We start from the raw sequence: 144179 nt of genomic DNA on the forward strand, positions 1-144179 counted from the left end.
TAGGGGCCTGGCAGCAGCTATGTGAGGCCCGTAATCTGCCTGCACCCTATGTCAAAAAATTAAACACACCAGCAGTGTGAAGAGACCTGAAAGTGGCACATGGCAGAGTGTGGCGATGGAGACAGCAGCAATGGGAGGCCGTACAGGGACCCATGACAGACTCTAGACTTGGCAGCAGCATGAGGAGGCGGTATATAGGGGCCCATGGCAGATTAGGGGCCTGGCAGCAGCTATGTGAGGCCCGTAATCTGCCTGCACCCTATGTCAAAAAATTTAACACACCAGCAGTGTGAAGAGACCTGAAAGTGGCACATGGCAGCAGAGTGTGGCGATGGAGACAGCAGCAATGGGAGGCCGTACAGGGACCCATGAGAGACTCTGGACTTGGCAGCAGCATGAGGAGGCGGTATATAGGGGCCCATGGCAGATTAGGGGCCTGGCAGCAGCTATGTGAGGCCCGTAATCTGCCTGCACCCTATGTCAAAAAATTTAACACACCAGCAGTGTGAAGAGACCTGAAAGTGGCACATGGCAGCAGAGTGTGGCGATGGAGACAGCAGCAATGGGAGGCCGTACAGGGACCCATGACAGACTCTAGACTTGGCAGCAGCATGAGGAGGCGGTATATAGGGGCCCATGGCAGATTAGGGGCCTGGCAGCAGCTATGTGAGGCCCGTAATCTGCCTGCACCCTATGTCAAAAAATTTAACACACCAGCAGTGTGAAGAGACCTGAAAGTGGCACATGGCAGCAGAGTGTGGCGATGGAGACAGCAGCAATGGGAGGCCGTACAGGGACCCATGAGAGACTCTGGACTTGGCAGCAGCATGAGGAGGCGGTATATAGGGGCCCATGGCAGATTAGGGGCCTGGCAGCAGCTATGTGAGGCCCGTAATCTGCCTGCACCCTATGTCAAAAAATTAAACACACCAGCAGTGTGAAGAGACCTGAAAGTGGCACATGGCAGAGTGTGGCGATGGAGACAGCAGCAATGGGAGGCCGTACAGGGACCCATGACAGACTCTAGACTTGGCAGCAGCATGAGGAGGCGGTATATAGGGGCCCATGGCAGATTAGGGGCCTGGCAGCAGCTATGTGAGGCCCGTAATCTGCCTGCACCCTATATCAAAAAATTAAACACACCAGCAGTGTGAAGAGACCTGAAAGTGGCACATGGCAGAGTGTGGCGATGGAGACAGCAGCAATGGGAGGCCGTACAGGGACCCATGACAGACTCTAGACTTGGCAGCAGCATGAGGAGGCGGTATATAGGGGCCCATGGCAGATTAGGGGCCTGGCAGCAGCTATGTGAGGCCCGTAATCTGCCTGCACCCTATGTCAAAAAATTAAACACACCAGCAGTGTGAAGAGACCTGAAAGTGGCACATGGCAGAGTGTGGCGATGGAGACAGCAGCAATGGGAGGCCGTACAGGGACCCATGAGAGACTCTGGACTTGGCAGCAGCATGAGGAGGCGGTATATAGGGGCCCATGGCAGATTAGGGGCCTGGCAGCAGCTATGTGAGGCCCGTAATCTGCCTGCACCCTATGTCAAAAAATTTAACACACCAGCAGTGTGAAGAGACCTGAAAGTGGCACATGGCAGCAGAGTGTGGCGATGGAGACAGCAGCAATGGGAGGCCGTACAGGGACCCATGAGAGACTCTGGACTTGGCAGCAGCATGAGGAGGCGGTATATAGGGGCCCATGGCAGATTAGGGGCCTGGCAGCAGCTATGTGAGGCCCGTAATCTGCCTGCACCCTATGTCAAAAAATTTAACACACCAGCAGTGTGAAGAGACCTGAAAGTGGCACATGGCAGAGTGTGGCGATGGAGACAGCAGCAATGGGAGGCCGTACAGGGACCCATGACAGACTCTAGACTTGGCAGCAGCATGAGGAGGCGGTATATAGGGGCCCATGGCAGATTAGGGGCCTGGCAGCAGCTATGTGAGGCCCGTAATCTGCCTGCACCCTATGTCAAAAAATTAAACACACCAACAGTGTGAAGAGACCTGAAAGTGGCACATGGCAGAGTGTGGCGATGGAGACAGCAGCAATGGGAGGCCGTACAGGGACCCATGACAGACTCTAGACTTGGCAGCAGCATGAGGAGGCGGTATATAGGGGCCCATGGCAGATTAGGGGCCTGGCAGCAGCTATGTGAGGCCCGTAATCTGCCTGCACCCTATGTCAAAAAATTAAACACACCAGCAGTGTGAAGAGACCTGAAAGTGGCACATGGCAGCAGAGTGTGGCGATGGAGACAGCAGCAATGGGAGGCCGTACAGGGACCCATGAGAGACTCTGGACTTGGCAGCAGCATGAGGAGGCGGTATATAGGGGCCCATGGCAGATTAGGGGCCTGGCAGCAGCTATGTGAGGCCCGTAATCTGCCTGCACCCTATGTCAAAAAATTTAACACACCAGCAGTGTGAAGAGACCTGAAAGTGGCACATGGCAGCAGAGTGTGGCGATGGAGACAGCAGCAATGGGAGGCCGTACAGGGACCCATGAGAGACTCTAGACTTGGCAGCAGCATGAGGAGGCGGTATATAGGGGCCCATGGCAGATTAGGGGCCTGGCAGCAGCTATGTGAGGCCCGTAATCTGCCTGCACCCTATGTCAAAAAATTTAACACACCAGCAGTGTGAAGAGACCTGAAAGTGGCACATGGCAGCAGAGTGTGGCGATGGAGACAGCAGCAATGGGAGGCCGTACAGGGACCCATGAGAGACTCTGGACTTGGCAGCAGCATGAGGAGGCGGTATATAGGGGCCCATGGCAGATTAGGGGCCTGGCAGCAGCTATGTGAGGCCCGTAATCTGCCTGCACCCTATGTCAAAAAATTAAACACACCAGCAGTGTGAAGAGACCTGAAAGTGGCACATGGCAGAGTGTGGCGATGGAGACAGCAGCAATGGGAGGCCGTACAGGGACCCATGACAGACTCTAGACTTGGCAGCAGCATGAGGAGGCGGTATATAGGGGCCCATGGCAGATTAGGGGCCTGGCAGCAGCTATGTGAGGCCCGTAATCTGCCTGCACCCTATGTCAAAAAATTAAACACACCAGCAGTGTGAAGAGACCTGAAAGTGGCACATGGCAGAGTGTGGCGATGGAGACAGCAGCAATGGGAGGCCGTACAGGGACCCATGACAGACTCTAGACTTGGCAGCAGCATGAGGAGGCGGTATATAGGGGCCCATGGCAGATTAGGGGCCTGGCAGCAGCTATGTGAGGCCCGTAATCTGCCTGCACCCTATGTCAAAAAATTAAACACACCAGCAGTGTGAAGAGACCTGAAAGTGGCACATGGCAGAGTGTGGCGATGGAGACAGCAGCAATGGGAGGCCGTACAGGGACCCATGACAGACTCTAGACTTGGCAGCAGCATGAGGAGGCGGTATATAGGGGCCCATGGCAGATTAGGGGCCTGGCAGCAGCTATGTGAGGCCCGTAATCTGCCTGCACCCTATGTCAAAAAATTAAACACACCAGCAGTGTGAAGAGACCTGAAAGTGGCACATGGCAGAGTGTGGCGATGGAGACAGCAGCAATGGGAGGCCGTACAGGGACCCATGACAGACTCTAGACTTGGCAGCAGCATGAGGAGGCGGTATATAGGGGCCCATGGCAGATTAGGGGCCTGGCAGCAGCTATGTGAGGCCCGTAATCTGCCTGCACCCTATGTCAAAAAATTAAACACACCAGCAGTGTGAAGAGACCTGAAAGTGGCACATGGCAGAGTGTGGCGATGGAGACAGCAGCAATGGGAGGCCGTACAGGGACCCATGAGAGACTCTGGACTTGGCAGCAGCATGAGGAGGCGGTATATAGGGGCCCATGGCAGATTAGGGGCCTGGCAGCAGCTATGTGAGGCCCGTAATCTGCCTGCACCCTATGTCAAAAAATTTAACACACCAGCAGTGTGAAGAGACCTGAAAGTGGCACATGGCAGCAGAGTGTGGCGATGGAGACAGCAGCAATGGGAGGCCGTACAGGGACCCATGAGAGACTCTGGACTTGGCAGCAGCATGAGGAGGCGGTATATAGGGGCCCATGGCAGATTAGGGGCCTGGCAGCAGCTATGTGAGGCCCGTAATCTGCCTGCACCCTATGTCAAAAAATTTAACACACCAGCAGTGTGAGGAGACCTGAAAGTGGCACATGTTTGAGGCATGATTCATGGCGGATTTAGTCAGTTGTGTCAGGAACTGGTGGTTTGAAATCCAGACTAATCCACGCCTGATTCATTTTCACAAACGTGAGTCTCTCCACACTTTGGGTGGACAGTCGTGTCCTCCGCGGAGTTACAATACCTCCTGCCGCACTAAACACGCGCTCCGATGCCACGCTACTGGCCGGGCATGACAGCCTTTCAAGGGCAAATTCAGCTAGTTGGGGCCAAAGGTCAAGTTTCGTTGCCCAGTAGTCAAGGGGATTGTCTACCTCGGTTGGCAGGGTGCTGTCCAAGTAGGCCCAAGCCTGTTGTTTGAGCTCCTGCTCCAGGTCCACCTGATGCTGCTGCTGCTGCTGCGGCTGGTTAGTAGTTTCCTCACTGCGCTGGTGAAGAAAGCTACTCATCATCGACTGCAGACTGAGGCAGCCGCTGCTGGTGGAGCTGCCACTGCTCCTACCACCCCACCCCTCCCCTGCTGCCATGCCAGCGGAACGCGAGCGCACAGGGCCCACAGTGTCTGAGGATGGACGTTGGCGCACAAAGGCAGAGACCAACTGACTACATAGGTGGTTTTTATAGTACGTAATTTTGGCCTCCCTCTCAGCAGGTGTGAAAAAGGCCACCATTTTGGACCGGTAGCGAGGGTCCAACAAGGTGGACAGCCAAAAGTCATCCCTCTGTCTGATGGTTATTATTCGGCTGTCGCTACGCAAGCAACCGAGCATGCTATGGGCCATTTGTGCCAAGGAATGCGAGGGACTCCCTGCCTCCATCTCCACAGCATACTGCCACGGTGCGTCTGGGTCCTCTGTCTCCTCCTCCTCCTCCTCTACCAGATGCTCCTGCTCCTCCACTCCTGTCCGCTGAGTGGAAAAACCACCCATTTCACTCAATAATTCCTGAGCACAAATGTCCTCCTCTACCTCCTCCTCTTCTTCCTGTCCTGCCCCCACAGGGGTCATGTGGCGTTGAGATCTGTGCGCCACGTCTACCGCACCCTGACCAGCCATTGTTAACAGCATTTGTTCCAGGACGTGCAACAGAGGAATGACGTCGTTCATCCCATAGTCCTGCCGACTCACGAATAGCGTGGCCTCCTCAAAGGGCCTGAGCAAGCGGCAGGTGTCACGCATGAGCTGCCAATGGCTGACATCTAAGTTACACAGGGGAGTACCTTTATCCGCTTGTAACATCAGGAAATCGGTGATGGCCTTTCGCTGCTCGTAAAGGCGGTCTAACATGTGTAGGGTTGAATTCCACCTTGTTGCAACGTCGCAGATCAGGCGATGCTGTGGAATTCCGTTCTGCCGCTGCAGCTCAATGAGGGTGTTCTTTGCGGTGTAGGAATGGCTGAAATGCATGCACAGTTTACGTGACATTTTAAGGATGTCTTGCAGTGGGATGGTGGATTTTAGGAACCGCTTGACAACCAGATTGAACACGTGAGCCATGCATGGCGCATGGCACAACCTTCCTTGACGCAGAGCAGACACCATGTTCTTTCCGTTGTCAGTCAACATGGTTCCGATTTTTAGTTTGCGCGGAGACAGCCATCTGTCGATTTCTCTGTTCATTACACTCAGCAGTTCCTCCCCTGTGTGACTACGTTCGCCAAGGCATACCAGGTGCAGCACAGCGTGACACCGTTGCGCCCTGCACATGTGATATGCCGGTCGGGTAATGGGACTTGGCACGGGGGTGGCGGCTGAGGACACGGCGGAAAAAGAGGTGGTAGAGGCGGACATGCTTGCTGGACCAAGGACGTGCAAACGTGGAGGCAAAAGCGTCGTGACCTGTCCAAGTTGCTGGTGCGGCTGTGCCGGCACCACGTTCACCCAGTGGGCCGTAAATGACATGTACTGTCCCTGACCGTAGTTACAGCTCCACACGTCGGCGCTGCCGTGCACTTTGGCAGAGACCGACATGCTCAAAGACTGGCCCACCATCTCTTCTACATGTGAATGCAGGGCTGGCACTGCCTTTTGGGCAAAGAAATGACGGCTTGGCACTCTCCACCGCGGCGCGGCACAAGCCATCATTTCTCGGAAAGGTGCTGAGTCCACCAGTTGGAAAGGGAGGGACTGCAGCACCAGCAACTTGGACAGGAGGACGTTCAGCTTTTGCACCGTCGGGTGCGTGCTCGCAAACTGTTGTCTCTTGGATACGGATTCCAAGAAAGACTGTTGACGGAATCCGAGAAGAGGAGTAGCAGGAGAAGGAGCATCTGAACGAGCGGAAGATGCCAATGAGCGACAACTCCCCTCAGCAGAGGTGTTGGAGCCTTGACTGGCTGATAGAGGGCGATTGACGACGTCGGGTGACGGAGCAAGTAACGGAGCGGGTGATGGAGCGGGGGCTGGGGCAGGCAGAACCGCCGTATGTTTATCACGGTTTTCCCAGGCCACCGAATGGTGACGCTGCATATGCTGACGCAACGCTGTAGTCCCAACATGGGCCCCCTGGCCACGCTTGCATTTCTGGCCACATAGTCGACATACGGCTACGTTTACTTCCTCGGGCGGCTTGAGGAAAAATTGCCACACCACCGAGTAGGAAACTTTGCCCCCGCTACTCTTCACTGGCTGACTGCTACTTCCTCCGTGCGCACCGGCACCACTACTGGCCGTGGTGGTAGGCTGCAGTGGAGCTGGTGCTCTACTCCGTGGACGTTTGGCTCCACTGACACTGATGCGACCCTGCTGCTGTCTCCTGGGCAACCCACCGACTGTTTTGCTCGCTGCCAAGCTGCCACCCTCTTCTCCTGATGATGCGGAAGAAATTGCCTGATGACGACGAGGCTGCCAAGTGCGATCAACCTCCTCATCATCAAGTAGGGTCTCCGCCTCACTACTAGCCCCCTCGGCTGCGTCTGGGTCAGGAGACAGACCTGTCTCTAGACCGGCTACCGAGCCACTCTCCTCGCCAGTACTTGTTCGCTTGGCTGCTGAAAAGGCCGATGTCTCCCCCCGTTCCTGACCGCCCTCTGTTAGCTCTTCCTCACTGTACAGTGGGGCTGAGCCCACAGCATGCGATACTTCGCTTGGTGAGGGAACAGCAAAGGACAGGGGCAGGTAGAGGACACGTGATTTCAGTGGGCTTGGTCCCGGGCCATGCCAACTAACGGTTGTGTCTGACGTACCCACCGACCGTTGGCTGTAGGTGTCAGAGGTGACCTGGGAAGAGGAAGACGACCGAGCCAACCAATCAATGACGGCAGGGTTGTCGGTGGAGACACGACCGCTGGATGACACCGGGAGCACTGGCCTCTGGCTGCGAATACTGCTGCCTCGACCCCTTCCTCTGCTGCCACGTCTGCTCGCTCCTAAAACATTGCCTCCTCTGCCACTCCTCTGCATGTTGTCTGACATACTATTTAATTCAACGATTAGGTGTCCCTGAGTAACAATTCTCTGGCACTCAGTAACAATTCTGTCTGTCCCTGAGTATGAATTCTGTGGCCCTGAGTAACAATTCTGTGTCTGTGCGAGTAACAATTCTGTGTCTGTGCGAGTAACAATTCTGTGTCTGTGCAAGTAACAATTTTGTGTCTGTGCGAGTAACAATTCTCTGGCACTCAGTAACAATTCTGTCTGTCCCTGAGTAACAATTCTCTGGCACTCAGTAACAATTCTGTCTGTCCCTGAGTAACAATTCTCTGGCACTCAGTAACAATTCTGTCTGTCCCTGAGTATGAATTCTGTGGCCCTGAGTAACAATTCTGTGTCTGTGCGAGTAACAATTCTGTGTCTGTGCAAGTAACAATTTTGTGTCTGTGCGAGTAACAATTCTCTGGCACTCAGTAACAATTCTGTCTGTCCCTGAGTAACAATTCTCTGGCACTCAGTAACAATTCTGTCTGTCCCTGAGTAACAATTCTCTGGCACTCAGTAACAATTCTGTCTGTCCCTGAGTATGAATTCTGTGGCCCTGAGTAACAATTCTGTGTCTGTGCGAGTAACAATTCTGTGTCTGTGCAAGTAACAATTTTGTGTCTGTGCGAGTAACAATTCTCTGGCACTCAGTAACAATTCTGTCTGTCCCTGAGTAACAATTCTCTGGCACTCAGTAACAATTCTGTCTGTCCCTAAGTAACAATTCTCTGGCACTCAGTAACAATTCTGTCTGTCCCTGAGTATGAATTCTGTGGCCCTGAGTAACAATTCTGTGTCTGTGCGAGTAACAATTCTGTGTCTGTGCAAGTAACAATTTTGTGTCTGTGCGAGTAACAATTCTCTGGCACTCAGTAACAATTCTGTCTGTCCCTGAGTAACAATTCTCTGGCACTCAGTAACAATTCTGTCTGTCCCTGAGTAACAATTCTCTGGCACTCAGTAACAATTCTGTCTGTCCCTGAGTATGAATTCTGTGGCCCTGAGTAACAATTCTGTGTCTGTGCGAGTAACAATTCTGTGTCTGTGCAAGTAACAATTTTGTGTCTGTGCGAGTAACAATTCTCTGGCACTCAGTAACAATTCTGTCTGTCCCTGAGTAACAATTCTCTGGCACTCAGTAACAATTCTGTCTGTCCCTGAGTAACAATTCTCTGGCACTCAGTAACAATTCTGTCTGTCCCTGAGTATGAATTCTGTGGCCCTGAGTAACAATTCTGTGTCTGTGCGAGTAACAATTCTGTGTCTGTGCAAGTAACAATTTTGTGTCTGTGCGAGTAACAATTCTCTGGCACTCAGTAACAATTCTGTCTGTCCCTGAGTAACAATTCTCTGGCACTCAGTAACAATTCTGTCTGTCCCTGAGTATGAATTCTGTGGCCCTGAGTAACAATTCTGTGTCTGTGCGAGTAACAATTCTGTGTCTGTGCAAGTAACAATTTTGTGTCTGTGCGAGTAACAATTCTCTGGCACTCAGTAACAATTCTGTCTGTCCCTGAGTAACAATTCTCTGGCACTCAGTAACAATTCTGTCTGTCCCTGAGTAACAATTCTCTGGCACTCAGTAACAATTCTGTCTGTCCCTGAGTATGAATTCTGTGGCCCTGAGTAACAATTCTGTGTCTGTGCGAGTAACAATTCTGTGTCTGTGCAAGTAACAATTTTGTGTCTGTGCGAGTAACAATTCTCTGGCACTCAGTAACAATTCTGTCTGTCCCTGAGTAACAATTCTCTGGCACTCAGTAACAATTCTGTCTGTCCCTGAGTAACAATTCTCTGGCACTCAGTAACAATTCTGTCTGTCCCTGAGTAACAATTCTCTTGCACTCAGTAACAATTCTGTCTGTCCCTGAGTAACAATTCTCTGGCACTCAGTAACAATTCTGTCTGTCCCTGAGTATGAATTCTGTGGCCCTGAGTAACAATTCTGTGTCTGTGCGAGTAACAATTCTGTGTCTGTGCAAGTAACAATTTTGTGTCTGTGCGAGTAACAATTCTCTGGCACTCAGTAACAATTCTGTCTGTCCCTGAGTAACAATTCTCTGGCACTCAGTAACAATTCTGTCTGTCCCTGAGTAACAATTCTCTGGCACTCAGTAACAATTCTGTCTGTCCCTGAGTATGAATTCTGTGGCCCTGAGTAACAATTCTGTGTCTGTGCGAGTAACAATTCTGTGTCTGTGCAAGTAACAATTTTGTGTCTGTGCGAGTAACAATTCTCTGGCACTCAGTAACAATTCTGTCTGTCCCTGAGTAACAATTCTCTGGCACTCAGTAACAATTCTGTCTGTCCCTGAGTAACAATTCTCTGGCACTCAGTAACAATTCTGTCTGTCCCTGAGTAACAATTCTCTGGCACTCAGTAACAATTCTGTCTGTCCCTGAGTATGAATTCTGTGGCCCTGAGTAACAATTCTGTGTCTGTGCGAGTAACAATTCTGTGTCTGTGCAAGTAACAATTTTGTGTCTGTGCGAGTAACAATTCTCTGGCACTCAGTAACAATTCTGTCTGTCCCTGAGTAACAATTCTCTGGCACTCAGTAACAATTCTGTCTGTCCCTGAGTAACAATTCTCTGGCACTCAGTAACAATTCTGTCTGTCCCTGAGTATGAATTCTGTGGCCCTGAGTAACAATTCTGTGTCTGTGCGAGTAACAATTCTGTGTCTGTGCAAGTAACAATTTTGTGTCTGTGCGAGTAACAATTCTCTGGCACTCAGTAACAATTCTGTCTGTCCCTGAGTAACAATTCTCTGGCACTCAGTAACAATTCTGTCTGTCCCTGAGTAACAATTCTCTGGCACTCAGTAACAATTCTGTCTGTCCCTGAGTAACAATTCTCTGGCACTCAGTAACAATTCTGTCTGTCCCTGAGTAACAATTCTCTGGCACTCAGTAACAATTCTGTCTGTCCCTGAGTAACAATTCTCTGGCACTCAGTAACAATTCTGTCTGTCCCTGAGTAACAATTCTGTCTGTCCCTGAGTATGAATTCTGTGGCCCTGAGTAAGAATTCTCTGGCACTCAGTAACAATTCTGTCTGTCCCTGAGTAACAATTCTCTGGCACTCAGTAACAATTCTGTCTGTCCCTGAGTAAAAATTCTGTGGCCCTAATAACGTTTCTGTGGCCCTAAGTAACAATTCTCTGGCACTGAGTGAAAATTCTGTCTGTCCCTGAGTATGAATTCTGTGGCCCTAACTAGCGTTTCTTTGTCCCTAAATAACGATTCTGTGGCCCTCATTAACAAGTCTGTGTCCCTGAGTAATGGTTCTCTGTCCCTAAGTAACTTCTCTCTGTCCCCAATTCTCGTTTCTGTGGCCCTAACTCTGTCCCTGTCCCTAGTACAGAGCGGTCTGCCTCTGTTCAATGACTGCAGGCAAATGAAGATTTCCAAAATGGCCGCTATATATACCTCGACCATTACACAGTGCTGGCTGGCTGGCTGCTGATTGGCTGATGCGATCACATGTCGTTGAGGAATGCATTATGGGGCAGCGCGCCTTGTCTGCGCGCCTTCCCCGACATCCCCGCTCCGTCGCCGCACATGTCAGCCGCCATTTTCGGAAAAATTTCGATTCGCGCGTCCGAATTAGGCTGTTTTTCGGATTCGGCACGAATCGAAATTTTTCCGATATTCGACTCGAATTCCACTTCGGATACTTCGATTCGCTCATCTCTAGTTGTGATGGTAAAAACAGTGTACAAATAATAAAGTGTCAACCATGTGATCTGTAAGCTCTTGGTGATATTGCCTCTACCTCTGGATAAAGTGCAAACTCACAATTTGCTGTCTATGAATAGAACACAAACCCGTGCTTATTACATGGTAGCTCTCTCTCTCTCTCTCTCCAAAGATCCAAGATCTGTGTGGCCAGGGATCAACAGCTGTTTTCACCTCCAGCTCTCTTGGGGTCACTCACACTCACACCAGCAAAGATTCACCAACAGACAAAAAACTCATCATAGTGTAGTATTTAATATAAACAAGAATGTGTACAACATCTCCGTTAAAAATAAACAAATACAAAGCCGCTGTAACAAACCTACAGAGAAATCTGCGGGACCAAACAAGGAATGACGGCACGACCTCTGGCAATAACACCTCACCCAACGCCGTTTTGCACGACTGCGTGTCCTCAGGGGTATCTTGGAAGGAAGGTTTCAAGGAAGGTAACACATAAATGTATTAGTTACAGAAATGGGACAAACAACTTAACAGTAGCATACTTATTTAAGCAAAACCATTATCCCAAAAGGAAAAAACGGTTTGCTGTTACTACTTATAAAGTGCTAGCTGGAGTTTATCCTTGATTTGTTAGTCAATTTAAATCTGCTAGTACATCTAGCATTTCCCTCCCCCTCAGACTGACAATGCTGCTGTCCAAAGGTCCCCCAGTGCTCCTTCATCCAGGGTACTATAATACAGGAGGTGTGTTATTGGCCAGATCACCAGGTGAAAACAGAGGGGGAAAAAAAGAAAAAGAAAACTGATGCAGCCATCACATCTAATGATTGGTAAGCTGCAATATATTATGATTTTGGGTTTGGGTTTAATATTGCTTTAAAGAGTAAAGACTTAAAAATTAAAAATCCTCTTACAGCAGCTCACATTCTTTCACATATGTTGATGGACTGGCTTTTGTAATGCAAGCTTTCTCTTGTTCTATTGTTGAACTTGCCAGTAAGACCCTGCCTGTCCTGGAAAGCAGAAGTAGCAGTTTCACCTGAGGAAGCATGATCTAGTGTCAGAACAACAAATATAAATTTCCAGCTTCCTGGCTATCTGGACTTCATAGTTCCTATGCCTGTCTCAACATAGACTCACCACGTTATCACATATTATGTACCATGTAATATCTAACCCTTCTGACACCATGACAAGCTGCAGCACTGTCACTATATACTGTATATATATATATATATATATATATATATATATATATATATATATGTATTGCCTGTTATAGAGAAAGCAAACTGTTGGAACAGACATAAGTTTAGTGAGTGGCTCAACTTACACTATTACTTCTACTAACACTAAGGATGGTGCACTTTTCCTCCCACTGATACCATCAATGGGGTACTGTTCCTGCCACTGACATCAACAATGGGGCATAATTCCACCCACTAATATAACATATAGAGCTCTATTACTCCCACTAACACTAAAGATGGGCACTTCTGCTCCCACTGATATTATCGATGGTGATCTACTCCTGCCACTGACACCAATGCTAGAGCACCAGTCCTTCCTTGACACTAATTCTGGGGCACTGGTCATTCCACTGACACCAGTATTAGGACACATTTTTTTCATTGATACCCGTGTTGGGGAACCATTCTTTACACTGACATCAATGTTGGGGTACTATTCCTCTCACTGATGCCAATAATAGAGCACTATTCTTTCTACTGACGCCAATGATTGGGCACTACTTCTGCTGCATTTTCCACTCCCACTGGTTACAGTCCGGCCCCCCTAATGTCAGAAGACCACAAAACTGGCCCTTTGTTCAGAAAGTTTGGAGACCCCTGGTTTATACCATGGATTTGCTGTACAAAACCCTCCTGCATTTTTTTTTCCTTAAACTGCCTTGCTAATTAACCTTTTTGTTGCCAGAGCCGTTTTTGCATGTTTTGCACACATTTAAAATATCTAAAATAGGCCTGAAGTTTACACCAAACCCCCAAACATTATATACTTTCTTAAAGCACACACCCTAGAGAATAAAATAGTGATAGTTTCAAATTTTTATGTCACACAATATTACCCCAAAGGTAAACTTTCAGTAAAAAACACACTAAAATGAATTTTAGGGCAAACACAACAAATTACCCAAGTGTTGTTAAATATAAAAGAAGAAGTTGCACCAAGTAAATAGATACCCAACATGTCAAACCTTAAATTTGTTTGCACCCCATGAAATGGCGACAAATTTTAATACCCTATATTTTCTATAGGCGACCCTTCAAAATCCCCCTATAGGTCATCAGTTTGGTGTTACAGATAGTAGAATTATTGCGCTCACTCCAGCGTGTGCGGCGCTATGTAACATGTGCAGCGCAATTGACCTTTTCACCCGTAGGCACACCTGATGCGGGCGTTTACGTTCATACATGCGTATATGCTTTGGGAGGGGGGATTTAAGTGCTTGGGTGTAACTGTATTTTTTTGCAAAAAAATGTTTTCATCACATTGGGGACAGAAAGCCCTGTATGTGATGATTTTTTGGTGATAGGTTCTCTTCAATGAGACATGCAGGATCCAAAGGACCCTTTATGTCTCCTCTGGTCTCCACTGAATATATTGCAATGCAGATTGCATGCAATACATTCCTTTCCGGCTATGTTAGCCAGGGAAAGAGACAGGTGACCCATGAAGTGACGTCATACATGTCCTGTTCCCTCCCCTCCACCCCCCATGTCAGTCCAATGCCCACAGATGGGCAAGCGGAACCTGGTATACATGGCAGGGGGTGCACGGGGGGCACCAATACCGGGGGTGTGTGAAAGCAATCGGACAGCAGAGCAATCAGCATGTAATTTTTACACACAGCCACTGGATTGTCTGTACAGCATATGGACCTGGCAGTGAAAGGGTTAAAATATAAGGGAAAATCTACGTGAACTGTTCCTGGGTGTGCCTGTCTCACAGCAAGTTAAGTTGAAAAAAGGTCTATCTAGTTCAACCAATAGAAAAAGAAATAGAAAACCTCCATATACACAATTATACACAATCATATACCCACAGTTGATGCAGTTGATCTTGTACATGGTTTACCACTGTCACTAGTAAGTGAGCCTGCCCCCCCATGACGATCGCGGCGTCAGACCCCAACCCTTCTCACCAAACTCATGACCGAAGGACTAGCCAATCTAAAACCGCGCTGTCACGTGCGTAACAATGCCACGCCCAGCTGCACCCTGCACAGCGATGTTCCAGCTAATGGACCATAATCGATGTACCTGCAGCCTGAGCGTGATTGTTACTGGGTCAGGTTAATTATGCAATTAACCCTTCACACTGCCACCACCTCCTTTTTGTACAGAGAAAGAGGAAACTCGGCAATATCAGCAATAACACTATGATGGTTGGATAATTGTCTGTATACCACTGTCACCGCAGGCAGGTTATACAGAGGGTTAAACACACACATATTAGTGCTCTTCAGAGGCAGGAATTCGTAGTTTGCATTAAAGAGCATTAGAAACAGTTCAACACTTTCAGAAAGTAAGATGTATTACTAAAATGTCAAAAGGGTGCAATACAAATATTTACAGAAAAAGATGTAGCCAATATATATATAAATATACAGAAAACAATAGCACAACAAAAAGATAACAGAAAGGAGTTTAGAGGGTTAAAGTACTTGCCAAATGTCCTGGGTTAAGCAGGTCAGGTTTCATGAGCCAAAAGGATGCCTTATCTCCCAAAGTTGGTTCCGATGTTAAAGGTAGAATCTTCAATTTCTCACACACCTCAACTCAGCCTAGCTTAACTTTTTCTAGCAACTCCACAGGGTATCTCCCTGGAGCAGTAAACCAATCGCCTCATTTGGGGAGGGAATTGTAGGTGAAGACCTCAGGATATGACCACAGCCTGCACAAATTATATTATGGTTCATAACTTACCCTGAATATATACAACATCCTATCCATGAGTAGATTATTACGCAGAATCGTTGGCTGAACGGTTAGATATGAAATATGAAATATCCGCTTGAATGGTTAAGGAGATGTAATTTTCGGCTCTCCTGTATATGCCAGCTAGGGGGTGTAATATACCAGGAGAATGGTCTTAACTTGAGCCCTCCAAATATGGGCTCCATGTTTAGGTAATTATGTTGTATTTGAAGATATGAACTTATATGAAAAAGTGAGTTTTTAAATGTAAGTTTGTTTTTACGACCCCTTGGAATGCCTTTTGAACTCAATGAAGGACTTATTTATAAACGAAACAGCGCAAAAAAGACCTTCATACAAATTTAGTGAATCACAAAACATAAATGTCCAATAATCATTGGTGCATATCTCTGTCAAAAAATCTTCAGGAAAGACACCCCAAAACCACTTGTGATGAAAGCTGAGGATTTCAAATGCTTTTAGAAAACTTCCACCTATCACCCGTGCACACCAACATCAAATACACTCACCATATTTTGGTGAATGAAAAGCCTTTAAGGATTTTTGGGAAATCCTAACCCTCTTTGCATCAGATCAATAGTAGCCTGCCCCAACAGGTATATATCTTCTCCCAGGTCCTCACCGTGGTATCCTTGTTTACTCCACCGTATTGGAGAAAAAAAACTTATATAGTGTAATATTGCCAGATAGATATTATAACAGAAGACAGAATCCAGGCCACTCACATTTTTCCAACTTGTAAAAGGCGCATTTATTTAGGCCAACACCAGCCTGATATTAAGAACCAGCAAACAGCCACAAAATCCAGGATTCTCACATCAATAAAAGCCAGTAAGAGCAGAGGAACAGCAGAAGACCAGTATAAATCCCTCAAAAATGGCCGCTGGAACGCACCACCAGGCGGTGGTTCTTAATATCAGGCTGGTGTTGGCCTAAATAAATGCGCCTTTTACAAGTTGGAAAAATGTGAGTGGCCTGGATTCTGTCTTCTGTTATAATATCTATCTGGCAATATTACACTATATAAGTTTTTTTTCTCCAATACGGTGGAGTAAACAAGGATACCACGGTGAGGACCTGGGAGAAGATATATACCTGGTGGGGCAGGCTACTATTGATCTGATGCAAAGAGGGTTAGGATTTCCCAAAAATCCTTAAAGGCTTTTCATTCACCAAAATATGGTGAGTGTATTTGATGTTGGTGTGCATGGGTGATAGGTGGAAGTTTTCTAAAAGCATTTGGAATCCTCAGCTTTCATCACAAGTGGTTTTGGGTTGTCTTTCCTGAAGATTTTTTGACAGAGATATGCACCAATGATTATTGGACATTTATGTTTTGTGATTCACTAAATTTGTATGAAGGTCTATTTTGCGCTGTTTCATTTATAAATATTATTTGTGTTTTCACATTTTCTGCACAGCAGCAGTTTAGAAGAGGAATACACATATTTTGTATATGGCACTTTTTTGTTGGCGCAGGAATATTATATTTTTTGTTTCAATGAAGGACTTGGTTTATGGCTTTATGAGCCCAGATTGTAGAAGTTAACAGACATCTAGGCCCCAGCTCAGTTGTGGGATTTATAGCCATGACGCCTTCCAATGGAGTTTGCTGCCTGTGATCTGCATCAAACAGACCATGTCACTCAACAGAGAGGGAGGTGGGATGAGGAAAGCTGATTTGGGAGTAGGACATGATTGAAGATAGAAGACCCTTAACAAGATGGAGAACCGCATCCATTTTTGTATGCATTATTGCTACACCCCCCCCCCCCCTTACAAATGTCTGTCTTTTCTAAGGACAGTCACACAATTTAGGAAAATTTAGGTAATCATTCATGAATCTCTGCAAAATGAAGAAATTCACATGCATATATTGGGGAGAAAAAACTTTTCCTGGTTTGTCTGACTTTCAAACTGCTAACTACTAATTAAAAGTCTGATATACAAGCTAGGTATGCAAAGTATGGAGGAATAAATAATGGATATTTGTGGGTCTTGAAGAATTCTCACCCTTTTGTGACGTCGGCAACTTGATAAGTAAAAGAAAAAAACAATACAGAGGTTCTAAGGTAACACATGGATTAATCACTGTTTTTTTCCTTCCATTACGGGAGGAAGGAAAGAAAATCACTCAATTCCTCTATCAACGCAGTCAGTGTGGATGAGATAATCCCTCCTGCAGCGGCAGAACACAATGATTACTTGCTAGCGGCTATAGCTGTTGGCAGTAATCACATGTAAAAAATCTAACAGGCTGGTTGTACTTGAGTACTTGATGGATTCACTTGAGTATAATCAGTCTGTCCCTGGATGGATTGGATTCTGACCGGTCCCTGCTGAAATGGACAATATTTGATTTATCCATGGCCGGCTTAACTCTCAAGCTTATGCTATTTACACATTAGAGAGTTTTCTCCTCACATTCTGTCCAGGTAACACCTATCAATAGGACAGATAATGAGCCAAAATCCCCAATGGGAATACAGATAGTAATAAAATTCTTAAGAGTTTCTAGTTCTTCCACTCTATAGCTAACATTTAAAACAGGGGCTAATCTAGTGTCTAAATCAAGGATAGGTATCAGAACTGCTGTCAACAAACTCATTACACTACAAGAGACCAGTGTTTGTCAGGGAAGAGTGGGGCATCAGTGCTGGAATGAATGGAAAGACCAAGCATTTTTCTAGGATGTTTTGTTTACCAGTTTAAATTGGTATTCTTTGCTAGAAAATTACTTATTAACCCCAAAGACCCTAGAGAATAACATGGTGATCGATGCAAATTTTTTAGGTCACATGGTATTTTTGCAGCAGTTCTTCAACTGCAATTATTTTGGAAAAAACCACAAGAGTTACCCCATTTTTTTTTTAAACATGAAAGAGGGTGTTACAGAGAGTAAGTAGATACCTAGCATGTTACGCTTTAAGATTGTGCATGCCTGTGGAATGGTGACAAACTACGGAACTCTCCATAGCTTTAGACAATTTTACAGGTTACCTGTCTAGAGTTGCAGAAGAGGTCTAGCACTAGAATTATTACACTCACTCTAGCATTTACGGTGATACCTCACATATGTGCTGAGAACACCATGTACATATGAGTTCACAATTTAAATTTGCATTTGCTTGTGCACGCGAGCACGGTGGGAGAGGCACTTTTTAAAATATTTATTTTTTCATTTTATTTTTTTTCACTGTCCCTTCAGTTTTTTTTTTTTTAATCACTTTTACTTCCGTGCAATATAAATATGCATGACAGGTCCTCTTTAAAAACCCAAATCTCTTCTTTAAAAGCAAAAGATGCTTTAAAAAAGAAAACATTTGTTTACTTCTGCCGACAACCAGATGTGACTTCATGATGTCACTCCGGTCCTCCATCATGATAGAGACGATCAAAGACCATAGAGTATTTCATCACCGCCAGCTTGAGGAGGCCACACCATCGGATGGTTTCTTGGACGGGTGTTAATGGTAAGCCCAGGAAACACCCGCCAAGCAGCAGGGGGCCACCACTATGGAAAGCAATCCAGGACTCAAGAGCCACTAGGACCACTTTCATGTGAAAGCCGGCAGTCCACTGAACAAAAAGGTACCAGGGTTATGGCTGCTTTATTCAGCCATATCCCCGGTAAACCATTTGAAAAACTTGAAAACATTTATATACAAATTGCAGTCATCAAGTGGCTAGTCCAGCTACACACAGCTGTCCGTGTTTTGCTGAGGAAATCCTCTGAGATTTACAACCTAAAGAAGACTCTTGTTAGGTGTTCAGAGTTAATTTCAGTGCTGGCCAGGATGACCAGAAGCTCTGAGGGCAATATATCTACACTATTATGACAGCTAATCAATTTTCTTTACTGCAAAGTCTGAAAAGGGGACCAGTGACTAGTGAAATTAATTCTGAAGTCTCTTCATGTATATATGAGGTATGTCTGTCTGCTCTTCTTGATTGCAAATATTGTAGGGGGCCCAGGATCAGTGTCGACAGCAACCCCTGTAGATCTTAAACATACAGTGATGGATAAGTGTTGTCTTCACATGCACACACGTTTTCTATGTTTAAATAGCCTTAATAGCCCCCCTAATGGAGCACCCTTCCATGCTCAGGTCCCTTCCATAGCAGCTGCCAAGGGCTCCTATGGCTATTGTTACACCACTGTTCTCTATAGAACATATTTAAATCTATATTTGATAACTTGCATAAAAATAGATGGCCCCATAGATTTATGTTGCACTAGCGTAAACCAAAGTTAGCACTGCAACTCTATAAAGGTTTAAGCAAAATGTCATGTCTTATATTTTACAATTAAATAGTACCTAGGAGAAGTTGACAATGCATAATATTCCTCCCATTTATATAAATTGTAATACAGCAATGCTTGTGCAGGTTTTATGAAAGCACATTCATTTTCAATGTTGTATCTACCATTAATTAATCATATTCCAGCCACAATGTTTCACAGACTGGAATTCATCATTTCCAGTTCAGCTGTCCCACATACTGTAGAATTTACAGAATAAAATTTACAGCATGACTCCATATCTAAGGCTTCAATTTTCCCTTTCGGGGGAAGTATATTACTGTGCAACTATAAGATTTACTTGCTCCACACAGTGCAGCAAGTTTGAATTCAGATATCTACTTGGCTATATATACACAATTAAATGTTTGCATACATAACATTTCATTACTGAACATATTTCATTCTCTATATAGAGGAGCTGTAGGGTTTTTTTTTCAATTTGCTTGCTGTAGTCTGTAATGATAGTTGTCAAGATGGTTTCAACCATTTTATCTGACAACAAAAGACCACAAAACCTCAACTAAAGAAGCCACGTTATACCAAAATAAAAAAATGGTATTCCCAGATTATATGGGTGGTTTTCCAAATGTATACATTTTAATTTTATGCACATGTTTACTTCAAACTCCTAAGTTGTTGGTCCACCCAACAGTGGTACTTTATAGGTGGAACCTAATAGCTTCTATTCCATCTTGTATACAGTACTTAAACTTTCTGCCATAATTTCCAGCTCCTCTCTATTTAGTTTGGGGTGTTCCAGCCTACCTTTGCATGTCCCAACTCCTTCTGTTATCCATAGAGCAAGATAGATAAAAAAGACAGCAGGGAGGGTGTTCAGATCCAGGTAGTCAAGTGTAAAAATCTAACCAATAACGTTCCCAAGAGATATAAGAAATTATTTGGTCGTTTAACTCTTCAGCATTTACCAAAAATGGAAATATCAGTTCAATCACCAGTGAGGGACTTACCGTACTTTCTTTGCACAAGTGAATGTTTTCCAGGGAACATAGATTTGATGGACTGCAAAAACTTTCTTCTTTGGTTAGCCAACCCCATCTGTAGATACTTACACCTGTACATGCAACATGTAAGATGTGAAACAATCCCAATAATATGCCAATGTTTGATGGATCTCCCACAGCATTTTATACTTATTTAACTGATGTTTTAATACTTTTTGTATAGGATTCAGGAGGAATGCTGTTATAGTTTGTATAGCAAATAATCCACTGAAAATCTGTTCATGATAGCCCTAGAAAAATGAATGTGCCGCATTTATATGATTATATTCACATATCTATATCACATGAATCAGTTCTGATGAGTGACAGAGACCTCTTCAAAGCTCTTTCTTCCTATCATCAATATAGCAGAAATGAAGCATTTATTTGCAAAACTAAATGTGTAACCTTTTCCCATTCATAGGTTTATAATCATACTTCGGTATGTAAATCACTATGCGTTTTCTTCCAAGAGTTCCAATAATTGGTGGGCTGCAAAATGATGTGGGTCTCAGTTAAGGTCAAATTTCTCATACCTGTCTACAAATCAGCAATATAGATCAGAAAGCAAAACAGATCTTATTAACATTCAAATGAATTAACCTTCTCTAGATGGAAAGCTTGAGACTTTGCTGCACTTAGGTAAAGGAAAGTTTGAGCTGTTGATAATATCTTGTAACCTTTTAAAAGTTTTTACATTCATCACATGCTCATTAGAACAGATAGCTAGCTAGCTAGCTAGCTAGCTAGCTAGCTAGATAGATAGATAGATAGATAGATAGATAGATAGATGGAACTATCTTCTCTACGTAGCACATGGAACATAAACAAAGGCAAAGTGAATTAAAACAGAATAATTGTAGTTTTTTATGTGCTACTAAATTAACATAGAAACATAGAAAAGTGATGGCAGAAAAAGACCGAGTGGTCCATCAAGTCTGCCTGTTTTTTGGGTTTTTTTGTGTGTGGTTGGGGGGAGTGTGTTTTTTTTTGTTTTTGTTTTTGTTTTGTTTTTTTGGGGGGAGGGAGGTGTTTTTTTGTTAAATAAACTTTATAAAATTGCTAAGTTTTTTTGTTTGGGAAAGGAAGAAGGGGGAGGGGGCATCCACTCTGATCTCTAATGCATCTGGGTGATTTCTTGCATTAGCTACCATCACTGTAATTCAGCAGATGGGATCAAAAATATAAAAATGATTTCTGTATATCCACATAGGCTCTATCTAGCACTATGTAATAGTAAGGAATAGTGTATAGGGATCTGCTGCCCTTCACTGTCTGTATTTATAAGTAACTGTTTTTTAATTACCACAGAGATAGTTGGTTATAGGAGGGTACTTCTTGCCCCTGCTAGCTGGGTTAGAAACCCCAGAAGATGGCAGAGTGAGAAAGAGAGAAATTCTGGGACCAAATGTCCTGTCTATGGATAAGCTGCTGCTAATTGCAGACCAGAGGAAATTATTAAGCAAGTGTTCTTATTTTGAATAGTTTACTATTGTTACAAATAGCTTCTGGATAAGGTGAGCTATGATATAAAGGAAGGGACTGTGATGTGAACCAGGGACTGTGATGCAAAGGGGTGTATGATGTGAAGGGGTGAAGGGACTCTGTAATATAAAGGGGACTGTGATGTAAAGGGTGGGTTGAAATATAAAGGTGGGTACTGTGATGTTAAAGGGGTCTGTATTGTGAAGGGGGGATGGTAACGTAAAAAGGAGCACTGTCATGTAAAGGAGGGACTGTGTTATAAAGACAGGCCACTATCAAGAAAAGGGGAGGGGGGGGGCTCTGTGATGTAAAAGGGGGTTGTAATGTAAATGGGGATGTTGATGTGAAGGGGAGAACTAATGAACTGATGTAAAGTGTGGGCTGTAATTTAAAGTGAAGGATGTGAAGGATCTGAGTCACAGAACAAATATGAGATTTGAACCTCTAGTGGAAGAAATTTTTACTGATTGTACCTTCATGAATTCTAATTAATTATCCATGTACTATAGGGTTGATTTACTAAAACTGGAGAATGCAAAATTGAGTGCAGCTGTGCATGGAAGCCAGCTTCTAACTTCAGCTTGTTCAGTTAAGCTTTGGCAATACAACCTGGAAGCTGAGCTGCACCAGATTTTGCACTCTCCAGTTTTAGTAAATGAACCCCAATATATATGTACTATATATATAAAGTATTAAGACACCTGCCTTTACATGCACATGAACATTCATGGCATCCCAGTCTTAGTCCGTAAGGTTCAATATCGAGTTGGTCCACCCTTTGCATCTATAACAGCTTCAACTCATCTGGGAAGGCTGTCCAAAAGGTTTAGGCGTGTGTCTATGGGAATACTGGACCATTCTTCTAGAAGTGCATTTGTGAGGTCAGGCACTGATGTCGGACGAGAAGATCTGGCTCGCAGTCTCCGCTCTAATTCATCCCAAAGCTGTTCTATCAGGTTGAGGTCAGGACTCAGGCCAGGCAAGTTCCTCCACCCCAAACTCACTAACCCATGTCTTTATGGACCTTGCTTTGTGCACTGGTGCACAGTCATTTTGGAACAGGAAGGGGCCATCCCCAAATTATTACCACAAAGTTGGGAGCATTACATTTTCCAAAATCTCTTGGTATGCTGACGCCTCAAGAGTTCCTTTCACTGGAACTAGGGGACCAAGCCCAACCCCTAAAAAACATCCCCACACCATAATTCCCCTCCTCCAAACTTTACACTTGGCACAAAGCAGTCAGGCAAGTACCAAACCCAGACACGTCCATCCGATTGCCAGACAGAGAAGCGTATTTTGTCACTCCAAAGAACATGTCTCCACTGCTCTGGAGTACAGTGGTGGCATCCTGAACACCATAGCACCTGTTTGTACATGTATGTGTGTTTGTATGATATACAGTATGTACTGTTATTAATCTTTTTTTTATATAAAACTTGCATTTTTTCATACTGGTGTGCATTTGTATATGTATGGTAAGTTTTATATGCTGGTTTCAGTAATTCATCTGTTCCCAATTACTTTTTTTAGATTACTGATTAATTTCACAGGAAATTAATTCCCTCTGTTCACATAGTCCAAATTCTGGGTGGAGTTGCTGTCAATTTTTTTTATCAAATCCACTTCTGCCTTAGTGAAGGTTCTGGTTCTTTTATTTATCTGGCTGACACAGGGGAGCTGGATCACTACAGCAGGCTGAAAAGTGTTAAGTATATGCATATTTTTCATACAGGTTAGTTAGCATAGGTGTTAGGAGAGGAGGGGACATTTAGGAGACTAGTTAGTTTTAGGCCGGAATTCTACTTTAAAGTGATTGTGAACTGCAGACATGAAAAGTGAACAAGGCACTGCAAGTGATTCCTCTACGATCTCTCTACTCTCTGCTATCTCACCCCCCCCCCCCAAACAGCACACAGCAGGTGACTCATAGTCTCAGCCCTGTGTGTTTTTCTATGCCAGTGTGTAGAGGGGGGTGTACCTCCCCTCCAACCAGATATCAGGGGATTCTATGCTCTAACTCTGTAGTGTGTAGGATGTCAGAGCCCTGTCCCCTGACTGCTAGAGCTAAGAAAAATCATTTGATCTTTGTGATTGTGAAGGTTGTACAGAAGAGAGCAGTCCATATTCCTATTGCACAGAATCCTGAATAGGCTCTTAAAAGTACCGGGTTCTGCAGCAACCACCAGCTGGATACTGGAGCATGCACAACACAATGTTTTCTCCAACACACCACAGATTTTGTATTATGTCCAAAAGGTTTATATTGAAGAAAGATCACATCACAAACAAAGTAGTGCAATGTTTAGGCGGTGCACAGGATCCTTTCATCAGGCATGTGTCATCACAGCAACTGTTCTATCTATGAAGGAAAAACAGAGCCAATCTTGGACAGCAGCAATGTCTGGTAAGGGTAGTACTGAACTAGTACATTTAGATGGACTTGTCTAACAAATTAAAGTCTAACCCAAGCTAACACTAATTATACTGTTACAGAAACAGTTTTTTCTTAAATGAATAAAAGATGACCATTGTATGCAGCCATCAGTGCTGAAGCGAAGTGGAAATTTACCAGACTTACTGACCAGATCAACAGGTGAAAATGAAGTATAAATAATTGTAAAAAAAATAAAACTACTGCAGCTACCACATTTAAGTTTTTATAAGCTGCAACATATTACATTTTTGCTTTTGAGTTTAGATAAGTTTTAACAATCACAAAAATATTAAAAACAACATAAAATTGTGGAATCCTTGGAGGAAATAAAGTGGAACTAAACTCTCTCAATCAACATTATCAAATTGTAATCCTTATGCTATGAGTCTTAGTAAATAGATAAGAAGGTAGATTAGATTTTATTTAAATATACATTGTACATTCACATCAATCCCTAACCCTCAAGCTATGACTAGCTTTACTTTTTTGGCAAGAAATAAAGATAGATAGATAGATAGATAGATAGATAGATAGATAGATTTAAATAAATAGATAAACTGATTTTGTACATTATGTTTGCTGAAACCACTGAGCTTTGTAAATTATGTATAAAATGATTTTTAATATTGATGGTAATTGCATATATAAAAAAAGCATAATAGCCAGTCTAAGAAAATCCAAGCATAGCTAGAAACCAGATTCAGTAAGTCATGTTAGGCTATTTAAGGGGTCATTAGCTTTTGTTAATGTCATGCTAATCGCAGTGTCCTCACTATAACAGGATATAATGTGATGATAATAGAGGTTAACATCACAATAAATAAATACTTGAATAAAAAAGTGCTGCATATTAGCAAAATAAGATAAAAGCCTTGCATAACTTTGTGTTCAATTGTGCAATGAATAAAACATATAGGATTACCTTTTAAACTGGCTATAAAATGATAGCAAATTCCTTTTGAGCAAGCCTGCAATGCACATGCAATCAAAATGTATCCTTTGATTGTTACAAGGAAGAACCCTGAGACATTTTTGAAGGGCTACTAAACCTTAGAGCAGAGGTTCTTAACCAGGGGTATTCACAGTCTTTGGGGTATGCAAACCAATTCAGACTGGATATTTTATTAATTTAAAAAATAGCAAAAACATATTCCCTACATTACTGAACCTGAAATCAAAGTGTAGAAATCAAATTGAAGGGTTGGATGACTTGAGGATAACAATGACAGTGTACAGCATCCCTCCCCCCTTCCATGCCATTTGTTTAACTATCCCTTGCCTATTAACCTAGAAAATAGCAAGAACTGGTTTTTAACATTCAGCTCCTATTGACTTTAATAGGGTTTGGATTTGAACTGAACTTCTGCAGTGCTTGCTGAACCTGCCTCAAATTGAACCCATATATGCTTGGCTTATCTCTGGTTATTAGGGAGGTGACACAGTCTGGCACTGGGATTTCTAATATGATAAAATTCTTACACAGAAGGTTTGATTGGCATTAACTGATGGCCAACATTGTACACTACTCATACAATCATTATGATTTTCTCATAGCTGTCTTGTTCCTAGGGGTTCATATGTAAAGTAAATTCAGACTATTGGTTAAAGTCACGCTAATATCTAGTAGAACTGGTGATAATGATAACTTCAACAGACTAGCAAGGAGGATATGGGGAGAAGATTTAGCAATCCATTGGGGCTTTGTAATTATTACACATAATTATTACACAATTAGGAACAACCAATTAGCATTAGAACATCTATCTTTTTTTCAACCTCAGGTCAACTCCAAAGGTGCAAATTATCATCCAGGTATAAAACAATACTCACAATGACCACTGAATAAATCAAAAGAAGGAAGCACAATTATTCCTTACATTGTCATATGGTCACTTGCATAATAAAGGCTTGCATCCTCAGGGAGCAAAAATACTGTAAAAGAGTCATGCTTCTGTTATATTTAATATGATGGATAATGTTGTAATAAAGCATTTTATATTTTATTGGTAGTATGTTATATGCCTCTGTTAAAGCACATTTAAGGCGTGAGTAAGGTGATGGCAATAAAATTGAACTTCTACCTGATATTCAAAAGGTTTTCCAACTTTTTAAAAACTATTATAGAACTGCTTTCTTGGCTAGGTTGGATCAATATAGTAAACATGGACATATTGACTAAGATGCTTTATGTCTTCCAAGCAGTTCCTTTACTCCCCCATCCTCTCTCCTTTCTCAACTGATGAAAGCATTACAGGATTTCAAATGGGCCCACAAACCCTCTCACATCAATAGATCTATACTCATTAAACCTGAACAAGCTGGAGTCCTTGCCCTCCCAGATTTCAATCTATATTTGCATGCTGCCTCCATTACCAGAATTGTTAATTGTTTCCACAACATTTAAAGCAGTGGGTGTCCCTGGAAAAGGATATCATGTCCTTGAACCTTAAATCTATACCATGGGTATCTACCCACCTTTGCCCAGCAACAGAGGACTTACCACTGTTGGTCTCCTTCACTATGAAGGTCTGGGATACTCTTCTTAACAAAAAGGTTCTCTCTACTTGGATATAACCCAATTTTCTAACCTAGAATTTCAGCCCAAGCCTTTGTTTCATAGAGTAAGGAGGACTTGAACACTTGGTTTGTCCAGACTCTGTTCAATGGTAAACTCCCTTCTTTGAGTTCTCTGACCCATGTGTCATCTCAAGGGAGTTCCAGATGGTTGCGATATCACAAACTCCAGACTCATATTCATTCACTCACTTGGATTTCTCTTCTACATAGATCTCTTTGAACATTTATTACTACAAGAGTATTATATACAAACAACTACTCTCTGCATATTTTCCTCACAAGCCACCCTTTTTGACCAGATGGGAATCTGAGTTTGCCCTACTGACCTTCATGCAACTTATCCCAACAATCCTGACATTTGTTGGAGGTACTTATCTGTTCAGGGAATGATGACCCATATAAGGTCACAATGCCCCCTTGTCTCTCACTTTTGTTCCAAATTTTTTCAAATCAGTGTCAAGATTGGCACTATAGCTCTCCAAAATGATATACGTATCATGCTTCTATTGATTATCCCGGGTTCTCACAAATCTACTAGGATATATTACATCATATGCTTAACGCAGCCTGATCCATTATAGATCGAAACTAGCATAAAGCTGTCTGTCCATCTTTGACAGCATGAGTATGTGAGATTAACAGAATTCAATCCATGGAAATGACTACACAATATTCCAATATTTGTGAGGAATGCATATGGCATATTTTTCTCTTGCTCTTTCTCCTGACCTGGTAGGCCTAGTGTGCAAAAGCGCCCCCCCTTCTCCTCCCTTCGCCCCCTCCCCATTAGCCCCCCTTTTTTCTTTCTCTCTTCCTTTCTCTTTATTTTTCTTCTTGTCTGAATCTTCCTGTGTTTTTTTCTATAAACAGGGTGTTTACAGTATGTATTTCATATTGCATAGTTTTCCTTTATTGATATTTGTTATTACTGATATTTTTCATAACACAGTATATTATGTCCTTGAACCTAGATTGTAGGACTTTCTACTGTACTGTTATGTGGATTAGACCTTGCAGATATACACACCCTTTTCTCCTATTATACAGTTGTAAATCCCATCTTCTGAAACTCCCTGACCCAGTAAGGCTGGTTAGCTCCTTCATTGTCTGCCTTTAGGCGATCCTTGAAAACTCATTTATTTAGGGACGCCTCCCCACCTCCACCTAAGAACTGTACTTGAGTCACCTCCATCAGATCATCCCCTGCAGCTATTACCTTTTGTACCACCTCCCCCTCCCTTTAGATTGTAAGATCCATGAGCAGGGCCCTCTAATTCCTTCATTATTATTACTATTATTATTATTAATAATAATATACAGGATTTATATAGCATCAACAGTGTGTGCAGAGCAATTTGGTACAAGAGGAAACAGAGGGCCCTGCTTGTTAGAGTTTATAATCTAAGAGATTGAGCTGTATTGCAATTGTACTGTCCCCTTTAGATTTGTACTGGGTCTCTCAGTGAAAAACTTTTCAGTCATGTAACCTGCTAGATCAGAAGCGAACCTTACACTTCTTACTGACCTCCCACTCCATATTGAATTAAGCAACATGCCTCATCATAACCTTGGGATTTTATATACTGTGTTCTCGAAACTGAAAACCTTTGTATTTTGTTCTATGTTCATCCTGTACTATGTAATTTTTTATATAATTGTAAATGCTTTCTGAATTTTTTCTGTAGCTTTCTAAAAATAAAAAATAATAAAATAAATATTATAAACAACGTACTGCAAACACATTTTAGAAACTCCATTTGTTTATTATTATAATTCAGTTCTGGTGGTGTTGTGCTTTCTGTTGTCCACTTATTTTTAAATTAAAACTGAAATCTGGGACTTTATAGGTTCCTAGAAAAATATTCTATTAGTCAAACTGCATACAGAGAGAAGAATAGTTCCATTTTAGGTTTCATATGTGCTTACTGTATGTGTAAGGGCTTAGTATTCATGCCAAAGACAAAAATAATACCTGTAATGTTTGTAATATGTGTAAAATGTCATTTAAATTTAGGCCAATTCACACTACATGTGTTTAAGTGTTTTTTAGGTTAAGTTTTTGTGTACCCAAAAAGCACAGAAAGTAGGTTATATGGTTGTCAATGTCATAGTTCATATGAGTGCTTGCAGTTCCAATGCGTTCTGCTTGCACAAAAAAAAGTAGAACAGGCTGCATTTTTTCTGCACAGAACTGTACTGGAGAGCAGGAAAATACATAAAAAATGCACTAGAACGCACCAAAAATGCACTGGAACGCACATGTCCCTATTTAAATGGAAGAAAAAGACAGGAAAAATTAACCAGAATGCATCAAAAATGCACTGGAATGCCTCAAAAACGCATAAAAAATGCACCAGAACACCAAAATTGTGTCAAAAACGTGCATGCAGAAACGCATCTGAAACTCATCTGGATTGCGTTTCTATGGTGAGAACTGACCCTTAAACCTTCTATGTGCATCAGCTCCCCTAATACTTACCTGAGCCCCAGCGCGATTCAGCAATGTGCACAAGAGCCTTTGCTCTTTGGGGACTCCCCCTCCTCATTGCTTGAGACAGCAGTGCGAGCCATTGGCTCCTGTTGCTCTCAGTTATAGCCAGTGAACCAATGAGCAGAGAGAGGGGACGGGACCAAGCCATGGCTCTGTGTGTGAATGGACAGAGCAATGTTTTGGGAGCAAGCCCACTTGGGTGCCCCCATATAGCAAGCTGCTTGCTCTAGGAATTAATGTAAGAGAATGTATGTCCTGCAAAAAGTAACAAATAGAAATTGACATTTCACATATATTACAAACATTGTAGGGATTAACTGTAAAATTCTCGCAAATGCTACAAACATTTGCACAGTGATTTTTTAATAAATAGACCCCAACATGAGACCCCAACCTGTTTTAACAGTGTTGTAATGGTGAATCAGCTACAGGAAAAAATTGTGAGTGTCAAATGAAAAGTGCCATTGCAACAAATAACAGGAATGGGTCCATCAGATGGTAATGGTTGCTGTAGATGGTAACAGTGACAGGCCAGTGGTAGAAAAGGGTGTTAATGATGACCAGGTGTGCTCAAGGAGGCGGGAGATGGTAATGGTAACAAGTAGTAGGATTTATGTCAGACCTGCAAAGAAAGGAGAGGTTTAGGTCCTATTCACGCAAGCGTTTATTCATGCTGCGAATCCCAGCAGCAAGGACCTATTTGCCTATGCTGTGTGTTATAAATGTCTTGTTCATTTACAACTTTGTGTAAAAAAAAACAATTTTCTTCCCTGTATTTTCTAAAAACGCATGGCAAAAATTACATTTTCAACAGGCTCACTATGCCTTTCAGAAAATACATTGGAATGTGTGCTTTCTGAAATGTGGTAATTTTGTGGGTGTTTCCACTGTCCCGGTGCTCCAGAGCCTCCAGAAAAGTGATAGGTACTCGTGTGTAATTTATGCCCCTAAAACACCTGAAGGTGCTCCTTGGATTTAACCACTTCCATACCGGGCACTTTTACCCCCTTCCTGCCCAGGCCAATTTTCAAGTTTCAGCGCTCTCACACTTTGAATGACAATTGCGCGGTCATACAACATTGTAACCAAAATAAAATTTTATCATTTTCTTCACACAACTAGAGCTTTCTTTTGGTGGTATTTAATCACTGCTGGGGTTTTTATTTTTTGCTAAGTTAAAAAAAAAATCCCAAATAAATTTGAAATAAAAACACGTTTTTCTTTGTTTCTGTTATAAAAGTTTGCAAACAAATAATTGTTCTTCATAAATTTAGGCCAAAATGTATTCCACTACATGTCTTTGGTGAAAATAACCCAAATTAGTATTTATTATTTAATCTGTAGGAAAGTTATAGAGTTTACAAACTATGGTATAGATCTGAATATTGATCAATCCTGAAGTACTGAGAGCCAATCTAATTTCTTGAGGTCCAAGAATGTCAGAACAGTACAGATACCCCCCAAATGACTCCTTTTTGCAAAATAGACAGTCCGACGTATTTCATAAGAGGCATGGCGAGTTTTTTGAAGTTGCAATTTTTTTGCAGCTGCAGGCATCATGCTGGTATCGTTTTTTTCAGCCGGTTTTATCTTTCATGTAAATGCAATCCTAATGGCTAATTAGCTGCAGGATTGCTTTTACAAGCAGTGGGAGAAGATGCCCACCTCCCCCGCTGCCTTCCACGGCCTTCTCGGGCAGTCCCGTGCCATCAGGGGAACCTGAGAATGCAGCCAGTGTTTCTGCCAGCTGACCATAGAGCTGATTGGAGACAGGAATGGTGCCAATCATCTCTATAGTCTAAGAAATCGGAAGCTACGAGCATTTCATCACTTCAGTTTTGTAGGATATAAACAGCGCCATTTGTAAATTTGGAAAGCATCTGATCACACCGATCTTGGTGAGATCAGATGATGTAAGGGCAGATATCTAGAGTCTGATAGATCAGATTTCTCAAAAAAGAATATATGATAATGCATATTGAAGTTATAGGGGATATTTGTATTCCCTGTGATAGCATTAAAAGTGATCCAAAAAAAATGAAAGTGACAGTGTAAAAATAATCAAAAAAATAAAAATAAATTTAAAAAAAAGCACTTTGGCCCCTCCGCGCACACCTGCGTACTCAAGCGTTGACCCTGTACCAGTATGTAAATAACAGTTGCACACTGCATGCGAGGTATCACCACAAACGTCAGATCAAGGTCAGTAATTCTAGCACTAGACCTCCTCTATAAATCTAAAATGGTAGCTTGTAAAGGCTTTTAAAGCGTTGCCTATATATATTAAAAATGTTTGCAGTTTGTCACCATTGCACCGGGCATTTTCAGTTTTAAAGCATCCCCACCCCCTAAAAACTACCCCTTTTCAGAAAGTGGACACCCCAAACTATTTTCTGAGAGGCATGTTGAGTCAATAGAAGAATTTATTTTTTTACCACAAGTTTTTGGAAAATGACAAAATTTTTTTTTTTTTACACAAACAGAACAGTATATATATATATATATATATATATATTTTTTTTTTTTGTTCTTTTGTTGTGTACCATTAAGGAATTTGTCCTCAAGGTCTGCTATAAATAAGTTAGCCTACTGTGGTGCCATTTACTTCACATAGCAGTAGATAAATGTCATTATGAAAAGTGAAATAGATGTGTGCACAGTGTTTAGTCACTAAGCACTGTATTTGTGGTTTGGTGAAAATAAGAAAATCCTGCATCATGCAACAGTCCCATCCTTTTGTGAGGAATGTTGCTATACAGAGAATTTACATACATAGTCACTAGAAGTGTATTTAGTGGTAATTGTTGTATGTTGTGGAGCTCATTCAGGAAATCAGTTGTATCTTGCAGTATTTGCACAGTAAGTGTATTCATACCTGTTGTGATGGGTCTGCCTGTTTTTCCTGGCTTGTTATAGGGTAGCATAGAGAGGTTTCTAATTTCTACATTACCTGGAATTGCCTTGTTGAGTTCCAACTGTAGGTTGGCTGGTAATGAGACCTTTTAGTTATTGATTAACTACTTCAAGTCCACACTCTTTCACCCCCTTCCAGTCCAGGCCAATTTTAAGCTTTCAGCACTGTCGCACTTTGAATGACAATTGTGTGGTCATACAACACATACCCATATGACATTTTTATAATTATTTTTACACAAATAGAGGTTTCTTTTGGTGGTAATTGATTGCCACTGAATTTTTAATATTTTGCTATATAAATGAAAAAAGAAAAAACAAAGAATTTTGAATAAAAAATGGGCTTTTCGTATGAAATTTTGCAAATAAATAATCTTTCTTCATACATTTAGGCCAATATGTATTCTGCTACCTTTTTGGTATAAAATAACCAATATCAGTATATAGAAAAAAAATATAATTTACAAAAAAAAGTTTTAAAATTATTTTATTTAATTTTAGGGTGACATACCATCATCCTATCAATACAATGTCACCATAGTGATTACTTGTGGGGGGTGATTTTTTTTTACATTGTGATTGCTTTTACAGCCATGCTGGCTGTAAAAGCAATCATTTCTCACTCTCTCTGCCTACATTTCTGCAGCCATTGAGAAATAATGTGAGAGCTGTGATTGGTCACACCTTATCACATAGTACAAGACTGCTGTGAATGGCCTTGTACCATGTGCTCTCTGTGATCGATCACAGAGCCAACAGTGGTAAACAGTGATGCCAGGAAATGACATCTTGTTTACTACTGTGCATGTGATGGCTAATTAGCCAATCAGTGATCACATGCTACTGGGGCCGCCCACAGTGGCCTGTCACAGCAATCCATGTTTTGGTGGACACAGCAGGCACAGATCCCGCTGCTGCACGTGCGAGGGGGGGGGAGTTTAGAAACATCCACTCACTTTGGTGCTGCTCTGGCCATTTATGTGGATGGGCTGGATGGGAAGAGGTTAAAATCATGGGTTGGATCATAATCCAGTTTGTTATAGTCAGTAGCACCTGCAAGAAACAAAACAATTGAGTACTGTCCAAGAGAATTTTTTTAAATTTGCACTAACAGGACAAGCTTTTCTAAAGAGAAAGCCAAGCACTGTAACACAGTAAAGTTCCACACAAGTATGTATCTGAGTCATTCAGCTGCATTTGGGGAAAATGCCAATTTATTAGGTCTATTCACAACACTGGTAAAAAGCTGAAGAGTAATGATAAAAAAAAACTTCATGTACAACATTTCATATCTATCTGACTGTAAAGAAACAAGTTTTCCAACTAAATTTGCAATTTTTGTAAAAATAATAAATGAAGGAAGACCATAGTGAACAATCCATGTAAACAGGACTTGTCTGACACACAACATCATAGAAATATACATATAAATTATTAACATTCGCTTATCACAAAATAGTTTTTTAAAGAACATGGAAATGTCAAAAGGACATCTCACCCAACAAAATTGTGTAAATATATAGAGCTTGTAGAGTCAATAATCAACTTCAAAACTTTAACAATTCATCTCACACAAGGATGTTGCATCAAATGCATTGCCTGAATAAGGCCATTCTTACATCAGTGTAAAGCTTGGGGAAAAAACTGTTTCTCTGTATATTGAGGTTCTGTACAATTGCCAAGAAGACAGATTGATTTGGTTTTACTAAATTATGCATTTTGTAAGTTTACATTGGTAACTATACTGTATGTTATTGTATTATGTATAATATGAGATATTGCTTTAAGACCCTGGTCACACTGGATGCAAATTGGCATGCGATTTGCATGTCATGCGACTTAAAAATCACAGGCCAAATCGCAGCCTATTGTCCGCAATTAAAGCTATCATATCGGTGTGGTTCCAACTTGATCGGAGCAGTACTGATTTCTAAAGTAGTACATGCACTACTTTTGGTGCAATTTGCATAGACATCTGTATCAGATGTCTTGCAAATCATACCTGAAATTGACATTTTATCCAACTTTGAAATCGTATGACTTCACTGTAAGTCGCACGATTTCAAATAGGGTTTGATGTGACCGGGGTGTAAAACTATCTTTAGTTTAACTTATTTGATGCAACATTGTATCTTACTTTTATGGATGCATCTTGTTTGCAGATACATAAAGACTTCACACCACTATTAGCTGGTGTTCTCAAAAATAGTACACCTGTTATTAATATATTTTGGGGTTCAACATTCATGTTTAGGATGAATTGTTAAAGTTTAGAGATCTAAGTATGGGCTATGAGGTTTATTTGTATAATATTATTGAATTGAAGTTATACCCTCTTTTCATTGTTATGTCTTAAAAAATCTTCTTTGAATAATAAATATATATATATATATATATATACACATACATATATACAGTATATACATTGCTCAAAAAATTGAACACTTTGAAAACACATCAGATCTCAATGGGGAAAAATATCACGCTGGATATCTATACTCATATTATTATTATTATTATTATACAGGACTTATATAGTGCTGACAGTTTGCTCAGCGCTTTATATAATGGAGGGAGACATTACAGTAACAATATAGTTCAATACAAGAGGGATTAGAGGGCCCTGTTCCTTGGAGCTTACAATCTATGGACTGGATAATGTGTTAGGAACATAAGGATGCCCCATCATTTGATGGAAATGAAAATTATAAACCTACAGAAGACTGAATTCAAAGACACCCCAAAAATCAAAGTGAAAAAATTATGCATGTTTGGCCCCCAAAGTGCTTGTATGCATGCCTGACAACGTCGGGGCATGCTCCTAATGAGATGACGGATGGTGTTCTGGGGTATTTCTTCTCCGATCTGGACCAGGGCATCACTGAGCTCCTGGTCAGTCTGAGGTGCAACCTGGCAGCGTAGGATGGACCGAAACATGATATCCCAGAGGTGTTCTATTGGATATAGGTCAGGCGAGTGTGGGAGTCATTCAGTGGTATCAATTCCTTCATCCTCCAGGAACTGCCTGCATATTCTTGCCACATGAGCCCGGGCATTGTTGTGCACCAGGAAAAACCTAGGACCCACTGCACCAGCATAGGGTCTGACAATGGGTCCAAGGATTTCATCCCGATACCTAATGGCAGTCTGGGTGCCATTGTCTAACATGTAGAGGTTTGTACGTCCTTCTATGGATATGCCTCCCCAGACCATCACTGGCCCACCACCAAAACTTTTATGCTGAATGATGTTACAGGCAGCATAACGTTCTCCACGGCTTCTCCAGGCCCTTTAACGTCTGGCACATGTGGTCAGGGTGAACCTGCTCTCATCTGTGAAAAGCACAGGGCACCAGTGGCAGACCTGCCAATTCTAGTGCTCAATGGCAAGTGCCAATTGAGCTCTATGGTGCCAGGAGGTGAGCACAGGGCCCACTAGAGGACATCAGGCCCTCAGATCACCCTTATGAAGTATGTTTCTGATTGTTTGGTCAGAGACATTCACACCAGTGGCCTGCTGGAGGTCATTTTTTAGGGCTCAGACAGTGCTCATCCTGTTCCTCCTTGCACAAAGGAGCAGACACTGGTCCTGCTGATGGGCTAAGGACCTTCTGCGGCCCTGTCCAGCTCCCCTAGAGCAAGTTCCGGTCTCCTGGAATCTCCTCAATGCTCTTGAGACTGTGCTGGGAGACACAGCAAACCTTCTGGCAATGGCACGTATTGATGTGCCATCGTGGAGGAGTTGGACTGCCTGTGCAACCTCTGTAGGGTCCAGGTATTGACTCATACTACCAGTAGTAACGCTGACCTTAGCCAAATGCAAAATTAGTGAAAAACAGTCAGAAAATATGAGTAGGGAAAAAAATTTCACTGGCCTCTACCTATAAAACCATTCCTGTTTTGGGGGTCCTCTCATTGTTGCCCATCTAGTGCACCTATTATTAGTTTCATTAACACCACAGCAGCTGAAACTGATTAACAACCCCTGCTTATCTGACCTTAACTGACCAGATCGATATCAAAAGAGTTCAATTGACTTGATGCTATACTCTGATTAAACAGTCTTCCTTTAATTTTCTTGAGCAGTGTGTGTATACTGTATATATATATATATATATATATATATATATATATATATACAGTGTATCCAAAAAGTATTCATAGCGCTCTTAACTTTTGCCACATTTTGTTATGTTAAGGTCTTATTCCAAAATGGATTACATTCATTTTTTTTCCTCAACATTCTACAAACAATACCCCATAATGACAATATGAAAGAAGTTCATTTTGAAATTGTTGCAATTTATTAAAAATAGAAAAATGGAAAAAAAAACCACATGTACATAGGTATTCACAGCCTTTGCTCAATACTTTGTTGAAGCACCTTTAGCACCAATTACAGCCTCAAGTCATTTTGATTATGATGCTACAAGCTTCGCACACCTATCTTTGAGCAATTTCTCCCATTCTTTGAAGTACCTCTCAAGCTCCATCAGGTTGGATGGGGAGCATCGGTGCACAGACATTTTCAGATCTCTCTCTTTCAGATGTTCAATCAGATTCAAGTCTAGACTCTGGCTGGGCCACTTCAGGACATTAACAGAATTGGCCCATAGACACTCCTTTGTTATGTGGGTTGTGTGCTTAGGGTCTTTGTCCTGTTGAAAGATGAGCCTTCGGTCCAGAGCGCTCTGGAACAGGTTTTCATCAGGGATTATTATTATTATTATTATACAGTATTTATATAGCGCCAAAAAGGTTTGCTCAGCGCTGTACATTATAGTGGGGACAGAACATGAGACAATACAGCAACAACAATACACGAGGGGTTCAAGGGCCCTGCTCTTTCGAGCTTACAATCTAGGAGGGAGGGGATAGTGGCACAGGAGGAAGTGGCTGTAGGGGATGGAGTGGTAAGAGGAGTGGAGGAGATTGGCAGTTAGGTGAGGGTGGGGTAGGCTTCCCTGAAGAGATGGGATTTCAGGGTGCGCCTAAAGGTGAGGAGGGTAGGTGACAGTCTGATGAATTGGGGTAGTGAGTTCCAGAGGATGGGGGAAGTCCTGGAGAAGTCATGCAGTCGGGCGTAGGAGGTGAAGACCAGGGAGCTAGAAAGTAGGAGGTCTTGTGAGGAGCGAAGATTACGGGTTGGGTGGTATTTGGGTATCAGGTCGGTGAGGTAGTTTGGGGCAGCATTATGAATGGCTTTGTATGTCTGTGTTAGTAGTTTGAATTTGATGCGTTGGGCAATCGGGAGCCAATGGAGGGAATGACAGGGGGGGGGTGGCAGAAGAGGAGCGGTTGGTAAGGTGGATGAGTCTGTCCGCTGAGTTCAGAATAGACTGAAGCGGGGATAGTCTGTGATGAGGTAGGCTGGTGAGGAGGGATTTGCAGTAGTCCAGACGTGAGATAATAAGGGAGTGAACGAGCTGTTTAGTAGTGTCTGGGGTTAGGAACGTACGTATTTTGGAGATGTTGCGGAGGTGGAGCCTGCATGAGCTTGCTAACGATTGGACATGGGGTTGGAAGGACAGGTTTGAATCTAGAGTGACACCTAGGACTTTGGCTTGAGGAGTGGGACTGATGGTGGCGTTGTTGGTCGTGATGGGGGGGGGGGGCATGGGCTGGGGGGAAAATTAGGAGCTCGGTTTTGGAAAGGTTCAGTTTGAGGAAGTGGAGCGGCATCCAGTCTGATATGTCGTTCAGCAGGTGGGTGATACGGGCAGAGACTGAAGGGGTGAGTTGAGGGGTAGAAAGATAAATTTGCGTGTCATCGGCGTAGAGGTGATAGGTGAAGCCGTGGAAGTGTATCAGTTTGCCAAGGGAGGAGGTGTAGATGGAGAAGAGAAGGGGCCCGAGGACAGAGCCTTGGGGGACCCCAACAGTGAGGGGGAGAGAGGGGGAGGTGGTAGCGTTATAGGTAGCGCTGAAGGAGCGTTGGGAGAGATATGAGGAAAGCCAGGAGAGAGCGGAGTCTCTGATGCCGAGGGAGTGAAGTTTATCAAGGAGGAGGGGGTGGTCAACTGTGTCGAAGGCCGCGGAGAGGTCAAGGAGTAAGAGGACTGAATAGTGGCCATTAGCTTTGGCGGTTAGCAGGTCATTAGTGATTTTGAGTAGGGCTGTTTCGGTGGAGTGTAGGGGACGGAAGCCAGATTGTAGTGGATCGAGGAGGTTGTTGTCAGTGAGTTGGGTGCTTAGGCGATTGTAGACTAAGCACTCAAAGAGCTTGGAAGTGAATGGCAGCAGGGAGATGGTTCTAAGGATGTTCAGGTCAGTGGGGTCCTAGGAGGGTTTTTTGAGTATGGGTAATGTGTGTGTGCTTTAAGGGGGAGGGGAATGCGCCAGTCGAGAGGGATAGATTGAAGATGTGGGTGAGGGAGCGTAGGATGGAGGGGGAGGGTGCCTGAAGGAGTTGTGTGGGGACAGGGTCAAGGGGGCAAGGGGGCAAGTGGTGAGGTGGGCTTCTGAGAAGACCTTGTTGACCTCCTCAGTGGTGGCAAGGCAGAAGGAGCAGAGTGTTGGGGAGGTTATAGTGTGCGGGATGTTAAGGGTGGTGGGGGGCAGGGAGGTTGCGAGGTCAGAGGAGGGGAGAGTTGGAGGGGTTATAGTGGGAGGGAGGCTAGATGGGGAGGTAGGTGGAGCATTGGCAATGTTCTTACGGATTGCGTCGATCTTATTTTGGAAGTGAATGGTAATCTCGTGGGCGGTGAGTAAAGTACTGGGTGGGGGTGGGGGGGGGGAGAGTAGGGAGTTGAAAGTGGAGAAGAGTCGGCGAGGACAGGAGGAGAGGGTGTTGATGAGGGTTACGAAGTAGGCTTATTTGGTGGCATGGAGGGAGGAGGTGTAGGTGAGGAAGGCGGATTTGTAGAGGGAGAGTGCTCGAGGGAATTTGGTTTTCCACCATAATCATTCCAGCGTGCGACTGAGTCTTTTAAGATGTTTAGTGTGGTCGTTCTGCCAGGGTTGAAGTGGTCGGGGTCTAATGCTACGTGTGGTTAGGGGTGCTAAGGAGTCTAGGGCAGCTGATACCGTGTTGTTATACACAGCAGTGGCATGACAGTGGGAGGATACTGTCGTACAGACAGTCAGCTGCAGAGTGGAGAGGGGCTGGGTTCAGGTTGTGGAGGTTACGGCTGGTGAAGGTTTGATGTTTGGGCGGGAGGTGTTAGAGGACGGGGAGATGGAGAAGGTAATGAGGTTGTGGTCAGAGAGAGGGAAAAGGGTGTTCCCGTCGGTGTGGGTGGAGGACTGTGTGCACTGTGTGAGTGCAAACGAAGAGGTTAAGTGGAGGAGTTTGGATGTAGCCGGGTTGTTGACATTGAGAGGGATATTGAAGTCACCAAGGATGATGGTGGGTAGCTCAGAGGAAAGGAAGAAGGGCAGCCAAGCGGAAAAGTCATCAAGGAAGCGTGATACGGATCCAGGGGGCCGATAGATTACTGCAATCCTCAGAGCGGTGGGGGAAAAGAGTCGGATGCAGTGGGCCTCGAAGGGGGAGAAGGATAGAGAGGGGGGGTTTGGGAGGACCTGGAAGTTGCTCAGCGGTGACAAGAGCATGCCGACCCCACCACCTCTACGACCGCTCGGTCTGGGTGAATGGGACCAGACGAGACCTCCATAGGAGAGTGCCGCAGGGGAGGTGGAGTCAGTGGCTTGGATCCAGGTTTCGGTGACCGCTAGGAGGTTGAGATAAAGAGGTCATGGATGGCAGTGAGCTTGTTGCACACCGATCGGGCGTTCAGGAGTGCAACCGAGAGTGGAGGGGTGGGTGTGGGGAGGAGGGGCACAGGTATAAGGTTGAGGGGGTTGCAGCAGTTTGTGTTAGTAGGAGGGTGCCTAGTGGGTGAGTGAGGTGGTGAGGGGCCAGGGTTCGGGGAGATGTCCCCAGCGTTGAGGAGGAGAAGGAGGGTGAGAAAGGTGGCATGGGAGCTGGATGTGCAAGAGCGTGTGGGTCTGTTAGTGGTGGCATGTGGGTCGGTGGGAGAGTGGAGTATGAGGAGGAGGTGGTGAGAAGCATAGTGGGGAGAGGGAAGTAGTGAGGGTCCAATGTAAAGTTGTTTTGGGGGGGTAGGGGGGTAGAGGGAGGAGATTTTGTGAATGGAGGAGAGGAGTACGAGGAGGAGGAGTACAGGTGGCATATTAAGAGGGTGGGCGGAGTGCTGGTCAAATGCGGGAGGTGAAAAGTTTCACTTGTCTCTGTACATTGCTCCATTCATCTTTCCTTCGATCTTGACTAGTCTCTCAGTTCCTGCCACTGAAAAACATCCCCACAGCATGATTGAAGAGAATAGAGTGGGAGATGGAAACCTAAATGGTCTCCTAGTCCTTGCTGGAAGGATTTACTGGTACCACACCCATTATTAATGAGACACTGCAAATAGGGGCCCTAACTAGAAAAAACAAATGGGGTTTTGAAGGTACCATACCGAACAATAGAAAATCAAAATTTGTATAACAATTACCACTTTATCAATGAAAATGAGCCATCAAAATGGTGGAACATTACATACACATGTTCGTTTAAAAAGCATAACATGCTTGGGACAAAATTGTCAAACAAGAAATGCAAGAAATGGCCTACTGGCACATACAACAAATTGACATAACCTTTCATAGATTGATGCTGGGTTAGTTGCTCTTAATTGCACATACAGCTAAATAACACAGCCTTTCCCAGATTAATACTTTGTAAATTGCTCCGACTCATTTCTTCAGGGAGACAAAGCATATACTTCTGAAATTATATAAAAAAAGTAGGCCACAGATATAAGACATAAGTACATAACAAGTTATAATAATAGAAATGACACAAACAGTATTAGCATTTACTAGTTGGTGATACTAGTGACTTCTTATAAGGCAAATGAAATGACACGCGCATCTTATACAGACATAGATAGAGGGGACCCCTCGACCAAAGATATCAATATCTGCCAGCCAGGTGAAATTATCGATCCGCCAGCCAGATGAAATCATCGATCCATAGTGATAGGCTGAAACATCATCAAAATCACAAAATTTTGAGTGTCCCAGGGCATTCCAAACTTCCAAACTATATATATATATTTGTGTGTTAAAACTTGTATATGAATACATGCTAGAATTCAAAGTCCTGTTTCATAGGTTGTCCACTATCTAAAACTGGGTATGTAAGCATTTAAGACTGAATGAAAAAGTATGGTCTTCACCTTCTAACAACATTAGAAGGATATACAAAGAACCTATAATTCACCTTTAACATGGAGTTCCAGATCGAAATCTGACCTGTTTTAATACATTACATTTTTATTTCTGGTAAACATCAGTCAGATTTATACATTCTAGTGCTGTGAAGCATTGCAAAGAAATATATGGCGGAGCAATATGAAATAAGTGTCTTCAGAAGTCTGTCCTGGTCACAGTTGTTGTTAATTGGAGGAACAGCTATGCCATAGAAAGACTATAAACAATGTAACAATGGGAAGGATATAGTAAAAAGATAACATGAAATAGAATGGGTAAAGTGACAATAAACCAAACTAAGATAATGAATTTAAGATTGTGGTGTGTTACCTTTTTATAAACTATGTACCTTTCTCAATGTACTTGATATTAGCAATATGTATCCATTATATGGATATATGACCTACCTTACAAAAGATTGGATAAGGCTTACAGTACACTATTCAATATGCTACAAACTTTAGCTCCACGATTTGTGAATAGTTATCATTAGAGATGAGCGAAGAAATGAAAAATTCGATTCGACTGATTCGGCGAATTCGTGGACAATATTCGATTCGAGTCGAATAAATTCGCTGTGAATTTAACTTAAAAAAGGGTGTTTCTAGGCTTCAGAGAGACTTAATATTAGTGCAGAACACTGTACCTTTAATTTAAATGCCCTTGGAGTCTGCTGGGGAAGAGAAATAATACTGTCTGTCAGTATGACATGCAGATGAGTGCCGTCGATCTTAGAATCACTGCACACTTCACTCCTTTGGCCAGTCACGGGGCCAAAACCAGTGTTTGGAGCCACAGTGTGGCGGTGGAGGCAGCAGCAATGGGAGGCCATACAGCAACCTATGACAAAATGGAAACCAGCAGGAGCGTGAGGAGACCTGAAAGTGGCACATGGCAGAGTGGGAGCAATGGGAGGCGGTACAGGGACCCAGGTCACACTGTGGGCCCAGCAGCAGCGTGACCAGGCGGTACGGGGGCCCATGGCCGATATGGGGCTTGGTGGCACCTATGGAAGGCCTGTAATCTGCCAGCAACCTATGACAAAATGGACAACCGCAGGAGTGTGAGGAGATTTCAAAGTGGCACATGGCAGAGTGGAAGCAATGGGAGGCCGTACAGGGACCCAGGTCACACTGTGGGACCAGCATCAGCGTGAACAGGCGGTACGGGGGCCCATGGCCGATTTGACCTCATTCATCCCATAGTCCTGCCGACTCACGAATAGCGTGGCCTCCTCAAAGGGCCTGAGCAAGCGCAGGTGTCACACATGAGCTGACAATGGCTGACATCTAAGTTACACAGGGAGTACCTTTATCCGCTTTTAACATCAGGAAATCTGTGATGGCCTTTAGCTGTTCGTAAAGGCGGTCTAACATATGTAGGGTTGAATTACACCTTGTTGCAACGTCACAGCATGAGGAGTCGGTACGGGGGCCCATGGCAGATTACATGTCTGGCAGCAGCAATGGGAGGCCCGTAATCTGCCAGCACCCTATGTCAAGAAATTTAACACACCAGCAGTGTGAAGAGACCTGAAAGTGGCACATGGCAGCAGAGTGTGGCGATGGAGACAGCAGCAATGGGAGGCCGTACAGGGACCCATGAGAGACTCTGGACTTGGCAGCAGCATGAGGAGGCGGTATATAGGGGCCCATGGCAGATTAGGGGCCTGGCAGCAGCTATGTGAGGCCCGTAATCTGCCTGCACCCTATGTCAAAAAATTAAACACACCAGCAGTGTGAAGAGACCTGAAAGTGGCACATGGCAGCAGAGTGTGGCGATGGAGACAGCAGCAATGGGAGGCCGTACAGGGACCCATGAGAGACTCTAGACTTGGCAGCAGCATGAGGAGGCGGTATATAGGGGCCCATGGCAGATTAGGGGCCTGGCAGCAGCTATGTGAGGCCCGTAATCTGCCTGCACCCTATGTCAAAAAATTTAACACACCAGCAGTGTGAAGAGACCTGAAAGTGGCACATGGCAGCAGAGTGTGGCGATGGAGACAGCAGCAATGGGAGGCCGTACAGGGACCCATGAGAGACTCTGGACTTGGCAGAAGCATGAGGAGGCGGTATATAGGGGCCCATGGCAGATTAGGGGCCTGGCAGCAGCTATGTGAGGCCCGTAATCTGCCTGCACCCTATGTCAAAAAATTAAACACACCAGCAGTGTGAAGAGACCTGAAAGTGGCACATGGCAGAGTGTGGCGATGGAGACAGCAGCAATGGGAGGCCGTACAGGGACCCATGACAGACTCTAGACTTGGCAGCAGCATGAGGAGGCGGTATATAGGGGCCCATGGCAGATTAGGGGCCTGGCAGCAGCTATGTGAGGCCCGTAATCTGCCTGCACCCTATGTCAAAAAATTAAACACACCAGCAGTGTGAAGAGACCTGAAAGTGGCACATGGCAGCAGAGTGTGGCGATGGAGACAGCAGCAATGGGAGGCCGTACAGGGACCCATGAGAGACTCTAGACTTGGCAGCAGCATGAGGAGGCGGTATATAGGGGCCCATGGCAGATTAGGGGCCTGGCAGCAGCTATGTGAGGCCCGTAATCTGCCTGCACCCTATGTCAAAAAATTTAACACACCAGCAGTGTGAAGAGACCTGAAAGTGGCACATGGCAGCAGAGTGTGGCGATGGAGACAGCAGCAATGGGAGGCCGTACAGGGACCCATGAGAGACTCTGGACTTGGCAGCAGCATGAGGAGGCGGTATATAGGGGCCCATGGCAGATTAGGGGCCTGGCAGCAGCTATGTGAGGCCCGTAATCTGCCTGCACCCTATGTCAAAAAATTAAACACACCAGCAGTGTGAAGAGACCTGAAAGTGGCACATGGCAGAGTGTGGCGATGGAGACAGCAGCAATGGGAGGCCGTACAGGGACCCATGACAGACTCTAGACTTGGCAGCAGCATGAGGAGGCGGTATATAGGGGCCCATGGCAGATTAGGGGCCTGGCAGCAGCTATGTGAGGCCCGTAATCTGCCTGCACCCTATGTCAAAAAATTAAACACACCAGCAGTGTGAAGAGACCTGAAAGTGGCACATGGCAGAGTGTGGCGATGGAGACAGCAGCAATGGGAGGCCGTACAGGGACCCATGAGAGACTCTAGACTTGGCAGCAGCATGAGGAGGCGGTATATAGGGGCCCATGGCAGATTAGGGGCCTGGCAGCAGCTATGTGAGGCCCGTAATCTGCCTGCACCCTATGTCAAAAAATTTAACACACCAGCAGTGTGAAGAGACCTGAAAGTGGCACATGGCAGCAGAGTGTGGCGATGGAGACAGCAGCAATGGGAGGCCGTACAGGGACCCATGACAGACTCTGGACTTGGCAGCAGCATGAGGAGGCGGTATATAGGGGCCCATGGCAGATTAGGGGCCTGGCAGCAGCTATGTGAGGCCCGTAATCTGCCTGCACCCTATGTCAACAAATTTAACACACCAGCAGTGTGAAGAGACCTGAAAGTGGCACATGGCAGCAGAGTGTGGCGATGGAGACAGCAGCAATGGGAGGCCGTACAGGGACCCATGACAGACTCTGGACTTGGCAGCAGCATGAGGAGGCGGTATATAGGGGCCCATGGCAGATTAGGGGCCTGGCAGCAGCTATGTGAGGCCCGTAATCTGCCTGCACCCTATGTCAAAAAATTTAACACACCAGCAGTGTGAAGAGACCTGAAAGTGGCACATGGCAGCAGAGTGTGGCGATGGAGACAGCAGCAATGGGAGGCCGTACAGGGACCCATGACAGACTCTGGACTTGGCAGCAGCATGAGGAGGCGGTATATAGGGGCCCATGGCAGATTAGGGGCCTGGCAGCAGCTATGTGAGGCCCGTAATCTGCCTGCACCCTATGTCAAAAAATTTAACACACCAGCAGTGTGAAGAGACCTGAAAGTGGCACATGGCAGCAGAGTGTGGCGATGGAGACAGCAGCAATGGGAGGCCGTACAGGGACCCATGACAGACTCTAGACTTGGCAGCAGCATGAGGAGGCGGTATATAGGGGCCCATGGCAGATTAGGGGCCTGGCAGCAGCTATGTGAGGCCCGTAATCTGCCTGCACCCTATGTCAAAAAATTTAACACACCAGCAGTGTGAAGAGACCTGAAAGTGGCACATGGCAGCAGAGTGTGGCGATGGAGACAGCAGCAATGGGAGGCCGTACAGGGACCCATGACAGACTCTAGACTTGGCAGCAGCATGAGGAGGCGGTATATAGGGGCCCATGGCAGATTAGGGGCCTGGCAGCAGCTATGTGAGGCCCGTAATCTGCCTGCACCCTATGTCAAAAAATTAAACACACCAGCAGTGTGAAGAGACCTGAAAGTGGCACATGGCAGAGTGTGGCGATGGAGACAGCAGCAATGGGAGGCCGTACAGGGACCCATGACAGACTCTAGACTTGGCAGCAGCATGAGGAGGCGGTATATAGGGGCCCATGGCAGATTAGGGGCCTGGCAGCAGCTATGTGAGGCCCGTAATCTGCCTGCACCCTATGTCAAAAAATTAAACACACCAGCAGTGTGAAGAGACCTGAAAGTGGCACATGGCAGCAGAGTGTGGCGATGGAGACAGCAGCAATGGGAGGCCGTACAGGGACCCATGAGAGACTCTAGACTTGGCAGCAGCATGAGGAGGCGGTATATAGGGGCCCATGGCAGATTAGGGGCCTGGCAGCAGCTATGTGAGGCCCGTAATCTGCCTGCACCCTATGTCAAAAAATTAAACACACCAGCAGTGTGAAGAGACCTGAAAGTGGCACATGGCAGCAGAGTGTGGCAATGGAGACAGCAGCAATGGGAGGCCGTACAGGGACCCATGAGAGACTCTAGACTTGGCAGCAGCATGAGGAGGCGGTATATAGGGGCCCATGGCAGATTAGGGGCCTGGCAGCAGCTATGTGAGGCCCGTAATCTGCCTGCACCCTATGTCAAAAAATTTAACACACCAGCAGTGTGAAGAGACCTGAAAGTGGCACATGGCAGCAGAGTGTGGCGATGGAGACAGCAGCAATGGGAGGCCGTACAGGGACCCATGAGAGACTCTAGACTTGGCAGCAGCATGAGGAGGCGGTATATAGGGGCCCATGGCAGATTAGGGGCCTGGCAGCAGCTATGTGAGGCCCGTAATCTGCCTGCACCCTATGTCAAAAAATTAAACACACCAGCAGTGTGAAGAGACCTGAAAGTGGCACATGGCAGCAGAGTGTGGCGATGGAGACAGCAGCAATCGGAGGCCGTACAGGGACCCATGAGAGACTCTGGACTTGGCAGCAGCATGAGGAGGCGGTATATAGGGGCCCATGGCAGATTAGGGGCCTGGCAGCAGCTATGTGAGGCCCGTAATCTGCCTGCACCCTATGTCAAAAAATTAAACACACCAGCAGTGTGAAGAGACCTGAAAGTGGCACATGGCAGCAGAGTGTGGCGATGGAGACAGCAGCAATGGGAGGCCGTACAGGGACCCATGACAGACTCTGGACTTGGCAGCAGCATGAGGAGGCGGTATATAGGGGCCCATGGCAGATTAGGGGCCTGGCAGCAGCTATGTGAGGCCCGTAATCTGCCTGCACCCTATGTCAAAAAATTTAACACACCAGCAGTGTGAAGAGACCTGAAAGTGGCACATGGCAGCAGAGTGTGGCGATGGAGACAGCAGCAATGGGAGGCCGTACAGGGACCCATGAGAGACTCTGGACTTGGCAGCAGCATGAGGAGGCGGTATATAGGGGCCCATGGCAGATTAGGGGCCTGGCAGCAGCTATGTGAGGCCCGTAATCTGCCTGCACCCTATGTCAAAAAATTTAACACACCAGCAGTGTGAAGAGACCTGAAAGTGGCACATGGCAGCAGAGTGTGGCGATGGAGACAGCAGCAATGGGAGGCCGTACAGGGACCCATGAGAGACTCTAGACTTGGCAGCAGCATGAGGAGGCGGTATATAGGGGCCCATGGCAGATTAGGGGCCTGGCAGCAGCTATGTGAGGCCCGTAATCTGCCTGCACCCTATGTCAAAAAATTTAACACACCAGCAGTGTGAAGAGACCTGAAAGTGGCACATGGCAGCAGAGTGTGGCGATGGAGACAGCAGCAATGGGAGGCCGTACAGGGACCCATGAGAGACTCTAGACTTGGCAGCAGCATGAGGAGGCGGTATATAGGGGCCCATGGCAGATTAGGGGCCTGGCAGCAGCTATGTGAGGCCCGTAATCTGCCTGCACCCTATGTCAAAAAATTAAACACACCAGCAGTGTGAAGAGACCTGAAAGTGGCACATGGCAGCAGAGTGTGGCGATGGAGACAGCAGCAATGGGAGGCCGTACAGGGACCCATGAGAGACTCTGGACTTGGCAGCAGCATGAGGAGGCGGTATATAGGGGCCCATGGCAGATTAGGGGCCTGGCAGCAGCTATAGGAGGCCCATAATCTGCCAGCACCCTATGTCAAAAAATTCAACACACCAGCAGTGTGTGAGGAGACCTCAAAGTGGCACATGTTTGAGGCATGATTCATGGCGGATTTAGTCAGTTGTGTCAGGAACTGGTGGTTTGAAATCCAGACTAATCCACGCCTGATTCATTTTCACAAACGTGAGTCTCTCCACACTTTGGGTGGACAGTCGTGTCCTCCGCGGAGTTACAATACCTCCTGCCGCACTAAACACGCGCTCCGATGCCACGCTACTGGCCGGGCATGACAGCCTTTCAAGGGCAAATTCAGCTAGTTGGGGCCAAAGGTCAAGTTTCGTTGCCCAGTAGTCAAGGGGATTGTCTACCTCGGTTGGCAGGGTGCTGTCCAAGTAGGCCCAAGCCTGTTGTTTGAGCTCCTGCTCCAGGTCCACCTGATGCTGCTGCTGCTGCTGCGGCTGGTTAGTAGTTTCCTCACTGCGCTGGTGAAGAAAGCTACTCATCATCGACTGCAGACTGAGGCAGCCACTGCTGGTGGAGCTGCCACTGCTCCTACCACCCCACCCCTCCCCTGCTGCCATGCCAGCGGAACGCGAGCGCACAGGGCCCACAGTGTCTGAGGATGGACGTTGGCGCACAAAGGCAGAGACCAACTGACTACATAGGTGGTTTTTATAGTACGTAATTTTGGCCTCCCTCTCAGCAGGTGTGAAAAAGGCCACCATTTTGGACCGGTAGCGAGGGTCCAACAAGGTGGACAGCCAAAAGTCATCCCTCTGTCTGATGGTTATTATTCGGCTGTCGCTACGCAAGCAACCGAGCATGCTATGGGCCATTTGTGCCAAGGAATGCGAGGGACTCCCTGCCTCCATCTCCACAGCATACTGCCACGGTGCGTCTGGGTCCTCTGTCTCCTCCTCCTCCTCCTCTACCAGATGCTCCTGCTCCTCCACTCCTGTCCGCTGAGTGGAAAAACCACCCATTTCACTCAATAATTCCTGAGCACAAATGTCCTCCTCTACCTCCTCCTCTTCTTCCTGTCCTGCCCCCACAGGGGTCATGTGGCGTTGACATCTGTGCGCCACGTCTACCGCACCCTGACCAGCCATTGTTAACAGCATTTGTTCCAGGACGTGCAACAGAGGAATGACGTCGTTCATCCCATAGTCCTGCCGACTCACGAATAGCGTGGCCTCCTCAAAGGGCCTGAGCAAGCGGCAGGTGTCACGCATGAGCTGCCAATGGCTGACATCTAAGTTACACAGGGGAGTACCTTTATCCGCTTGTAACATCAGGAAATCGGTGATGGCCTTTCGCTGCTCGTAAAGGCGGTCTAACATGTGTAGGGTTGAATTCCACCTTGTTGCAACGTCGCAGATCAGGCGATGCTGTGGAATTCCGTTCTGCCGCTGCAGCTCAATGAGGGTGTTCTTTGCGGTGTAGGAATGGCTGAAATGCATGCACAGTTTACGTGACATTTTAAGGATGTCTTGCAGTGGGATGGTGGATTTTAGGAACCGCTTGACAACCAGATTGAACACGTGAGCCATGCATGGCGCATGGCACAACCTTCCTTGACGCAGAGCAGACACCATGTTCTTTCCGTTGTCAGTCAACATGGTTCCGATTTTTAGTTTGCGCGGAGACAGCCATCTGTCGATTTCTCTGTTCATTACACTCAGCAGTTCCTCCCCTGTGTGACTACGTTCGCCAAGGCATACCAGGTGCAGCACAGCGTGACACCGTTGCGCCCTGCACATGTGATATGCCGGTCGGGTAATGGGACTTGGCACGGGGGTGGCGGCTGAGGACACGGCGGAAAAAGAGGTGGTAGAGGCGGACATGCTTGCTGGACCAAGGACGTGCAAACGTGGAGGCAAAAGCGTCGTGACCTGTCCAAGTTGCTGGTGCGGCTGTGCCGGCACCACGTTCACCCAGTGGGCCGTAAATGACATGTACTGTCCCTGACCGTAGTTACAGCTCCACACGTCGGCGCTGCCGTGCACTTTGGCAGAGACCGACATGCTCAAAGACTGGCCCACCATCTCTTCTACATGTGAATGCAGGGCTGGCACTGCCTTTTGGGCAAAGAAATGACGGCTTGGCACTCTCCACCGCGGCGCGGCACAAGCCATCATTTCTCGGAAAGGTGCTGAGTCCACCAGTTGGAAAGGGAGGGACTGCAGCACCAGCAACTTGGACAGGAGGACGTTCAGCTTTTGCACCGTCGGGTGCGTGCTCGCAAACTGTTGTCTCTTGGATACGGATTCCAAGAAAGACTGTTGACGGAATCCGAGAAGAGGAGTAGCAGGAGAAGGAGCATCTGAACGAGCGGAAGATGCCAATGAGCGACAACTCCCCTCAGCAGAGGTGTTGGAGCCTTGACTGGCTGATAGAGGGCGATTGACGACGTCGGGTGACGGAGCAAGTAACGGAGCGGGTGATGGAGCGGGGGCTGGGGCAGGCAGAACCGCCGTATGTTTATCACGGTTTTCCCAGGCCACCGAATGGTGACGCTGCATATGCTGACGCAACGCTGTAGTCCCAACATGGGCCCCCTGGCCACGCTTGCATTTCTGGCCACATAGTCGACATACGGCTACGTTTACTTCCTCGGGCGGCTTGAGGAAAAATTGCCACACCACCGAGTAGGAAACTTTGCCCCCGCTACTCTTCACTGGCTGACTGCTACTTCCTCCGTGCGCACCGGCACCACTACTGGCCGTGGTGGTAGGCTGCAGTGGAGCTGGTGCTCTACTCCGTGGACGTTTGGCTCCACTGACACTGATGCGACCCTGCTGCTGTCTCCTGGGCAACCCACCGACTGTTTTGCTCGCTGCCAAGCTGCCACCCTCTTCTCCTGATGATGCGGAAGAAATTGCCTGATGACGACGAGGCTGCCAAGTGCGATCAACCTCCTCATCATCAAGTAGGGTCTCCGCCTCACTACTAGCCCCCTCGGCTGCGTCTGGGTCAGGAGACAGACCTGTCTCTAGACCGGCTACCGAGCCACTCTCCTCGCCAGTACTTGTTCGCTTGGCTGCTGAAAAGGCCGATGTCTCCCCCCGTTCCTGACCGCCCTCTGTTAGCTCTTCCTCACTGTACAGTGGGGCTGAGCCCACAGCATGCGATACTTCGCTTGGTGAGGGAACAGCAAAGGACAGGGGCAGGTAGAGGACACGTGATTTCAGTGGGCTTGGTCCCGGGCCATGCCAACTAACGGTTGTGTCTGACGTACCCACCGACCGTTGGCTGTAGGTGTCAGAGGTGACCTGGGAAGAGGAAGACGACCGAGCCAACCAATCAATGACGGCAGGGTTGTCGGTGGAGACACGACCGCTGGATGACACCGGGAGCACTGGCCTCTGGCTGCGAATACTGCTGCCTCGACCCCTTCCTCTGCTGCCACGTCTGCTCGCTCCTAAAACATTGCCTCCTCTGCCACTCCTCTGCATGTTGTCTGACATACTATTTAATTCAACGATTAGGTGTCCCTGAGTAACAATTCTCTGGCACTCAGTAACAATTCTGTCTGTCCCTGAGTATGAATTCTGTGGCCCTGAGTAACAATTCTGTGTCTGTGCGAGTAACAATTCTGTGTCTGTGCGAGTAACAATTCTGTGTCTGTGCAAGTAACAATTTTGTGTCTGTGCGAGTAACAATTCTCTGGCACTCAGTAACAATTCTGTCTGTCCCTGAGTAACAATTCTCTGGCACTCAGTAACAATTCTGTCTGTCCCTGAGTAACAATTCTCTGGCACTCAGTAACAATTCTGTCTGTCCCTGAGTATGAATTCTGTGGCCCTGAGTAACAATTCTGTGTCTGTGCGAGTAACAATTCTGTGTCTGTGCAAGTAACAATTTTGTGTCTGTGCGAGTAACAATTCTCTGGCACTCAGTAACAATTCTGTCTGTCCCTGAGTAACAATTCTCTGGCACTCAGTAACAATTCTGTCTGTCCCTGAGTATGAATTCTGTGGCCCTGAGTAACAATTCTGTGTCTGTGCGAGTAACAATTCTGTGTCTGTGCAAGTAACAATTTTGTGTCTGTGCGAGTAACAATTCTCTGGCACTCAGTAACAATTCTGTCTGTCCCTGAGTAACAATTCTCTGGCACTCAGTAACAATTCTGTCTGTCCCTGAGTAACAATTCTCTGGCACTCAGTAACAATTCTGTCTGTCCCTGAGTAACAATTCTCTGGCACTCAGTAACAATTCTGTCTGTCCCTGAGTAACAATTCTCTGGCACTCAGTAACAATTCTGTCTGTCCCTGAGTAACAATTCTCTGGCACTCAGTAACAATTCTGTGTCTGTGCGAGTAACAATTCTGTGTCTGTGCAAGTAACAATTTTGTGTCTGTGCGAGTAACAATTCTCTGGCACTCAGTAACAATTCTGTCTGTCCCTGAGTAACAATTCTCTGGCACTCAGTAACAATTCTGTCTGTCCCTGAGTAACAATTCTCTGGCACTCAGTAACAATTCTGTCTGTCCCTGAGTAACAATTCTCTGGCACTCAGTAACAATTCTGTCTGTCCCTGAGTATGAATTCTGTGGCCCTGAGTAACAATTCTGTGTCTGTGCGAGTAACAATTCTGTGTCTGTGCAAGTAACAATTTTGTGTCTGTGCGAGTAACAATTCTCTGGCACTCAGTAACAATTCTGTCTGTCCCTGAGTAACAATTCTCTGGCACTCAGTAACAATTCTGTCTGTCCCTAAGTAACAATTCTCTGGCACTCAGTAACAATTCTGTCTGTCCCTGAGTATGAATTCTGTGGCCCTGAGTAACAATTCTGTGTCTGTGCGAGTAACAATTCTGTGTCTGTGCAAGTAACAATTTTGTGTCTGTGCGAGTAACAATTCTCTGGCACTCAGTAACAATTCTGTCTGTCCCTGAGTAACAATTCTCTGGCACTCAGTAACAATTCTGTCTGTCCCTGAGTAACAATTCTCTGGCACTCAGTAACAATTCTGTCTATCACTGAGTATGAATTCTGTGGCCCTGAGTAACAATTCTGTGTCTGTGCGAGTAACAATTCTGTGTCTGTGCAAGTAACAATTTTGTGTCTGTGCGAGTAACAATTCTCTGGCACTCAGTAACAATTCTGTCTGTCCCTGAGTAACAATTCTCTGGCACTCAGTAACAATTCTGTCTGTCCCTGAGTAACAATTCTCTGGCACTCAGTAACAATTCTGTCTGTCCCTGAGTAACAATTCTCTGGCACTCAGTAACAATTCTGTCTGTCCCTGAGTAACAATTCTCTGGCACTCAGTAACAATTCTGTCTGTCCCTGAGTATGAATTCTGTGGCCCTGAGTAACAATTCTGTGTCTGTGCGAGTAACAATTCTGTGTCTGTGCAAGTAACAATTTTGTGTCTGTGCGAGTAACAATTCTCTGGCACTCAGTAACAATTCTGTCTGTCCCTGAGTAACAATTCTCTGGCACTCAGTAACAATTCTGTCTGTCCCTGAGTAACAATTCTCTGGCACTCAGTAACAATTCTGTCTGTCCCTGAGTATGAATTCTGTGGCCCTGAGTAACAATTCTGTGTCTGTGCGAGTAACAATTCTGTGTCTGTGCAAGTAACAATTTTGTGTCTGTGCGAGTAACAATTCTCTGGCACTCAGTAACAATTCTGTCTGTCCCTGAGTAACAATTCTCTGGCACTCAGTAACAATTCTGTCTGTCCCTGAGTAACAATTCTCTGGCACTCAGTAACAATTCTGTCTATCCCTGAGTATGAATTCTGTGGCCCTGAGTAACAATTCTGTGTCTGTGCGAGTAACAATTCTGTGTCTGTGCAAGTAACAATTTTGTGTCTGTGCGAGTAACAATTCTCTGGCACTCAGTAACAATTCTGTCTGTCCCTGAGTAACAATTCTCTGGCACTCAGTAACAATTCTGTCTGTCCCTGAGTAACAATTCTCTGGCACTCAGTAACAATTCTGTCTGTCCCTGAGTATGAATTCTGTGGCCCTGAGTAACAATTCTGTGTCTGTGCGAGTAACAATTCTGTGTCTGTGCAAGTAACAATTTTGTGTCTGTGCGAGTAACAATTCTCTGGCACTCAGTAACAATTCTGTCTGTCCCTGAGTAACAATTCTCTGGCACTCAGTAACAATTCTGTCTGTCCCTGAGTAACAATTCTCTGGCACTCAGTAACAATTCTGTCTGTCCCTGAGTAACAATTCTCTGGCACTCAGTAACAATTCTGTCTGTCCCTGAGTAACAATTCTCTGGCACTCAGTAACAATTCTGTCTGTCCCTGAGTAACAATTCTGTCTGTCCCTGAGAATGAATTCTGTGGCCCTGAGTAAGAATTCTCTGGCACTCAGTAACAATTCTGTCTGTCCCTGAGTAACAATTCTCTGGCACTCAGTAACAATTCTGTCTGTCCCTGAGTAAAAATTCTGTGGCCCTAATAACGTTTCTGTGGCCCTAAGTAACAATTCTCTGGCACTGAGTAACAATTCTGTCTGTCCCTGAGTATGAATTCTGTGGCCCTAACTAGCGTTTCTTTGTCCCTAAATAACGATTCTGTGGCCCTCATTAACAAGTCTGTGTCCCTGAGTAATGGTTCTCTGTCCCTAAGTAACTTCTCTCTGTCCCCAATTCTCGTTTCTGTGGCCCTAACTCTGTCCCTGTCCCTAGTACAGAGCGGTCTGCCTCTGTTCAATGACTGCAGGCAAATGAAGATTTCCAAAATGGCCGCTATATATACCTCGACCATTACACAGTGCTGGCTGGCTGGCTGCTGATTGGCTGATGCGATCACATGTCGTTGAGGAATGCATTATGGGGCAGCGCGCCTTGTCTGCGCGCCTTCCCCGACATCCCCGCTCCGTCGCCGCACATGTCAGCCGCCATTTTCGGAAAAATTTCGATTCGCGCGTCCGAATTAGGCTGTTTTTCGGATTCGGCACGAATCGAAATTTTTCCGATATTCGACTCGAATTCCACTTCGGATACTTCGATTCGCTCATCTCTAGTTATCATCACTGAATCAGAAGGTAGCCCCTGTTACCTGACCTTGAGGTTCATGTTCAGAAGATCTCAGTCTGTCAAGTATTCTCTTTAATTTTTCAATGGCACATTATTTTATAACAGTTAAATCTGATCATTATCTCTCTCACGTAGTCCAGAGATAGGTTGGCTATGAGAAAGTTAGGCCACTCATTGAAGAACCACTTAGTGAGGAGGTTTATATTTTGATGTATCTAATTTTTCTAGGCACATGATCCCATGTAGGTGAGATCTAACATACAGTAATTTATTGTGGAGGGGTGAAGAAATAATCCAGTTTACCAATATAAACTTTTTTGCAAACAACATACATATATTCCCATATTGTAGCTGTTGCTTTGTTAAGTGACATGATGAAATAGGCAGGTTTGTAGAGTGGAGAACCTAGATAGGCCAGTGACCTTTATGAAATTGCCAGAAAAATTCTATGACAGGCAATGCAACAAAAGATTATTTGGAATTGGGAAGGAAGTGATTCATTTAGAGCAATGGGTGAGCCACTCCTGCAGTGAGTGTATATTAAAAGTCTAGTATGCCCTGCATATAATTTTGAATTGTACCTTTCTCCAAATATCTAAGGATATTGCCCTGTGCATACTGTGTCAATCTAATTATCTATACTCTCAGTATAAGATACAGTATATTTAATGTCACACTATTTTATCATTGTTTTTTTTTTTCAAAATTGTAATTTCTTTTGCATGTAACGCAAAAAGTAAAAAACGCAGAGGTGATCAAATACCACCAAAATAAAGCTCTACTTGTGGGGAAAAACATTACATAAATTTTCATGACCACACAACTGTCAGTTAAAGAAACACTGCTACATACCGCAAAAAAAAGGCCTGGTCAGGAAGGAGGGTTAAATCTTCCAGAGGTCAAATGGTTAATTTGAGCATTAGCAAAATCAATCTGTTTGCCATTATTGTGTACAGAAATTTATTATTTAACCTCCCTGGCGGTATTCCCGAGTGTAGCTCGGGGTAACATTTCAGTACCAAAAGCGGTAACCCCGAGCTACACTCGGGAATACCATGCGGCACTGCTCCGGCATGTGTTCTTCACTTACCTTACCCTGCGCTCCCACGATGTGTCCCCTGCAGCGTCCCCGGCCATCTCCTCCGGCCGATGCCGGCATCCGGCTTCTGTGTCCTGTCCCTGTGACGTCGGGACGTACGGGCGCCGCCGCCGGCGGCGGCGGGAAATGTAAAAATTTTAAAAAATTTCTTTTTTTTTTTTTTACATTTTACATAGTAAAACATTGCTGTCTCAACCCATTTCACATACATTTTGTCCCGAGTGCTTTGTCCTGTGCCCTGCCTGCATTTTGTCTGTTCTTTCTGCCTGGAAACTGAGAAACGTCCATGGCGTCCAAAAAGTGTCCCTTTAGGTCAAAAGCGGTTTAGATCAGCTAGAGAACAGCGATAGTAAATCAGAACCACTTGCAGAATTGAGTGATAATGATTCGTGGGGGAAATTCGTCATCAGACACTGAAAACGATTTTGCGACTGAGCTCAGCAAAGTGCGAACTTGGCGCTATATTTCACATTTCAGTGTTTTTGGTTTGATTATATTATTGAATTAAATTTTTTATTATTTTTATATTATTTTATGATTATTTATTAAATTATAATTTATGATTTTGTGTTTCAAATTTTCTCATACCCGGGATGTTTACTAGACTCTTGTTTGGACAGATTTCAGTGAGTTTTTCCTAAAAATTACAGCCTACAATAAAAAAAATACATATTTCCATGCAAAAAAATGGTACCGCTTTCAGCACCAAAAATCTGAAATAATCATACCGCCAGGGAGGTTAAAAGTTGAACTTCAGGAATTCAGATCCTTTGTAAAAAGTGAGTTACGTCCAACAAGGTACATGCCATCTCCTGGATGCATCTCTATTATTTACATCTGTCAGTTTTATTGTATTCCTAGAAGACAGCTATCGCTGTAGAAATTGATGCTGGACCTTCTGGTCTCAGCATCTTCGACAGAAGTCACTGTAGCTGATATTCCCCCATGCCCCCCCCCCCGACTCTTCCTGCCCAGTCAAGAAGCCATTAAATTATGTGAACTCATACACAACCCTACATTCAAATATCCTTACAGCACATGCCAGCACTGTACATGCACACTTCCCCATGTTTTATGACTAGAAAAAACTATGCAAGTAGGGAAAACATCTGTTTTTCTGCTAGAAGTACACTCAGCTCCAAATTTTCTGTTGTGATTGACAACATAGTGCCTTTTCTGCACTGAAATTTCAGTAAACTGTGTCAGCCATGCCCAGTCTCTTGGTAAACTACACAATGGCTCCAATTCTCCTTATCTCCGCAACATATGGAATAATTGTTTTGTAGTCCAATAAAATAATTTGGAGGTTGATAGCATTACTAGAGATAACACAAGAAAAATGAACATCACACAGGGCAACCATAATTTCTGGGTTAATAAAGCAAAACAAGCTCATTCCTAATAAAATCTATCATGTTTTATTAATACAGCTCACCTGAATTATATTTAAATTCATGGTGCTATTTTATGTGATATGATTTACTTATAGACCCCATGGGAGCAGCTAAACATCTCCAGCAAATAACTACAAACTGTTTACTCTATACAGGTGTAATGTCCATGTGTAATGTACTTCTGTGCTTGCCATGGCCAAATCCACATATGACACAGAAATTTTCTCAGCAAAAAACAGACAAATGCAGCTTTTTGTTGGATAGTTAAAGGTGTTCTCCAGAGAAAAAAACTGTTCAGTGATTTCTACTGACTTATTTCCTCTATTGCTGTAGATAAATATATCTACAGGATTATCTCCTCTAATAATCAGTCTCAACACTGCTGATTTCAGATAAGGGCTCAGTCATCATACAACCTTCAATGTTCCAGTGGATGTTAAGGAGCAAATTGATTTGAAAATCAAGATAATCATCAAATCTCCCCAAACAGCAAATGTTTAGTTTTCCTTAAAGTGCACATGTAAATTAGTGTTTGAATTCATTAATTGTGTGATTTTGTTTTTGCTAAGTAAATTTTCTTATTGTCTAACTGTATGCAGAAATTCAGGCAAATCGTTCAATTCAAAAATCACTTTACTTATCTCTGCTTAAAGTATCTGTGCATCCAGAACCAATCTTTCAATTTCCCTGGCTTCTCAGGCATTTGCACATGGTACAGCCATTTTTAAGAGAGCTACTCTCATTGCCAAAGTGTTTTTTACTTTCTGTATATTTTGCAGAATGCAAAAGATGCTGGAATATATAAAGGTGGGAAGGAACCCCTAGGTGAAGAGTAACAGAGTCAGGAACTACTGCAGGAAGATCCTGGACCTAGTTACATAGGTTGAAGAAATATACAAGTCCATATAGTTAAACCAAAAGAAAAAATAAACAAATAAAAAACCTCCATATACACAATTCTATACCCTCAGTTGATCCAGAATATATACAGTGGGGCAAAAAGTATTTAGTCAGCCACCAATTGTGCAAGTTCTCCCACTTAAAAAGATGAGAGAGGCCTGTAATTGGCATCATAGGTAGACCTCAACTATGAGAGACAAAATGAGAAAAAAAATCCAGACAATCACATTGGCTGATTTGGAAAGAATTTATTTGCAAATTATGGTGGAAAATAAGTATTTGGTCAATATCAAAGGTTCATCTCAATACTTTGTTATATATCCTTTGTTGGCAATGACAGAGGTCAAACGTTTCCTGTAAGTCTTCACAAGGTTGGCACACACTGTTGCTGGTATGTTGGCCCATTCCTCCATGAAGATCTTCTCTAGAGCAGTGATGTTTTGGGGCTGTCGCTGGGCAACACGGACTTTCAACTCCCTCCAAAGGTTTTCTATGGGGTTGAGATCTGGAGACTGGCTAGGCCAGGGGTGGGCAAACTTTTTGACTTGAGGGCCGCAATGGGTTCATATATTGGACCCGGGGGCCGGACCAAGAGTAGATGAATGATGTGTATGTGTCATCCATAGTAAGTATAGTAATATTCCCCCATAGTAAGCATAGTAATTAATCCCCCATATAGTAATTCATCCCCCATATAGTAATTCATCCCCCATAGTAATTCATCCCCCATAGTAATTCATCCCCCATATAGTAATTCATCCCCCATAGTAATTCATCCCCCATAGTAATTCATCCCCCATATAGTAATTCATCCCCCCTATAGTAATTCATCCCACATAGTAATTAATCCCCCATATAGTAATTCATCCCCCATATAGTAATTCATCCCCCATAGTAATTCATCCCCCATAGTAATTTATCCCCCATATAGTAATTCACCCCCCATAGTAATTCATCCCCCATATAGTAATTCATCCCCCATATAGTAATTCATCACCCATAGTAATTCATCCCCCATATAGTAATTCATTCCCCATATTAATTCATCCCCCATATTAAGTCCCCCCTATAGTAATTCATCCCCCCTATAGTAATTCATTCCCCATATTCCCCTGTGTCAATTCACTTACCTTTGCTCCGCGCGTTCCTCTCGCCGTGTTCCCGCGCCGTTCCGGTGTAGCATGAAAATCTGTCTCCTATGAGGATCTGTCCCCCTCGACGTATCTGCGCATGTGCCAGTTTCAGGCATTAGCAGCCGATCGGCGATCTCCGGCACATGTGCAGATACGTCGAGGGGGACAGATCCTCATAGGAGACAGATTTTCATGCTACACCGGTCTTCAGGGCGGACTGTGAGAGGAGCCTAGCTCCCCTCGCGTTCGTCACGCTGCCCCGCCTACACACATCCTGACAGCCATCCTGACAGTATCACGCTATGCGGGTCGGATTAAAAGGTCCGCCGGGTTGTATACGGCCCGCGGGCCATAGTTTGCCCATTGCTGGGCTAGGCCATTCCAGGACCTTGAAATGCTTCTTACGAAGCCACTCCTTCGTTGCCCGGGTGGTATGTTTGGGATCATTGTCATGTTGGAAGACCCAGCCACGTTTCATCTTCAATGCCCTTGCTGATGGAAGGAGGTTTGAACTCAAAATCTCACGATACATGGCCCCATTCATTCTGTCCTGTACATGGATCAGTCGTCCTGGTCCCTTTGCGGAGAAACAGCCCCAAAGCATGATGTTGCCGCCCCCATGCTTCACAGTAGGTATGGTGTTCTTTGGATGCAACTCAGCATTCTCTCTCCTCCAAACACAACAAGTTGTGTTTCTACCAAACAGTTCTATTTTGGTTTCATCTGACCATATGACATTCTCCCAATCCTCTTCTGGATCATCCAAATGCTCTCTAGCAAACTTCAGACGGGCCCGGACATGTGCTGGCTTAAGCAGGGGGACACGTCTGGCACTTCAGGATCTGAGTCCCTGGCGGCATAGTGTGTTACTGATGGTAGCCTTTGTCCCAGCTCTCTGCAGGTCATGCACTAGGTCCCCCCGTGTGGTCCTGGGATTTTTGCTCACCGTTATTGTGATCATTTTGACCCCACGGGGTGAGATCTTGCGTGGAGCCCCAGATCGAGGGAGATTATCAGTGGTCTTGTATGTCTTCCATTTTCTAATTATTGCTCCCACAGATGATTTGTTCACACCAAGCTGCTTGCCTATTGCAGATTCAGTTTTCCCAGCCTGGTGCAGGTCTACAATTTTGTTTCTGGTGTCCTTCGACAGCTCTTTGGTCTTCACCATAGTGGTCTTCACCAGAGTTTGGAGTGTGACTTTTTGAGGTTGTGGACAGGTGTCTTTTATACTGATAACAAGTTCAAACAGGTGTCATTGATACAGGTAATGAGTGCAGGACAGAGGATCTTCTTAAAGAAGAAGGTACAGTTCTGTGAGAGCCAGAAATCTTGCTTGTTTGTAGGTGACCAAATACTTATTTTCCACCATAATGTGCAAATAAATTCTTTCCAAATCAGCCAATGTGATTGTCTGGATTTTTTTTCTCATTTTGTCTCTCATAGTTGAGGTCTACCTATGATGCCAATTAGAGGCCTCTCTCATCTTTTTGAGTGGGAGAACTTGCACAATTGGTGGCTGACTAAATACTTTTTTGCCCCACTGTAGGAAGCCAGGGGTTGACTCGGACCCCAACATGCCACCTATAACTAGTACATCCTGGCAACAGGAGACAATCTATTTTATATGAATTTGCTATTATTTTTCAGTAGACCAAATTACATAGTTGGACATCTAGCCAATGGGGACAAAAGGGGTAGCCAAAATGGGGGGATGCAGCCAAATATAGGGTCAGTTTAGGACCCTCATTTACACTGTTAATCACTCAAAGTAGATAAACACAAATAAGGTTGTATAATATCAAAGGTTGTAGTAACATTTGTGATTGGGTGGTGGTTGAGGTTTCATACAGATTTAATAGGGTAGATGTTGGGAGATACATCAAGAAATAGGGGATATGAGGACAGGTGCAATTCTGAGCAACATATATTGTGAGTTTTTTCAGTTCAGCACTATGCCAAGATAGTGTACACACAGGGAGCAATATTAATAGGTGTCAAAACTGTTCCTTCTCATAGGGGCCATCTATAGACTATGTCCACCACATCTCAGGTACAAAGCATTATAATGGTGTAAAGAATCAATTTGATAATACTGCAAACAGTGAACTGTAGAGATGAATTTTATTTGCATATATGACTTTGTAAACTTAAAATGTATATAAAGCAAAAACTTTTTTTCTTCTAGTTTTGGCTAGAGTAGGGAAGAGCTAGAACCTCTCGTGTTTTTTTAATACTGTCTGTGTCTCCACTGGGGAGCTTCACAATCTCCACTAGAGTTGTGCAATTAATATGTGCTGGGTTTTAGAAGGATGAGATGGCAACAGTGATCTCTACATGAAAAAAATCCAACATTTTAAGTTGTTAGCAAGGAAAAGAAGAAATCTTTTAATGAGCTCAACTTGCTTTGGTGACAACTTTCTAAGAAAGAAATTACTTTTTTTTGGAAAACTTTTCGTATACTTCCTGTTGTTTCCAAGAAACAAGAAAAAAAGATAATTCTCCCAATAGGACAAATATGGCAAACAAACTGAGAGAGATTTTCCTACTCTATCCACAAGATTATAAAAGTTTTGGTTTTAGATAAACTTTTAAAATATAGTATAACTTATAGCAGAGTTAGCTTTTGCTGGTAAAAAGAAATTGAAGCCTAGTAAAAAAAGTTTGAAAATGACAAATTGCACTTAATTTCATGGAGTGTCCATATGTAGTGTTAGTGGATACGATGCAATCATTAACATAGAGAATGCAGTCTGAAGATTTGTTAAGGAAAGGAAGTCCTGTCAATATGCAGAGGAAGATAAAATATCAGCTTCTGTCACTGTGTCTGTGAATATAAAGAACCCTTTATAATGATTTATAGATACACATACGGATGAGAGTAAAGCTTCACCTGACCCTGAAGGAAATCCATTAATTCTATGAGTAGGAACATCACTGAACTGTATTAGGTAGAACTAATTAGCAATTAGAGACAGGAGTGCTAATGGAATGGAAAGGAGAATAAGGAGCTTTCTAGGTAAGAGGATAAGAAATAGTGAATATGTCACTCAAGATCAATAGAGAAGCTTTGGTGGACACATTACGGGAATGAAATAAAACAGCTGATTCTTTTTTCTTTTGGTACAAACCCAATTTATTAATGGAAATAAAACTAAGTGTGAAATATGAGCTTAGCTTGTCACATACAAAAACCTTACAGCCTTTGGGTCTAGTGGAGCATACTGCCTAATGTCTCTAAAAAAGTCACATGTTCACATACACTTGGACAGTACAGGGGCACTTTCATCCACGGAGAGCCTATATATGGTTCTAATTGCTTAAACATTTTACAGTTAACATTTTGAAAGAAAATGTTTTTCATTCATTTAATTTTTACTTTTTCATTATTACAGATCTGATTTCAGACTGACTTCAGCAAATTTCTGCTGTAGTAATATTTCACTACTAACCATCCGAATCTTTTTTGACACTATGGACCTGTTTGTTGACCACTGGAAATCAATATCAGTGCCAAATAGGTCTGCAGTGAAACCAAGTAACATGTATAATGCAAACATTCTGCATGTTGTGACATGAAGGGGTCTTTAATTGCAGGTCAGGGAGGAGGAATGAGGCGATGCGTATGGGGCCTTTTCTAGGACAAGTTTAAACCCTTAGAGGTGTTTGCACATATAAGCAGTAGCCTAGCTCCCAAACTTTCCTGTTACTGCCAAATGTGAAGTCATTCTGACAGCCAACTTTCTGACTTTTCTGTGTAGTGTTGGAGCTTGCCACTTAGTCTCATCTCCATCAATTTCTACTGACCTATCACTAGAATGGATAGCCTTAATGGACATTAGGAACATAAAGGAGGCAGGAAAGGGTGGACAGTGAGTATTGAAGCTTTGAATGTCACAATGGGGATAGAGAGGCTTCTGCTGCATGTAATAGGCTTTTAAGAGAAGACCAACATTAACCTTGATCAGTATTGGAATAATTCTTGCATACTTGTCACTCAAGGTTTCAAGAAAACCTCAATGGCAGAGTTTTTTAAAACTTCTGACAAGACGTCAATAAGTAAACTTGAGTTGTAAGGCTAGTCCTTATATTTACATATTTATTGCTTACTGATGGGCGGCGCCACTGGACGTGTATAAAGAAAAAACAACCACATGGGGGGAGCAGCTATCTAGTCCTTGGAACCCAAGGCAGTATGACACTATTAATATTTAGAACAGAGCTCCTCAACACTTTATTCTTATTACATGAATATACAGACCATCTTTATATGTGAAAAATGTGAAATTAATAAAGGTGAATTAATAAAAATCTCTAACGTGCAAAATGTAGCAAACATTATTGACCATTAATTAAAAAGAAAAGAGTAATGTGCAAAACAAACCCTTAAATATCTCCACCTACTCTTTACATAATCTCATAATCTTTACCAACAATAGAACACACCCCATATAATAATAAATACACAAAATATATATGTATATACCAATAAAAATTATATATTAATAACAGTGGGTCCACCCAATCAATATAACTGTGTCAAAAAAAGACCATAAATTAGTGTGACAAAAAAAAAGTCCTTCAATAGATATATATATCTTTAACCCATATGTGTCCTTAAACACTGTGCTGGTAATATTATAAACCAGCTAATGCACAGCGGCTCAGGGAGCAATGATCTGCAGAACTGCTAAATGACTCCTACACGTCCTTAACTGGATGCTCCTCATATATATGTATGGAACCACATGGGAGGAAAGGTAGAGGAAGCTTTATAGCATAAAACCATTAGAATGCGTTATTCCATTAAAAAGTATATGTCACACTCACAATGTATAGTGTCATCACTGACACTGGCATAAACAGCATGTATATTACTAAACAGGTGAACTCAACAAACACCGACAGCATACATAGCAGAGACAATTGCTATCTGCATGATAGGAATCACATTCATTGTAACAAGACATGATATAGTAAGGATGCCTGCATGGTAAAGTTACAGTACCACCCCTGGTCAGTGCCTAGAACCAGTTTTGCTGTTGGGCCTGCAGCAAGTGCTCTATTTCCTTTATTCATAGTATGGCCCTGTGTGCCTGAGGGTGTAGCTTCATATACATATTGACATTTACACCTTTATTGACATTTAGAAAAAACCATTAAATGGCATAAATGTAATGGCTAACAAAGCTAAGTGCTGTAGAATTTTGTCATTTGTGTTCTATACTTGTTAGTCAAGGCTTATATCCACCCCCACCCACCAAAAGAAAGCAAAACGTTTTCCTGACAAACTACTATAATGTTTAAATATGTGCAGTTGAAAAATGAAGAGAGGAAACAATCAAATTATTATTCACTCTCTTTTCTAAGCTGTTAAAAACATTAAAAACTGAATTTAAACATAATACATTGTAGTGACAATCAACATCATACTGTATCTTGGCTCACATGTATGTAGGCATCTGCTGCCCTCTACTATCTGTAAGTGGCTCTACTGCTTAATGTTCACAGGATTATTTATGTACATAACTTCCTGTCTCTGTGTGTCTGGGTCAGAAACCCTAGAAGGAGGAAGTAGAGAGAATGACAAAGAACTGAGCCACATACACAAAGGGACTGCTACTGTTGCTGTATTTTCACACAGAAAAGAAGAAAAGACTATTAGGCACGTATCCCTGCTTTATTAGTTTAACTACAGCTGCTCATAGCTTCTTGAATGTGTATTTAACTTACTTCTGACCTATTGTTATTATCTCACATGCACAGTGTCAGATAGCTTTATGTGCTAGTGTATGTGTGTAGTGGTCACCTTCTAGTATATTAGTTGGTGAACCTGTTTATTGCAATAGAGTTTATATGCAGATCCTGTTATTTTAGTTAACTCTGTCCCTTCTGGTCTGGGATTCTACAGCTAGTCTTAGCTCAGGGCTCAATAATCAGCATAGGCTAGAGTCAGGTAGGCATCCAACTACCACTTCTGGTTATTTGATGTCTGAATACATGACAGATTAGAAATTACTAGGGATTAAAAGAGTAGATACTTTTACTCTGAATTCTAGTGCCATACAACGGTTTCTGCTGGTGAGAAGTTGTGTTCCAAGCTGGTTGAAGAACTGTCCCCATCACTGCCGATCTTGTTTTCAGGTTTCTAACACAAAGATGGATGCCATATTGTGATCATCCTCAGGGCCCCTGCAACAGAACTTTGCTGCATTTGGAGGTATCTTTACTAATAACAACACATACCCAGGTATACATACAACAGTAGCTCCTCTCAATCATATTTCAGTTTACTTAAATTAACAGTAAACACTGGTTAAAAATAATCTATTCACATATTAATTCTTAACTCAGAAAAGTACCTTCCAATGCTCTCAGCCTCCTCCAATTTTTTTTTGCTCTGATGCATCTTTCTGTTACCGAGTGGCTCCATGGTCCCACTGCATGTATGAACGTAACCACCGCACTCCAGAGATGGACTATGGACCTTTGGGATTTGCAGTGCACATAAGCACAACTAATGCACACGTCTCATTCCAAACAACACAACTAAAGTGGAGAAGAAGGATGTTACAAGGAGGCAGAAAAAGACAATTTCATGAAAAATAGACTACAGGGCCATTAAGCAGTGGAAGTGTATGGATTATTTTCAGAGAAAAGGATATCGTTTAGGGTCCTTTATTCAGAACAATAAGGCCTCTAATACACATGGTTTTACCATCCCAGACTGCCCACCTAAAACATAGCGCTGCATCACGGCTGTGACAAATTTAATACAGTTTCTCGAGCTGACAATGTTTCTCTTTGTAAAGTATATTTTAAAATAGCTTAGCAAATGAGGTGGAGTTGTGCTGACTTTAATGATCCAATTGTATTTGAGCAAAAATTCTGATTTTCTAAAGTTTTCTTGCACATGACTAGGTAATCTTTGCAAAGTGAATGTTCACTTTGTTTCACCCCATTCATTAAAATATGTGAAAATTAACTTTGAAAGTGAGCTATACTACTTTAGTAAATCAGGGTCAAAGTATCCGAATGGCTATTACTAACAAGAAAGAAAGTGATGGTTAACAAAAAAATGTATTATTAGAACAGGAGGTGATGGGAAATATTCTAATGGGGACACCTGGGTCAGTGATAACAGTTTAAAAGGGTAATTTTGTAGAGATCTTATATCATATCCTTGTGCACCTCTAGGGTAGTAAGAGAAAAGAAATCTCCCCAACAGGACACGGAAAAAAAACTAGCTGGGATTTTTAATTACGTCTTGTTTAATCCAAGCATTAAAAAATCTTTGGCTGCAATTAAATTACACACACTTGTGCAGATTGCTATTCTTTGTGTTATCTAAAGAATAAGTTCACCTTTTGACAAAAAATAATAAATTTACATTTTTTTGCAGATAAAAAAATGTGTATTTATTATTTTTTTGTTGCAGGAGTCTGTAAAGCATTGCACCAGCGATCAGCAGATCACTGGTGCTATGCAGGTTTCCTGCAGACCTGTCAGTAAATCTGATTGCCCATATGGGATGTACGGGCAAGCAGATATACTGACAGGAAGAATCAATTACCTACCACTGCGCTCCACAGTGCCTTGGCAGTTCATTGAGAACAGCCTTAGCGGCTGTTGGGACTTGTAGTTCATTCATTCACAGAACTCTGTGAATGAATGATTCGGCTGTGTGGGTGGAGCCCCGCACGCCCACGCTGTTTTTAAAAAGGGACAGCTGGTATGGGGAACGTCTCCCTTACTGCTGTCACAGGGAGGGGGGAGGGCAGTGGCTTCAGCATTGGGAACATGTTTCATGTTTCACCCTAAAAATGTATGGAACATGTAACATGTTCCCAAAGGTGACCTTATCCTTTAAGCCAAGTAATATGACAGAAGGGCTCAAATACATTTCCTAGGGAAAATACTGCTGTGTTTGTCAAGTGAGTATATCTTAACTTGGTTCTTCCCTTTTAGTAAGTTAATGTGGTTTAACCATCCACATTAAGCACATTTCCTTCATATTTTGTTTTTTAATGTACTAGGACCCAAGACACTGAGATCCTTTGCAATGATCATTTGTATTCACCTGCTGTGGCTTAGTTCATATTTCTTCCAAATAAGCCGAGCTTCAGCGGTCCCTGACGTAGGATACAAGACCAACCAACTCAACAGCTTGATTTATTATACATAAACCATTTTACTTTGCAGAATTCCATAATTTCATTCCACAGTTTCACGGGGAACAAAAGGAAAACTGCAGCTTGAACTGTTTCCGGCCCTTAAACCCTTCCCATCTGCTTTTCATCTTTCAGGTGACTTAAAGTAATTACTCGATACAGCCGCTTTCAAACTCAGGTTATTAATGGTGGCCATTTGTTATGATCACAGTGCTGTTAGAGGCTCAGATGTGACAGGGTCTTTGTCACTTCGGGCAATCCCAACCAGCGAGACTTAATGATTCATGAAGCAAAGCTGGAAAATAAATTATATTTACTTTCTTTCACCTGGGGCTTGGCTTCTTATGTTCTCTACTTTTTTTAAATTAGTGCTACAGATTTTCATAACATTTTAATTTGATTTTCAAAGAACTCCTGGCAGGGGTATTGAAAAGTTTAAATAACTCATGCTGGCTGCTATATGAAAGCTTGGAGCGATCCTCTTCCACAATTGGTAGAGGCTGTAAATATCAAGAATGGCTGAGGAGATTCACTGAGCGTTAAAATGGGGGACAGATTTCCAGTGATGTGAAGACATAAATCAAAATATTTTAATAGTAAGTATCTTACTGTTTTGAAATGAAATTGTAAGTTTGAGGAAACACAGACTACGTGTAGATATAGAAGAACAGAAGGGACATATGGTTATTCCCATCTGCCCTCTCAGCAGAGGGTACCAAAATGAGATAGACAGTTTTAATGGCTCATTGAGTCTGTTTTATCAGTCACAGGTTGATTCAGATGTACAGTTGTGGCCAAAATTATTCAACCCCCAATGCTGTAAAGGGGTTTAGGGACTATAGTGTACATTTGGAATTGTATTCAGAATCAAATCCTACAAGGACGTTGTAACTACCCAAATGCAACTAAAATGACATCAATTGTTTATGTAATACAGTAGTAAATGGTTCTTATGTGGTTTCTTCATTGCCACAATTATTCAACCCCTTAAAGACTACCACTCTGAAGAACAGAGGTTCATACAGGTGCTTTCCATCAGGTATTGAAAACACCTGTGGATGTCACCGAGCAGCAATCAAGCATAATAAGCACCAATTAGGCAGCTTTAAAATGACTGTGATACTCAGCTCCTTCTAGACATTTACTGGTGTGGTTACAAACATGGTGAAGGCAAGAGAATGGTCCAGGAAGACAAGAGAAGAGGTGATTTCTCTTCACAGGAAGGGCAATGGCTATAAGAAGATTGCAAAGATGTTAAACATACCAAGAGACACCTTAGGAAGCATCATTCGCAAATTCAAGGCAAAGGGCACTGTTGAAACGCTACCTGGTCGTGGCAGAAAGAAGATGCTGACTTCGACTGCTGTGCGCTACCTGAAGCGTAGAGTGGAGAGAAGTCCCCGTGTGACTGCTGAGGAACTGAGAAAAGATTTGTCAGATGTGGGTACAGAAGTTTCAGCCCAGACAATAAGACGCACACTGCGTAATGAAGGCCTCCGTGCCAGAACTCCCAGGCGTACCCCCTTGCTGTCTCCAAAGAATAAGAAGAGTCGACTGCAGTATGCCAAAAGCCATGTGGACAAACCACAAAAGTTGTGGGATAGTGTTCTGTGGACTGATGAAACAAAATTAGAACTGTTTGGGCCCATGGATCAACGCTATGTTTGGAGGAGGAAGAACAAGGCCTATGATGAAAAGAACACCTTGCCTACTGTGAAGCATGGTGGAGGGTCAATCATGCTTTGGGGCTGTTTTGCTTCTGCAGGTACAGGGAAGCTTCAGCGTGTGCAAGGTACCATGAATTCTCTTCAGTACCAGGAGATATTGGATGGAAACGTGATGCAGTCCGTCACACACCTGAGGCTTGGGAGACGTTGGACCTTTCAACAGGACAATGATCCCAAGCATACCTCCAAGTCCACTAGAGCATGGTTGCAGAGGAAAGGCTGGAACATTTTGGAGTGGCCATCGCAGTCACCAGACTTAAATCCGATTGAGAACCTCTGGTGGGACTTAAAGAAAGCAGTTGCAGTGCGCAAGCCTAAGAATGTGACTGAACTGGAGGCCTTTGCCCATGAAGAATGGGCGAAGATACCCGTAGATCGCTGCAAGACACTTGTGTCAAGCTATGCTTCACGTTTAAAAGCTGTTATAACTGTAAAAGGATGCTGTACTAAGTACTAAGATTGAATGTCACTTGGGGGTTGAATAAAACTGATAATGCTGTGAGCACAGAAAAGACATTTGTGGTTATTTCATTATAACTGTTATGTTATATTTGTCTGACCTACAAGTGCCTCTTTAATGTAAATGTAAGCAAGATGACTGAATGATCAAAAGCAATGTCAAACTGGCCAAAACACTCAATTTCAGTGGGGGTTGAATAATTTTGGCCACAACTGTACGCCAGATACATGGGTGTCCATTAAATCATCACACCACATCATTATGATCATAAGGATGATGGTGATAATAATAATGATTCTTTTTCAGAACTCCTTTTCTACTAGTGTAGGGATCTGCAAAATATTCAGACAGTACTTTTATAATGCTGTGTAAACTGTAGCCAGCCTAACTGTTCTCTAAGTGGTAAGTGTTGCTAAAAATGCTCCAGCAGGCTATGTAGCTTGTGCTATAGATATTTGACAACCCAACCCATCACCAAGAATTCAGGCCTGATGTTGTGTGCTGCAAAGTGGAACTAAAGTCTGCTATCTTTTAGCACCAAGGAAGCTGCCACCTTAGCCTCTGCTTGGTCTGCAGTGGCCATGGTGTTGCACATATGATCAGCTTGACAGTTTGACTGAAACCACAAGCATCTGTGACAGTTGTTATTTATGGAATGCATTGATTGTAGCTGTTTTGAGAAATAATTAAATCAATGGGTTAAGTTTTGCTTTAAATGTTTGTCACTCTTCCTGCCACGTGGTCTTCTCTGCTGTGCTTAGACACCTGGTGGATGCATTTATGAGCTGACTCTCCTGGACTTAAGAGAATAGATGTGGCAAGAGTGTTCCATCCTAGGAGGCTACTGGAGATAATGGTTTGCTAAAGGAGGTGTGATCAACCTTAAAGACGTATCTGCAGCTGTGATCCATGGAATAGAGGCAACTGGGTGAGCGAGTGACCGGGGAAAGAGAGAGGGGGAAAGAGAGAGAAGTTTACACAAAAACCTTCCTTCCTTAGAAGCATATGATCAAGATACCATTAGAGCCTGGATCTTAAAGGGCCCAAAGTCTTCAAGGTAGCCAACATAGTCTGAGGGAAATGTCATGACAGACAAACTGTATGTAGCAGGGGCGGACTGACAACTCATGGGGCCCCTGGGCAATAGGGGATCATGGGGCCCTTGTGTCCTTGCCCACACTCAAAAAAACCTATGATAAGGTACCAAGGGCACCTCATGGAGGCCCCTACTGACCCTGGGCCCACGGGCAGTGCCTGAGTTTCCAAATGGTCACTCCACCCCTGGTATGTAGTATATTGCAAATATATATATATATATACAGTTGCAAGAAAAAGTATGTGAACCCCTTGGGATTACATGGAGTTTTGCATGAATTGGGCATAAAATGTGCTCTGAACGTCATCTAAGTTGCAACAATAGAAGAACACAGTCTGCTGAACATAATACTACACAAACATTAGAGTTGCCATGGTTTAATTGCACATAATATGTAAACATTCACAGTGCAGGGAGGAAAAAGTATGTGAGGCCCTAGCTTAATGACTTCTCCCAGAGCTAATTGGAGCCAGGAGTAAGAAAACCTTGACTCCAATCAGTGTGATGATATTGGATGTGTTGCTGACAGCTGTCCTGCCCTTAAAAAACACACACCTGTTTTGGGTTTACTGGTTTCAAGAAGCACTGTCTGATGTGAACCATGCCTCGTAGAAAAGAGCTCTCAGAAGACCTACGATCAAGAATTGTTGACTTACATGAAGCTGGAAAGGGTTACAAAAGTATCTCCAAAAGCCTTGATGTTCATGTGTCCAGGGTAAGACAGACTGTCTACAAATGGAGAAAGTTTAGCACTGTTGCTACTCTCCCTAAGCATTTTCATCCTGTAAAAATGACTGCAAGAGCACAGCGCAGAATGCTGCATGAGGTAAAGAAGAATCCCAGAGTGTCAGCTAAAGACCTACAGAAATCTCTGGCACATGCTAACATTTTTGTTGACACATCTACAATAAGGAAAACATTAAACAAGAATGGAGTGCATGGGAGGACACCACGGAGGAAGCCATTGCTGTCCAAAAAGAATATTGCAGCACGTTTGAAGTTTGCAAAAGAGCACCTGGATGTTCCACAGCACTACTGGCAAAATATACTGTGGACAGATGAAACCAAGATTGAGTTGTTTGGGAAGAACACACAACACTATGTGAGGAGAAAAAAAGGCACAGCACACCAACATCAAAACCTCATCCCCACTGTAAAACATGGCGGAGGGAGCATCATGGTTTGGGGCTGCTTTGCTGCCTCAGGGCCTGGACGGATTGTTGTCATTGATGAGAAAATGAATTCCAGAGTTTATCAAGACATTTTGCAGGAAAACGTACGACCATCTGTCCGCCAACTGAAGCTCCGCAGAGGATGGGTGATGCAACAGGACAATGACCCAAAGCATACAAGTAATTCAACAAAACAATGGCTGCAACAGCACAGAATACGCCTTCTGGAGTGGCTCAGTCAGAGTCCTGACCTCAACCCGATTGAAATGCTGTGGCATGACCTTAAGAGAGCAATTCACACCAGACATCCCAAGAATATTGCTACACTGAAACAGTTTTGTGAAGAGGAGTGGTCCAAAATTACTCCAGATCGTTGTGCAGGTCTGATCTGCAACTACAGGAAACGTTTGGTTGAGATTATTGCTGCCAAAGGAGGGTCAACCAGTTATTAAGTCCAAAGGTTCACATACTTTTTCCTCCCTGCACTGTGAATGTGTACATGTTATGTGCAATTAAACCATGGCAACATCTAATGTTTGTGTAGTATTATGTTCAGCAGACTGTGTTCTTCTATTGTTGTGACTTAGATGACGTTCAGAGCACATTTTATGCCCAATTCATGCAAAACTCCACATAATCCCAAGGGGTTCACATACTTTTTCTTGCAACTGTATATATATATATATATATATATATATACACTTTTTTTTTTTTTTTACTTTTTTTTGTTCATTTACCATTTACACAATAAAAGGGAGGTAATCAAGGTTGACAGAGATGGCAGACTATTCCTGTGTTAATTCTAAAAATGTTAATTGGTCAAATGGGCAGCTGTTTATGGTCATAAGCAACAAGGATTGTAAATCCTACAGCTGACCTTCATTGGTCTTTTCATCTGGATTAACAACAATTTCAAAAGTGATAGATAAGCCAATCAGAAACCACTCCAGGGTCAATAACCATATTTTCAGGGGTGGGGTTTTAGCTTAGTTATGAGAGGGATCATAATCTAGAAGGAATAATTAGGAAAGCATAGGCCTAGAACGTAGTACATATTATTGCATGCATGCAAGCTGCCTAGGTGCGTATTATAGATGGGACATATATGCTGTATGGTGTAGTGCCTCTAAGTTTGCTCTGACAGAAAAGGGCTAAGTATTTTAAATGGGTAAAGAATCTTGTTCTTTTTACAATAATATTTATTAGTCAACATTCATCTCTATATGACAGCAACATAAAGACTTACTATTAAGTTGAGAATAATTGGGTTAAAATTCACAATTACATAAAAAACAAATACCTGTTCTATTTAAAAACCCAATTATTTTCAGATGAATTAAAGAAAAATTCCAGGTATAGAATATTTTTAAATAGTTATGTTGGTCCAGCTTGGACCAATGTAACTATGTATTATATATACCATACCTGACCAATGCCTCTGAAAGCTGAAAATCACTGAAGTAAACACTGCTACTCCAGGGATCTCCACTAACCTCTGAGGTCTCAAAAAAGAATTTAGGTATTTATGTAGCCTGTTAAGGAAGAGTGAGTGTATAATACCAAAAATGGCCATTGTAAGTTGCTGCATTCCAAAATGGAAACCATTTCTCCTGTTTCTAACAGCAGTGGAATTTTGACATTTGCAATTAAACAGTGACAGAGTGGATTTTTTTTTCTATACTAGTAATGGCAGCGATCAGCAACTTATAGAGGGACTGTGATAGTGCGGTGGACAATCTGACACTAATTGACACTTAGTGGGAACTGACTAACTGACACTGAAATCACCAGTGACACTAATACAGTGATCAGTGCTAATAATATGCACTGTCACTGTTCTAATGAAACTGGATAGGAATGGGTTAACATCTGGGGCAATCAATGTCTTAATTGTGTGCCTAGCAAAGTGTTAATGTGTTTAGTGTATGCTGCTTTGTACTATACATCAATTTATTTATTTTCCCTGCAAAGCAGGGAAAAGAACCAAAGCGATCTGTCCCTCTGTAGAAGAACTCCATGTTGTTTAGCAACATGGAGCTCTACGCTGTGGTTTGACACAGCTGATCAATAGGTCCCAGCCATAAATCGTTGTCTGGGATCTGCTGACATATATCTGCTGTGTCAAATCACAGGAAAGTTGGTGGGCAAGGGCGTGCGCACGTCTCCCCCCCAACCTGGAAGCAGGCAGCAACTTACCAGTACGTCACAGTGCCTGTAGCTGCTGCCCATCCACAGTAAATATATTGTGGTGGGTCGGCAAGAGGTTAATTTTTTTTTTTGCATTCCCATGCAGTCTCAGACTTGCATGCACAAAGTGGCAGTTTTAAGGCATACAGAAGTTAACCAACAGTGGTCCTAATATGGGAAATCTCTCATTCCCTGTTCATTCAAATGAAACAAAGCATTATATTTATTCTTCAAAAATAATCCATAGATATCCACTACTTAATGGCCATGTAATCTTTTTTTCAAGAAATAGCTTTATACTCTTTTTGTGATCATGTGCACTGCTCTATGAGCACTACAAATCCTATAGCCCATAGTCAATCTTGGGAGCAAGAAAGAGAGACAGGGTGGCTACATTGCTATATACATGCTGAGAGCCATGGAAGGTACTTTGTTGAGTTCAGAATACATACTTGAATAGATTAAAATAGATTGTCCCTTTAATGCAGTGTTTCTCAACTCCAGTCCTCATGGACCCCCAACAGGTCATGTTTTCAGGATTTCCATTATTTTGCACAGGTGATTTGATCAGTTTCACTGCCTTAGTAATTACCACAACTGTTTCATCTGAGGGAAATCCTGAAAACATGACCTGTTGGGGGTCCATGAGGACTGCAGTTGAGAAACACTGCTTTAATGTCAGAAGTGTTGAGATACTTCAAAGGCTTGGGGGATCTTCAGTAATAGCACAGTTTACCCTGAGAAATCAGGTACATCGCAGACATACAATTGCATCAATGATTCTGGTATGTAATTACATTTGAAAGAAGTGGCCTGATATTCACAGACTGTTTTTTAAAACTTGATCATCATAATACATGGGTGTCTTTAAAGTGTTACTAAATCCAAGACCCTGCATTCTCTATATTTGGTCTCCTATAGTACACAGAACCAAACTGAGCATGTGCAGCTTGCCCCAAGGCTCTCTTCTATCAGCAGATGGATTGGGGACAGTAGAAGAAGGGGAGGATCAGAGAAGACAGGATCAAACATCCTTTTTACACAATAAGGAGGATTAACCCCTTAGGTTCCACAGTGAGTAGAACATGCTTTACTGTATATATAGACTGATTTTACTGTTATGGGTTTAGTAACACTTTAACTTGAAATGTCATCTTGAAAAGTCACCTTGTATCTCCAGCCACAAAACAGGTCTGGTTAGAACCAGCACCCTCATGTGTAACTACAGACTAATATACTTCCATAGTATTCACAGTACATGCTGTGGCATATTTTTTACCAGAAGATCTGGTTCGTAACAGTGAAAACAAATTGGATATAATAAAGATAACTTATTGGAACAAATAAATTCATTTTATAGCATTACAAATAGAACTGTTACAAATAATGAAAATTTTATCATTTAATTATGAGACTGAGATGAAGGGCCTAATCCACATAATGTAGAATCTGGAGGAAGAATCATTAGCAGTTGTGCGATGGTAATTTGACATATTTATCTGGGAAGTCAATAATGTCATTGTTTACAATTTTTAGTACAATGTGTTTTGGTGTAATCTTTTTCTGAAGTTTTGCTGCTGGATGTTTTCCAAGCCATCAGTATATCCGCAAGTAAAAATGAGATATTATTCCAAGCTAGTAGAAAGAAAAAACATGTTTTTGTAGAAATAATGCATTTTTATAGAAATATTTAAGAAAAGAGCTGTCTCACATATTGGAAAGTAAATGAAACAGGTAAGCATACCTCCCAACTTTTTGAAATGCGAAAGAGGGACATCTTTTTAGCAGTAAGTATATAGGCATAGGACATGGTCACTTTATGTAAGCCATAAAGAATTATTAAACCAAAAATGATTGGTTTATCACAAAAACCAACAGGTATAAATTTTTCATCACTGCTTTCCTTCAGGGCTGGTTTACGCCACAAAAATGTACTCTGTTTGCATTCTGGATGTGTTCCTGCATGCAGTTCACACCACAAAAACATGCTTTGGAAACATTTCTGCAAGTGCATTTTTAAAGCATTTTAGATGCGTTCTGGTGCATTTTTTCAGTGCTGACAGCAATAATGAGTCATTGGTTGTTAGGACACTGGTGGGTGCTGTAAAGGAAATTTGTAAATTCTTTAAGAAGGTTCCAGATTAAAGCTCATAGTTGGTGTGGTTTGTGATCAAAATGTAAAATATTGATCAAAAGAGGGGAGATTAGAAAGGAAATTTGTCAATTCTGTATAAAATTGTATTCTATTTTTTATGCTTTGCCTATGTATTGTACACAGGGGTGGACTGACAACTCATGGGGCCCCCGGGCAATAGGGGATCATAGGGCCCCTGTGTCCTTGCCCAAACTCAAAAAAGCCTATGAAAAAGGCCCTCAGGCAGTGCCCGAGTTTCCAAATGGTCAGTCTGCCCCTGATTGTACACTGCACTCATTTTGCACACAACATTAATAATGTTTTGATTATGTTTGCATTCCTTCAAGTCCAGATTAGAAATTAGCCTGCCTATGTAATGCCCCTTGTTACTATAAAAGTACAATTGTAATATTAATGTGATACCTAAGTAATCATGTGTATAAAAAAACTTCAAATGCGCTGAATAAACAGAACAGTTATTTGGAAAGATGCTTAGTGTATCTTTTTGTGTCTGTTCCCTACTGCAGTAGTTATTATTAATTTGGAACCTCTAATCAAAATGAGGATAGGAGTTGGCTATCTATAAAATTTCAGTATAAATGTCCAGAAATTGCAGGCAAAAATGCATTCCGGTGCGTTTTTGATGCATATTGCTGCATTTCAGTGCAGTTCTGTGCAGAAGAAATGCAACATGTTCTAATTTCTTGACTGCACTGGAACGCACTGCGCTGGTGTAAACTATGCCATTGGAACCCATATAATCTACAGTCCATGCATTTTTGATTCAGAAACAAAAAATACACTGGACTGCATTTGGTGTGAACCAGCCCTTATACTGGTCTTAAAAATAATAAATGCAATAAAATGTACTGTAGGCTAGGTGAAAGATTTTGTGTTGTACTGTATAACACTTTTGGTAGTTGAATAACATAGACATCTAGAGATCAGGCCAAAAAAGAGAGACAAATAGAGACAAATAGGAAAGAGGGACAGAGGGACTTAGTGCCAAAAAGGGACAGTTCCTCCAAATGAGGGACAGCTGAAAGCAACAGGTAAGTGTGCAAGCCAATGGATAGATCATTTTACAACTGTTGTTTCTAATAGCATATGTCTCTATCTGAGATGGGAACTGCCATTTTTTTTAATTGCAGCAATATACATGTACATATCAATATGACTTTTTATTAATACATTTTGTGATCAGAAGTTTTTAGACATCTAATCTGACACTATTGTCAAATGCATGTTAGCACCCCTGCAGATGGCCGCTTTCATGTGTTTTTAGTAAAGAGCACTGACATGTTACAGCGTACATAACACATTTGATACAATTACTGCATCCAACCTTATGCCAAAAGTTTGGGGAATGTTTTTTTTTTCTTTTCCAGCATGACTGTGCGCTGTGTACAAAGCAAGGTCCATAAAGATATGGTTTGATGAATATATTGTGGAGGAAGTTGGGTGGCCTGCACATATCCCAACATCAGCATCTGACCTCACAAATGCTCATTTGGTCAAATCTTGCAAAAATTCTGATGAACACACTCCAAATCTTTTTTAAATCCTTCCCTTAAAAGGGAACCTGTTATAGCTGCATTTTAACCTCCTTAGTGGTATTCCCGAGTGTAGCTCGGGGTAAAATTTGAGTACCAAGAGCGGTAACCTCGAGCTACACTCAGGCTTACCATGCGGCGTTGCTCAGGGAGTCCCTGCAGAGCTTACCTTGTCCTTCGCTCCCGCGATGTGTCCCCTGCAGCGTCCCCGGCCATCTCCTCCGGCCGATGCCGGCATCCGGCTTCCGTGTTACGGTCCCTGTGACATCGGGACGTACGGGCGCCGGAACCGACGGCAAATTTGAAATTTTTTAAAAATGTCATTTTTTTAAAAAATGATTATTACATAGTAAAACATTGCTGTTTCAACCCATTTCACATACATTTTGTCCCTACTGCTTTGTCCTGTGCCCTGCCTGCATTTTGACTGTTCTTTCTGCCTGGAAACTTAGAAAAGTCCATGGCGTCCAAAAGCGTCCCTTTACGTCAAAAGCGGTTTTAGACCAGCTAGAGAACAGCGATAGTAAATCAGAACCACTTGCAGAATTGAGTGATAATGATTCGTGGGGAAATTCGTCATCAGGCACTGAAAACGATTTTGCGACTTTGCTCAGCGATGTGCGAATTTGCCTCTGTATTTCAAATTTCAGTGTTTTTGGTTTGATTATATTATTGAATTAAATATACTATTATTATATTATTATTTTTTATGATTATTTATTAAATTATAATTTATGATTTTGTGTTTCAAATTTTATCTTACCCGGGATGTTTACTAGACTCTTGTTCGTACACTCTAAAAAATAACTCAAGCGACCTGTTACCACCACTTAATTAAATGTGTATTTCCAAGATAAAAATCCTAATTTATTGGTTTAAATAAACTTTTTCATTTAAAAACCTACTTTCATGAGTTGTGTTGAAATGATAATGTTGGAAATTACATCAACTTAATATTGTGTGTCATGTACAGTTACATTTCTGCATTCATTGTTGTACAATGAAATTTAAGTTAAGGTACCTTAATAAATTTGACTTGGTAACTTAATTTTGCTCTACATTGAGAGCTGCATTGCAAGTCTCCACCCCCATTCACTTAACACAAATCAAGTCTCAGTTGTTTCAAAAACTGTTCCTTGAACTTGATGGACTGAAAGCCAGTGCTAAAGTAATGGGTCTCAAGTACAGTATTCTCTGAAGAACGTATGTGTTCCATAGCACAGTCATACTCAGATGACATTTTTCACTTTTATTTCAGTTCACAAAATGGTTGTCGCAAGGTAATGCGGAAAGAATATAGCAAATTGTAAGAAAGCTCACAAAATATCAACTTTCAATATCCTCCAATAGCTTCACTATATTGCCACAATTTGTTGTACAATATAGCAAAGGTCTTGTAGAGAAACAGTTTCTGCACCAGACAGACAATATTAAAAAAATCTTAATGCAAAGTGCTTACTCATTCATCAGTACAACTTTAAGGATTTGATTTTGGTGTGCAAAAAATGTCAATTGTTTAACAATTGGATTGTTGGGCCTTGGTTCACACAATGAAGTGCATGTGAATCACAAAGGAACTGCAACACATTCCTGTGCAATTCACATGTGGTTCAGTGTAATGCAATTTGAGCCCATTCATTTTGAATGAGCTCAAATCACACCACATTGCACCAAAGACTTACATGCACCAATTTTTGAACCACAGTGCAATCAGATTGCATGTTTTGTTTTGTACCATGCAATCTGGTGCCGGCAAATACACTGTGTTTGCAACACTGACATCCACTGCAGACTGCAAGGGTAGTGCGATTTGAATGCGGTGCGTGAAATGCACACAGATTGCGGGGTTTCTGCAACACATTCTAGTGTAAGCCTAAACTGATTAATTAATTTTTGAAAGCTAGTATAAAAAAAACAAAGCTAAAAACTAATACAGAAAATCAATTTGGATCAACTTTTAACTTTAAAAAACTTGCTCATAATTGTAGCAATTAAGTACATGTGACTTGAAGGTTTCTTATAAAAACTGGAAAAATTATTTGAATTAACTTAATATGTTTAAGTACTCAACTTAAAAACATGTGTTTATAATGCCAGTAATTAAGTTGGCGGTAAATAAAAATGCATTCATTTCTATCAGAAAAGCTAATTCATAACTTAAAAAGCTTGATGCAAACTGTTGCGTTAATTTTTTTTGTTGAGCCAAAACATTATTTTTTAGAGTGTACAGATTTCAGTGAGTTATTCCTAAAAATTACAGCCTACAATAAAAAACTACATATTTCCATGCAAAAAAATGGTACCGCTTTCAGCGCAAAAAATCAGAAATAATCAGACCGCCGAAGAGGTTAATGCCCATAGAATGGGATATCCAACAAGCTCATGTAGGTGTAATGATTAGATGTCCACATCCTTTTGGCCATATAGTGTATCTTGTGATGAGATTTTATACAATTGTTGTGTCCCACCTGTGTATTAACAAAGGTTTTAAATAAGGAGAAGGCACTATGTTTTGATAATTTCTCATGGCATATGAACCGATGGAGGACTACTAAAGAAGCGAGGGGATAAAGACCCTTTAGGATAACAATCCCATCTATCCACAGTCCATAAAAGGGACAGAAGCTTTATATGACCTAATTTAACGGTTTGATCATTTTAACAAGTGAGAGCACAACTGGTGAAGGTGCAGGAGTGGTTGTTATGGTCAATCAAGCAACAGTTGATTTGTCTACAATACTTGAAAAAGCTAATTATCACAGATGTGACATGGATATTATGATGTTTAATTTTGAAAGAGTTATATGAATTTTGAAAGAGTTATATAATTGTGGAAGTTTTATATACACATATTGGTTATCAGTAGAGTGTGTCACTAATTTCTTGTATTTGTTAAGTGTTGACACATTTGTATGGGTATGTGTATGGTGCAAGCGATCTACTATTTTTCACTTTAGTTTGGCATAAATAGTTAATTAGGTACCATAGCAGCTCACAAGATTTTATCGTATATAGTAGAATAAACTATGCTGCGATAATTCTCCCAGTCAGTGAAATTCATGCATAGCTGCATACTGGGTCTGTTTAAACAAAGCTCTTATCATATGTACAGTAATGAATAAATCATATACTCACTTTAAAAGTGCAAATGTATGCTAAAAGTAGCAGTGTAAATATTATTACAGTGTCTTTGTGGGTATTTATTATTATATACAGTAGGGAGACACTGGTGTTTCTTCATCTCGGCCCGTGTAATTTCCGTTTTCTACTTTGTGCATGACTAGTTACATAAAAAAATAAACAAATGATGAGATTAGGGGTGAAATGGGGCAATATGTGTCATAGCAGTTGCCTTTAGGCTTTATTAGCATGCTTTCCTATCGCTGCCATGATATATGACTACCCAGGGGCAAAAGAGCTTATGCTCTTTCTATTTAACAGGGAAGCTAATGGAGCAGAAACAAGGGATGCAAACAGTTTTGTCATTCAAGATGACACAAAATCTAAGGCCCCAGCAGGTGCCTGCTCTGTGTATGGTATATATATATATTTTTTTCATTTTGGCTACAAGAATGTCAACACTGAAATGTAATATACAACATCAAACAGAAAGAAAGAATAAGCTATTTTGAGCAAACAGCACAGAATGTATATTTCCAATGATTCTGTAGATTGTGCGTATTTTAATAAGGCAATGTAAATCTTTCCTATTATCACCATTCATATTATCAGGATGTTTTCTGGTTTATCTGTACATTTATCTTTCTTATAAAATACACTGGTTCTGCAGGATTTAGGTTTTCATGCTATCACCGCCTTTAACCACTTACCATCCACAGGCCATTTATAAACAGCCTGGAATTTACAGCAGTATTAAACCCAAAAGTAAACATTTATTATATTGCAGCTTACCAATTCTTAGATGAGATGGCTGCATTTGTTTTCTTTTTTAGGCCATCTTTCTTCTATTTTTCTTTTACAAAGAGCTTTATTGAATATTAAGCAAAGATAAACAAACATTCGGAACATAGATGCAATGACCAACAGTTAGAAATTGTAGCGGATGAGGGGAAGCTAATTCAAGGCATACACTGGAAAAGACATAAGCTGAAAAGTTTACATATGTGTCCTGTAGGAAAAGATGGGGGAAGGGGTTGGGAAAGGACGATTAACAAACCTTTGTGGGTCAATGATAATATAAACTCTAAAGGGGAGTTTTGCTACATCAACATTATAGAGAACGGGAGAGGCACGAGAAGAGGCCTTCTCCAAAAGGTGATACATGTTCAAAACGTAAAAATTACAAAGAAATCCAGATTGCGTTGGTAGTATTGCAGATGTAGCGCAGGCACTATCCAAAAAATATGTTTAAGGACAGATTTGACAGGAGGTTAGGAAAAGACAAACAGTAGAGAGACGCGGACAACAACAACACCAAAAAAGAAAAGAAAAAAAAAAAAAAAAGGGGGGGGGGGCTCCGGAGCGATCACAGCAAAATCCATCCTCATATCAACAGAAGGGACTGGTCAAATCTCGAAGGTTGAGATACATCCAGCCAGGGACGCCATACCTGCAGACATTTTGTATGGGTATCCAACAATATGGCCGTCAGTTTTTCATTAACCATTATGAAGTTCATTCGGTTTTTGACAGCCTCAAAACTAAGGAGAGGAGTTTTCCAAGCTCTCGCAATTGTCAATTTAGTTGCCATAAATAAAAATGATGCCAGCTGCCGTTCAGAACGGAGGAGGCCCTCCAGTGGTTTAAATAGTAGCGCTTCATACGGGTTACGCTTAATGTCTGCGTGAAGGATAGTGCGGAGGAGGGCATACACCCTAATCCATAATCTACTTACTTTAGGGCAAGTCCACCAGATATGAGCCATAGTACCCGATTGTTGGCATCCCCGAAAACAGACCGGGGAATATGTAGGGATAAAACTAGCTAGACGAGCAGGCGTATAATACCACCGGTATAGAATTTTGTAGGCATTCTCAAGAATAATGACGTTCCTAGAACATTTAAATAGTGCTTGGGTCATGTTCTGCCAGTCCTGTTGATCCAAGGTCCCCCCTAATTCAGACTGCCAACGCTGATGATAGGAGCGAACAGGAGGGGTTCTATAAGATATAATGGAAGAATAAATCAAGGAAATCAAACCCGGAGCATGAGATCTATGTCTGCACTGGCTTTCAAAAGGGGACAGATGGTACGGTCCCGGATGCGTCCGTATTAGTGTATTAATAAAGTGACGAAGTTGAAGATAACCAAAATGTTCTCGGAGAGGGATGTTATAAGAAGAACGCAGAGCGTCAAAGGTAATTATTCTAGTGGGTGATAGGAGTGAATGAACATCATAAAAACCATGCGCTTGCCCCCAGGCAAACTGTCTAGGATTATCCCTACCCGGAGGGAATAATGGGTTATGCAATAGACGTAACAGCGGCAGGTGAGGAGAGATAAGGCCAGCGGAATATTTGATAGAATCCCAGAGACGTAGCGAAAGCGTCAGCGTTGGACTAAGGGTTGATGGACGTTGAGAGATAGGAAGCCATGGCAAGGAGGAGAGCGGTATCGGGTGAGAGTCCATTATATCTACAACAGCCCACAGGGGGAAGTGGTGAGATGCATGAACATGAGCTAAGGGGGCAATGTTAGCTGCCAAATAGTAAGACTGGAGATTTGGAACAGATAACCCGCCCATACTCCGTCGTGCGAATAAGATATGTTTGCTAATTCTGGGTCGAGAAGAGCTCCAAATAAAGGACAAAAGTTTTCGCTGATGAATACGCAATATGTGCGAAGGTACTGGAACTGGTAAGACACGAAATAGATACAGCAGTTTAGGAAGATAGGTCATACGGATTGCATTAATTCTGCCGAACCATGAAAGCGGAAAATGAGACCAAGAGGACAATAGCTCTGTCAACTCATGAAAGACAGTGGGAAAGTTAGCCTGATACAGTCCGTCATATGTCGGGGTAAGCTTAATTCCTAGATATGGTAAGGCCGAAAGCCATTGAAAAGGGAACGTTTGCTCCAAAGTGGTCAAGAGTGATGGTGGGAGGGTAACTGACATAGCTCTTGATTTAGCTGGGTTGACATGTAAGCCTAAAAGGGTTGCAAAGGAATCTAGAACTGCGAGCAAATTGGGCAAAGTAACCCCCGGGTTCGAGATTGACAGTAATATGTCATCTGCAAACAAAGACAATTTATGTTGGGAGCCTGCCACCTCAATCCCCTTAATATCAGGATGTATACGAATGGCTTCTGCTAACGGTTCCAAGGCTAGGATAAAAAGTAAAGGGGAAAGTGGGCAGCCTTGTCTAGTGCCTCTGGCAACCAAGAACGTAGAGGACTCAAATCCATAGTATTTAAGCTTCGCTTGAGGGGATGTGTATAGCGAAGAGATCCATCGTAGGAAGGAAGGACCGAAGCCAAAGCGGTGAAGGACTGATAGGAGATACGGCCAGGATAGAGTGTCGAAGGCCTTATTAATGTCTAAGGATAAGAGCATCATATCGAATTTACGAGTATGGGCCAAATGTTGCAATTGTAAAATACGTCTAATAGCATCTCCGGCCTGCCTGTGGGGAACAAATCCCACCTGGTCCTTTTTGATTAGGCGAGAAAGGAAGGAATTCAGTCGAGTAGCCAAGATCTTAGTAAGAATCTTCATGTCGATATTGATAAGAGAGATAGGCCTATAGTTTGCCCAGGAAGAGTGATCTCGATCTGGTTTAAGGATCATAACCACATTAGCAGTTAAAGAGTCCGGGGAAAAATTCGAACCTCCCTTCACCGCGTTAAACATAGCGGCAAGGTGAGGAGCGAGTACATCAGCTAATTTCTTATAGTATAGTGCCGTATATCCATCGGGACCAGGGCGTTTGCCCATTTTCAGGTCTGCTATGCATTGCAAAACCTCAGATACTTGGATATTACGATCCATCAAATCCTTATGGGCTGACGTTAAAGTAGGCAGGGGCAGACGAGATAAAAAGTCAGAAATGGACTGAGGGTCGGCCCGGGTGGGATCAGAGTAAAGTTTAGCTAGTCGGTGCCGGAATTCTTCTAAAACCGCTACAGGGTTGCTCGTAAGGGTATTGTGACGAGTACGTAAAGATATCGGTTTAGGATGCTGCGCAAAAGAACGCAATCTACGGGCCAACATAGAGTCTGGTTTGTTTGCTTTGCTATACCACTTCTGGCGAGTCCATCGTAAAGAGCGCTCAGCCTCATCCGTTAAGCAAAGATCCCATTCTAAACGAGCCTGATCCAACAGTCTACGGTTCGACGGGGAAGGTGATTGTTTAAATTGGGCCGACGCAGAAGCTAACTTCGATTCCAACTGACACTGTTTAGACTGTCTTTCCTTCTTTCGCCTTGAAGCTATTTGGATAATATGTCCCCTAAGAACCGCCTTGTACGCTTCCCATAATGTTACTGAAGAAGAGACAGAACCCAAGTTCAATTGGAAATATTCCTGAGACTTACGATGTAGTTCCGCCTGGATCTCCTTTAACGAAAGCAAGGAGTCATTCATTATCCACGAAGAGGAGGCCGGCCTACATAGGAGAGATCGACAGACCACCAAGATAGGCTCATGATCTGACCATGGGACCGTTAAGATAGAAATAGAGCGAACTAAAGGGAGGTGTTTACGTGAAACGAAGGCATGATCAATTCTGGAATGCGAATGATGAGGATGCGAATAATGAGTGTAGTCTTTCCCCCGAGGATGAAATTCACGCCATAAATCTACCAGATCATGAGAATTAACGTACGTGCAAAGGACTTCGCTGATACGGAAGGGCCAGAGCACTCCGCTGGATATTTATCCAATGCAGGATTTAGCACTAAGTTTGAATCCCCTGCCATCAAAAGCGTACCCCTTTGATGTGTAGCCAGGAGAGAACATAGGTGCGACAGAAAAGGTCCAGGATTAACGTTGGGCGCGTAATAGGACATTATGGTAACATCTATGCCATGGATCGTGCCCTGGAGCAGGAGGTATCTGCCGTTGGGATCAGCAATACGCCTCACACAGACGAATGGAGTTTTACTATGGAAGGCGACCAATACGCCTCTCTGTTTAGTGGGGCCAGTAGCTTGAAATATCTGAGGGTAACGTGCACCAAAATATTTTGGGGCAGAGGTAGTGGAGAAGTGAGTTTCTTGCAAACAAGCAATGTCAACTCAGCGAGCCCGGAAAAACTTAAATATCTTTACCCGTTTCTGGGGAGAGTTCATCCCCTGGACATTCAGTGATAACCAGTTCAACGACATGGTGATCTAAAAAAAGGAGGATTAAATCCACTGCGATCCCCGGGAGCCCCGGAAAAAAATTTATAAAAATACAAAACACACATAACAAACGACAAGGAGAAAGAGACGAAAAAGAAAAGAGAAAACCAGAAGACATCTGATATACAAGCAAGATATCTGTGAAACATTAATATCAATTCAAACAATATAGTAATCAACTGTGGGTAAAACACCCACATAAAGGCTAGGTAGCGGGCAGGACAAAAGACCATACCGCTAGCCAGCTCGATGGGGGACACGACCATCCACCGGAACAACTTGGCATTAATATAAAAATATTATACAGACAACTAAGGCTAATACACAAATATTATACAGACAACTAAGGCTAATACACCTGTGAATAAGTAATCTGAAACTCGCAGGACAATAGAAATCTCAACCAATCAGTGCGGAGAAAAGAAACATCCACTCTAGATTGGAAGAGATAAACCACACGGAGGCATGAAATCCCTGAACAAATCTAGAGTCAAATCTAGAGAGTGGCAGCCAAAAATCCACATGGAACAAAGCTACCTACTGGCGGCCCACCTCTAAACATCATGTCGCGGAGACTTCCTGAAAACGCTGAGCCTGTAGGGATCTGAAAGCCTGGGAACTACTTTGACTAGGAGGAGATTTACGCGAAGACTGGGAATTGTGAAGACGCGTAGGGATTGAAATCTCCTCACTCTGGGATTGTGGCAGTTCCAGGTTGAGCTCCCAAAAATGACGCCGAAGATCCGCTGGCGAAGAGGCCTGGAATTGACGACCTTGAAAGGAAAACGAAAGCTTGAAAGGGAAGCCCCATCTGTACTTGATATCAGCCGATTGAAGAACTTGAAGATAAGGTCTTAGGGTACGACGTTTGGCAATTGTGACTGGGGACAAATCCGCGAACAGATGTACAGAGTGACCTTGAAATTCCAGAGCCGAGCAGTTCCGAGCCGCCTGCAGTAGACGTTCTTTAGTACGATAAAAGTGGAGTTTAATAATAATGTCTCTGGGAGGACCTTCCGTGGGTTTGGGTGCTAGAGTTCTATGGATACGGTCAAACTCCAGACGTTCTATGGGAATCTCAGGGACCAACTCCTGGAAAAGAGCAGTAGCAGTGCCCTGCAAATTGGTGAGTGCCTCGGGGATTCCGCGGATGCGGAGATTATCCCTGCGTGCTCTATTCTCAGCATCCTCCAACTTATCTTTTAAAGTGTCCAGCTCGGCATGTAGATCCTCCACTTCCTGTTCATGACCCTCCAAAACTGTAGTCGCCAGATCAATACGTTGCTCTAATTGGTGGGCGCGAAGGCCCAGCTCCTTTAGGCCTCTCGCCAGATCAGAAGATAATTTACGTGAGGCAGCTGTAATCTCCTCTCGCACTATAGCACGGAATTTGTGTAGCAAGGCTTCGGGATTGTGTTCAAGAGAATCAGCCATCCCCGATGGAAATTGCTGCTGACTATTGCCATCAGACTCAGGGTCACCTGGAAGCTGGGTGTTGTCATCAGGCTCAGGCGGGTTAGGTATCAGCTTAGCGATATGGCCCTGCGGAGGGGATTGCTGACGGGCCCGATGTTTAGGTTTAGTGCGGGGAGTGCGGTGCATTGCCGGGGGTGGTCCACAGGATTCCAAAACCCCCTAAGACTATTGAGGTGATACGCTAGGGTGTAAAAACCCAGTAGCCGAGAGAAATGTTTCGGTGGCACGGCACAGGAAGGTCACTCTGGCGTTTTCCTCCTGGCTCGTGTACGTGTCCCCCATCGGGGAGGTGTTCACAGAAGGTTTAACATAACGCTGCGGCCAGTGAAATGTAGATAGTTATGGTTATGATAACTTGGCAGGCTGCGTATAGGCTTCCAAAATATGTCCCAGACACCCCTGATTTATCCACTCGAGGAAGGGGGTCAGTAGAAAATTCCCTCCCCCATCCAGCATTACCTCTGTAGCCCCACTGATCTTCAGCAGCTCACAGGGATCCTGCAGGGATGTGCTGTAAGCCACAGTGCCACCAGGAGGATCAAAGGAGCCCACCCAGCCTGTCCCTACAGCTGACCTGCCTCCAGAACCGGCCGGGCAGGGCGGTGGCGCGGTGATGCAGCGATCCGGCCGCGGCGGCGATCTGCTCCGGCCGTGGATTCAGGATACACCGCGGCTTCACACGCCGCGGTAGGCCTCAGAGCGTCCCGCGCCCCAGATGCTCGGAGAAGGGGCAGAGTAGCTCGACACCCCTCCCCGGGTGTCAGGAAAGGTCTAGGCAGCCGGGGATCTGCTCTGGACGGCCGCCGTTCCCTGGATGGCAGCGGATGGGAGATCAGGCTGCCGGAGCTCAGGGAAACACAACCGCTCCCGGCGCCATCTTGGACACGCCCCCCCATCTTTCTTCTATTTTTCATCTGGTGATCCAGCCAGTAAGTCTGTTGTTTTTTAAAAAAAACAAGCTCTCTTCCAGATGTATCAGTTTACAGGGATGAGACATTTACCACTGGGTGCTTAAAATGATCTGCATTTATTCATTCATGTAAAACCTGTATCCTAAAATGAAAAAAACAGTTTGCAGTAACAGATTATAAAGTATAAGCTGGAGCTTGGCTTCAATTTGCTAGTGTATCTAAATCTGCGAGTACATCTAGCACTCTACATCCAACATTCCCCTCCCCCAGACTGACAAGGCTGATGACTTCTGTGCCTCCCTGTGTTCCTTCATCCAGAATGGGGGCACGGTCCAACTGTACTTAGTTTGGCTGCAATTCTGGGTTAGACAGATTTAGTTCTAGCCCACTGTAGTCAGTGCAGCTGCATGTGATTGTTTAGGGTTTTCCCTGTTTCTCACAGGCTGCAGATTCAATTGCTCTCACTCTGTATTTCCAGAGTCACATAGATAGTTCTGGAACATAGGTATACAGTAGAGTAATGTAATTGGGCAGTATTAATATTTATACAGGTCCTGCACAAGTGGCTGCTGGGAAATGGGTATAAATAGTCTGTGATCTAGAGTCTAGAGTCTTCTTGTCTTGTAGACAGACAGATGGGTGGACTGCCAATACAGCTAAAATGGAAAGCAACTTAAAGCAACATTCAAGATGGCCTGGGAATTTCTGAGATTATTTTAAGAATCTGTTAATGGCTATCCATTAAAAATATTATTTCCCTTCCATTCTATAGCCATTCCATTCTATCATTCTCATTACCCACCTTGTCATCTTTTAATCATAATCAATTTTTTTGCTATACATGATATTCATGCCATTTTTCTTGTCATATATGATATTCCATGCTTTCAATATATCCCTAACATATAAAGATAAGACTTATTTTGGGGCTTAGAGCATCTGGCTCACCTATATTTTAGCCCAATATCTTCTTCATCCCTACTGGTTATGTTGTATATATGGTATACTTTTTATAGTTTAAATTTGTATACTGTTGAGTATTTTTGAATATTCATGCTATATATATTTTTTACTGCTCTCTTAATTTTTAACAGGACTCTTATGATGTTTTTTAACAAAGAATATGAATCTTCCCATTGTAAGTATAATTTATATATATTTATTCTTATTGTTATGTCATATAATATTTGTAATGGATAGCCGTTAACCGATTCTTAAAATATTCTCATAAATTTTCGGGCCATCTTGAATGTTGCTTTAAGTTGCTTTCCATTTTTGCCAGATTGGCATGCTGACCCCTGTGCTCCGCCCATCTGTCTGTCTACTTATACCACATTCAATATAGCCAACAAATGGCCTGAGGAAGGAATGTAAATGCTCCGTTGCCACACCTCCAGAATCAGTAACATCAGAGCTGTCAGCCTCCCTGTGGTTTTCCCCTACTCCCAGAGCTCTGGGATCCACCAGCGCAGCCAGGACAGAACAGAACACACGCCCACAGTCAGTGATCCACCATCACCGAGAGGTTCATTAGTGTTATATGCACTTATTCCACTGACCTTTGGGAGTGCAAAAACTTTTATTAAACTTTATGGTTTTTAATAATCTACACTCAAATCCTTAGTCAGAGTTTACATATAATTTAAATAATAGTTAAAATACATGCAAATTCAAAAAGAATGACATTTAATTTGTTAAAGTAATGATATCATAAGCAATTGCCATGTCCTTTTTTAAAAAAAATCTTACCCTTTTTTTGCCATGTCCTTTTTTTCATTTGCTACACCTCAGTGCTGCTGATAATCTCTTTCAGCCCTTTTGCAGCTACTTCCTGTCTACATGTACTGGCTCCAGCAATGTCATAGCATTTCTCAATGTGGCTTTCCTCTTGGTGACAGCAGTAGAACATGTCTGTACAGTATACATCGATGTTAAAAGGTTATTGGTGATCCACATGCTCACTTGCTCATTCCAAGTTTAATATGTTAAACAGAAATGGAACACATTATACGGATAATTAGTGGCAGCGCAGGCCACATGGAAAAGCACATCAATTCATATTAGAGAAATACCATTACTTACATATAGGATACTAAACAGAGAAAGTGAATGTCAGAACAAACACAAAGCAAAGATAGAATAAACAAGTGTGACAAACCTGTATCAAGAGGAGAGCACAAACACATGTTGCTCACTAGCTCATTCTGAGTTTAATGTGAGCTTATTGGTATTAGTCTCCTGAAGTCACACTGGAAATCATTATAGCTCCCTCTAGCTGAAGCCTAGTAATAGCCAGGGGCAGGGGCGGACTGACAACTCATGGGCCCCTGGGCAATAGGGGATCATGGGGCCCCTGTGTCCTTGCCCAGACTCAAAATAGCTTATGAAAAAGGTACAAGGGGCATCTCATGGGGCTCCCTACTGACCTAGGGCCCTCGGGCAGTGCCCAAGTTTCCAAATGGTCAGTCTGCCCCTGGCCAGGGGCAGACTGACAACTCACATGGCCCCCGGGCAATAGGGGATCATGGGGCCACTGTTTCCCAATGAAAGGTACCAGGGGCATCTCATGGGGCCCCCTACTGACCCCGGGCCTTCGGGCAGTGCCAGAGTGCTCGAATGGTCAGTCCGCCCCTGGTAATAGCACTACTGTGAGGTTTTTTCATTTACTTGCTACATCAGAAAGTCCACTTGTAGTCTCTAATGGAAGAGCATGACATCTTCTGAATATACAGTTCTGTATATGGGTTTTTATTTTTATTTTTTTTTCTATTGGTTAAACTAGATGCACTTATGTCTTTTTTTCAACCTAACTATGTAATTATGTAACCTAACTTGGACACAACAACAGAACTGCTGAACAAGCTTCCAATACATGATCACCAAGTATTATTTTAATGGAAATTTTAAAATATTAAAAATTACTTTGGAAAATACATAAATATGTTAAACCTTTTATATATATACATATATATATATATATATATATACACTTTAATCATCGTTATCATTTTCTAATGTGTTCTGAATTACTGAAGGACAGTACACAGAAATATAAATTCCGAATGATGAATATAAAACAAGCAAAATGGCTACCTGCAGCCATATTTATCGTCTTTTAGATAAGTAGAATAGCAGAAAGGAGCCAGTAACTGCGGCTGTGTAAACTTTTAGGAGGTAAATGAAGTTAAGCTTGTTTTCATGGGACCTGTTCAATTTTAAAACCAATTATCAGAGAAATGACCGGTTAAATGAAAATCTACCTGGAGTGGTGAAGCTTGACAGGCCTGAAGTTCACTTTGACAGTTATAGATTTGTGGGGTAATAGAGTTGATGAGTGCACTATTTACTTTTATTTATTCTAGGTTATTTCATCTCAATGGCCCAAGCTGTCTTGCTTTTGCATTGTTCAAATGAGGTTTCCTGAGTCACGCTCTCTGGCATCCCACAGTTGAAGCTACATTTCCTTCATCATTGAAGCAAATGAAGCATAAGCAGTGCGAAGCTGCTGGAATAGTTTTGTTATGGTGTTTGGCAGCATTTTTATTTTACTACAGTGTCTTTTGCAGTGATAGCACTTCCTGCCAGAAACAGTTTGTACACAACATATACAACAGATGAAGGTGAAATGAGGCACATACCCCTAATATGAAGATGCATCCATATTCTTTGCAAATGGGTTCGGTATGTTAAACAGGCAGCTTGGTAAACACATTTTAATAGTTGAGATCCAATTCCTATTCTCTTCCATTAATGTACTAAAAGCTTGACATACCAAAGGGCAATTCACAGTGAAATCATTCTGTATTACTCATACGCCACATTAAGTGAGCAGCCCTATCAATGTTTTTGCATTTATAATATAGAACAAATTCCTGTTTTGAATAGGACAGGCAGTATCCTCGGAAGCAGCCATATAATCTGTTTAGCCATTATTTTACATATTAAACTGGAACTCCGGCCAAAATGGGTTCTGCTGCATTTTGGACAGAGCTGAGCACCCCTTGTCAGATTTTTATCCCAATAAGCAGTATAAGGTGAGAGACAGCCATCTAAGGCAATGTGAGCCATGTATAAATACACTTAGCATGTGCCAGTGCTCTTCCTGTCACCTTAACAAAGGGAACTTGTGATCTGTGAAATCTTTTTTTTTTATATATTAGACTTCAAGCAGTTGTAAAACTATTTTGTTTCCTAAAATAAAAAATGTTATACTTACCTGTGGTTTTGCACAGAGCAGCCCCGAACCTCCTATTCTGGGGTCCTCTGCTGGCACTGTCTGCAATTTCTCTTCTCTGAATTACCCCAAAGCAACTGTATTGCTACAGGGGCTCTTATGCAGGCACACTCCCAAGCTGGGCTGTGTGCGTCCATGGCTACACACAGCATGTGTTAGTCCCACCCCCACTCCCTCCTCACAGGATTTTATTGACAGCACCTGGAGCCACTGGAGAAAATCAGTCAGCCAATCACACAAGCAGGAACTGACATTTTTGGGTGTGCTGCATCAACTGTATACAGAACACCTCCATGTCGCTATATTGCTTTGAATTTTACATTAAATTACAGCACTGTAGACTACAAAGAAAATATACATTTCAATGACATTAAATTATAACTTACCTTGTACTGAAATTGTATGTTGTATACAATAAATATATATACAGTATGTATATATATATATATTTATTTTTTGCAATATTTTTTTCCTATGGAAGTGGAGTTATCTGTTAAGGATGCTTAAAGCATTGAAATGGTGACACTTTCAGAGACTAATCAAGACTGCACTTGGTTGCTTATAGCCAGTCAAAAACAGAGTTACTTAAATAATTTTATCGTGACCTTAATAATATTTATAAAACTATACTCCAGGAAAACAGCTAAATACAAAAGTGGAATACATTTAAGGAAGCTGTTTTACTTCCAAGAGGTTTTTTTATTTCTGTCCATCCATTCCTGAGATTTACACTGCACTACCCAAGCACAATGCCATTTGTTAGGGCTTGAGACCAGATTTTTTTCTTTGTTGTAGAAACATTTACAGGTCTTGTCCCCAGTAGTGTATCTAGGTTTTGTGCTGCCCTAGTCAACACAAAAATTGTGTGACCCCCCCCCCCCATGAGAGAGCGAGAGAGTACAATGAGTGTGTGTATGTATATACGATTTGTATTTATTTATATTCTCTCTCTCTCTCTCTCTCTCTCTCTCTCTCTCTCTCTCTCTCTCTCTCTCTCTCTCTCCCTCCCCATTCTTCCTAGCAAGTACCACCCTCCCCATATCCTCATTACACTTCCTAAAAAAAGTGGAGAGGAAAGAGCCAGAAGGAGGTGAGCTGTGTTGTGTTCTCTAGGATCACTGATAGATTGTATGGGACTGTACACACACACACAGTATGATTACCACCCGCTACCTCCTCCAAGGGCTGCTCATCTCCAGGCAGCAGGAAATGTGGGTAGGGGGTAGTAATCATAGTGTGTGTGTATGTGTAGTGGTGTATCTAGGTTTTGTGCTGCCCTAGGCAACACAAAAATTGTGTGACCCCCCCCCAATGAGAGAGCGAGAGAGTTCAATGAGTGTGTGTATGTATATAAGATTTTTATTTATTTATTTCTCTCTCTCTCTCCCCACTCCTCCTAGCAAATAACCCCCACACCCATATCCCCATTACACTTCCTAAAAAAAGTGGAGAGGAAGGAGCCAGAAGGAGGTGAGCTGTGTTGTGTTCTTTAGGATCACTGATAGATCATATGGGACTGTACACACACACAGTATGATTACCGCCCCCTATCTCCTCCAAGGGCTGCTTATCTCCGGGCAGCAGGAAATGTGGGTAGGGGGCAGGGGCGGACTGACCATTTGGAAACTCGGGCACTGCCCGAGGGCCCGGGGTCAGTAGGGGGCCCCATGAGATGCCCCTCATACCTTTTTCATAGGCTTTTTTGAGTGTGGGCAAGGACACAGGGGCCCCATGATCCCCTATTGCCCTGGGGTCCCATGAGGTGTCAGTCTGCCCCTGGTAGGGGGGGTAGGGGGTGGTAATCATAGTGTGTGTGTGTGTGTGTGTGTGTGTGTGTGTGTGTGTGTGTAGTCCCATACGATCTATCAGTGATCCTGTCTCATGTGCTGCATGCACGACAGGAAGGAGAGCCCAGAGAACACAACACAGCTCACCTCCTCCTGGCTCTTGCCTCTCCACCACTTCTCCTCTCCTTGCTCCAGGATTTCCCCTGGTCCCAGTTCTGAGTGCAAACGGGGGAAGCTCAGTGGCCACTCAGGAAAAACAGGGCACCCCCTTGATCCAGCCAGGTCTGTCTCTCCCTCCAGCAGCAGAAAGCCGGTGGGAGGAAGAGGGAGAGAAACCGGCATTCAGCTGCTGGAGGGAGAGATACACAGGGCATCATTCTGCAACTGCCCTCCCCCACCACACCGATCCTCCTGCTGTCTGGGCCACCTACAAGAGTACCCACTGGTATACCTCAGATGGTGGCCCTGAATTACTCTGTTCACCAGGTCCCTTCTTCTGGGGGGTGGTGCCGCTCCCCTAAAAATTGCCTCCCTAGGATACTGAAATGAGAAGTCTTGCAAAACAATTAATTAGCCCCTTCTTCTTCTCCCAGCCTGTAGACATTAGGATGACATGATGCAATAGTTTTGGTATTTTGTTAATGTTTGAAGCATCCATAATAATGTAAAGACATAATGAATGGCATGAAATGATAAAGATTCTTCCATTTTATTCAGATTAAAGCGGCGCAGTAGTCTTTGACTCTTGGATAATAAGCCAATTCTTTTTGCATTAACATTTTTCATTATTATAAAAATGCACTACAATATGAAATGGAAATATATTGTAATAAATACAGTAAGGTGTCAAAGTGAAATGATTCCTAAATATTGTGTTTGGGTTGGATGGAGGGGGATCCATCAGAATCTTTGATTCATAAAATTATGTATGAATCTAAATTGAAATTGATAATAAAGGCAATTAAAAAAATAATAACAAACATGTCATACCTACCTGCTCTGTGTAATGGTTTTGCACAGAGCAGTCCTGATTCTCCTCTTCTCATGTCCCTCGCCAGCGCTTATGCCCTCTTCCTCCTGCTAAGTGCCAACAGAGCAAGCAGCTTGCTATGGAGGCCCCCAGCAGGTCCTGAGCGGCTGCTCCGTGTGTCCATTCACACACAAAGCAGTGGCTTGCACCCACCCCCTCCCTCTCCTCATTGACTCACTGGCTGTGATTGAAAGCAGTGGAAGCCAATGGCTCCAGCTACTGTCTCAGCCGATTACGAGGGAGAGTCCTCAAAGAGGCTGTTGTGCATATCGCTGAGTCATGATCGGGCTCAGGTAAGTACTAGGGGGGAGTCTGAGGGGCCTGCTGCACATAGAAGGTTTTTTTACCTTGAGCTTTTACAACCACTTTAATTTTGTTCCATATGTTATTTTGGAATACATGCAACCGAAACGAAACAAATTTTTTCAACATGCACATCTCTACCAGCTTGATCTCTGCTTTAGAGGGTATTGCAAGAGGCCAATAATGAGTGAAATTCCAGTACTTAAATGACTTGCATTGAAAAAACAAAAACACATACAGAGCTGCATTAGTATGTATATTCTATATCTGCCTGGAGTTCAGCTTGTTTATTTTGTCTGTACCTATCCCTTTAATGTTTACCTTAGGCAAATATAAGGATAAAATTAACAAATAATGAGCTTAAATGCTCTTTAAACCACTAATAATGTAGTCAGTGCTCACAAGTGTATCATTGTTGAGAAAGCTGCATATTGCGTGAACAGTGTCCCCATACCATACATGAAATAAATATACAGCAAAAAGGTGATTTCATGTCTGTTTGTTTTATTTTCCTTCTATCCCCTGATGACAGCAGGAATTTTGAATTTGACAATCTGTAACCCAAAAGCCAGTTGTGTACAAAGTCCATGGGTGAATTGAAAGAAAAGGGGATAACCCTTCTGCATTAACATTCAGGGCCAATCTTCACTATCCATTATTGGCACTTTAAGTACTGGAATCTTTTAATTACAACATCTGTTGTTTTAATTAGCATAGGAATTATAACTAGGCTCTCGGCAGGATCCTGCTGCTTAACCACCAGCTCAAAAACTGCTTTCAACATCTATGACACATCATGACCACTCCATCATGCATTCTTCAAGTAAGGTTGCCGTCTGTCATTAGATAGAATCAATCTTGCTATTAATTGAACTGTTGGGAGATGGGAAAGCTCGGGAGCAGCATGTGTGCTGTCACATCCACTAGCCAGCCCTGTATGTGTGTAGCCAGAAAGGACTTCCTCAGCGCTGAAGGCTGCTTGGCACAAGAACACAGAAACATAGCATTTTAGAGTAGAAAATGGTAGTTAGATCTGCCAATGTTTTTGCCTGTGTAATTTGAATTGGGATATTATGTTACCTATTTAATGTAATTAAAAAAACAGCAGTGTTGAGAAGCATACAATTCTAAATAGTGTAGCACAACCAAACAATAAACAACTCGTATGCAAATCAGTACCTCATATAATGAAGTGTCCATAAATCCAATTGCAAACCTCAAAAATGCCCCAAAATCCAATCACCAGATAGCACTTTTTATCTCTCTTCTTAACATAACAACCGTGTATTAATCAACTCCACCAAAAAAATTGGCTGCTCACCTCCAGAGAATGACCCCTGAACTAACAGTAGGTCAAAAATGCTTTCCCTTTCAGTGTATAAATTCTCAATCCATATGCTGCTCTGCTCCGTTCTCTTACAGATGAGCGATGAAGAAATATTCATGCAAGAATAAAGAGACAGCCCATTTTGCTCTCCATTTGATAAATGTAATACTGCTAGAAAGTGGGATAACATGTACAAGATACAGCGCTTCACTGTGCAGGGATTAAAAGCATATATTCACATTACCACTCGGTAAGATGGCCACAAGATGACATCATGTGCATAGCTCCACCTCCCATACGTGTTATGTCCTGGGATACATACATGATGTCATCTCCTGGTCATTGTATTGAGTGGTAATGTGAATACATGCTTTTAGTCCCTGCACGTTGAAGTGCTGTATCTTGTATGTGTTATCCCACTTTTTATCGGTATTAAATCTGTCAAATGGAGAGCAGTATGGGCTGTCTCTTTATTCTTGCATGAATGTTTCTGCATCACAGAGGGGGTGAGAATTATTTTGGTGGAGGCAGTTAACACATGGGTGTTATATTAAGAAGACCGATAACACTGTTCAACAGGTAAAAAGTTTTGGGCATAAAATTAGCTAATCTTACATAATTTTGGGGTGCTGAAAACGAAAATGACCCTAAAAAATGTTGATTGGCTCTAGTTTCCATGATATATTCACCCATCTAATGACGTAAGCCATTCAAAATTATGATGCAACTTCAGCTGCATATTGCGCAATTGATACTGGTGACCAATAGAAAATTGCATGTATACTGAGATGATGCAATATTAGCCTTTAATTGCATCACTTCACTGCATAAAAGCTGCAGTATCTGTAGCTGATTGTAGTTGGACAGCGTCTTTACATTTCGTTTTATGCTTATATAGGCTACTCAGTAATGCCTCGAACTTGTGTGAATAAAGCAGATAATTTCTGCTATATCTACGGTGAAATAACTTTTATCTCACAAAAAAGGAGGATAACAGGAATGATTAAGAAAGCCTACAACTTGTATTTTGGCTGCAAGATAGGAGACCAGGACAAGAGCTGGGCACCACATATATGCTGCAATTCTTGTGGGACGGCACTGGAGCAATGGTTGAATGGAAAAAAGGCATCTATGCCTTTCGCTGTGCCAATGATTTGGAGAGAGCCAACAGATCATGTTAGTAATTGTTACTTTTGTATGGTGCCTCCAATTGTAAAAGGGCTAAATAAGAAGAAAAAGTTATCTGAGCACTATCCAAATATTCCATCGGCAATACGTCCAGTTCCTCATGGAGAGGGGCTACCAATTCCTAAAGCACCAGAATCCTTCGTGGTTGAGTCAAGTGAGGAAGAACCTGAAGCGTGTAGTCACGTGCAGTTGTAAGAGATAGCCCTTTCCTCGAATACAAGAGAAAAGCCAAGAGAAGCAAAACCGACACAAACTGAAGACAAAACTAGTGAGAATCCTAAGTATTAAAATGATTCAACTTAGCTTATGGCTATAATTTTTCTTGGTAATCCTATGCAATATATTATGCCATTTAGGCTTTGTTATGTAGTCAATATCACTTGCTTTATATTTGTGGAAAGACATCTATCTATATAATTATTGTGCATTATGTAGTCATTACGCCTATAGTAGAAAACTTTCCGTTTACAGAAAAACTAGAACCAATTGACAAATTTCATTGTTATATTTGAACTCAGAATGTGAAATTCATTAAGAAATGGATCCTTTTGTTTCCAAAACTGGCAAAAAATAAAAATTTGTTGAACAGTGTAATAAGCACTATCTGGTGATTGGATTTTGGGACATTTTTTAAGTTTGGATTTATGGACATTTCATTATATGATTTATTGATTTGCGTATGAGTTGTTTATTGTTTGGTTGCTCTGCACTGTTTAGATTTTTATGCTTATAGAGGGTTATGTGAAAAAACCTTGAGTGTTTAGCAGAGCATCCAATATTGTGTGGGTACACAAGTATATTTATTAATATTTTAGTGTATTCTATTTAATTAAATTTGTATATCTAGAGGCTTGTGACAGTGCAGATTGACACACGCTATTAGTATTGAAAAACAGTTTGGCTAAGTTTACGCTAGCTTCAAAAGCAGGCATTTTATGAGCATTTTTTAAAGTGTTACTAAACCCACAACAGTAAAATCAGCCTGTATATGCAGTAAATCATGCTTCTTATACTCACTATGGAACCTAAGGGGTTAATCCTCTGCATTATGTAAAAAGACCATTTGATCCTTTCTTCTCTGTTCCTCCCCTTTTTCAAGCGACCACCTCTTGATCTCCTGATAAGACAGACTGAACCATAGGCATTTGCACATGGTCAGTTTAGTGTGTATTGCTAGGGAGTTTTTTTTCTTCTTGGAAGAGTGCATGTGATCAGCACAGGGCCAATCAGCAATATAGCTAGTGCTTGGCTGGACACTGATAGAAGTCACAAGACTGCTCTAACTGCTGATGAGAAAAAGTATTTAGCAGTTTATATTTACTCAAATAATTGCACTTCCATGTTGTGTGTACTGTGGGAGACCAGATACAGTGGATGCAGGGTCCTGGGTTTAGTAACACTTTAAGCTCCATGAATTTATGTCATCATTGTGTGCATTGCAGTGTCCAGTGTTGTTCACTTGGTTGCATTACATTGTGTCACATCACATCACATCAAAATTGACCCCATGGGCTCATTTAGATGTGCAAAATAAATTGAGCACCCATTAACACGCCTATTCTGTTAAGATATGTTAATGGTGTTTGGTGTGCTTTTTATGTAGTTGCATGCATTAAAAAAAAAAAAAGTTGATTTGAGTTTCTAATTGCACCTCAAAGTGCTATAAATACCATAGTCTGTGACTCATTTGCAGTGCATTTGCAGCTCGTTTAAATTGACATCAGTGGAAGCATTTGGGAAGCAGTATAGCCTGGCAAATGATACGTCGGGTCAATTTTGGCGCAACACAATGCTAACGCAACCATGTGAACAACACTGGGTGCTGCAATGCACACACATTTGACAGCCATTTGTGGAGCTTCAAAAACGCTAATGAAACGCCTGCTTTTGAAGCTTTGCTGCTTCCCAAATGCTTCCATTGATGTCAATGTAAAAGCAAACACATCACAACTCAGCATATACAGAGTGTTTGAGATGGACCTAGAAAGTATTACTAACTAAGATGATAACGCATCCTAACACATTAGGTGCATTGACGGGCACTCAAATTTCTTTGCACATCTAAATGAGCCCTTTAGGTGCTACATTTGTTTAAGATGATGATAAAACGGAGGGCAGGTGCTGTATTTTAGGAAAAAGGATTTCAACTCTGTCTTTAAAGTGAACCAAATGCTAAACTGCCTTACATCACTTGGCACCCTATTATCTACTACTTGTATTGGTAAGAAATGATGTACCATACAAACTTGTAAGTACATTTTTAGCAAATGCAGAACATGTCTGTTGATCTTGTTAGAAATGCCAGTGTGATTATCAATTCATTTGAACTTAAAGCTAAAACAGTGTTATCTTTCTTGTGTAAAGTGCTAATATCATCACCCCATTTATAGGAGGGATGAACAATTCCAGACATTTTTTAAGTCAAGCTTGTGTAGCTGCTCGAGATAAGTGAATGTGTTTGGGCAGGGGTCCATTTACCTCAAGGCAAACAAGGCATTTGCCTAGGGCGGCATTTTTCAGGGGGGCAGCACCGTCCCCAGGAAGAAGGGACACAGGCAGAATGGAGACCAGGTGGGATCTGAGAGAGGCTGCAGGCTGCTTGATGGTGTATGCATAGCCTGGCTCTTGCTTCCAGGGATATCTGGAGCTGTGAAGGAGAATGTCTTTCTCTCTCTCTCCGGGATGGGGGGGGGGGTTGTATGTTAGTGGAAAGCCCTCTCGGGTGGGGGTGGGGGGGGGGTGTCAGGGTTGTTGTTGGTCAATGTTAGGCTCTCTACATGGGGGGGTGGTTGGTGTCAGGCTCTCTCCCCAGGGGGGGGGGTCCTCCCATTTTTTTGTTGCTTGGGGCAGCACAAAACCAAAATACACCACTGTGTCTGGGTTCAAGCCGTATGGCATTTATCAAACCGTTTGTTAAGTATATAATGGCAAAATTTAAATCAAACCAAATAAAGTCTATGGGTGAGGGTGCTGTAGCAAACCTTGAAAATCAGTTCAGGCAATTTTTAAGTTATTAGGCAAGGGAAGATCAAAACAAAGACCATGGCAAGATGCACTTGGAATGGGGGACACTTCAATTAAAATAAAAAAAAAACATACAGAAGAGAGAGGGTCCTTTTAATGTGACTTCAAGGGTGACACTGGAAAAAGCACCAATGCTGTAAACTACATGCTTGGGAGATGCTTTTAAGGTGTATATGGTGTTATATAACAGTACAGTTCAAATGGACAGCAACGAAGACACTGTGGACTGGCTGCACATATTTTGTATGTGTAAAAGATTCTTTACTTTTATATTATTCCATGGCCTAAATACAAAAGAAGCCCCCCCCCCCCCCCGATCTGATTCATTACAACTTGAAAAGGATACATATGTCTGTGACACCTGATTTTTTTTTTATCCAGTAGTCATAGGTTTGAATTGACCGGTGGAAGTAGTAGCCACAACAGATCTATATGAAAACTAAACGCCTTAGCTTTGTATCAATTGACCAATGGCAAAACAGTTTATTATTATAGATTGGAAACTTCTTTTTTGTGCAAATACCACACTGTATTGTCTTTAAAGTTGAATACAATGGAAAAACAGAGTACACAAAAACACTTCAAAACTACAATCCCATATTTCCCAAACAGCCTCCCATCCCCATATCACCAATTATTCTCAAAATAGTTTACATATAGGTGTTAAGTATGTGTTTAGTAGAAATTGGCCTGCGTCAGGATAGTAGATGGACACTTGAATAGGCAGCGAATAGAAAGTGCTCTGCAGTTTTGAACTTTTTTATTGCACCTGTTGCTGACAGCATTGTTGTGCTCTGCAGAATCTGCCTGCAGTTTAACAGCTGTGGCAAAAGTACAGCCATCACTGCGAGACTACCTTATCCCTTATACTCTTTAGTGACATTACCATGTCTACCGCTCAGGGGTGTATTTACCACAAGGCAAACAAGGCACTTGCCTAGGGCGGCATTTTTTAGGGGAGCAGCAACTCCCCCCAGAAGGAATTAAAGCAGGGATACAAGCCATGGGAACCAGGTGGGATCTTGATGGTGTATGTAGAGCCTGGCTCTCGTTCCCGGGGATGTCTGGATCTGTGAAGATGACTTTCTCTCTATCCCCGTGGGGGGTAGTCAAGGGTGGGGGGGCAGGGATGTTGTTGGTCACTGTCAGGCTCTCTCCACGGGAGGGGAAATGGGGGGTTGTGTTGGTAGGTGTCCAGACAAATTTTGTATTGCCTAGGGCAGCACAAAACATAAATACACCACTGCTACCGCTTATCTTACTGTAACGGATACGTGCTCATTATACATGTTATATATAGCCAACCTGCAGTCTGGGGTATTTGTTCCATTCTTGACTTTGGTTTTACTTAAGTATCTTGAACCTCCTATTCCTTCCGTATTGAACTGTATTGTAATTGTACTGTCCCCCTTTATATTGTAAAGCGCTGCGTAAACTGTTGGCACTATATACATCCTGTATTATAATAATAACCTGATGGTTCTCTATTGTTTTGCACCTATTGTCAAAGTTTTCACTCGTTACTTTACTCTACTGTACGTACACTGCCTGTGGACAACCTTGTGCGCTTTCTGTTATTGACTCCTGTCATGTGCCATGCGGTTTCTACTCTGAAATGTTTTGTATTTTTTGTGAATTAATTAACACTTTGAAAAAGAAAGTACCAACTGTTTGGGTACCGCATGCATGAGGTAAAGCATGACTGCATGGGGGCAATATCTCAGTGAAACACGCATGTCATTAGGACTGCTAATGTATCTTTTTCCTCCTCCTCTTGAAGGGTGTATAGCAAACATTTTTTTTAGTTGGCCAAGTTTTTTTGCGCTTCAATCCTCTATAATATAGTCAATCTAGTGGAAAGTTCCTGGCCCTTTTCCTTGTCCTCCTCAAAGGTGCATAGTAGCCATTGGTGGGGTGGGGTGGGGTGTATGCTAATGTGCCCTTTTCTTACTTTTCAAGGGCTCATGACAGTCATTTTGAAGCCTGCTAATGCATCTTTTTCCTCCTTCCCAAGTGCGCAAAGCAAACATCTTTGGGATCTGCTAATGCACCCTCTTTCTCCTCAAGGATGCATAACAATCATTTTTAGGGGCCTGCTAATTCACTATTTTTCTTCCCCCTCCTCGGTCTCTTCCAATACTAATGTTCTTTTCCTCTTGATACTCAAAGGTGCAGAACAGCCCCTTTTTTACAGTACTGCTCATGCTCTCTTTTCTTTCTCCTCTTTAGAAAGCAGCCACTTGCCTTTCTAGTGCTGTTCCTCTGCCTTCCTCTTCCTCCTCCTTTTCTTTGGCTAATCCTGCCACATCTCCACCAACTAGCTATGAAGAATTTTTGGGCTGATCCACTGGCCTCTGAAGTGATGTTGACTGGAAAAAAAAATTCCAAATCACCCTCATGCTCTGCATCTTCATGTCAACTTTTACATTCACCTCTTTTAACTTTATTTGTTTTATTTGCTACACCACAGTGTCAGGGACTTACCTACCATTATTTTGCTCAAAAGGCAATATGCCAGCAGCCATTACATGAGGCAGCAGGAGGTAGAGAAGAAATACAAGGAGTAACACATCAGAGTGATTGACCCTTAAAGGGACAAGGTCATATTGACCAAAATAATAGTAGGTCATATGTTTGAGGTGAGCTGTTATATGGTGGTAGAAGATATATCACGTGGAGGCTGATACTATCACAGAGAACACATATATGTTTGGACATTTGTGGCACTTTATTTACAACATGATATAGTGGATACTAAGAGACATCCACTTATTTAGGTATTGCATGTGGAATTTTGTTCCTTAGGAAGAATTTTTGGTGTTTCTATGATTTATTTATATAAATGAGTAATGGTAATGCAGCACTGTGTCATATATTTATTTATTGTCACAATTTGGTGTTAGGAGTGGAACACTACGTGGACTCTAGCAGCAGCACATATAATATATATATTGTTTTTCTTACATATACTTTTAGTTTTAGCTGTGCAGGAGTAATATTGTACTTTTGGTTAAAAGGTGGAAGAGTGTCGCAGTTCTGGTTGTGAGGAGGAGTTTTGGGGTGTTGGCACTGAAGAGGAGGAGGAGTGTTGGGGTGCTGGTGGTGAGTAGGAGTGTTTGAGTGCTGGTGGTTAGATGGAGGAGGGTTTGGATGAATTGACCAGTAGCAGGACTCCTTTACCCCCCCCCCAAAAAAAAACAGAGGCCCAGTCATTCCAGTACCTTCGTGTCTATGCACTAGTAGAGGTGAGACAGTGGGAGAGATTTACTAAAACTGGAGCACTCCGAATCTGGTGCAGCCGTGTATGGTAGCCAATCAGCTTCTAACTTCAGCTTGTTCAATTAAGCTTTTACAATAAAACCTGGAAGCTGATTGGTTTCTATACAGAGCTGCACCAGAATTTGCACCATGCAGTTTTAGTAAATAACCCCCACAGTGTATATATATTTCCACAAATATCTTAACGATAAACCAAAAAAAAACAAGCCTGCAACTTATCTTTTGAATATAAAATATATTAAAAACTGGCTTGGCTTTTAATGTGAAGCAAATATTTCATAGAATTAGAAAGCTAGACTCATAAAAATAATATGACAGCTTATAAATGTTTATCCTATATGTAACTACATTATAACTTCAAATCTACATGTTTTAAAGCGGTAGTAAACTCACTGAAAAAAAAAGTTTTCCCCTGCAAATTAAAGGCATAATGTGCTAGTTTGCATTGCATACTAGCTCATTATGAAGGACTTACCTCAAAACAAAGCACTCCAGTGGCACGCTGTCATCACTGCAGAGGCTTCCATCTTCACCTGGTGTTCCTATCAGGCTTGCGGGCTGCGGCTGCTTGAATGACCGAGCTGCGATTATGTCACTCCCGCGCATCGGCAAGGGAGTCTTGGCCATGGCATGCAGCTCTGAAGGAACCGCACCGGCATGTCATTCCTTCAGAGCGCATTTGCCGATGATGTCACCGGCTGCTGCTCAATAAAATATCTCCTAAACGGTGCACGTTTAGGATATATTCATTTTAGATACAGGTAAGCTTTATTATAAGCCTACCAGGTAAAAATAAACGAGCGTTTACTACCACTTTAACATTTAGTACTGCATATCATGAAAAAATAAAAAGTTCCAGTCTACAATCCAAAAAATGCTGCATCATCATTTGTAAAGTCTAATTAAAGGCTTCTGTGCTGGCTGCTCATTGATGACTGCTAATAGGTATTGTTAATTAAACAGTCTCTTGTTATAAAACTCATTAACTGCATTAGTTATACTTTTTTCACTGTAAAATATCGAATCTGTCCACATACTAGATTAAGCAGCCAAGCTTGTAACTTCTCTAGTAAAGGTCTTTCAAATCCAGTGAATGCAGTTCTTCAGTTTAATATCAAAAGATGTCACCAAAGCTTGCCCTGACAATTGTAACCCATGCTTTAAATGTAATAATCCTGTCTGATCATAATAGTGTGATTTGTTCTATTATTTTTGCACATTAGTTCACTAACAATGATCTACTCTTCACTGGTAAGCTTCATTTGAAAATGTATGAGGATTGTAACTTCTATGCATTGTTGTATGTGTCTAATATACAATACAGCATACAGAGAAAAGGGTTTTATGTTAGATCTCTCTACAATCCATTTACCAGCTCAGGAAATGTTTATAATCATTTAATGTGCCAACAGACATAAAACTGTTTTTACTACTGTTCATATTGTTATTGCTTGACTTTGGCAAGGTATACACACAGCAGTAAGGGAAGATTGTTTGATATCTTTGATATTGACAGGACTGGGAAATTTATCAGGCTGTGTATGAATAAAGATCTTTACATTCTGTAAAGACTCAGCAACTGTAGTAGATCATAAAAGAGATGGCATTGTTCGAATAAATGAATCCTGTACAACCCTGTGCATTTCTGTTCAGTGGACATCAATGATTACGGGACAGGGAGAAGTCTAGAGACATTCTCAGCTCTGACCAATCAATTGTCAGCTCCTAGGCAAGGCAGGTGGGCCTACTATAATCACAAGACAGATTGCCAACAACTAAACATTCCTTGGTTTGCTCTAAATAATTTGACAAACATTCTCTGATGTCTGTAGAAGCCTTTACATGTGATTGTAACCACTTGACCCCCAAAAGGTTTTACTCCCTTCTTGACCAGGGCATTTTTTTGCTATTTGGCACAGTGCTACTTTAACCACTTGCCTACCGGGCACTTTTACCCCCTTCCTGCCCAGGCCAATTTTCATCTTTCAGCGCTGTCGTACTTTGAATGACAATTGCACGGTCATACAATATTGTACTCAATATGACATTTTTATTATTTTTTTTCACACAAATAGAGCTTTCTTTTGGTGGTATGTAATCTCCACTGGGTGTTTTATTATTTGCACTATAAACAAAAAAAAATTGAAAAAAAAAGTGTTTCTTTATTTCTATTATAACATTTTGCAAACAGGTAATTTTTCTCCTTCACTGATGTGCGCTGATGAGGCTGCATCAGGGGCGGACTGACCTTTTGGAAACTCGGGCACTGCCCGAAGGCCCAGGGTCAGTAGGGGGCCCCATGAGATGCCCCTGGTACCTTTTTCATAGGCTTTTTTGAGTTTGGGCAAGGACACAGGAGCCCCATGATCCCCTATTGCCTGGGGGCCCCATGAGTTGTCAGTCCGCCCCTGGTGCTGCCTATCAGTGCCCATCAGTGCTGCCTATCCATGCCACCTCATCAGTGCCCATCAGTGCTGCCTATCAGTGCCCATCAGTGCTGCCTATCAGTGCCACTTCATCAATGAACATCAGTGAAGGAGAAAAATTACCTGTTTGCAAAATGTTATAATAGAAACAAGGAAACTTTTTTTTTTCAAAATTTTTGCTCTTTTTTTGTTTATAATGCAAAAAATAAAATACCCAGAAGTGAGTAAATACCACCAAAAGAAATCTCTATTTGTGTGAAAAAAATGATACAAATTTCATATGGGTACAGTGTTGCATAACTGTGCAATTGTCATTCAAAGTGTAACAGCGCTGAAATCTCAAAATTGGCCTGGGTAGGAAGGGGGTATAAGTGCCCAGTAGGCAAGTGGTTAAAAAATGCATATACAAGTGTTTTTTAATTAAGGATGTGAATGTACATGCATTGTTTTCAATGGATCCATTCTCACAAGTGTGTAAACACAAGCTGCTTTCAGATTTGTAAGACAGAGAATCCAAAAATCCGTGTCTGAGAACATACTCTTTACGTACTTTATGAGTATAAACACATGTATACGCATTTGTGTAAATTAAGTCTAAACATCAGGGAAAAATAAATGATCATAAAACAAAACATAAAAATCCAGAAGTGATGCAGCGCTATGATGATAATATTGATATTAATACTATATAAATTAACATATAAATGAAAAAGTGTATAAAGGTGACACAATGTGCAACAAAACCATAAACAGTCACCTGATCTTCCAGGGATCTATAATAAGTGAACTGATCCTACATAGATCCAAAGTGTACACAGTAAATGTTGAACCACTTAAATGATGGTAAGTTCAGATTTACCAATACTGATCGTATGGTATAATTGTGTATACAACCAAAGTTAGAATCCAAAGTGATGGTGTAAACAAATCAAACAAACAAATATATAAACTTAGCCCAAATCAGACTAAATAGTGATACATCCAAAATTTAACTCAAGAAAATGCATGAAAAGTGCAAAACGTGCATGGGTATTCAATTAGGAAGTTACGTGACATGAGTGACGTAACGCGTAAGCGCAGTGATGCACTTCCGGCGCAGACGCCATCTTGCTGCACCCAAATTGAATACCCATGCAGATACACCCAGAACATGAGGTTCTGAAATGCTGTTTGTCTAAGGATCAAAACGTGAGTGCAATATTTGGATTTCTGTGTTTTTATCAAGTTTAATAAAAGGTATTACACTATGGGAGGTTTTATCTATGTCTTTTGAGATATTGGCTCTTAGCATATGCGTTACCTGGCGAGGATTCTGCTACTTATATGTACATCCCTAGGAGTGAGATCGCTGAGGGGAGAGACATCCAGGAGTAGAGGAATCATGTGCATGGAGGATCTGTGGTAGTGATCCAAACGTGTTTTGACCCCTTGCAGGTCGAAGCAGGAAGGTGAGCTGCCAATCCGGCTTTTGACAGATACCCTTATGTGATTACTCATGTGCACCATCCACGTGCATGATTACAGTGGTGTAGTGCCACAATTTGGACTTTTTTCACTAGTTTTCCACTTTATTTGGAGTCATGCATTTTGCATAATATAGGTTCACATTTGTTCATAGTATTGATTGTGTTTGACTTGTGTATATATTGATTGTATATGAAAATTTTTTGGGATTTGGATATTTTATTTTTACATGTTTATGCACGTTTTGTACTTTTCATGCGTTTTCTTGAGTTTAATTTTGGATGTATCAATATTTAGTCTGATTTGGGCTAAGTTTATATATTTGTTTGCATGATTTGTTTACACCATCACTTTGGATTCTAACTTTGGTTGTATACACAATTATACCATACGATCAGTATTGGTAAATCTGAAATTACCATCTTTTGAGTGGTTCAACATTCACTGTGTACACTTTGGATCTATGTAGGATCAGTTCACTTGTTAAAGATCCCTAGAGGATCAGGTCACTGTTTATGGTTTTGTCGCACATTGTGTCACCTTTATACATTTTTTCATTTATATGTTCATTTACATAGTATTAATATCAATATTATCATCATAGCGCTGCATCACTTCTGTATTTTTATATCTTGTATCATTTGGGTATATGATTGGATGCTAGCAGCTTCTGTTATTTAGACTAGACAAAGGTTTTTTAGGTTGAAGCGCAGGAGGTTTCCACCGTTATTTCATAAAACAAAACATGCACACATAACCGTCTTTAACCTCCCTGGCGGTATGATTATGTCAGATTTTTGGTGCTGAAAGCAGTACCATTATTTTGCATGGAAATTTGGTGTTTTATATTGTAGGCCTGTAATTCTTAGGAATAACTCACTGAAATCTGTCCGAACAAGAGTCTAGTAAACATCCCGGGTATGATAAAACTTGAAACACAAAATCATAAATTATAATTTAATAAATAATCATAAAATATAATAATATAATAATAATAAATTTAATTCAATATTATAATCAAACCAAAAACACTGAAATTTGAAATATAGCACCAAGTTCGCACATCACTGAGCAAAGTCGCAAAATCGTTTTCGGTGTCTGATGACGAATTTCCCCACGAATCATTATCACTCAGTTCTGCAAGTGGTTCTGATTTACTATCGCTGTTCTCTAGCTGGTCTAAAACCGCTTTTGACCTAAAGGGATGCTTTTTGGACGCCATGGACTTTTCTAAGTTTCCAGGCAGAAAGAACAGTCAAAATGCAGGCAGGGCACAGGACAAAGCAGTAGGGACAAAATGTATGTGAAATGGTTTGAAACAGTAATGTTTTACTATGTGATTTTCGTTTATTAGAAAATGACAGTTTCTAAAATTTTTTAATTTGCCGCCGGTTCCGGCCCCCGTACCTCCCGTACGTCCCGACGCTCGCAGAGACCGGAACACGGAAGCCGGATGCCGGCATCGGCCGGAGGTGATGGCCGGGGACACTGCAGGGGACACATTGTGGGAGTGAAGGACAAGGTAAGCGCTGCAGGGAATCCCTGAGCAACGCCGCATGGTAAGCCCGAGTGTAGCTCGGGGTTACCGCTGGTGGTACTGAAATTTTACCCCGAGCTACACTCGGGAATACCGCCAGGGAGGTTAAACACTTAAACGCATCTTTATGCAAGTATTTTACTGATCATTACGCAGGAACTTTTCTCATAGAAAACACATGTGTATTAACATCAGTAAAAATTCAGCCATGTGAATGAGGCCAAAATGTAATTCTGACATTTTATTGCAAAGAACTGTGTTATACTAATAATTTATATACAGGATTTTTTTAAAATAAAATTACCGTATAAAGTAATTGATGAATGTTGGTTTACTGATGACTTCACTATATAGATATAGAACTGAACATTCCATTAACACGATCATTACTCGGGAGTTAGTAAGATAAAACCTTCCCAGTTTTATAATAATACTATTTTCTGACATTTTAATTTCAAAGGCCCACAAATCTTCAGCAGATTAGTGCCAGAAAGAGAGTCTTCATTTTTAAATGGGCCATACTATGAGCTATTGATTGATGTTCACTTAAAACGGTTTTTGTTTTGAAATAAGAGACTGGGCTTGACAGCTGATTGAATTCCTGTAACATAGTTTACAGAAAGTGAGAGAAATTAGACTTCACAGTGAGATCTGTGAAAACTTGCTTTCTGATCTGCAAAAGATAAAACAGCAGTTAACATAAAGATGTTCCAGTTTTCACAGCTCCTCCCTTGAGTGCTTCTTTGACGAAAAAGAAATTACAGCTCAATATGAATCAAGGGAGTCCAGAATTTACAGCTGGATTCATGACAGCAGTGCAAAGTAGTAGACCCACACAAGTCAAATCCATAGAAGGATTATTTTGCTAGTTATAAGTGGCTAGAGCAGTTAGTGTGCTCCTAAAAGAGTTGTGCCAAATCATTATGAATTTGCAAAATTCAGGTATATGTAAACCCTCAGCTTGTAAAACAACCCATTCAGTTTAAAATAGAAATAAAAGGCAAAACGTTTGTGTCAAGACATAAAAAAAATTATAAATCCCCTCTTTATAAGTGATCATATAATCCCTGTTCTCAGCTGGCTAAGAGCTAGGGGAGAAGAAACAGTATCACAATAATCTTCCCAGTGAATGGCTGTGCAAGGGATGGGGGGGAACGGGGGGCATGTCAGCAGACGTTTGATCATTAGAAGAGAGCAGGATGAGTTCCAGCACAACTAGAGAACTGACCACGCTGGGTTCTCCGGCCGTGTGGTCAGTTTTTCATGGTAAAGCAGAGGGACTGGCAGGAACAGGGCCACCATGAGGAGGGACAACTCATACACCTGTAGGGGGCCCAGGCATCCCAAGGGGCCTGGCCTAGGCTCGCTATTCTGGCTACCTATCCCGCATATCCTCTGGGGACTGGCGCCGCAATGAACCCATTTATTGCCGTGACATGCAGGCGGGACAGGTGCCAGTTGCTTGCCAGGACAGCACACCTAGGAACTAATGGAGCTTAGGCTTCTCCTCCTCTCTGATCAGACAGAGTGGTCATTCCAGCTATTGGAGCACTGCCCGAGGGCCCAGGGTCAGCAGGGTGGGGCCCCGTGAGCATATTCCTGCAATCCCTGTGAGATCTCTAACTCTACCCCCATCACCAGTGCTGTGTTGAAAGAACCGGAAGACAGAGTACACTGTACCTACTGCCAGCTGGTTGCTGTTCACACTACAGGCAAGGAGAGAGGTGAGCTGAGTTGTGAGGAAAGTCTCCCTGGGTGGAAAACTGCCAAAGTTTCTGTTAGGATCTGTTTTGTAGGTGATGCAGTGAAGGGTTAAAGTGACAGGGAGAATCAAAAGAGACAGTGAGAATGAGGGGGTGGGTACAGGGGGAGTCTGCAGCCCACCACCGCTCACAGATATCTCTCAAGCTGGCACACAGTCCTTTCTAAATTAACATCCCCCAATCACCCTGACCAGAAAATGGGAAGTTAATTTATGACCATTCATTTAGCCCTGTGTTTGTGTGCTGAGTTTACACTTTTGATTGTACAGACTCAGAGCCTGGATAACTCAGGGTTAAATGAGTGGTCATGAATTCACTTCACATCATCTGGATATGCACAGAGTGCTAGGGGCTGCCCTATGTAGATACAGTGAAGGAAATAAGTATTTGATCCCCTGCTGATTTTTACTATTTTCCCACTCATATAGAAATGATCAGTCTAAAAAGTGAATGGTAGTTGTATTGTAATACTGAGAGACAGAATAGCAACAAAAAATTCAAAAGACATGCATGTCTAACAAAGTATGCACTGATCTGCATGTTCATGAGGGAAATAAGTATTTGATCCCCTATCATTCAGCAGGATTTCTGGCTACCAGGTGTCTTTCATACAGGTAACAAGCTGAGATTAGAAGCAGTCTCTTAAAGGGAGTGTTGCTAATCTCATTGTGTTACCTGTTTGCCACCAAGTACTAAGTCATGTTTTGTGAAGGGGGTCAAATACTTATTTCCCTCATGAACATGCAAATCAGTGCATAATTTGTTAGACATGCATTTCTTTTGAATTTTGTGTTGCTATTCTGTCTCTCAGTGTTACAATACACCTACCATTCGATTTTTAGATGAGCACAATAGTTTTTTTTCTATTATAAACATCACCATCTGACCACATCTTAGCCCCCAACTTCCCCCCAGCTTGCATCTCCCCCAGGCCACCTCATATATCCAGCTGCCAGACATCATTCGGACCCTAATCTTTCCAACATTGCTCCCTGCTACCCCCCCCCCCAAGACAAAGAAACCTCATTCATGCCAATGTCATACCCTCCATACTCCTCTCCTATACATACTGGAGGGATTACAATGGACTGTATCAGGGCTGTACAGAGGGCTAGACATGTGCAGTTTGTTTCCTTCCAAATCAAAATTCACACAAATTTTCCGTTATTCAGAGATTCGGATGGATCTGAACTCCAAATTACAATAGTAACGAATTTAAATGAATCTGAAATAATGAAACAAAATTTGTCCGATATTCAAATTGATTCGAATTCGAAAACACATTCAAAAACTAGATTGAAAACCAATTCAAATTTAAAAACATGAATAAAATAAAATAGAACAGAAAATAAAGAAATAGAAAAGAATAGAACAGAATAGAAAATAAAAGAATAGAAAAGAAAAGAATAGAAGAAAAAAGAACAGAATAGAAATAAAAGAATAGAACAGAATACAGTAGAAAATAATAGAGTAAACAGAACAAAATAGAATAGAAAATAAAGGAATAGAAGAGAATAGAATCCATTAGAATAGAATAGAAAAGATTAGAATAGAAAACCAAAGACTAGAATAGAATCAAATAGAATAGAAAAGATTAGAATAGAAAATCAAAGAATAGAATAGAAAACAATAGAGTAAAACAGAGCAAAGTAGAACAGAAAATAAAGAAATAGAATAGAATCAGAGTAGAATAGAAAATCAAAGAATAGAATAGAAAAGAATAGAAAAGACTAGAATAGAGAATCATAGAATGAAGAATCATAGAATAGAATAGAAAAACAATAGAATAAATTAGAAAGAATATAACTGCCTTCCGAAATTAGAATTTTGAACAGAATGAATTTGAATTTGAACAGAATACATTAGAATAGAGTAGAAAATAATAGAAAAGAGTAGAATAGATTAGAACAGACTAAAATACTTAAGCACTGTGAAAATGTTGAAATAGACATTTCTAATATGGTTACACAACTCGTCATGTAGCCCATATACCTTCAAAATCACATATGGATTATGGATTATAGATTGCAACATTAGAATTATTATCGAATCCATGAGAATTATTTTCCATTCCATTAGAATTGTTTTCAAATCCATTGGAATTATTTTCGAATCCGTTAGAATTGTTTTTGAATCCATTAGAATTATTTTCAAATCTGTTAAAATTAATTTTAAATCCAATCGAAATTTTGAATTTGGTCAAATTCAAATAAGCAAAACGAATTCCGAAAAACGAATTTAACTAATCGAACAAAACAAAATTAGTCAAATAATAAATTGAAACGAAATGAGACAAAACAAATGTTTTCTTTTTGCACATGTCTACTGAGGGCACAGAATAAATAGAAGGACTACAGAGGGAGGACATTGTGAGACAGGACTGGCATAGCAGGGGGATGGGAAAGGAGGAGGACAACATGTGATGGAGGAGGAGGAGAACATGTGATGAGGAGGCCAGGTAGGAGGAGAGCATGTGATGGGGGAGATGAGACTGGAAGAGGAGGATGTGGATGAAACTGGAAGAGGAGGATGTGGGATGGGGAAGATGAAAATGGAAGAGGAGGACATGGGGTGTGGGAGATGAGACTGGAGGAAGAAGGGGATATGGGATGGAGAAGATGGGACTGGAGAAGGAGTACATGGTATGGAGGAGATGGGATAAGGGAGGAATGTAATAACATGGTTTGGAGGTGATGGGACTAGAGGAGGAAGAGGACATGGGATGGAAGAGGAGGAGGAGGAGATGGGACTGGAGGAGGAGGACATGGGATGGAGGAGATTGGACTGGAGGAGGAGGAGGAAGACATGGGGTGGAGGAGATGGGACTGGAGGAGGAGGAGGAAGACATGGGATGGAAGACATGGGACATGAGGAGCAACAGGGCATGGGATGGAGGAGGACATGGGATGGTAAAAATGAGACTAGAAAAGGAGGACATGGGATGGGGGTCATGGCACTGGAGAAGGAGGACATGGGATGGAGAAGATGAGACTGGAGGAGGAGGAAGACATGGGATGGAGGATATATTAAGTTGTAGGAGTGTTAAAATAAAAGTGGGTACACTGAAGGACTTAGTGGGATGGCCAGTAGGCGGATTCGGTGGGTTGGCCAGTGGGAAAGCCCTGGGTAATATTTGTGGTCAGGCCAGGGGTGCCCAAGCATAAAGCTGTGTAGAGGGCCCCAAAATTTCTGGTGGCTGCCCTGGGCAGGGACACCAGGGATTTCACACAAAGGAAGCAATACAACGAGAACAGAATACTTTTTCATATAAGCACAAGGCACAGTAGGCCCATATCAAGAATATGAAATGTTTGGGTAACATATTCTTTAATACAGTTTTGAGAATATAAACAGACTAAGATTGTTTCTGTGCAAATGTTTTACCAATAGTGATTAGTAAATCTAAGTGAATCCACTTGAAAGTTTGGTAGAAACAACCTTAAAGAGGTATTAAACCCAAAACAAAATTTCTAATATATTGCAGCGTAGCAATCCTTAGATGTGGCGGATGCATTCGTTTTCTTTTCTTAGTCTTTTTTCCCCTGTTTTTTACCTGGTGATCTAGCCAGTAATACACATACTGTATTAGAGTACCCTCACTCTGGATAAAAGAGCTCAGGGGGCATCTTTGGACAGCAGAATTGTCAGTCTAGAGGGGAGGGGAGTGTTAGATGTACTAACACTGTCATTGGACACAGCTGATCATGTGGTAAAAGGCCGCTGCGATTGGCCTTTTACCTTTTCATTTTATCAGCTGTGTCCATAGGACATTGCGATCACAGACAGCATTGGGTGTGCGCCGCTTGGGTCATATGAGCGTTCTGGAAGGATGCCCATATGACGCCCTCTCAGAACTGGACAACCGCGCTGTAGCCATCATTTGACTATAGCGCAGTTATAAGGTGCTTAAGCAGTCAAAGCTATTTCTTTTAAACTGCTTCTCTCTGCTTTCCAGTTACATCTTGTAATAGATTTCATCCTGTTTATAAAAAGAAAACTTCATCTTTTTTAAAGAAAGAGATTATGTAGGTTTTTGGTGGAAAAGGAGGTAGAAATCTGAAAATTCCTTCCTTTATGAAACCACCATTATTAATGAAATCAGAAATGTAAAATAAACACATAAATGCATTATTATTGTCTCATATATTTCAATATTCCAACATGCTAATACTTCTTCTCACACCCTTACGGAATGCTGTACCACCATTTTTTCTCTGCCAGCCCTTTGATGATGTCAGTGCCAGTTCTTGTGTATGTGCTGTATGATATCTGGCAAGGTTTGCTATTGATTATACATTGAAATGGCTTTAGCAACTTAAGTGTCATTACACTACCTGGCACTTACATTTCCTAAGCAAGGTGTAGAGAAAATTTGTAAATTCTGTATAAAAGTGCATTTTATTTTGTATGCTTTGCCTATTTATTGTACTAATAATGTTTTCATTACGTTTGCATTTCTTCAAGTCCTGACTAGAAACTAGACTGCCTATGTAACGCCCCTTGTTACCATAAAAGTTGTAATATTAATGTGATACCTACGTGATCATGTGTATGAACAACTTCAAATGTGCCAAATAAACAGAACAGTGATTTGGAAAGATGCTAAATATATCTTTATGTGTCTGTTCCCTACTGCAGTAGTAATTATTAATTTGGAAATACTAATCAATATGAGAATAGGAGTTGCCTAGTTATAAATGTTTTAGTATTAAAATCCAGAACAAAGGTATAAACAATAAGAAAAGAAATAGCCTTTTACAGAGTTAATGAGATTTTGTGTACACACAAGATCCTCCCTGGAAGGTACTCATAACCTAGCCAGGGAAGAGCTGGAAGAGTCTGACTATATTTCCAGGAAGTACAACAAAGTAAAATGAATGTTTCTAAAGAAATCTTTGAATTTACATATGCATGTACTGTAACTTGAGAGTGCAAAATCCGGTTCAGCTGTGCATGGTAGCCAATCGGCTTCTAACTTCAGCTGGTTCAATTATGCGTTGACAATAAATCCTGGAAGCTGATTGGTTTCTGTGCAGAGCTGCACTAGATTTTGCACTCCAGTTTTAGTAAATCAACCATGTTTAAAAAGTATCAGGGCCGTTATAATGTTAATGAGCCCCAGATTTTACAGATTTTAGGCAAGTAATGAAGACTCAATTTGGGATGAATGAGGGCAAATCCGGCCACCTGATGGTCTGTATAAAAGTTCTGACTAAGGATGAGCTCAAAGCTGTTTAGGCTTTTGTCAAAATAGCAGACCTTTAACCCATTTGGTGGGAGACAAACATTGTATATGGTATGGGATATTTCTACATTGAATAAATATGGCTGAGGCCATAACTATTTAATGATGTCACCCAGGAGACTACTTCCCTTTGTTTACTTTTAGTGGCAGGGCCCCTGGGAGATGTCATTCAGGAATAGTCAACAATGGGATCAGACGGGATTTTTCTCTGTGGGCATTGTTCCTTGATATTGATGTGGATCTGCATTGCTGGAAAAGGTGATCGCCTTTTTTGTTGTTGTTTTTCTTTTCTTTTAACCACTTGCCTACCAGGCACTTATACCCCCTTCCTTACCAGGCCAATTTTCAGCTTTCAGCGCTGCCGCACTTTGATTGACAATTGCGCGGTCATGCAACATTGTACCCATATGAAATTTTGATCATTTTTTTCTCACAAATAGAGCTTTCTTTTGGTGGTATTTAATTGCCACTGGGCGCTTTACTTTTTGCGCTATAAATTAAAAAAAGTGCAAAAAATTTGAAAAAAAAAAAAAGTTTATTTGTTTCTTTTATAAAAATTTTCAAACAGGTATTTTTTCTCCTTCACTGATTTGCGTTGATGAGGCGGCACTGATGGGCACTGATAGGCGGCACTGATGGCCACTGATTGGCAGCACTAAAGGGCACTGATAGGCAGTACTAATGAGGTGGCAAGGATAGGCGGCACTGATAGACAGCACTAATTAGGGGTCACGGATAGGCGGCACTGATATGCAGCACTGATAGGCGGCACTGATAGGTGACGCTGATGATGGGTACTGATAGACGGCACTGACTGGCATCACTTCTGGGCACTGACTGGCGGAACTGACTGGCACAACCCCTGGGCACTGACTGGTGGCACTGACTGGCAGCACTGCTGGGCTGCACTGGTGGGCGGCACTGGTGGGCAGCACTGGTGGGTGGGCACAGGTGGGTGGCACTGGTGGGCACAGGTGGGTGGCACTGGTGGGCACAGGTGGGTGGACACAGGTGGGTGGCACTGCTGGGCACATGTAGGTGGCACTTCTGGGCACAGGTAGGTGGCACTGCAGAGTGGCACAGGTGGGTGCACTGCTGGGCACAGATGGGGGCACTGCTGGGCACAGGTGGGTGCACTGCTGGGCACGGGTGGGCGGGGCTAGTGGGCGCACTGCTGGGCGGAACTTGCGGGTGTCTCTGCTGGGCACCGATCATCAGGGCACTCTGACAACTGCCGGTTCTCGGCAGTACTTTCCTCACGATCTGACAGCGTGAGGAAAGTGCAGCCGAGAACCAGCACTTGCATTTCCCTGTGATCAGCGTGTCATTGGACACCGCTGATCACGTGGTAAAAGGCCGGTGGGATCGGCCTTTCACCACATCACGTGATCAGCTGTGTCCGTAGGACACAGCGATCACGGAGATCGCCGGGTGCGCGCCCCCTGGGGCGCGCAGGAGAGCGCGTTCTGGGAGGACGTCATATGACGTCCATTCAGAACTGGCCGGCCGCGGTGAAGCCGTCATTCGGCTATGCGCGGTCGGCAAGAGGTTAAAAATGGTGTAAGTACTTTTATTTACTGTTTACTTTTTGTATGAATGAGTAGGGTTGCTATGTACCCCTTACTAATTCACACAGGGGACAATATCTGGGTGTCCTCTTATTGTTAAAGGGGGGCTTCCATATTTCAGTAAGACCTCTGTCTGCAGACCACAGGCCAGGGTTGTGGAGAAGATGCCTTTGTCCACATCACCATGGGGACAAGGTGCTTTGCCAGAGTGCTCTCTCCTTCCACGGTACCACCACCCCCCATATTGAGGATATTTGGCCTCATATGGTTCAGGAAGGATGGGGGTGGCAGCAGGCTGTATATTTTGGCTTTTTTTTTGTTTCTTTGTTTTTCACATGGCGTCCCCCTTAACATTCATACCAGACCCTCATCAAGAATATGGGTCTGGTATATAATTTTAGGGGGAACCCCATTCTGTTTTTCTTTTTGTGTCGAAGTCCCTCCTTAATATCTATATGAGACCCTTAACAAAAGAATAAAAAGTACCGTGCAGCACCTCTGTGTGTCATAGTTATTATTTGATGAATGTAACAGTGAGATTGATTGTTTTGAGTATTTTTGTTGATTTACAGTAGTATTATTGTACTCATTATTTAATTTACTATTGGAACACTCAAAATAACTAAGTAGAGGTAGTAACAGGATCATAACTACAGGGGTCACAGGTGTCAAAACTGCTACCCAGCCCTATGCTCCAGGGGGGGGGGGCGTTAGGCTCCCCTGTACAGCCAGATAGGAGGGTGGTGAGAGTGGCATATAGGGGAGCCAATGCCCTCCATTTTCCTGCTGCAGCCGCTGAATACCCGCTTCTCCTCCTCTCCAGCCTGCAGGTATCCAGTGGCTGCAAGAGGAAAGTGGATCATATTGGTTTCCTCTAAATGCCGCCCTTGCTTCCCCTCCTATCCATCTTATTTCTGCTTCCCCCAGGCCCCTCTGCCCCCCCCTTGTGATCCATCCTGGCCTACTCTTCTTGCAGAGCTGCCAGGTTCTCCCCTCCCCTCTCCTGTCGACTGCTGTGAAGGATGTGTCAGGATGGAAGTGGCAGGTAAATCGTAATCAATCACTGACTCTGTCCATTCATAACTGAAACATAGTAAACTGTGTTTACTTTACTTACTTTTCTGAATGAACAGGAAACTCTATACAGAGCTATTCCGGTCCATTCATTCTGTGCAGCTGAGGCTGCAGAAATGGAGATTGAGGGCTGTGGCTCAACCTCCTTTCTCTGTCTCAAACATGAAACATAAGGGGTCTGTTTAGACCCCTTATATCTCACCAAAGGCCTCAATGGGGCTCCCAAAAAAATTATTAAAAAACACAAATAATAATAATATTGTAAAAAATTTAAATAAAATGTTAAAAAAAAAAAATAACAAAAAATAAAACTGCTGACACCAGTGGCAGAACTACCAGGGTCACAAAGGTCACACTTGCAACCAGACCCTGGTGTTCCGCCACTGGGCTCAGAGGAAAGGACCTCAGGCTTGGGGGAAGGACCCTGGCCAGGGGTCAGGGGCCCCTCCATGTTTTCTTGTGCCGGGGCCCTGAATCTTCTAGTTGCACCTCGGGGTAACTTTGAGAAACAGGTGTTGCACTTGCCAATTTTTCTGTATTAGGTTGTATACACCTTGTAGATGTGCCACCTTACAGACATAGTTAAAAATTTTATTTAAAGGAATTTTGTATTCTTAATGTTGACCCAAAAGCTGCTCCCCACCAAAAAGAATTTTAAAACTTTATTTTTCTTTGCCACCTCCCCCCCCCCAAGTCATTTATTTGACAATCCCTTGCCTATTAGCCTCGAAATGAGCCATTACTGTTTTTTTTACATTGAGCTCCTGTTAACTTCAGTCGGGTTCATATCTAGCACTCAAACTTTTGTCATGTGCTGCAAAACGCCTTGAGCCAAAACCAAGTACATTTGGCTCATCTCTAGTTCTGACATGAGGCATTAGATCATATAAAAGTAAGGTTTGCCTCTTTTATGTAAGGAGTAATAAGATGGTGAAAAGTGCAATAAATGTTGATGTGCATTCAAGCATTCAGCTTTCAGAGTTCATCGGTGTTGAAGAATCAGAACCTTGATTGCTAAATTGTAGTTGCATGCTATTTCAATTTGTACTCTTTGCAGTATTAGATAAAGGTACACTCTGAGTATTTCTCTACTTCTGTATTTATTCATCTGAAATATTCAAAATTTACATAAAGATAAAGCAATATAAATGAAAACTGGGGAAATTTGACATGCCATAGAGATGTAAGAATGTGTTATACTGGTTAATTGGGAGCAGTATTAATGCACAACAAAACAATTTAAGATCTAATTGCATGATATGGTGTCGCAGCTCAATCTGAATAATTGTGTAAATTCAGCATGAAGCTTGAACAGTGTCAACAGACAATTAACATGTATTCAATCATGCAATTAAATCAAAATTAATTGGTAAATTCCAGCACAGAATAAAATGATGAACCACCATTGTTTTCTATGCAGACTCCAAAAACTTGCAATTTGCCAGCCATGTATCAACACAAATTGCCAGATTTGATGCAGAATGTACTATACCACATTAGATGGAGCTGACACAGGGGCGGACTGACAACTCATGGGTCCCCCGGGCAATAGGGGATCATGGGGCCCCTGTGTCCTTGCCCAAACTCAAAAAAGCCTATGAAAAAGGTACCAGGGGCATCTCATGGGGACCCCTACTGACCCCGGCCCTCGGGCAGTGTCCGAGTTTCCAAATGGTCAGTCCGCCCCTGACCTGACAATCATATGAATTGTTCTATTACAGAAAATACAGGGAAATTCATCCAGCCTTCATGAATGTGTGTGACATTTGTGCAACGAATGTTTTATAAATAAACATTCTGCTTTCTGCCAGGTTACATGGACAAAGCAGATGCTTTCAGTTGAAAAAGATACTTTTGCTTATAATAACCATAATTGAATTTAACTGTTTGTGGGCATGGTATTTTTAAATAATTGTGAGTTTGTGCAAATATACTATATATTTATTTTAGTAAACAAATGATAAAATAATACATGAAAAAGAGGAGCTTCAGCTTAATATACCAGTGACGTCGCTATGGGGGTGCAGGGGGTGCGGACCGCACCAAGTGACACCCACCAGAGGGATGACACCAGGGTTGCCACCTGTCAGTCTAGATTTTGAATCCAGTGCACACAAATCAGTAGCAGCTCCGCAGCACTAATCCTCCTCTCCCCTCCTGTTGGCTTCCAGTGCTTAGCAGCATCCCTGCCTCCACTCGGGATCCTCCAGCCTCCCCCATGCAGAGCCCAGGATCAGATAGTACAGTGAGGAGAGAGAGAGTGGTGTCAGCAGTGTAGAGAACAGCAAGCAGTGGAATAGCAGTGACAGGTCCACCCAGAGCTCCATCACAGCCACCCAAACTGTGCAGATTTCTTCTTTTTCCCCTACTACTGGAAGTCACCCCCACTTCCTCCACACTGTGACCGTGGCTGCGATGTGTGTACGGCTTCCTGGATGTGTTAACCATTCACCTTCTTCAGAGGGAGGAAGGGGCAGCTGCCTGTAGTCTTCCTGGCCAGTGGTCTCTTTCTACTAGAGGGGGGATGGGCAGGGTCCTCTCTCATCACCCCCTTCAGTCTTCCTAGCTGGAGGTCTTCTATAACTTGTGGGAGGGGGAGGAAGGCAAATTCCTGTATATCTGGATTGGGGACCCCCTTATCACCCCCCTGCAATCCTCCTAGCAGGGGAGAGGGTCTTCTTTTAACTAGAGGTGGGTTCCTATGTTTCTGGACAGGGGTCCTCTCTTATCACCCCCCTGCAGTCCTCCTAGGGTCTTCTATAAAATGGGTGGTGGGAGGGAGGAAAATTCCTGCATATGTGGATGGGTGCCCCCCCTTATCACCCCCTGAAATCCTCCTAGCTGGGGATCTTCTAAAACTGGAGAAGGAAGAGAGGGGAATCCCTATACTCTGGAATGGGGGTCCCTTCTTATCACCCCCCTGCAATCTGCCCAGATGGGGGTCTTCTTTAACTCGAAGGAGGTTCCTATGTTTCTAAATGGGGGTCCCTTCTTATCAACCCTCTGTGGTCCTCCTAGCTAGGGGTCTTCTTTAACTGGAGGTTGTTTCCTATGTTCCTGGATGGAGTCTCTTCTTATCACTCCCGTGCAGTCCTCCTACCTGGGGGTCTTCTTTAATTGGATTGCGGAGGGAGGAGAGTTTCTGTATTCCTGGATGGTGGGTCTCCTCTTATCACCCCCTGCCCAGCAGTCCTCCTAACTTCATTTACAAGGTCTGTTTTGGGTGAGCACCGTGACTGTGTGCTGCTGGCCTGAAACTAGACAGGAGAGAGCCAGATTCACTATCCTGCCCAGTGTCTATTTTATGTGGGAAAAAAATTATTGGAGGGGGGATGACATCCTGTTTCACCACACCAGGAGACACCAATTCTAGTGACGCCACTGCAATATACAGTTTAACGCACAGTTTTGCATATACTCTTTGAATCCACTTATTACACAGTATAATTACCCCACAAAGTCATAATCAGTATAAAAAAGTCAGTATATAAAAAAAAACAACAGCAGAACACTACATAAAATACAATACAAAAAAACCCAACAAAGTGCACTTACTACCTACCTCCTTTATCCACACCATATGTGACCTGATATGTTTTTGAGATGATATAAAAATAAAAAAATATTTTTAATAACTGTGCACAGTCTCCAATTCATGGTCCTCCTATCTTACTTCAGTGAGAAACTCCTTGAACAGAAAACAAAAAAATTTGTCAATCTTGAGAAGTCTTTTTTTTTATTATAAATCAGTCTTAGATTGCAACAACGATATATCTTCTTTGTTTCATTTAATGCCTCTTTGAAAGAAATACTTCAAACTGTGTTGTGTTCCACAACTGTGCTCAGTGATCAAATTCATCAGAAGTGAATGACCTTACTGTAAATTCAGATCAAATTGCACTTTTTGTTGATATATATTTTCATCCACTTTTTGTTGTTCCATCCGCTTTACTGATGTCTAAAGCAATGTACAAATAAATAGAACTCCACATAGTGTAATACTGTTGTAAAAGCATTCAGTTGTATTCAAACAGAAAATGTTAATGCACTCACATCTGCTGGTGCTATGACCTACATAAGTCTGTAAAAGCATATTGGACAGTATATGACAGGATTTACTTTCTAATAAAGACAAATATGCTGTTCACTTTGCAGGGGAATTTTGCACTTTGCAAGGGCATTTTCCCCTAGTTTTATGAATGTAAGAAAGCTGTGCTGACTTCCATCATCCAATCATGTGCAAGCAAATATACTATATTTTTTTAATTTTCATTGCACATTATTGGATATTCTTTGGCAAGTACATTTTCACCACATATATTTAGCTAGGTGAACATTCCCATACAAAATGCACATTCCCTTATTCCTTTGTAAAGTAAACAACATGTTTAAATTTGGAAATCATTCCCAGAGTCTCCTGTTGCTGAGATATATGACCTCCTACAAGCACCTTTCACCCACCCTCCCCAATGTAAAAACATATGCATCCCAACACTATGCTCAGTACACTCTCTCTCCCTCAAGTGCATGCTCAGGCCCTCTTGCATTCATCACAAGGACTTTTTCAAGGGGTCATCAGAGGCTAGAGATCTTTTGCAACAAAAAGAACTACAAAGAACTGTGGCAGTGTAAGCCATAAAGAGGGATGCAAAAGGTTTACACAACATGCTGATCTAATTTTCAGAGGTCTATGTTAAGCAGATAAAGAGGAGGAAACTTATGATTTCTTTTAATGTTATGGGCTGCTTGGGAAGACTTGTCTGCAGAGGAGAGCAACATGCAGTGATAAGGTAAACCTGAAAACCAATTCAGTTTTTGCAAGATACCCATTTTATAATTGGATTATTATTATATGTGATCTAACTGAAGAACTTGCAAAGTACTTAAACTTAATCCCTAGTTAGAGACTATACTGTCAGGAGCGTGCAGTGCTCCTGCTCCATCATAGCTACTGGTTAAAGCATTTTGGTTTGGCTATGATGCATTCTACCTCTCTGTCTGTTCACCTACAAGGTGATTGATGTAGCTGGTCTCTGGGTGGAGACCAAACCTGATTTAAGCCAGTTAAGCCTGCAGTCTCATGATTTAAGCCAGTCTATGCTGGTTACACGTGCTCCAAGCTCTCTGTTTGTCTGTCCTCTTTTACTGTCTGGATTCCCTCATTGATGACCTCAGATCGGATATCGACTATTCTCTGAACTTGGCCTACCTTTTGACTACAGATTTCACTCTGACCACTCTGAACCTTGCCTGCCTTGTACCTGGACTGTTATTGAACTACTCTGCCTCCCTGTCAACCGTAAGTACATGTTTGTTGTGCTCAGTACACGCCTGCCCTGGCATGGTGGCTAGGCACTATAGCATTGTGTAAAAGACCAGGGCAACCAAGTACCAGTAGGCCTGCTTACCTTATGGTAAAGGGGTCTGCTATAGGTGAAGAACACAGAATCCAGCTATAGTGCCTGACCACCTGTGTTAGGGTTAAGCATGACATATACTTTCACTGATATTGATAAAATGGTTTGTGAACCAATTCAATTTGGGAACTTGTTTTAAATGGGGTGGGGGAATAATAAATCAAGTTCTTGATGTTGTCAAGCAATTTATATTTTAAGGATTCATAAAGTTGCATGGCACAATTCATGCTCGTGGCTTAATCAAATTAAGTACACAAAGTAGACAAGACACCCATTGTTTCCAACAGGTGTGACCAGGTTCTGAAAAAACAAAAATAATCAAGAACATATTAAAGATGAAAGAGATTGCACACATGACATAACTGTCCTGGAAAGGTCTCATTACTAGTGTTGGGCTTGAACTGTTCATATGCTTGCTGAACACACGAACAGTAAGGGTTTTCGGTTGGCTGTTCACCAATTGAGTTCCCCACAATTCCTGCACTCTCATAGTGCTTTGTAAGAGCCATGATTGGCCAAAGCAATGCATCTGACCACAGGTCAGGTGCATTGCTTTGGCCAATCACAGCACACACTATCTACATTGGGGAAAATAATTATTTGCTCCCCTGCAGATTTTGTAAGTTTTCCCACTTACAAAGAAATGAAGGGTCTATAGTTTTTATCATATATGTATTTTTGAAATGATAGAGACAGAATATCAACCAAAAATCCAGAAAAAACACATGATACAAATGTTATAAATTGAGTTGCAGTTCGGTGAGTAAAATAAGTATTTGATCCCCACGCAAAACATGACTTAGTACTTGGTGGAGAAACCCTTGTTGGCAAGCACAGAGGTAGGACATTTCTTGTAGTTGGTTACCAGGTTTGCACATATCTCAGGAGAGATTTTGGTCCACTCTTCTTTACAGAACTTCTCTAAATCTTTAAGGTTTCTTGGTTGTCCTTTGGGAACTCAAAGTTTCAGCTCCCTCCATAAATTTTCAATAGGATTAAAGTCTGGAGAATGGCTAGGCCACTCCATGACCTTAATGTGCTTCTTCTTGAACCACTCCTTTGTTGTCTTGGCAGCATGTTTGGGGTCATTGTCATGCTGGAAGACCCATCCATGACCCATCTTCTGTAAGAAGGTTCTTATCCAAGATTTTACAATACGTAGCCCCGTCCATTGGCCTCTCAATGCAGCAAAGTCAGCCTGTACCTTTAGCAGGGAAACAGCCCCAAAGCATAACGTCTCCACCTCTGTGCTTGACTGTAGGGATGGTGTTCTTAGCATTTTTCTTAGTCCAAATGCGACGAGTCGTGTTAATGCCAAAGAGCTCAATTTTGGTCTCATCTGACCACAGCACTTTCTCCCAATCCTCTTCTGAATCATTTAAGATTTGAATCAAACTTTGAATGGGCCTGTACATGTGCCTTCTTGAGAAGGGAGACCTTGCGGGCACTGCAGGATTTCAACCCATAGCGGCATATTGTGTTAACAATGCTATGTTTGGTGGCTGTGGACCCAACTGCCTTGAGATCATTCTCAAGCTCCTCCCATGTAGTTCTGGGCCAATCCTCACTTTTCCTATACCCCATGAGGTGAAATCTTGCATGGAGCTCCAGATTGAGGGCGATTAATGGTTATTTTGAATTTCTTCCATTTGGGAATAATTGCTCCAACAGTTGTCTCCTCACCAAGCTTCTTGCTGATGGTCTTGTAGCCCATTCCAGCCTTGTGCAGATCTACAATCATATCCCTGATGTCCTTTGACAGCTCTTTGGACTTGCCCATGGTGGTGCCCAAGAAGGAGATTCTGTGGACAGGTGTTTTTTATAAACATAACAAGTTGTCATTAGGAGCACCTTCTTAAATTGACAGGACTAATCTGTGTACTACACATAGCCAGTCTGCGGGAGCAAGAATTATTGTTGGTTGGTAGGGAATCAAATACCTATTTTACTCACTGATCTGCAACTCAATTTATAACATTTGCATCATGTGTTTTTTCTGGATTTCTGGTTAATATTCTGTCTCTGTCATTTAAAATGATAAAGGTTATAGACCCTTCATTTCTTTGTAAGTGGGCAAACTTACAAAATTTGCAGGTGATTAAATAATTATTTTCCCCACTGTAAGGCTGCTTATGCTACAGCCTTATGCAGTGTGTTTCTGGACACTACCGAAGACAGAGAGGAGAAAACTCTCCCACAATAAATAAATAAATAAATATTATTAAAAATTTAGGCCTTCAGGCCTGGTAGGACCTTTAAGGGGAACCCCACCCCCCAAAAGTGGAGTCCCCCCTGAATTCCTACCAGACCCTTGATCCGAGCAAAGCCCTGGCAGGGCAGGAAAGGGGGGATAATTGAGTGCCTGCCCCCTCCCTGCGACTTACCAGACCACATGCTGTCAGTGTCCCCATGCCGATTGGGACAAGATCCTCTTCCACACAACCCGTGGTTGTGGGGGATTATGGGCAGGGAGGCTCATTAGCAACAAGGTAGCCCTTTAAATAAGGGGGCACCCTGACTATGCCCCTCCCCTTGTGAATGAGTAAGGGGTACCCCTACCCATTTACTAAAGGGTTAAATTTTGAAAAAATAAAGACGCCAAACTTTTGGAAAATTCCTTTAATTGCACAAAAAGAAAACAACAGTTTTGGGAAGTGGGGTTCCCCTTAAAAGTCCTACCAGGCCTAAAGAGGAACCTCACACACTTTAAAAAAAAATCGTTACTGTGGGGTCCTTCCTAACCTTCCTACCAAACCTAAAGTTTTTTGGTTTTTTTAATAAAAATGTCATTTAAAAAAAAAAACCTCAGTCCTGCTGCAGAAGGTTCTATACATTGTACAGATGTGCAACTTTGCAGGTCATTTAAGGGGACCACCCCAGGCATGATATTTAAAGAAATTTTTCTTTGTTTTCTACTTTGAACAATAAAAAATGACTGCCCCTTTAAAAACGGTACTTTTTGAATTTTTTTTCCCACTGATTCATGTCCCTCAGGGCAGTATCCGAGTCCCCATACCCATTTTATGGCCAATAACTTGCATATAAGCCTTCAAAATGGGCACTTTTTAATTTACAAGTTCAATTCTCATAGATTTGCATTGCGTTTGAAGTTCGTGGTAGGTTCAAACGTTCGACCGCAAACTTAACATGGGAGTGTTCAGCCCATCACTACTCATTACTCAGGAGGACTCGCTTCAACAGATCAGTGCGTAGGAGCCAGAGCCAGCACTTGCATTACATGCATCCGCCCAATGTCATCACGTAAGGTCTCAAGCACCCTGGGCATTTAGCCTGTTTGCATTCTGGGCATTCCTCCTTGGGCACAGACTATCCTAAAGTACTGCTCAGTGCAACATCCCGCTCCATCCAGCCACAGCTGTCAGCCTCTCATAGAATGTTATAGGCTGCTGGCAATAGGGCTGGGTGGTGCAGCTGTGTCTTCGACCCACACCTACATGCCAAAGTTTCATGCACCGGAGCTAAATGCCCAGTATGCATAAGGCCTTAGATGTGTCCTAGATTTTGAATATACAGTTTAATAAAGCATACCTGTTTTCTGTGCTGCCTTTTGGATGCTGTACCAAGCAAGCAAAATACAGAACAGAACATTAGAAACCCTTTGTTTGCTCTCTTTATGGGAAATTCCATTACACCACACATTTCTCAATAAAACAGAGCTTTCATATGCTCACCTCTCCCACTGCCTGTGTCACTGAGCAACACTTCATTAATAGGGAAAATGTTAGCCCACACTAAGGTCTATAGTGACATGGAGGTTGGCAGAAGGAACCCCAAAATGCAATAGATAACACAGGAGATAAAGTGGTATATTGTTGTGCAGTTTGGCACTTGCAGTACTAAATTTCTGCTGCCTGACACTATTATGTCTACTTAAAGCATGTAAAATAAGCCATGAGATTACAAGCATGCAAATGATACAGAGAGTTATACTCAAAACCCCTACAGCATAATAAAGTACGTCAAGAAAATAAATAAACACCAGGATGTTCTTTGTAACAATCTGGGACATCATTAAAAACTTTTAAAAAGGCTTTTGAAACACATAAACACAATAATATGTAAATAAATAATGAATACGTATAGTATAAGACTTCAAACATAGGTTCCAATGGGGAATGTTCAGCTTCTTTCTTGGCATGCCCTAGTAAGTTCTTCTATTACATGAAAAACAGCTGCAGTGATAACAATAAATGTTAGGTAATATACAACTTACCCACATCTTCCAATTTTACTGTAGCCTACTGTTCCAAAGAGATTCTCTGTTTGGTGAGTTGAGCTGTCTGATTACCTTAGGCTTTCTGAATATTTCTACTACATGATTTTACCTATCATTGCTCATTTTCAAGTAGAACCAACTGATCTGGATTCATGTTTGGAAATTGTTTAAATAATATTTAAATTATCTGTACTCACCTGAATATAATTTCTTACATATATCTAGAGTATCCATTAATAAGGAAGAGTAAGTTGCTCAAAAGTTACTCCACAAGCAACTTTGGGCCCTAAACTTGTTCTACAGTATTATTTCTTCCTGCAAATCAGTACATTAGTTATTAGTTGTATATAAAACATAGATACTGAATGTTCCACCTTGACAACCACAACTCAAGGAAGGCTTTATTAACATAAAACAAAAAGTTAAGAAAAAATTATAGACATGAAACCCCAAAATACCACCCTTGCAAAAGGGAAAAAAGTTTAACTGAGGACACACTAGGATGGCCACATAGGACAGAAGTTCATCAACACACTGGCACTCAACCATTGCTCCCAGTCACATATGGAGACCATAGAAACACAATCTATACAAGGGACACATCCTGATCACCTGGAGACTCACACCATGCAGGAACAACCAAATGAGCATGATCAAGGCCGTCACTGACTCCCATGCCATCCACAAAAACATCCAATATTGTAGCTGCGACTCATGAACTGGTTTCCAGCCTTCTGTAGTAGTCAGGCATTTTTAGTGAAACTTTTGACCCAGGGCTAAGATCACAGGCACTGTGATCCAGTGAGTTAAGTCTCTCTGAGCCACAAATCCCCTTCATCCACCACATCTCTCATAGATCAGACAATTGAGAACATGTTAACATCCCAGCATAATTTTTTAATATAGAGTCCCTAACCACCCTGACAACAAGATCATATTTCACAAAATGTTGAATCTTCAGGATCAGAGCCTAACAAACGTGACAAAACAAATACATTCTAAGATTATAGCAGATATTAGAAGTCTGGGATCTTGCTTAAGAGCAATTGAACAAAAACTAAACTTGACTCTTGCTAGAACTGATCTAAAGAGTAGCTGCATACAAGACCTACAACACAACTGGACATGGATAAATCAAGATGAAGTCCAAGATAAATGATCTTGAAAAGAGATCCAAACATTAAATTTTCCATATGCGCGGTGTGCTTTACTCACTTATAGACTTGAACACAGTGATAAAAATCCTTCTTGAAAAATAATATACCAGATATACCAAAACATTGTCTGGAACTGGATTGTGCCCACAGATCCTTGATGTCTGCAAGATTCTCCCTCTGAAAAGGTAGAAAAAACTTTGGACTTGATTTTAAAGGTGAAGATGAGGTGTATCGGGAAAGTCCAAGGGAAAATATCCCTTTGAGTGAGGGCAAATAAAAGGGTCTTTAATGCTTTCTATTTCTAGATAGTTGCTGGTGAGATATCTATGAAATTGTCCATTAGATGGCCCAGGTAGTGAGATTGAAGGGTCCTCTAGCCTTTTGAATGACTTAACTATAAAAGTGAGCCTTAATTATGATGTCTCTGACTGAGCCATCAAATCTTGCAGACATTAAGGATCTGTGTGCACAATCCAATTCCAGGCAATGTTCTGGTATATCTGGTATATTATCTTTCAAGAAGGATTTTATCACTGTGTTCAAGTCTGTAATTGATTCAGGCAGACCGCGAATATGGAAGATTTAATGTCTGATTCTCTTTTCAAGATCATGTATTTTGGACTTAGCCATGTCCAGTTGTGTTTTATGTCTTGGTTTTAGGCCAATTTTCAGCTTTCAGCGCTGCCGCATTTTGAATGACAATTGCACGGTCATGCAACATTGGACCCATATGAAATTTCTATAATTTTTTTCACACAAATAGAGCATTCTTTTGGTGGTATTTAATCACCACTGTGTGTTTTATTTTCTGCACTATAAACAAAAAAAGAGCAAAACATTTGAAAAAAAAAGTTTTTCTTTGTTTCTATTATAAAATTTTGCAAACAGGTAATTTTTCTCCTTTACTGATGTGCATTGATGAGGCTGCACTGATGGGCAGCAATGATGGGCACTGATAGGCAGCACTGATGAGCACTGATGAGGTGGCACGGATAGGCAGCACTGATGAGGTGGCACAGATATGCAGCAATGATGGACACTGACAGGTGGCACTGATGGACACTGATAGGCAGCACTGATGGGTGGCACTGACTGAAGGCACTGACTGGTGGCACTGCTGGGCACTGATGGGTGGCACTGCTGGGCAGCACTGATGGGTGGCACTGATGGAGGGCACTGCTGTTGGCACTGGGGGGCACTGCTAGGCACAGGTGGGTGGCACTGCTGGGCACTGATGGGCACAGGTGGGTGGCACTTGTGGGTGGTACTGCTGGGCACTAGTCAGGGGCACTGGTCATCAGGGCACTGATCATCAGTGCCCTGATGATCAGCTCCGATCTGTTCTCTGACAATTTCAGGTTATCGGCAGCACCGATAACATCACCAGCAACTGCATTTACCTGGTGATCTGCTGTGTCATTGGACACAGCTAATCATGTGGTAAAAGGCCGCTGATCACGGAGATCATCGGGTGCGTGCTGCTAGGGGTGCGCGGGGGGGGGGGGGGGCTCGTTCTGGGAGGACATCAAATGACGCTCTCCCAGAAATGGACAAATGCACTGTAGCCATCATTCGGCTATAGAGAGGTTGCCAAGTGGTTAAAGAGTTAGGACTGCAGATAATACAGGGATGCCATGAAGAGACTGCAGCTTATGCATGTATTTGCAAATGTGTGCAAACTAAACCCCTGATTTTAACCTGAACTGTTAGATGCGACAATTTGGTTGGTTGTAGGCTGGTTGGTAAGTTGAGCTGGGAATTTTTCTTTGTTGTTGTTTGGCATGGTTCACCCTTCCATGGGCTCCTTGCTGCAAAGGCCAGTTATTGATTGGGGAAGTTGACATTTGTTTGGCCTATGAGAGGCTGGCAGCTGGCGAATCTTGATAGGGCTGAATGGTGCAATAAGTGTATCTTATTACAAATGCATTGTTGCTTATTTGTCTTTAAATACTTTTGTCCTTTCCTCATCCCATATAGGGGATGTTGTTAGTTCCTTCCTTCCTTCTTCAAGCTTTAGTCTCCATCTATCACATGTGCTGTATTCTGCTGAAGCTAGACTCATTATTATTTTTTTTACCTATCTAATATTCATCTGCTCTGTATTCATGTGATCTATACAAGATTTTTGGATTAAAGCTTTCAACGACCTGCAGGATGCCATTTGGATCGAGTCATCCTTAATGCATAGTGTTATCTGTCTAAATCACCAACTGTTAAATACTCAAAAATCAAATCCTTTAAGGTGAATAATAAATTCAACAAAAATAAATATTTCCCCTTTGAATGAAATAAATATTACCAAATTAGGTGCCCAAAACTTGTGAATACTGTTCGTTTACTTGAACAATTAAATATCCAAATACCAACTGTAAACTCAATAAATAAAATAAAAAAGCACAGTGAAATAATTGTCCCTTTAAGTGACTCTAAAAACACCATAAATGTGATCAGTTATAAGCAATATTATCCATAGTCACAAAAAAATATCTTCAATAGAGAGTGTGCTGTTTCCCAAAGAGTTGATGTCAGCACCAGTTGTATAGGTTAATCACCATCACCAGAAAAGACAGCAAAACTTCTAATTTTACCTTAGAAGTGAATGTCATACTTGTTTTCATATATGGGTCAACCCCAAAGCACAAGAACTACTTGCCCTGTATACGCACAGATGTCTCCCACAGACCCTAACTTCTCACTCCAGATGGACCCCTCCAACATTTTTCCAGCCTCTTCTGCTGCCACTTCCAACAATGTGACATTGCTGGAAGTGGCAGCAGAAGAGGCTGGATGAATGTTGGAGCAGGAGAAGTAAGCAAACAAGGGGTTACGTTTACAGGGAGCAATTCAGGTTACAAGGAGGCCTATTGTGTGTGAGGAGCTTTGGAGTAGGGAATCTCAGCTTTCATCACTGGTAACTGTAAATAATCTAAAGAAGTGAAAGCCAGTGTATGGGTTGATGATATAGTTGCTGCATTTATTTACTATCTGCTTGCAGTACAACAAGGCCTTGTAACATAACACATAAAATTGTCATTTTTTTTCTGTGAGCCAACAGTATACAGTACAAATAATCTAAACCTGTTTTACCAAAGGTGCAGAAAATTGCCTGCTTTTCTGCTATGTGCCATTATGTTGCTACCGTTAACAGAACGTGGAACCAGTTTCTCAAAGAATAGGGTGATGTTATTATACATGTATAAAAGATAGTTATTAAGAGGTTGTAAAATGATTTATCATGTCACCCAATATTTGGTCTCCATTCAGTAGCCAAAAGAGGCATTCAAAAAAAGGGGGGATTTGTGAAAAGAAATTCACAGAGAAAGCGGCTACATTATGAACAGAACGTGACACTCAGAAAAAATTTCCAAAAATTATGCTTTATTACACATATATAAATATGACATATGGGCATTCGCCCTGGTTTACCATCACCTCAGTATGAGACAATACACACAGACCTAAAACCATATAAAATGACATCAAGACCGGTCTAAATGCATGTGCAACAGAAAAAATGACTGCAGGAGTCTAATGTCCCTGTAGCACAAACACATAGGTGAACACTTCCCAAAAGAGGTGTATCCAAAAATTATACCATAGGCATACCATAATGTTAATTATTATATGTAGAACAATACCATTATGGTGAATCCCAATCAGGGAATCCAAAAATTGTACTATGGAAAAATATCACATATATACAATGCAGCAAGCACAATAGGCGTCAAGAAGAGAACAACAAGCCTCAGGCCTGTATGGGGGGAGACATAAATGTCAAATATATGATGCAATTCATTCCTGTGCCGGCACAAGTGGTTGGGGCCCATTCATCTGTAATATAAACAGCTGTATCCTAGAGCTCTTGAATGAAATAATGCCCCATTTATTCCCAGGGTGGAAGAAAAGATGCAAAAAGCAGCACTCTGCTAGAAATGGTATCTTCACCACTATATGTGGACTACACACCACCTTTCGTAGGGAAAACAGGACATATCCCAAAAGATCTTCTGCCCGTTGAGATATAAATGGTATATCCTGTATCCTATACAAAGCACCATGATGTCCCCATCCTGTAGTGAGATAAATGATATGTGGGAAGTCACTGACAGAGTATACACTCAATAAGATATATAGGTCATATAGATCACAGAGGACCATATATCTAATGTCCTGTAACAGTCCACTCACCACCTGTGCTGTGGGTATTAGGAATGAAAAAGATGTCCTTCATGGGTACTGCCATACACGGCCACAGAGGCCTAGGAACCACCGCTGACATCCGCCGATATACCGCGGGTTCCAGCCCCTTCTTGGCGCTTGTGCTGCTCACACTTGCCTCATGGCATATGAAGATGGCTTCCTCCTTATGGGTCAGCGTGCGTTCCACCTAATGCGCATGACCGGAAGTGACGTATCTGACGTATGACGTCAACGCGTTTCGCCGATGGGCGTATCTCACTCAGCTTCGTCAGGACCAATGAAACAACTGCATTTCAATTTCCTATTTATAGTGGGTAAAGACCCACCCATTTATGCAAAAAAGCTAACCTGCACTTGTTCCATATGGAAGAAAAGAAAGGGGCTAAATACTTAGCACAACTGCTGGTCTTTGTTGAATATAATTAAAAAGACAAACGGCTGGAGACAACAGAGAGGAGAGAGGCTTAGCAATTTTAACAATGCATATATTGATCAAAAGATCATAAATTAAATATACCAGTCAATTAACGCTTTTATCACATTTTAACCAGTAGATGGCGATATAAATCAGAGAATCACCAATTCTATTCATTGAGACAGGTTTTTTAGGAGAAAATGTAAATTACCTAAGGACACCACAAGATGGCAATATAACCTGGGAGTTTTCATAAGGGTCATTACAGCAAAAATACCCCAATTCTCAGGCAACCATCTTATGGTGTGGTTATTATTCAAAAAGAGGAGGTACTAAGGGACAATTAACCAGACAATCAATCCTTTTACATTTTTTAGAGCTATATTGAAGCTCATACCATGAGATCATCCATACTTTTGTTAATATTCCCAATATATATAGGTTTATTTTGGGGTTATTTAATCTGAAGTCCAACCCTTTAAAAGACAAAAAAATGCCGTGGATTGCCCACCGCATGGCAATAAACAGGTACATAGTCCTATAAACCTATTTTTCCAAAAACACTTGGAGGTCACATTCCACATTTAACCCCTTAGGGTACAGTGTATCAAGTTTATATATCCAATGTTTCTCCTTTTTAAGCAGTTCTCTATCAAAATCACCTCTTCTTTGTGGGAAGTGCAGTGCATAGAAACCTTTTACTTTTGTACCGTCCAGTTTACCTCCATGATATTTGGCGTAATGTTGGGCAAGATTACTGTCAGGGTCATTTGACCTAATGTCTCTAAGATGTTCACCTATTCGTACTTTAAGTTGTCTTTTAGTCTTACCAACATACATCTTTTTACAGGGACAGGTTAGGATATATAATACTCTCACTGTGGAGCAGTTTATGAGACTCTGAATCCTATAATGAGTATTATTTCCTGAGTCATAAAAGGAATCCGTACGATCCACATATTTGCAGATTTGACATTTTCCACATTTAAACATCCCCTTGGTACGTGATTTTAACCATGTTGTTTGTTTTAATGGTTGATAGTCTGAATGAATAAGGAGGTCACCAAGATTTGGTGCTCTTCTTGCTACCATCTGGGGGCGCTCACCTACAATCTTACTCAGCCTAGGGCATTGGGTTAGAATCTTCCAGTGTTTTTCTAATATCAATTTTACATCTTGCCATTGGGCTCCAAATTGGGTTATCATTCTAACAGGTTGATCACTCGGTTTAGCCTTTACATCCTTTTTAGGAGATAATAAGTCCTCGCGGTCAGTCTGATATGCCCGTCTTCGAGCATTTCTAATTTGGGAGTGGGAATATCCCCTCTCTCTAAATCTTCTATAGAGGTCCTGAGCCTCCATTCTAAAGTCATTGATGTTTGAGCAATTTCTCCGACATCTCAAAAACTGTCCCACTGGAATCCCCGAAATCAGTGAACGTGGATGATAGCTTCTTGCCTCTAGTAGGGTGTTGGCAGCAGTAGGTTTTCTATATGTCTTTGTAAGGAGTCTTCCATTCTCAAGTCTAATCTCCAGATCCAGAAAAGAAATACATCTTTCATCAAATATATACGTGAGTCCAATGTTGAAGGAGTTCTGATTTAACTCTCCCAAAAATAATTTTAATTCCTCAGATGTTCCTCGCCATACAAGGAACACATCATCTATATATCTTAACCAGATCTGGACATTAGCTAGAAATCTTGATGATCTGAAGACAACCTGCTCCTCCCAAAACCCCAAATGGAGACATGCGTAGGCTGGAGCCCACGGTGCTCCCATACTGGTACCTCTAGTTTGTTGATAAAAGGTATTGTTAAATTGAAAAAAATTTACATTTTCTCCTAAAAAACCTGTCTCAATGAATAGAATTGGTGATTCTCTGATTTATATCGCCATCTACTGGTTAAAATGTGATAAAAGCGTTAATTGACTGGTATATTTAATTTATGATCTTTTGATCAATATATGCATTGTTAAAATTGCTAAGCCTCTCTCCTCTCTGTTGTCTCCAGCCGTTTGTCTTTTTAATTATATTCAACAAAGACCAGCAGTTGTGCTAAGTATTTAGCCCCTTTCTTTTCTTCCATATGGAACAAGTGCAGGTTAGCTTTTTTGCATAAATGGGTGGGTCTTTACCCACTATAAATAGGAAATTGAAATGCAGTTGTTTCATTGGTCCTGACGAAGCTGAGTGAGATACGCCCATCGGCGAAACGCGTTGACGTCATACGTCAGATACGTCACTTCCGGTCATGCGCATTAGGTGGAACGCACGCTGACCCATAAGGAGGAAGCCATCTTCATATGCCATGAGGCAAGTGTGAGCAGCACAAGCGCCAAGAAGGGGCTGGAACCCGCGGTATATCGGCGGATGTCAGCGGTGGTTCCTAGGCCTCTGTGGCCGTGTATGGCAGTACCCATGAAGGACATCTTTTTCATTCCTAATACCCACAGCACAGGTGGTGAGTGGACTGTTACAGGACATTAGATATATGGTCCTCTGTGATCTATATGACCTATATATCTTATTGAGTGTATACTCTGTCAGTGACTTCCCACATATCATTTATCTCACTACAGGATGGGGACATCATGGTGCTTTGTATAGGATACAGGATATACCATTTATATCTCAACGGGCAGAAGATCTTTTGGGATATGTCCTGTTTTCCCTACGAAAGGTGGTGTGTAGTCCACATATAGTGGTGAAGATACCATTTCTAGCAGAGTGCTGCTTTTTGCATCTTTTCTTCCACCCTGGGAATAAATGGGGCATTATTTCATTCAAGAGCTCTAGGATACAGCTGTTTATATTACAGATGAATGGGCCCCAACCACTTGTGCCGGCACAGGAATGAATTGCATCATATATTTGACATTTATGTCTCCCCCCATACAGGCCTGAGGCTTGTTGTTCTCTTCTTGACGCCTATTGTGCTTGCTGCATTGTATATATGTGATATTTTTCCATAGTACAATTTTTGGATTCCCTGATTGGGATTCACCATAATGGTATTGTTCTACATATAATAATTAACATTATGGTATGCCTATGGTATAATTTTTGGATACACCTCTTTTGGGAAGTGTTCACCTATGTGTTTGTGCTACAGGGACATTAGACTCCTGCAGTCATTTTTTCTGTTGCACATGCATTTAGACCGGTCTTGATGTCATTTTATATGGTTTTAGGTCTGTGTGTATTGTCTCATACTGAGGTGATGGTAAACCAGGGCGAATGCCCATATGTCATATTTATATATGTGTAATAAAGCATAATTTTTGGAAATTTTTTCTGAGTGTCACGTTCTGTTCATAATGTAGCCGCTTTCTCTGTGAATTTCTTTTCACAAATCCCCCCTTTTTTTGATGTTATTATACGCCTCATTGTTGCAGCAGATTGTCTGCTTTTCTGACAAGTAACAAACATAATATATGATCCTTAAATGCCTACTTAATGATACCAAATAAGAACCACACTATCTATAAAAAAGACATACTATGCTTTTCTACTCCTTTCTTCTCCATACAACAGATAACATGGCAGGCTGCTGGGTCTGTATATGGCAGAGTGCCTATGAACTTCACCCTGTTACTTAGTTTCTGCAGAAGGTGTGAAAGTTGTTTTCTGGGTCATAGGATCCTGAGGATTATGGGCAGGTCTTCCAAATTTTAATATCACAACAAATGTACACGTGGTTTCAAAATTATCAAATTGATACAAACATCTCTGTTGAAGATAATGTTAAAGGGTATCCATAACAATAGTTCATATCTATGTAGTTACTTTAATCATCCCAAGGCAGAGGCCAGTTTTATTCTCTAGTAGGTCAAATCACTTTACATGAGGCTGAGCAAGTTTAGATACATTACAATTTATGTCTGTCTGAAAATCAAATCAGCCCTCCCATAACATCATCCTCACCTGAATTCCCAGGCCACATCCTATACCTATTCATGTTACTTACCCTAGATGGCTTTTTTTTTTAAAATAGATATGAACTCTTTTGAAAGCGATCCATTAAACATTTAATGCAATATTATAAATTAAGAATCAGCTGTTTGGTGCCAAACTTATGGAAAGTACATAAAGTCTAGCAGCTGTTCAGACAGTTATGCTGAGAGCCCTTGCTGAGATGCAGCTTTATGTTATATCAAAGGGATCTGAGAAGTGCACATGGTTCACAACACACTGTTTGGAGCCATCGATATAAGGTTTCTCTGTAATACTGGGGAGCTTTTCTAGATGTTACATGCATACTATAAGCATTTCTTACAATGCTATTATAAGTATTGAAAGAAAAAAATCATTAAAAATTAAAAAATGTTCTTTTACTAGCAGTGTTGGTACCATATCAACACAGTTTTGCATGTTTTATTAAAAACAAACACTTGAAACTGAAATCTGTATAAATGTGGTACCTTTTTTTGGAGGGGGGGCCGAGACATTTAAAAATTGTCCATACATTTACATAATGCTGTGAAAAATCCTAGATAAATACTTCTGTTCACCATATTTACCAATGCTTGTTTTAATGAAATCAGGCTAAAAAAATACATATGAAACAGTGGACCAAATTGGGAGAACTACATCTTCAAGGGGGCCAAGTTAAGTCTGCTGAACACATATTTTATGAAGTATTTATCTGCCACATTATGTAAAGAAGTGAAACTTATCAATAGGAGAACAGCTAGGGGCACATTCCTTTTTTAATCCCTAAACCACTGAGGGCTGCAGAGAAGTAGTAAGAGGGCAACATGTGACCCATATAAACCAGTGGAAAAGCCTGAATTAATAGGAAATGAAAATGTTATCAATTGATACACTTACAAGAATAAATAGATTCTGTTACCTACATGACAGAATTGGGTTTTTTTTGGGTGTGTTCACTCACCTGCATTCAGTAGGACAAAATGTTCTACATATAGACAGTCAGGTCCATAAATATTGGGACATCGACACAATTCTAAAATGTTTGGCTCTATACACCACCACAATGGATTTGACATGAAACGAACAAGATGTGCTTTAATTGCAGACTGTCAGCTTTAATTTGAGGGTATTTACATCCAAATCAGGTGAACGGTGTAGGAATTACAACAGTTTGCATATGTGCCTCCCACTTGTTAAGGGACCAAAAGTAATGGGACAATTGGCTTTTCAGCTGTTCCCTGGCCAGGTGTGTGTTATTCCCTCATTATCCCAATTACAATGAGCAGATAAAAGGTCCAGAGTTCATTTCAAGTGTGCTATTTGCATTTGGAATCTGTTGCTGTCAATTCTCAAGATGAGATCCAAAGAGCTGTCACTATCAGTGAAGAAAGCCATCATTAGGCTGAAAAAATAAAACAAACCCATCAGAGAGATAGCAAAAACATTAGGCATGGCCAAAACAACTGTTTGGAACATTCTGAAAAAGAAGGAACGCACCGGTGAGCTCAGCAACACCAAAAGACCCGGAAGACCACGGAAAACAACTGTGGTGGATGACCGAAAAATTCTTTCCCTTGTGAAGAAAACACCCTTCACAACAGTTGGCCAGATCAAGAACAGTCTCCAGGAGGTAGGTGTATGTGTGTCAAAGTCAACAATCAAGAGAAGACTTCACCAGAGTGAATACAGAGGGTTCACCACAAGATGTAAACCATTGGTGAGCCTCAAAAACAGGAAGGCCAGATTAGAGTTTGCCAAACGACATCTAAAAAAGCCTTCACAGTTCTGGAACAACATCCTATGGACAGATGAGACCAAGATCAACTTGTACCAGAGTGATGGGAAGAGAAGAGTATGGAGAAAGAAAGGAACTGCTCATGATCCTAAGCATACCACCTCATCAGTGAAGCATGGTGGTGGTAGTGTCATGGCATGGGCATGTATGGCTGCCAATGGAACTGGTTCTCTTGTATTTATTGATGATGTGACTGCTGACAAAAGCAGCAGGATGAATTCTGAAGTGTTTCGGGCAATATTATCTGCTCATATTCAGCCAAATGCTTCACAACTCATTGGACGCCGCTTCACAGTGCAGTTTATATATATGACCAAACCATTAAGTGAGGTCATATAGAGCTTGTGTCCCTTGTATGGACTGTATATAGATGGGATTGTTATCCTAAAAGATCTGGATTCCCTTCAATTTTCTAGTGGTTCTCCGCTATCGATTCAAATGCTGTGTCACTTCCAGCTCCAGTCAAAAAGGCCAGCATGGCTGTAGACTAACGGTAACTAAGCAGAGATGAACACAGATCCACACCCACAAGTAGGTGATACCTGCTTTAAAGGCCAATCTGTCCAGCATGATTCCTGCAGTCCTGGTGCTTTCCTCTGAGTCTCTATAGTAAAGCTGCGCATGGCTCAGTACCCTCCATGTTCCAGTTCAGATTATGAATATCTGATGATTCCTTGTAGTCTTTCCATACCCAGCACACATCAACTTTAAAGTAAAGAGACTCAGAGGAAATCACCAGGACTGCAGGAATCATGCTGGACAGATTGGCCTTTGGAGCTTCTACAGGTATCACCTACCTTGTGGGAGTGGATCTGTGTTCATCTCTGCTTAGTTACCGTTAGTCTGCAGCCATGCTGGCCTTGTTGACTGGAGTGGGAAGTGACACAACATTTGAATTGATGGCGGAGGACCACTAGAAAATTGAAGGGAATCCAGATCTTTTAGGATAACAATCCCATCTATATACAGTCCATACAAGGGACACAAGCTCTATATAACCTCACTTAATGGTTTGGTCATATATATAAGGTGAGAGCACAACTGGTGAAGGTGCATGAGTGTTTGGTTTGCTAATACACCAGGGGTGAATCGAGCAGCAGTTGATCTGTTTACACCATTGAAATTGCAGAGAATCATGGATGTGATATGGACATTGAGTTAATTTTTGGAAGATTTGTATGATTTTGGAAGATTTATATATATACTTGCTTGTTTTTAGAGCGCAGCACAATTTTAGATATTTAATAAGTATTGGCACATCTATATGGGTATGTGTATGGTGCAAGTGATCTGCTAATATTCATATAGGTTAATAAATACTAGGTATAGCAGCTCACAAGACTTCACTTTTATTAATGTTTACTTTTTGTTTTGCCAAACTTATTATACAGTATATAAAACATTCAGATGAAGGAAATCTTTGCTGTCTCCAATTATTTTCTTCCTGTTATTAGTATTCTTTAATCTATTGATTGCTACTGAAAACATTTCTGACAAATAGAGAATCATTGGCAGGGGAAGGGGGGTTAAATACTATACTGCTCTGGGTGTCAGTGTTCCCAGTATATGAAGTACAATGAATAGAATTATTTTATTGTTTTTATACCAATGATAATTCATAGTTGTCCTTGATTCTCTTGGCATTTAGAACTGTAATGTAGCTGAAATCTGAAGAAATGAGTTGCATATTGTATGTTGTATATTTACAGGGATATAAAGTACAATGAATAGCACTATTTTATTGTTTTTTTTTTTTCAAACAAAATATTCTACTTAGTTGTCCTTGACTCTGTCTCTTAAATAAAAAATAGAAAGCGTGTAACATTTAACATGTACATTTCCAACAGTTGCAAACATCATGAGAGGCCCAGGTGTTAGTTGTGGCAAGCATATAAGATATAGGGGAAAAGAGTTTGTGAACCACTGGTCAAGTCAGTGACAATCAAGTAAGTGGCCTAGTATGAGTTGGAATGGGAGAATCTTCCATGGTTTGATTTGTCAAGGGTTTGGTAAATCCTGCTTAAAGTTTTCCAAACATAAACTTAGCAGCATATCTCCCTGAAGTCTATGGAAAGTGAGTTATGTTATTAAACCGCTTCCCGTCTGCCCTATAGCAGATATACTGCTAAAGGGTGGCACGGGTGCGCAAAATCAAGTATATATACGTTGCATTTCTGGGTAGGGGGCGCACATGAGACAAGTGCACGTTATACCTGCGCAGCCATTTGCGGCCACAGCTGTCAATCACCGTGTTCCGGCCTGTGATTACTCGCCAGCACCCGATGATTGCCGAGGATCTCTGACTGGGGGGAGAATTATTTGTAAACAAAACAGTTCTCTTCCTTGTCAGCTCATGCACACTGCTTTGAATGGCTGTGCACAGCACAGCCATGCAAAGCAATGTGTTTATAATGAAGCACAAACACACAGCCCCACAGTAAAACACACACAGAACACAGTTAACCCTTTGATCACCCCAGATGTTAACCCCTCCCTGCCCAGTGCCATTAGTACAGTCTCAGTGCTTTTTATTAGCACTGATCACTGTATTGGTGTCACTGGGGATGTCAATGACACTGAGTCAGTTTCCCCCAGTGTCAGAATGCCCACCACATTCCCGCAGTCACACAGTCCCGCAGTCCCGCTATAAGTCGCTGATCACCGCCATTACTAGTAAAAATTTAAAACATAAAATCCCAGTATATATACTGCCATTTGTAAATGCTAGAACTTTCACGTAAACCAATTAATTTACATGTATTAGGATTTTTTAGCAAAGACATGTAGCAGAATACATTTTGGCAGAAATGTATGATGAAATTTAATTTTTTTATTTTTTTACTAGACATGTTTAATAGCAAAAAGTCAAACATGTTGTTTTTTTCTCAAAATTGTTGGTCTTTTTTTTATAGCGCAAAAAATTAAATACACACAGGCAATCAACTACCACCAAAAGAAAGCTCAATTTGTGAAAAAAGGATGTAAA

Source organism: Staurois parvus, unplaced genomic scaffold (genome assembly GCF_062004578.1).
Source record: "Staurois parvus isolate SC_StPar_1 unplaced genomic scaffold, SC_StPar_1.0 ptg000321l, whole genome shotgun sequence".
Classification (NCBI taxonomy): Eukaryota; Metazoa; Chordata; class Amphibia; order Anura; family Ranidae; genus Staurois; species Staurois parvus.